Here is a 104,890-nt window from a genome sequence, read left to right as displayed (position 1 = left end):
TATATCAGCGGCCGGTGCGGCTGACAGAGCCTGGCTGTTGTATTTATAAACTGTCCTTTGGCCGTGACACTTTGCCAATGATCGGGTCCTAATTTATGCAGGCAAATCTCCTCGGTGCAAAAATGAAAGCTAATAGAGTCATTAGCCGCTAATTCGAGCCGGGATACCTTGTATAAATTGGCTTACTTTGTAAAGCCCTCCCCCGATAATACCCTCCCTCCCTCCTACTCACCCCAACGCTCTCCCCCGCTTTCTCTCTTCATCTCTCACCCAGACCACAGCATAACATCATACACACTCTGAGCACACACATTATTTTAGTTCCTAAATTGATGATGTGTGTTTGTTTAATGGTGTGATGCAAGGTGCGTGCATACGTATGTGTGCTTGCGGAATGTGTGTGATGCAAAGCAGAGGTCATTTCCACCTCCATATAAAATACATACTCAATGGACCAGAGATGTAACGCTACAGAAGTGAGTCTGTGCACACGTGTGTGTGTGTGTGTGTGTGTGTGTGTGTGTGTGTGTGTGTGTGTGTGTGTGTGTGTGTGTGTGTGTGTGTGTGTGTGTGTGTGTGTGTGTGTGTGTGTGTGTGTGTGTGTGTGTGTGTGTGTGTGTGTGTGTGTTGCCATCCGCACCCCAACGCTGTTAGTGCTGATGTGTTATTGTGCCGCCTGATGGCTGATTATGACATTAAATGTTTATGAGCATTGATCAGTGATAGCCCCAAAGTGAGAGCCATTTCATATGCTAACTGGCCACTGCTTAACAGCATACTGATGGATACACAATCATCTCAGATGCGACTCTGCTCATTCTGTCTGGATCTCTACATCTTGTTGAATGTGCACCATGTGCTGTGATACAGCATGGTATCCTTCTGAATAACATCCATATTGCTCCAACACAAAATGCAGTGTGCCCTCTATGTGGTAAGGTTGGAAAATAAGTGTGGAGGTCAGGGTGGTGGATGAGTGTGCAGCATGTCGTTAACCTTTTTACTTGCCTTAATTAGGCTCTTTCTCCTAAACATAACCAGGTGTTTTACTTGGATGACCCTAACCATACCTTAATCATTGTTTATTTGCCAGAACTATGCTTTCCCTAACCTTAATTAAACCGTAGTACCCGTGCAAACTTAGTGCAGAAAGTGAAGATTTTAATAGTGTTGTTCGTTGGATTTAAGAAATATGTGGTGGAATCTTCTAGAGTCTGTGTTTACCTCCAGGGTAGGATTTAGCTGCATTGATGTTTTATGGTGTGTCTCCTCCTGAATACGTTACATTTTGAGGTTATTCGCCGTTGAACAGGTTTAAACTTTAACTACACAAGACAGACAGGGATCTCTAACAGCCTTTTCAAGGAACCTGGACACTCATTATGACACTGTATGCAGAAATGCAAGACATAGCAATCGGATAGTTTTATTTTTTTCTGCTAGTGATTGTGGCCAGAGGTGGAATACTGTGGCAGCAGTGGGCAGCTGCCAGGTGTGGATAGCTGTGGAGAGAGGAGAAGCTGCATGCAATACAATAATAGTTGTAATAGTAAAATAGTAGTGAAAATAGACTTTTTTCATTCGACTTTCAAATGCTGAAGTTAAGACAGGGAAAGTGATGAAAATATGTCCAGGCAAGCATGGATTGGAATTTGGAGACATGCAGTCAGAGGTGCTGTGCATCGTTAGCAGAAAGTGCTGCTGTGGTATCCAATAGCTGTAAATTTAAGGTGGCTACCAACCCTGAAAGACCACTACATAGACGCATTTGCGCTGTGAGTTATTGGAAATTTGAAAGAGCTTTCCGTTTGAGTTACTGTGATGTTAAACTTCTCCTGCCAGCTATGACATATGCAGAAGCTCATGGAGGAAGACCCGCCAGCTTTTTTTTAAAAGGAGATCCAAAATTCCTGCATGTTTTCTCTGGAAGAGCTCACAGTCCTGACAGCACGTCCAGGAAACATCCCACACACCCCGAAACAGCAGGCGGCCGATGGAAAAGGCAACGTGGAATCACAAAATCTATTTCCAGACGCATTGGAAGCTCCATATGGGAATAGGATCACAGACTGAACTCTTCATTAAGATAGTTAATCATCTATATTATTAACAATATGAAATGCTGAAACAATTGTGTTTGGCTGAAATTGGAGAGCTCATGAGACGCGCTGCCCAGATGTTCATCAATCTTATCTAAATAACAAATCATGCCAAAACTTTGGAAGCCACGTTCACTCTGTCATGTGAAGGAATCGGCTCTCCGTGGGAGGAAAACCTCCCCAAAATGTGCTGCAAAGAAATGAGTTTATTTGGCTGAATGAAAGATGCCTTTTGATCTGTGTACACGAGCAACACCAACGGGAAATCCAGAGCAGAACACAGCTCACCTCATTACAATTTTAATATGCAATCAAAGTTTTTCCCTGACTTCAAGGATTGGGAAATAAATAATTAAGTCAATCCAATTACTTAATTAATTATTTCATTAATCATGTGCTCACACATTTCCTTCCCCTCCATTCGTCATGCGGCTCAATGGCTTCATTACCGATCAATGTGGAGCCGTCCACATCAAGAGTCGCACTGTCATCGTCGAGATTAATCAAGATGTTGTCTGCATGCAGAATGGGCCCATGGAGCCGTTGCTATGGTAACCGCCATGTAACACCGGGAGCGATTTGGAAGTGTTGAGAGATGACACGGTGATCGGATGTTTGCATGAACCAACTGATGTTTAAATTGAACAAATTGCAAGTTTTTCCTTTTTGTTTTTCTTCTATTTGTATGTTCTTTATATGGGGCTGTATTAGTTTAATAAGGAAAGTGACAGAATCCTTTCATTTTTCTACTAGGATGTCAGTAGTAACAGACAATGCAGCACAAGTAATATACACTGAATATAACGTGTCCATTCAAACCTATAGGGTTAGCAATCTTCCTCAAAAGTATTTGTTGTTATGTTTGGTGAAATTCTCTTTACATCCTGACAGCAACAAAAAATCTAATTCTATACAATAAAGGGGAGCAAATCAGAGCTCTGGGCTCTGCCTGTGACAAGCCCAACAGATGCCGGGACTAACATTAGCCACGTTCGTTTTTTATGTTCATTACGATCATTTTGGAGGAGTGGCTTTGGAGGCCTGAAGGGACGGGCTGTCAGTGTTGCTGACTCAGCGACTTTCTCGCTAGTTTTAGGGACTTAGCTAGTGGTGCCAGATACATTATGTAATACATTATATAATTATCTAAACCTGATACACTTGTCAGAGCGACTGCCAAGAGCAAATAGTAGAATATTTACGACGATAACAGCAAAAAATGAAAGAAGTTCACACAGTCGGAGAGCCTCGGGCTTTAAAAATATTACTAGTAATAATTTAGGAGGAAGTCTAATTAGGTAGAAGAAGAAAGACCGGAGTGAAGAGGATTATGTACATGAGCACAAGGGTAACACGCTGTACAGAATATTGCAGTGACAAAGCCCTTGAGCAGCCGTATTACTTATGAAGGGAGCAAAGGAAGAAGACACTGATTTTATTATAGAGTGAGAAAGTCAGCAGGTCAATGAAACACCAGATTCTGTCATGGGAGACCGTAGTAAACATTGTTTTTTGCTTGACCACGATTGTTCCCTATCATTAACCACATGCTTATTATTGTCACCATAATGACAAAGGTCACCTCCTGGACTTCCATTATTTGAAACCTATTTGTGATACGTCAAAAGTAAAGAATCCACAGCAAAACACATTTCCCTCCAAAGACATTTTTTTATGAGCTGGGGCTGTTTTCAGTATGTGAGTGCCGGTGGCATTATATTATCTGGTCCTAGACATAAGACGGCCTGATATTGAGTGAGTGGCTGAATGTCAAACTGGTCTGATTTGAAGCCGCTTTTTCACCTGTGATCACGCAGCTACCTGCTATTTGTGCATTAATGCGTGTGCACGCACGTCTGCATGTTTGCCTGCTTCAGAGTGTAGGCGAGAACAAACCCAGGAGCAGCAGGACGAGAGAATTGACGAGAGAACGGGGGGGGAGGGAGGGAGAGCTCTTCCCTGTTTGAGTCTAAATTCCTCGTTTATTTATTTGATTAATTTGCGCAACGACATGCGGTAACCCCGTTCTGTCACACGCCTCTTTCAATGGGGTTTATTTTAGCAGGGCGGTAAGTGGCCCCATAATGTCACCGTAATACTGGGTCAGGCTTTTTCCGAATGGAGGGATGGGACTAGAGGGGGGAAAAGAGAGAACAAGGGGATGAGACGAGATGGAAGGGGAGGAGGAAGAAACGTCCCTCGTTCATCTTCCAAAAGTGAGCGCTAAAATAACACCTGGCCTGACTGGACTCACTGTGGGTGTGCTGGAAGGATCCGCACAGCAGGCTAACAAGAACTGTCAGCGGAGATGGGCACACACTCACTGAAACAAAAGGCTAAAGCCCATTATGCCCCATCTTAAAAGTGAGAATTTGTATCGCTAACACACGTGAGGGACCCAAACCTGCAAACCTGCAAGATCTCCAGAGGTCAAAACGTCTCGGTGAGGATGCAAATGGTTGAAAATGTAACATTTTACAGTGTGTGTGTGTGTGTGTGTGTGTCTCAGAGGTAGATGGTAGAGTTTAGAGGGATAGAAGGAGAGACATCTTGCATATTCAACGCTCTGTCGCCTGGCTGTCATCGGCCAACTGAGCAGTGAGGAGATAGGGAACTAGTCAAATTACCGGCCGTGCTCGATTCTGTCTCTCGCACTGACAAGTCTGTCAGAGATGGGATTTAATCTCTTAATAACGAACAGGGCTGGGGGATATTTTTTTCCCCGTCTTCTTACACCTCTTTCCTCCTCCTCTCACTCTTTGACTGTCTTCTGATCACATCTGGTCATGTCGACAAATCTCGCGCATCTCCTGAAAGAGAAATATCCATGTCTGAATATCTTATATTCCCCCGCTCTCCTCCTCTGTATCTCTCCATCCCTCCATCTCTAATACAAGCTGTCGTGCTAGATCATGATTGATCAGGGCCTCTCCCTCTCCCCGCTGCGGAAATGAATGGGGATCAGATGCGCTCCAGCTATGAAGTTGGACGCTGAGTTATTGGTGAAGAGAGAGAGAGAGAGAGAGGGATGAAAATGAGGAAGAGGCACGAGATGAAAATCTACACGAGGCCGCTCTTAGAAGTTTTGAGATTTCCGCGAGGACTTTCAAAACACTAGAATTCACAACACCAAGTCCCCGTGTCCGTCACATGAGAACAGCACATACTTACCTTTGCACATGATGTTTTCGTATCTACAGCCATTGGTTCTGTCTGTTATGATTTAACCAATGGGGGCAATGGATACGAGTGGTCGGATGATCAGTCGAGCTATAAACGGTAGATTTTCTAAACCCCTTTATTTGGAAAAGAAACCTCTTCCATGAGTATGACAGCGAAGGTCAAAGTTTGACCAGGAAGTCAGGCTGTAAACTATGATGGATGTTTCCAACTGAAGAGTTGGTAATCACTTAACTGTTCACCTTATGTTTGCTCTGCAAATTAAATCCTAACGTGCAGGTTTGACTGCTTGTGTTTTCTGTCCCATTGGTCCTATTCTTTGGCGTACGCTCTGAGAGTACAGTGTAACCAATAGAGCCGTGAAAAGTCACATACTTCAATTTATAATCGAAGCCCTTCCCAATCCTACCTGCTGGCTGTAAACTCAGCAAGTGATTGGTCCCTTGGGGGGTCAAACGCGAATGGTCCACACCTCTAACCCTGGGGGTTGCAGCTGACTCCCCCGCCCCCCCTTCATTCCGTATGGCAGTCACTATAGTGACAGTTGTAACTCTGGTGATTAATGCCTCAGGAAATGAAAGTGTTGCCAGGGACGATGTGGGAACATTGTAACTTCCTGTGTTCCGCTGGGGCTGGAATGCTTTGGTGTCCGACATCGAGCCTTTAGCTAATTAGCTAAATCAACTCGCTGGGGCTTAATTAGAAGCAGCTCACAGACACACCCGTGTCCAGGGGCTCTTTAATTACCCCGAGGTTCATTAGGAGAGAAGGGCCTCCAGCTCTAATTAACAGGCTCTGTGCACTTATAGGTGAGCGCGTGTTGTTATGTGCGTATGAAAGCGTGTTTGTCACCCATATGATACTCAAATTAAAAGACCCACTAAACGGAGCAAAAACTTTTCATTTAGATCCAGCAAGGCAGAGAGAGAGAGAGCAGTGAAAGGCAAGGTAGACAACTGGATGAGAGATGGTGATGGAGATTTCTGCAGCCAGTGAGTGACGGCTTCGGAGAGGAGTATAAAGGGGATGGAGATGCAGAGTGAAGGAGTGTAACAGACTGTGTGAGAGGAGGAGATGAAGATGGAAGGAGAGAGTTGGTGCCAGTCCTGTGTAAAGGAGGAGGGTGTTATCTGTCCTTTCATGGTGGTTGTCAGCCAGAGAGGCCAAACGCCTTCATGTTGTCTCGCCACGGACAAGTGGCAGTAATTGGAGAGACGGGGTGATGGAGTGACGAAACGCTGGCACTACGGTGCACAACATTAAACGCAGACAAAAGGTGTTTTTTACACGGAAAGAAGACCCCTCAGTATGCCTCAATCGTTTGTACTGAACTCTGGTTTGCTGCATAACGGGGTCTCCTTTCACAAAAGCATCCCTGCATTGTGGAACCAGAGAGTGTAAGGGGTAATGCAACGGTGTCGGGGGTAGTGTGATGTGTTAAATAGGCGTCGGAAATCTGATTAACCCTAGCACACCAAAACAACAAAGACCGATGAACTGAGGCTTGAGTTTCTTTTGCTATGCGCATATTTACATGACTCTTGCTGTAGATATCTCGGCTTACTACCATCGTCTTCTTCATTCTGAGCTTTGTATATCGGTAATAAAAAGGTACACCTTAAAGGCTTGGACTGGGAAAGATGGGAGTTTATTTTGAAAGGGCACCCTGCATGCAACAAGCATATGTTGCCACTGACGTGTTAGTGGTAGCTAAAGCGGCACCGTTTGAAGCTCACTGACCAAGCTGTGTTATTTGACGCGGTGGTGGGAGAATGTGTCTTATTAACAGCATATTTGATTGCTTTCCATTTAGATGAGCTAGTTCTAGGCTGCTTGTGTTGCACATGCTTGCTGTCATGCCTTACTGGGACTCTTAATGGACCGGAGCCATCGTTAACTAAATTGGTATCACCTGCTTTCCCTGCTACAAGTCAAAATGTCTGCTGTGGCGAAAAGGTCTCTTCGTGTCACCAACTTGGGAAGGAAGAGGCAAATTGTTGACAGTCTTTGGACTTTTTCTGAAATCTGAAAACACGTGAATATCTCGATCCACACTGAAAAGTCTAGAAAATCTGAAAGTTCTCTTCTTTTTGCTGCAGTTTCCGAGTCTGTCCCCATAGTCTCCATGATATATTTGATAACCTTTTGATTCTAAACCAAACAAGCATTAAATATAACTGCAATTACAACTCATAGGTAGAGGCAACAGAAAGCTGTCTTGCCAAAAGTTCAGTTTTGCTCACTTTTTTAAACGAGGGTCACTAATGGAATACATTGAAAATGCTGCGTTCCAAGATGACCAGAGAAGATAGATTTTCACCTGAGTATTATAACAAAACAAGAGTTTTTAGTGCTCGGTGAGAACTTCAACTGTTTGCCACAGTGTGTGTGTGTGTGTGTGTGTGTGTGTGTGTGTGTGTGATGTCTTTTTGCGCTCTTCAAAAAGTGCTGTGCCACACTGTGTCAGGCCAGGGGGGGGACGAGCTCGGTATGGATTAATTGATTGACAAGATGACTGGAAGCTGCCACGCTTGAAGCATTGAGTTGGTCCAGTCGATTTGTCCTTGGCTGACGGAGGGGACTATGATGACACACAGAAAGAGCACGCTATCAAAACACGGAGTCAGGATAAAAGAGTACGGCGACGCGGAGGGAGTGAATATACATGCATTAGTGGCACGGTGGAGGTCAGAGGTGTGATAACGATGAGTGTGATGATGGTGATATTAAAAGCAATGCTTCTATTGTTAGTATGATACTATAGAGGATGTTGATGATGCCAATGTTAACTCCACTATGATAAATGTTTCTGCTTCGTTTATGTTCATTCAATCGTAGTTGGCCAATCATATCCGTGCAGGGAGGTTGTTGATTTTAAATTTCCTGAAAAGGGAGCATTTCTATAGGATCTGATGTGGTATGGAGCTGGATCAACCCATGACAAGGGTGAAGGCAGTGATGGGAATGTTAGCGTTCTGAGTTGAGTTTTTTTATGCCTCTTTTTCATGCTGAATGACGCGTTTCCAAGAAAGTTACGAACTGTAAATAAAAATGTCGGATGACCGTGATGTAATGGAGATAATGAGGTGATGACGATAATGCGTTAAAGGTGCTATTGACAACGTTGATAACATCCAGCCACTAGATGTTGCACTCGCACTCCCCCTTCCTTTGCATTCACGTCACAACAGCTGTTTCTCGCAGCGCATGCCCCTCAATGGGTTACCAGTTCGTTGCACAACTAGCTAAAAGCTAGCTTTACGATATCTTACTGGTCAAGAAGAAAAGTAGTGACCTCGGCATGGCTTTTCAGTCCTTGAAACTCCTTCAGCTGACTCCGACGATCAAACGCTGAACCAATGTTCACTCTGGTCTTGCTCCTCCTTTTGTCACTTAGCACTTGGGACTGTTACCGAAATGTCACCCGCTTACTGCCAAATCAGCTATTTCCCCATTTTTTCCACCCTAACCCTAACCCCAAAGACTCTTGACCCCTGACTACGCAGAGATACCACGTGATACCACGTGATACCATCGTCGTTATTCTATTGGCTCATAAGCCTTGCTATAGCCACAGCCACACGTCACACATATTCACAGATGTAAACAAAACATTAATTTTGGACCTGTCAACATTTTTTAAAATGATTAATTAACAATCAAAAATATTTTTCACGAGAAGTGAAACTTTGATTCTGCACCTTTCTAAATATATTATTTTTAATTATTCGTTTAAATAAAAATGTTATCAATAGGACCTTTAATCATGGATGCTGATGATTGCAACGATTTAATAATTTTGATGAGGACGGTAAACTCAATAGTCATGGTTCTGTTAATGATGATGACAGCGACGCTAACAATGCTGGTTAGGGCTGATCTCTAGAACTGGGATCCACATGCTCTTTATGAAGTGTAATAATCATATATTTGGTGGTAACGCTGTATATTATACGCATATTTTGTGATCTAACAGAACCTTGGAGTGCACACACACACAAACACACACACACGCACACACCGTCGCAGCCTGACAGTCCTCCCTCTCCTTCCAACTGTAGAGAATGCACCTTCAGCCATTCATCAGTGTCACCCTGTCGCCGTCGGTTACGGCCCGGGGCCCGTCGCGTCTTCATTACGGTCCGAATAAATCTGAAATAAAACCACAGATGATTTATTAGCTTCCGATGGCGTCGCGCTGGTTAGCATGGTCTGCCGCCACTCGGGCCTGCAGAGACGGTCCTCAGCCTTGAGTTGCAGAAATCCGATGTGACAGGGAGACGTTTGTGTGATGATATCAGTCTGTGATCACAAGTTCTGCCTGATGAGAGGAGGAGGAGGGCATCCGGGAAAATGTCACACACCAGCAGAGTTTATTTGCCGCATGTATGTGGGGTATTTTGTCAGTAATGCTCAGACCACTAGGTGCCTTTCAGAGAAAAGCAGAGCTTTCAGTGAAAACCCCTTTGTTCTGCTTGTTTGATTTACTGCAAAATCCTAGACATCCTCTTTTAGTATATTGTTTGGGAATAACTGGTTTATTTCTCGTTTGCATTAATGTGTTTTTTAAAAAAACATTTAAAGGGGGATCAAGATTTTTCTTGATAAAACAGTATCTTGACAAATGATGTTTCACGTAACTTTACTCATCAGTCTTCATATAAATGCACAAACAACCTCAAATGGGAAACAGATGTAAAGAAGTACGAGAAAAGGCTGTTTGCCAAAAGTCCCAAATAACTCAGGTTTTTACAAGGACTCTCAGTCAAAGTTAACCTCATAATCCCCAAATTTCAATCCAATGATGTTGAATCCAAAATGCTCCCTCACATTACTTGTCATATGGTTCATCATCATATCCATTTAATATGGCAGTTTTCTACATTTGACATTGGCAAAGGGAACAACAAAAGCCGAGCTTACCTCAGACAGACAATGGCAGTCACTTAATTCTGACCTCAGATGGATCCTTACAGATCAGATCAAATCTAAAGTATTGTGCGTGATGATGGTTTCAATATTGAACAAAAACTGTTCTGTCTGTGTAAAGTATGATAAAGAAGTAATAACGTTCAACCGCCAAACTACATTTCAGATACATCTTGTGCGTTGATCTTTAACCGTCTTAATTTTGCTCCACTTCATTATTTAAACGTGTGAAAAGAAGCTGCTCCTGATTGTCATCCACTGCTTTTAATACTGTGAGATGAATGTTCGCATCATTTGTTTCTCCGTTCTTTATCGTTCCTTCTGTCCAGCTCAAAAAACAAAAGGTTACCATTTAGACTGATATTTGTGTTGTGCGTCGTGGAGCCTCCATCCCTGGATCGGTCCCAGAATGGCCATTTCCGCTGAGGCTAGTCCAGATGACAGAGCTCCAGCTGACTCCAGGCCAGTTCAGCGGGGAGAGGCGCAGCTGAGACCTGCAGGTGTCACATTGTCCGGGTTGTCACTAACCCAATTACACCTGGATCGCCGGGGACACGCTCGCTCCAGCGCTAGACATGAGAGCACACACACACACACACACACACACACACACACACACACACACTCTCTGAAACGGGTAATATAGAAATGCAGACATGAGTAAAGCATTCATGTGTAGTGTGGGGGAAAAGATGAGGTAAGCCTAAAAACTGACATCCAGGAAATTAATTTCTTAGGCTTCTTGTCGTTAATTAATTATGCATTAGAAAAGGCAAATAGCGACATTAAAAGGAAAAGTGGATTTTCAAAGCCCTTCCACCTTCCTCTGTGTATCTCCATCCGTCCTTTCCTTCATTGTTCTCTCTCTTTCTCCTATTGCTCTTTTACTCTCAGCTACAACCAATCCTTCTGGCAGTCACTCTCCTCCACTCGCTGGCCTAATGGTGTGTGTGCACATGTGTGTGCGTGTGTGTGTGCGCGTTGTGTGTGTGTGGGTGTGTGTGTGCTCTAATGGTGTTTAATGCCCAGACTAATGGTTTCAGCAGGGAATCCTTGTGCGGAGCTTGAGTCCAGGCCTGGGCTGATCGCTGGCAGGACCATCCCTCATCCTGATACCGCATGGAGGTGAGAGCCAGGGGAACACGCACACACACATTCATGCACACACACACACACACACACACACACACACACACACACACAAACTGTCTCTGCTTCTCACTAGCTTGCTTGCTCACACTCACAGATTCTCTTCCTTCGTTTCTCCATCGCCTCTTATCCTGCATCTCTCGCTTCCTCGTGCTCTTTTTCCTTGTCTTCCTCATAGTATCAAGTCGCTCCATCTCCACTTGGTTTAAAAGGTGTATACAATTTATACACGGTTTCCTTTTTTGTCCACAATTGCCATGAAAACACCAAATTGATCTCAGTAACAAGTATCATCTGTGTAGCTTATTCAGCACATTGTGGCTGAAAACAGTCCCCAGCAAATAGACTATTAACTCCTGTCTGTGTAACGTTTGCTAACAGCAGCCAGTAGTTTCAGGAATTTATTTAGTTTCTGTTCAAAATGAAAATGTGTCTGTGATGCATATGTAAGGTTTTACGGTTTCAGGAATCAATAGTTTTGAGGCTGAGGGCTTGTGAAGTCAGAATTGTTGATGCTTGTCTTTTCATGATATTTATAAGAAAATTCAGAATGACCCCAGGCCGTTGCTTTAAATTATTGTTTGCTTTCATCAATATTCTGAAGCTTATTATCACTAATATTATCATGTTGCTTTTTTCCCCTGAAAATAACAGCACAGACAATAATTCATTAAAACAAAACATGATTCCATGATGTGTTCACAAAGTGCGGATAATAACAGAAATGTCCTAATTTAAAAAAACAAACCTAAATGTTCTCAAATACAATTCCGGGTATTTTAGTTTATGGTACATCTGAGGCACAAAAGAACGATTGTTTTGCTTCAAGGTTGCTTGCTTCGAGGATTAAGGGTTGTTTTGGTGCTCAGGGACCTGAATCCCATGATCTTACCTGGCAGGTGGAGAGGAAGATCCTTTTAAAGGCTGGAAATGAAGTACAGGAGAGGCTTTGGCTTGGCAGAAAAATGTTTGTGTGTTTGTGTGGACTGAAATGCAGTATACAGTGTGTATGATTGTGTATGATTGTTTGTGTGTGAGTTAAGATATGCTTTGAGAAGAGCAGAATCAGATTAGGAGACAGGGTTAGTGTGGCTTGTGTGTGTGTGTGTGTGTGTGTGTGTATATATATATATATATATATATATATATATATATATATATATATATATATATATATATATATATAAGAGGGGGTGGAGGGGTCATTGCTTGTGGGAAAGAGGAAAAGACAGCAAGGCTCAAGGTGATAAGATCAAAATAGCATGGCTTTGCTTCACTTGAAGCTGTGGGTTGCACAGAATGACTTGAAAAGGAAAGGTTAAGGGAGAGGGAGGAAGACGAGGGAGTGCAGAGGTGAGGAGTGCAAAGTGGTAAAGGCAAGATATACGGTGGTGCCAGAGTTGGGGGAATAGACCGGGAGGGTCAGGCTAAGATAAAACAGGAGGCAAGTACGAGGGAGGAAGAAAAAAAGGATAAGGTAAGGTGTGTTGTTGTTGGGGGCGAGAGAAGGGCAGAAGGTAGCGCTGGGGGAGGAAGTGAAGGGAAGGCAGGGGGTATCTGCGTGCGCTTTGCGTGTATAAGGGTATGGGGGTATGCTGGTGCTGGGGCAGTGGGGCTAGGGGGGTGTGTCAGTACAGATGCTCTGTGACCGGGTGTCACAACTCGGGCCAGGAAGCTGAATCCGACGATTAATCACCAGGCCCCTCCGCTTGTAATCAAACAGGCTCTGGCCATGATGTATGAGCCATGTCACAATTACTGACTCACACTTGCACGCTCACACACACACTCGCCGCACTCGCAGTTGATCATGTGCACGCAAGCATTCACACATGTATGAGGATGAATACACACACACACACACACACACACGCGCGGCATGTTGAACAACCTCTGGCGGTTCAGCAGGATTATGGCTGTCTTCCAAGAGGCCATGGGGCAGACTTCAAAGACACAAACATAAACATCCTACAAAGCCAACACATTATAATCTTAGTCAGCAACACGAGGGCAACAGAGGAGAGGATGTCAGCGGGGGGAAAGAAATAGAAAGTGAGTCAGTGGGAGTTCACGACTAATGAGGAAGACAGATATACTGAATAGTGGGAGTAGAAGAAAGACGGATGAAAAGATTGGAGAAGTAAGGAAGACTGAAGTGGGAGTGAGGGCGAGAGTGGCTGCTGATGAACGAATCACGGAAGAGATAATGAGAGAGGGAGATAGAACGGAGGAAGCGAGGGGCCGAGCAGGGGATGAAGAGGTGAATCCGTAGGGATGGAGCTTAAAGCTCTTGGTCAGCGGTTTCCACAGCGATGGTGGACAGGCCAGCTGACAGGATGAATAATTTAGGACGAGGTGTGGACATCGATCCCACAATGCACTTCTGCCTGACCACATTGTCCCAAGCACCTATTCTGAGACACACTTGGATGTACACACACACAAATCATCCTCAGCAGTTCCTCAGATCCAAGCTGACCTCTATCAAGCTACATCCAAACAAATTACACATCTTGCATTAGTTACAAAATTGTCTTCATATTTTATGAAGAAAAAAAATAGTGAACTCCAAGAAGTGAAGATCAAATCTAAAATGCCTATTAAGATAGAGATATTTAGGACATAAAATAGACATAACTACTTCCTCACACACACACACACACACTCTATTTTTTGGCCCCGTGCTGACAGACACTGATGGCCGTGAATGCTGCTGGCTTTCAGTAGCCTCCTCTGCATAAAGTCCTTCCTGTTTAGTCCACTGACTTCCTGTCTACTGCAACCTGATACTTCCTGTTTGAGTCAAATGTCTTTGACCCCACAGGCCCGCTGACCAAACCAAACACACCCACTTCCACTCCACTCCTCCTGTAGGAAAGAAGCAATGGGCACAGAAAAGGGAGCACATTTTTGGACACTTCGTTTACCTTCAAAATCTCTCACTGTGAAAATCTGCACAGTCAAATGGCTAATATTAATATTTTATGAGTTTATTACTTTGCCCAGCTTGTTATTAAACATCGCATATGATGAACATCCACTTAAGTTGCAGTGTTACATTTTTTTTGTAACATTCCCTCAGCCTCTGGCACAACACAAGACCATTTTTAACCCTATGGAACAATGTTTCTCCCAAATCTCTCCGGCTTTGCAGGCACCTCTCCTCTTCATTCATCACACAGCCTGAACGAGTGACCGGGAAGTGACCTCGCTTGCATGCACACACACACACACACACACACACACACACAAATCCACAAACACGGTATCAACTCGCACAAAAGCACGATTCATTCATCACAAACGATGGATACCTTGGAACACATGCTCGAACACGCGTGTGCTTACACACACACACACACACACACACACACACTGAAATGCACGCACACTCACACGTAGCGGCTTCTATCACATCCGTTACAGATGGGTTCTCCTCCTCCTCAGTCCTAAATGAATATAAATATGTCTGTTTGACATCATTCATCTGCCAGAGAGGAACACATTTACCGCGTCCAGCCAAGAGAGGCAGTGTTGCTCTCTGCTCCGCCGGGGTGGGATGCATATGGGAAAGGCAAAGTGAGGAGAAAGGGGAAAGGAGAATGAGAGCAGGGATGAAAACCCTTGCAGAGATAAGGAGGATCCAAGGGCACCTAATAAGGTCGGTGAAAACCGGTACATTTTTATGAAGTTTCTCTTTTTCCTTTCTTTCACGGACACACAGAACAACCAACGATAATCCCTCTCTTTTTAAATACGTTTTATTCAGCCGCCGTCGCCCCCTAATCAAATCTGATCCTATCTCTCCCCGCTTGACAGGTTGCATTCACAATAAGAATTTGAAAGCCCATTAGCTCTACCTTCCGGCGGCGTAAAGCCAACAGCAATCTGATATCATCAGTAACGGTCCGCGAGAAGATGACGGCCAGACGACAAGTGAGATGTGGACGGACTAAAGGAGCTGAGAGGAAGAAGAGATATCGGAGATGGGGAAACAAATTGAAACAAAATGGTGGGCGATACGCAGGTTTAGGGAGATGTCATGCGGCCCCGGTGGCGAGGAATTTAAGAAAGAAGGCGTATCGTCGTGTGGTGATTTAGATAATGATCGTTGGAAGTTGATGTTTGGGGGAAAAAATAAAGGTGTTTAGAGCTGCTAGCATGTAAAGATGTTTTAGGTCACGAAAACATCCCTTTTGTTATCATCTGATAACCCGTTTTTTATCTTCTGATCACCATTAAAGTTCACCAGACATGACCTGCGTTCTCAGTCACCCCGTCTGCATAATGTAGCGCCCACGAAGCCCTGAGGGAGGCGACAGTGGTTTCAAAGTGAGCGTCGCTGCTGCTGCAATCTGTGCTCCATATGTCATTAAGCCCATTAGGGAAACACTAGGTTAACATTACAGCTAGAGTACCAGCCTTTGCTACGGGAGCAGCCGCGGGTCGACATAAAAGGGGCGTCTCACTTTGTCTCCCCTTCCTCCCTTTCTCTCGCCGCCTGTATTAACAAGCCATTGTCTTTTTTCCTCACCACTACGCTCTCTGAACTGCATCCTCCATTTCCTCGCCTTGAGTCATTTCTCTTCCCCTCGGCCCCCTTTCTATGCTTCTCCCCATTTCACCTTCACCGGCCGTACAACGCACCACTGGGGGCAGCAGGAGAAAAAGACGCCGGCTTTTTTGGAAAGCATTTAGGCGGCGGCGTCTGTCAGCGTGGAGTAATGGCAGCCCGCGTAAATGTCCTTCCTCTGGCTGTCCCGGAACATTTGCTAGTTGTCTTGACTCTATAAATATGTGTGAACAGAAATGTGTCTTAAAAAGAGATACATGTAGTTGTAGAATTCATTACTTCTCTTCTGTTTGGCACAAAAAAAAAAGACCAATCACAGTGTTCTCCTTCAGGAAAGCAGGAAACCAATATGGCATGTTCACCTAGAGGTCAGGTGGAGGTCAGCGTGGAGTGTCGTGGCTCCACCAAACTCCCCTGCTCCCTCCTCCTCCTTCCCCATTCCTGTGACAAAGAGAGCCAGTTTGGTTGCCAGGGAAACAGGCTTTTTTCCATGGCGTTGTTGGAACACGTGGGAAGGGCAGGGCGGCTTTGTTTCGCCCCGTGATGAAGGATTCTCCCCATGCATGTTTAATCGCCAGACTTATGGTCCCAAACCCAACAGCCGAGCCCATCTACCACCGCCTGATTATGTTCAATGGAGCTTCTGACACCCTCATTTTGCCAGTTTTATCACGCTGTGCAGCTCTCTCTCCGCGGGCACCTTAGCTATTGTTGCACAGTCTTCCTGATGAGTGCAGCTGAGACCACAGATAGTCCGACCAAACAAGAAAGGTACACATGTTTCTTTAGGAGTAACCAAAATACGCCTGACCAAATAAACACGCTCACTTTACATACAAAACGCCCCGAATCATACCCAAAGACCGGGCACACAATCCTTTTTGTCTTTTCCCGTATCTCGGCACCCACCCACCACTGTTTGGCTTAGCACGGTGGGGGAAAAAAAAAAATGTCCGATCACCATGGCAACGGTGTGTGCCGTTCTGCTACAGCTGTGATGTATGTGGTGACACTTTTGACCCTCTAGTGAACTCTATAATGCAGGAGCTGTGAGTCCGGATGGAACCTGGCTGCTCTGCCTATCTTGCCACCACAGTGTTTCACAGTAGGTGGAATATTAGCTTTATATGCAACGGATTCTCCGGCAACGACCCGATCAGACAAGACCGAGGCTGCATACCTTTGCCATGGAAACTAAATAGAAATTCAACAAAGTCGTCATCGACACCAGTTTGCTGTGACATCAGGAATACACAGGGATTAATGACTGTATTACTTTGTCGATTTAAAATGTGACCATGGCACCTTTAGTTACAATTGCTAATCACTGGGTAATCCCATTCACCTTTACTAGTCACTGTAAACATCTCAGATACAGATGACATGTGTCCTCGCATTCATCTGAAAAAAAGCCAAAGTCTGTTTTGGAGGATTCTCAGTTTGTTTGGCCTTGGCGTGTTTGTTTCCGACTCGCCTCTCAGTTATGTGTGTCCTTTATTGTCACACAACACAACACTTCCTCAGAACCTCTGTTGCCATGCCATTTCCACTGACATTTACAGATCATGCACACTACATGCATAAAGAGAAAAAAAAAATCCCGGATGTGCAAGTGAACACACGGCGATACAGATATCCTTCTCCAGTGATGAACTTTCACACATCAGGGAGCGCTCGCTTGTTGTGTGATGAGACAGACGGACACAAAATGTCACGTATGCTTGCGTGCCCCGCCGCCATCTCGCACGCACACACAAACACGCTGCAAAAACACAGCACACCAAAAACAGGCCGTGCAACACAAGGCGACACTCATGCACACAGGCTCTCTCAATCAGCTCTTGTCTCCTGTCTGGTTCTATTGCAGAGATGTGGCACCACTTTTGCGTTTCCACCACTAGGAGTGCTGCAGCTTAGCACAAAACCCAACGCTCTCCCAAATCTGCCACAGCTGCTGCCGCCTCGCACTGAGCTGTGGAGCAGAAGAAGGGGAGCTGACACCCTGTAAAAGCAGACAAGCAGACACCTTCTTAATCATTCACATTGGCTTTTTTTTTTTATTATTAAGAAATAATTGGTTCCACATGGCACCGGGACCATAGAACATATATTATATGAGACGTGGAGATAATGCAGACAAGTGGCTGTGCTAACACCAAAAATATGTTCACAAAGAAAAAGGGCTGCGCTTCAAATCAATCACATTTTCAGTGGCTCAGTATGACGATCACAAAGGAAAAAGAGAGAATATTGCATCATTTTTGTTACAGTCGCATAACATGTTGCATTCGTTGCCAAGAAAATATTTTCTTTTGCTCCGGCACGTGCAGAGGGAGGAATTTTCCACCTTTTCAACAACAAAAAAAATGAAACAAAACGAAAACAAAAGGGACATTCCGTGCCCTGTTGCAGCTCCTCAGTCCTGTTTGTCCAGGTCATAGCCTGGGAGGGTCGTGACCCTCTAAGTTACACTCAGACCTGCCATACCACTGAGAAGTCAACCTGCAGGTCTAGAGAGGGAGAGAGAGAGAGAGAGAGTCAAAGAGAGTCAGTGCAGCAGTACATGAGGTGATATGACATAGGCAAAGCCAAATTTATGCACAAAATAACACATACTCCACTTGCGTACTCTTTATATATGCATGCATTAAAGAATAATACTTTTGTGTTTCAACTTGGATCTTATGGTGATCTTATTGGTTCCACAGGTTTGATTACACTGTACTCATTAAGTTGATTGCTAAGATTGTGAACTTGGCACCGTTGTTAAAAAGAACAGTCAGACAGTGCAGTCTGCACTCTTAAATATTTTCCCATTCACTTATACGGCAAACTGCATCGTCAGTTACATTCCAAGGGAAATATTTTATTACGTTTGCTCTTGACGTGTCACAATTTCAAGAAGTCTAGGAAAGAGGCTGGGTTGGTGAACCCAGGAGACGGCTGTTTGTGCCCCATGTGAACAAAGTTGTTGCATAAACTTAACTTGTGTTGTTGTTTGTCTGAGTTCTAAGAACTCAGCAATTATTAAGGTGAAGAGTGTGTTATCACAAGCAATGCAAACGCAAAAATAAGAACCCTGTTGTGGTCAAATGGAATTTTCCTTTGTCACTCACTTCCTTCCTATGCTTACATAAATTAGCCTACATAGATGTTCCATACTTACACAGCCCTGCCAATCATGGCCATCACGTTTGGGGACAGTCCCCTCCGCCCGTCCACCCCTCCCTGTCCCTGCCTGTGGTCCTGCCACCGATGTTGAGTGGGTGACCTTTTCTCTTGGCTAATCCACACCAAAAAGCCCTAATTACTGCTGCCGCTCCACCAACCTCCCGTGGCCCAATAATCAATACAGCCGATTGGCCGGCGGATCACCCCGTCAGACGCCACCGCTTTGCATGTGACTCAGTGTGTGTGTGTGTGTGTGTGTGTGTGTGTGTGTGTGTGTGTGTGTGTGTCTTGGAGGGATGCAGTGATACTGTTTTCAGGGCAAGACACAAACCGCCAAAGTTAGAAAAGAAACATTGTACGAGCCACAGGACGGTAAACGTAGGATGGCAAAGTAGCCATCACACTAGTACACACACACACACACACACACACACATATTCCTCCCTCCAACCTGAATGTTGTGACACCAGTTGACCTTATTGAGCTGCTGCTCTGTAAAGAGTCCCTGATTAGAATATCTTCCCTTTAACCTTTAGCAGAGTGACGCGCCTTCCGAGAGCAAAGAAATAAGCCATCGGTTTATGCAGAGGGGGGAATGCATTCTGTCGTTATTTCATTAAGCTGTGGCATTTCACTAAACGTCCTGATTCTACTGCTGCAAATGTCGCTTTCAACAGTAGTACTTGCCTTTTTTAGATGTATTTTTATCCTGGTACATGCAGGTGTGTACTTCTGGAGATAGGAACTACTATATGATGAGCTGACAGTGTAGAATGCATGCTGCCGAGAGCACTCACTTCCATCACTACATTTTCTCACCTGTACATGTGTGCATGCGATGTATCCGAGTGTGTGGAACGCCCCGAGGACATTTCTGAAGCAACAAAAGGCCAGACACAATGTTATCAGAAAAGAAAAAGGAAGTTACTTTTAGATGCAGCTGCATGAACAAACATATCTGTGGAAAGAACTAGGCAATCTCTCTCTCTCTCTCTCCTACTCCTCGTCTCATCTTTTCTTTCTCCTTCTGTCACTCTTGCTGACAGTCTTTGATTGTATTAGACAAGTTAATGAAAAGCAACACAGAAGAAACGACTGGCAGCCCTTCGTGCAGCCTGCACCTGCCAAAGTGTATGTCTGTGTGTGCATACCTGCCAGTGCCGTATGTCTGGCTGTCTTGTGTCCTCGGGCGTGCCAGCCACTCAACACGATGATGAGACGGTAAGGGAGTGATGAGAAGCTCGTCCCATACCTTCGGGGTGAGGTCCGTTCCGCAGACGTGAAGCGGTTATGAAACGCTGTTCCCACACTGCAATAACAAAGCTGAGAGAAGAAAAAATAACAACATTGTACTGCGTTTTGAGGCGGCATTATCATAAGCCCCAGTAAGAAAGAAAACTCAACATCACATGGATTTTTAATGAGACTCGCGTAATTACATGACTGACTAGGCACTATGTGTAATTTTACACATCCATCCATCAAGATGTTAAAATGTTATAGCGTTGGACAGAGCTGCAGGTAGGCTACATTGCATGTCATTAGCTAACAGTCTTAATCAGCAAATGAAGTCCCTGCAGACTGTTGAAAGGAAGCTTAGACACACGCAGCCACAATAATGATTAGTAGATGGTCTCAGTGTATGTGTGCATGAATATTCTTAATAAATATAGCTCATAAGATCTTTTGCATGCCCGGCACAGGAATTGTGCTCATATTGGACGATTCTGTACCTCACGATTTACATCTTATGTTCAACGCCAGAGCAGGAAGCAGTGTGTCCTTTATGCAGCACACAGAGAGTGAGGGTGAAGATGAGGTGATGATGATGACAAATATGACTGCAATTAAAGGTAACCTTTTTTAAAACATTAACCATAAGCGTTTGCCTCACTGACCAAGTGTTATATTTTCCAACGCTCTGACCATATATTCTCCATGATGTGGATATTGGGGAAGATGATAGGGTTGCAGGATGTGGCGTGGAGCAAACAGACAGTGTTTTTTGACATTAAGGAAGATGGAAAATATCTAAAGTGATATTTCTGGGAAGCTGAACTGATAAGAGGTAGTGTCTAGTGACTTCAGTAAAAAGTTGTGATCCATCCACCATCATAAATCAATGATTGGACAAATGTACACGTAGAGTGACTACTAGTTTTTTGTTGGTTTTTGTGGTTCACTGAAGGTGATGTTTGTATTACAACATAACATTTTGCTACAAGTAAATCATTTTTGACAGTGTGGAACAAACAATAGGCATCATAGTTACTATATCAATAAATAATGGCTACATTTTGTTCGTCTATCACCAGTGGTCGATGAGATGAAACCATCGCTGCGACCTGCCGTCAGCTGTGGTTAATCTATCATCTCTTGCTGGCGAAGGAGGCGCCGGAAGGTTTTCATTTCTAAAAGTGTGGTGACAAGTAAACACAGTATCTCTGATATGTCATTTTAATTCTTGGTAATACAGCGGGCTGTAATTAGGTACTCATCGATAATGGAATGGGCAACTCAATCCCTCCCAACTTAATGGTAGGTATCAAGTCTATAATGTCACCCGCCCATAATAAAAGGTGTATTATATTGATTTAATGGGTACACCACATAATGAAAATGACTACACTATATGTGTTAAAGCTGTAATAAATAAAATCACAGCACAAAAATGACTATAATAATTCTGTGGAGGTTAATGGTATCGATAGCAATAATTCAACAATTGTTCTCTGGATACTTGTAGTCCAAACTTACAAAACATAAAGTCTCAATCAGTTGATGTTGCGGGTCCTTAGTTGCTGATTGAGGTCAATTTAAGCCGCGACTTAGCTACTGACCCTGAAAGGGACATTTCTGTGAGCCTTACACAGGTTGAAACCAATCCAACGTCCTAAAGAAGGATGTATGGGAGGCCCTTCCTGGAACCTAAAATAACAGATAAAATAAGACAGAACTTTATAATCCCAAAGGTTCTTGTGGAAACAGAGCACTGTATTAGAAATCTATTTCATATTCAGGGTCATATTCTTTGCCTCAAGAGTATTTCTCTTTTGGTGAACGCCTCAGTGAAGTCAGTGAACGACAGGCATGATAGTAACAACTAGAAAAATGGTAGACGGAGCATGTAAAAAACTGGAAACTCCCTTCAAACCCAAATATTCCAAAATGTTCCTGTAGGTCTGGCAGTGCAGTGCAGATACAACCTGTGTGCATATATACGTGCAGTACTTCATGTGCGTCCGTATGCTTCTGTGTGAATGTGAGCCGCGTGTGCACATGATGGCCGACTGAAGACATGCAGCCCCACAGAGAGCTGCCCCAGTCAGCCCGGCCTGCTGAGTGAAACCCTGTGGTAATGTTTAGCTTAAGGGGTGAAAAAGAAGGTGAGTGGTGGGGGGGAGTAGGGAAGGATGAGAGGATGACAGGGTTGGGGGGTTCTGTGGGTAGACCGAGAGTGAAGAGAGCGGGGAGGGTAGCGGCGGAGGGAAGGGAGGGATAGGTCATGGAGGAGTGACGGGGAGCGGGAGAGGAAGGATGAAAGGTCCAACTGGGACGGAGAGCAGGAGAGGTCTCGTCAGTCAGTCGTCTCTCTCTGACACCTGAACCTCCACTGACCGGGTCGTGACTGCTTTGCTGGCACAGGAGATATCACTAGGGGGGCTGACCTCTGGCCTCTCACCTCCTCATCGCTATACCACAACCCTTTAAGCCCATCCCCTTACTTGCTTCCCCATCTTCATTTCTTTTCAGCTCAGCCTCCTCGGCCCCTTTCACCAGCAGTTACCCCGAACTCAACCGTGCTCGGCTAATTTGTCAAGTTAATGGAAAGAAAGTGCTTCTGGTGACACAGTTTGATTCTGATCTTTAAAAGAATCACACAAAACAACTAAACATCTTACAGATATTTTATGTTTGAAAAAAAAAACCGTACTTTTATAACGCAATTTAATTCACAAACCAATGCCTTAAACTTGCATTCTCTCTACTGGCCATCAGGGGGCGACTCCTCTGGTTGCAAAAAGAAGTCCCATTGCATGGAAGTCTATGAGAAAATGATTATACTTCTTATGAGTTTATGGACTGCATTTTGTCAATTATGGTCCCATTTAGAGTAAACCTACCATGCTACCTCGCTACCACGCTACCAATGCAATTAGCTACTAAGGTAACTTCAACATACACTGTAAAGTTTACCTTGAATATAGGAAGCTAACTTTGCTAACAGCTTCGCACCAAAAGCCAGATGTTACAGAAACGTTGCTGTGCAGTTTAATGTGTAATGAGCCTTTGAACACATCGATGTTCACAAACTGGCCTTCCTTGATCACATTTCATCATCTTAACAGTATCTAAAACAACATGCCCCACAAACACAGCCCCTTGTGCATTTTTAACGTAATGATATGTTTGGGGCTCGATGCCCCTTAGAGATACCCCGTGTACCCTGTTTCTTTGTTGACGCAACGTTACACAGGCTAACTATAATCCTCACAGTGCCCTCGGCAACTGGACGTTTCCACACCATGCATTTTATTAGGTTAAATTACTTCAAAGATATTCTGTAAATGTATGCATAGTTTGACACCTTAATCATACATGAATTACACTGTCTCCACAGACTTGTGTGCAGTGAGCTGTTGGGACCTTACATGCTCTGAAAGGCAGCCTCTTCAGACAGCGGGCATTCACAGGTAGGACAACACACACACACACACACACACACACACACACACACACACACTGCACATGCACACACTTATATCCCTAGAGTCAGGCCTAATCCCAGGTTTACATTGTTAGGACAACAGGGATAATCCTGCTAACAGGGTGTTTATCTAGAAGCTGCAACCGCTAAATCCCCAACACTCACAGTATTGACCCAGAGAGAAAAATAGCAAGGGGTGAGAAAGCACACACACACACACACACAGAGAGAGAGAGAGAGAGAGAGAGAGAGAGAGAGAGAGAGAGAGAGAGAGAGAGAGAGAGAGAGAGAGTGTGTACAGGTCAGCCAATAAAGGTGAATTAAAAAAAGGGAAAACTCAGTGGGAATTAAGAAGAACTCACAGTTAAAGGTTGCACTGGAGGAGCAGAGAGATATGGAGGAAAGGGGGTTGTCAGAAGGAAGAAGAAGGTCTGTGCTGTCAGGTATGCAGATGAGACTGTGATGGCATCAATGCAGGAGTGGACACAGCCAATCCCTCAGGACCACACACACAGACACACACACACAAACACACACACACGCAGCATAAGCCTTCATTAAAGATAGAAACCACGGACACATAAACAGAACACATGTGTCAACATAATCAGATCATAGTGGAGTAGAGATAGAGACTTTCTAGTCAAACACACACACACACATACACACACACCCTCACTAATCTTTAAGATCATTTATTTCATTTTCATTGAAACACCATTGTCTGTAGGGTCACGTGTTGATGTATGTGTTGCTTTTGCTCTGCACTCTCACTTAGACTTGTGACAGACGACTCTACTTTATTTAAATGAGTTCCTATTTAAAGAGTGTCCTGTGACATCTTTTGTTTGAATTTTCAGAATGAAGTTTGACTTGACTTTGATTTTTCTCTTGTTTTGCTGACATCCCTATACTCATCTAAATTACTGAATTTGTCTTTCCACGTGAGCTGTTGATATAATCACAAAACACATAGAGAACAGACATTATATACAAAATGTGAAAGGTTTTATCAACCAGATTAAATGAAGTGTGAAATGAAGGTAGCATTAAACACATTTTTTAGAGTAATGTGGGAATATGTTTAGCTGATTAGAACTGTAGCACATGCAGGCCACTTTCACTCCATTGTCCCCTTATGTCCCGGCTGGACTGTTGGACGACAGTAGTTTGTCTTGAACTGTTTGTTAGACGCATCAGAGGATGCAGGAATTTTGACTGCACAAATTAATATACAGTTTTATTTGGCAGAATCATCGGAATCAAGTATGGGACACTGGGAAATAGATGCTATCATCAACACCTTAAATACACAAGAACATAATTCAAGAATATTGTCATATTCAGTGATGAAACAAAGGATACGTTTCCACTGTTGCTCTTATCATAAACATAAAGTAAAGTAAAAAAAAAAAAAAGTAACATAAGTACACAAAATCAATTTGTGTGTAAGCCATGTGATCATGAACCAGGAAGTAAGTCCGAAAACACTGGACTTTCACCCAGGAGACCGCTGTTCATGTCCTATGTGAAAACAGAAGTCAGAGTTGATGTATTTGTCACCTAACTTCTCTACATGGTAATACTACACAGGTAATGCCACACCTGTTGCTCTGCAAACCACAATAATTTCCTAAACTTAGTAAGTTTTAGGCAAAAAAACTTCCTGGCTAAGTTTTTTCTTGTAAAGACACAGGTTTATTTTGAAAATACTGAATGCATGTAAACGCAAATTGGCACGTGTTGCTGGAAATTCATAAGAAATTAGTCGAGAACACATGAAAAATGACAAAACAGCTTTTTGTAAGATATTATACAAGCGGTTGTATGAGGGAATCCTTGATGTACATGAAAGAATATAAAGACAATAAATCTGCGTGATATAATTTTTGGTTCTATGAGCATACATCAAAGTAAAATCATGAATGTAGACACAATTACTGTTGGTAATATGATTTAAGGCACAATGCTGTCTAATCAGATGCAATATATCCATGTAGTGTTACTACATCTACTAAATGAAAACCTGTGCCAAAGGTATCGGAGGCAACAATTTGGCTTAATAGTTCAATGATTATAGGCGTCTACATGCTTCACTAGCTACCGTCTGCAGCAATGGTATGCTTGCTAATTCCTGCTTTACTTTATCAGCTTACTGACTGCATGTGAGTGTAGGCCTGTGTGTATAATGGCTATTGTAGGAAGAGTTGAAAAGGGTTTAAACTTGACTATAAGCAGGGAAGTGCCATTTAATGAGAGTGGGTTACTTTTAAAGATTTGCCTTAATACAAGTAATATTCAGCTAATGAACATTAAATGGCTCTTTAATGATATGCACAAATGAAACCAAATGGGTTCTTGACACCCGACTAATCGACAAAAGACACACTTCAGCAAATATTCTTGCACACACAAACTTGTCTATAATTTTCCCTACAGGGGCTCGAACTTCAGTGGCTAACTGACACTCTGGTATCTAATGCTGCCTGTCGGAATATTGCGCCGGCTGGCATTAACTTCCTGTTGGGGAAGGCGGGCAGGCGGGGGATATCGGCAGAACAGCGGCGAGCTTTAGCATGCATGTCAGGGCCGGGGGACGCTCCCTGAGCCAAATGCCAGTCTATAGATCGCAGAGGGGACTAAAGATCACATCATCGTCCACCCGGACACGGGTGACACCGGACAGCGGACGTGGGAGAGAGGGAGGACCGAATGATCCCTGCCAGGACGAGCCATTATAGACAGCTGCTGTCATTACAGGGCAAACATGCACCCGTACAAGTGCACACACACACACACACACGGAGAAACACGCACACATACACGAGCTGTGACGACGACGTTATAGACAAGCGCTGTCATTAGAAGAGTCTCTGTGGAGCTCAAATGATAACGAGCGAGGGGGAGTCAGAGGAGGGGGTGTTGACGGGGGTGACTGTCCGGCTGTCTGCAGGTGAACATGTGGTGTGGGAGAGGTCAGCTCACACACACACAAAGCACCTTTACACAATAGACACACAGTACAAACTCCAAGCATATGCATCTGATTTCCTTCTCTTCCACCGGCCGACGCTAAAAGAATACTTGGGTTTCTTTGATACCAGAGATCGTATGTTTATATCTTCCGTCGGTACCGCTGGCGTGTCAAATACTCTTCATACGTGTTTCCCCCTGAACCAACCCTAAAGCTTAAAGGTTGAGTAGGTGATTCTTTTCAGAAACACTTTCTGTTATATTACTTGAAATTGTAACATACTGATAGCAATTAATAAATTACATGCTCTGACAAATAATAAAAAAATGTCATCTGTGGCCATGGCAGAACTTTAAAAACCCCCGTCCAATCAAACTAGTAGGGCTGGAGGAAATAATTGGACAGCCTGCCTGTCTGTCAATGCTTACTTCCTGATTGCAGGCGCTCTGCAGATCTCAAGCACTCGTTTGGCGTTGTGGGGGAGTGGCTTTGAACAGAGGTCTGAACGAAGGGGGCGGGGCTTTTCCGGTTTGGCGATGTGTTTAAAGTCAAAGTCTCTGTTTTTTCCTACTCTGCCTTTAACCACGGTTATCTCAATTCATCTGAAATCTATAAATATGAATATAAATTGATAGGCAGGCTTTATAAAGAATGACGTCATTGTGAATGCTCAACATTTATTCCTTTGGGTTAAAGCCATTGCTTGAGGAATCTCTGTGACTTCATACTCTTCATTGTCATTAGATGTGGTTGATTTCAGAAACGCTGTTTCCGAATAGTTCCCCCAAGAACAAGCGGCAGCTAAAATATGTCAGCCATGAGGGGGCATCATAGTATAATAGCTATGTATGTTTTATGACTTACTTGATTGTTCCACTTTGGGGTTTAGACCTAAAAATTCACTGCACCACATAAAGATCAAACCCAAAAAATCTGGTCTTCTGACTAGATAGCTGAGCTTCTTGGTCGTACCACTTCCCTCCGACTCAAACACACAAAACCTTTGGAAAAACAAAAATATGTCCCACCTTTCAGCATGACGGATTATGCACATTACAGATATAAAAATGAACATCAATCAATCTGCATTATGTCAAATCTTCAGTGGAAAGAGACTGGACCTTCCTGAAACAGGGCTTGGTTTCGAGCCCCTTATCTTGGTAAGATAGAACTCATTTGTTTTAATTTTTGTTGTCCAACTACTGAGGAGAAAACTTATATGTTGGTCAGCTAGACAGGGAAATTGAGATTTTCCTGCCACGGCCACATTTTCTTTATGTCAGAGCATTTAATGTATTGGTGGCTATCGGTTACGAGGATTTCAGGTAATATAACAGAAAGTGTTTCTGAATACCACCTACTCACTAAGGAAACGTTTTATGGCATGCTATACTATGGATTTTCCGTATGACATTTTAATGACTTTTTAATTAAGTTTTTGCATACTATACTATTACTTTTTATGACTTGTTATACTTTATTATCACATTTCATGGCAACTATACTGTGACTTATTATGATATTTTCATGGCATACTATATAATTTTTTTTTTAAAGTTATTGCATCCGATGACTTTTCTTCTCTGGAAACAATTTGGCACAATATGCTAAATAATAAGCTATGACATTTTACATTCAATTTCATTACATTTTTCTCTGACATTTTTTCTTACTTTTTTGGCATGCTATACTATGACTTTTTATGTCATAACATCAGACATCTTAATGATTAATACTTTTTATTACATTTTGTCCATACTATAGTATGATGTTTTCGTGGCTTAATATATTAGTACATTTTCATTGCATTCCCTACTATGACTTTTTTATGGCATATTTTACTTTGTTTTTATTACTTTTATTGCATAATCTGTTATTACAGAAATGTTGGTATACAATATTATGTTGTGTTTACATGTTGCGACCGTGATCATTTCTATTACCTATTTTGTCACATTATTCACTTACATTTTGGCACATTATATTGTAACTTCTTATTTTTAAGGCAAGTTATACCAACGTCCACTTCCTGTCTATGGTCTTCCCGCAATGCATACTGGGTAAACATGCTGGCACATGCACAGAACACTTCACAGTAAAAGTCCGAGATATATAATGTTTACATGTTTGTGTTATTTATTCATGATCATCATAGCTTTTGGTTAATCTGGATGCGGTTGCTTCTGAGAAGAACAGCGCAGAAACATAACTGGAATACAAAGACAGCTTTCATAACATCATGGTTCACGTAGGATGATGATGTTTTCTGATGGCCACTACTGCTTTGTCAGCGTCTCCACTCCCAACAGCATGATAAGTAGCTTTTATCTGGTGTGTTTATACAACCATAAACATACAGTATCAAAGATTTTACTGAGAATCAATTTGTCTTGCTAAGCTTACTGTGACGACTGTTGCGAGATTCAAATCTCCACTGCTCTTTGCCTAAAGGCGACAGGCAGCCTATCAGTGCATAGTTTCACTCGGCCTCTCAGACTCCAGCAGTGTGATGCGCTTCAGGGCATGTACAAACGGGAGGCTTAGAGTTACACTAAGCCATACATCTGTCACTGAAACATCTCCGTCACTCTTTACAATAACAAGCTGCGGCATTAACACGGCCTGTTTTACCATCCTTTACAGCTTTACAGCAGTGTGTGTTTGTGTGTGTGTTTACGCTTTTTTGGCTTCTAAACACTCATAAAATGCTCTGATGCCGCCAAGTATATGAAATCAGTCAACTTAATCTTGTGTCTGAAGGGGGCGCCTCACAAATGACCCACATCATTTTTAAATATGTTTATTTCAATCACTGTTATTCATATCAGGAATGCTCTAACACCTCAGTGAATACTGGACGAAGGAGCAATCAACAATGTTGCTGAAAACAATCAAAATTTCTGATGTGACCTCGGTCCGCTAAGTCGTGTCAGCAACCATCAAAGGGGTCGAGCGCTCCATTTTGTGTCAGTTAACGCACAAATTGCTCTCTAATTCCTCCCAGATTGTGTTCCAGTGGTCTCCTGTCACAACGCACGTGAGCGCCATTGCTCTTCCTACGGGGCGGACTGACAGCTGGTTCAAAGGTAAAACGGTGTCAGGTGAGCTCGAGCAATCCCGACGATCGCTGCACGTCGCTCTGAGCGGAGTCCGGACCGCTCACACACTCACCAAACTCTCCCCGACGTGGAGTCGTTTAATCTGAGGTGTTGAAACCTCTCTTCTGCCCCAGAGCTGTGTGCCTTTTGTGTGTGTGAAAGTAGTGACTGTGGCTCTGCGTTTCTTTTCTGTGATATGTTAGCAATTATCTCCTTGAGGCCATTTAAACACGTGCTACTTCACCTGTCTCGTTTGCTCATGAGACCAAAGACTCAGGTCCTTGATATCAAAGACATGGCTTAGGCTGTGTACTCGGGGAAAGGCTGCCGGGTGTGTTGTTGGCCCATGCGGTTTTAGGATTATGTTTTTATCTCTGTGCGTTAATCTTACATCTTTGGCTCAACTACAAGGCTAACAAAAGGCACTACTGTGGATTTAAAACCGCAGTTTATACAGTGCAGAGCAACCGGCTTCTTCTCGGCTTTCCTTCACAAGTGAAAGATGAATTCTTTAGGTGATTTCCTTTTAGATATTTGTGATATTTTAAGGCACACTGCGGTACTGAAGACTGGACTGTATATAGTATCTAGCTCCCTGTGACAAGATATGAGAATATGGAAGATCTATGCACATTGTTTTCTTTCAAAGGCAAAGTCATCATTATAATACCGAGTAATTCAATTTGTGCCTTCACTGTGTGTGTCATAGGTTCACATGCACTGAGACAAACGCTGACATCGTGAACTTCAGATCAGTGTTGAGCAGCATTACACTAATGTGAGTACAATTTAAAATGAACATTACAGTTGCCAATCCCAGTAATGCTCAGTTAATTTGACAATCTGGGGGGGTGGAATTGTTTGCTGTCTTACCAGGAATGTGCTATGATTTCCTGTCTGTGCATTCAGAGGAACTGTGTGTGGCGATGGCTTGGCACAGAATGTGTGTCCTGACAACTCAAACTGTTTGTATTTAGTTGTATTTACTTATATCTTGAGTAATTAGGTGCCAGCGAGCATCTGACAGGTTAATCTGCATTCAGCCTCCACTTGGGAAGACTTTTCTGGATTGCTGCATGTGGTCAGCAGGGCCGACTCGCCCTACGACCAAAGTGTCAAATAATGCAGCTTGGTCGGCTTGGCATCTGTCATCGATGCTCATGTAGCACGCAAGCGTGTTTTTGATGCTGCCACCAACCCAACTGATGTAGGGTGAAGCGGGTGACGGGTCAAACAAGCACAGGACTTTCACCCAGGAGACAGCGGTTCATCCCCTGTAAGACTAAAAGTAAACGTTGTTATTCTGTCATGTCGGTTGTTACTATTCAGTCATCAGTCATTGAAGTTAACATTAGCTCTCTTTCTAAACATAATTGTGGTTTGGTTGCCTAATCCTAACTTCCTGTGAAGAAGGAAGTTCAATGGCAAAAGAGACTATGCATGTAAGGGGCGCAATTTAACAAGATGGGATTGACACATGCAAAAGTGATGCTGGAGGGGTATGAAGAGTGTCAGTTAAGCACTTTGGAGTTAAGCAGTTTGGAGCAGTTAAGCACTTTAGAGTACTGACTGGCCGGCATTATTTGACTCACTGGAGTGAATGTGTTGATAGCAGTAAGCTAGTGTTAGCTGATGAAGATCAGTAAATATCTCCTAACCTGACGCCTACGGTGTCTTGTGTTCTAATTGTAGACTTGAAAATGTCAGGTGTAGAGGATTGGAAGTACGGAAGTACTATTGAGTCATGAGTCATGAGAAATATTTAGATACAGTAGGCGATAGTACAATGGTTGTTTTAAACTGCATGTCAGCCATCAATTCAAAGAGAAGATGGTGCTTTTAGTCAATCATTTTTTATATCTGCTCTTTTTTAAGACAAGTAGATAAATTACCCTCGCATTGTTGTGGTGGCAACATCTGCTCCCCATATCAAAGAGCCAGAGCCCCGTGTTTGTAAATCATGGTAGAATGGAGACAATTCTTTTGCAGATGGTGTTTTAATAGTATGATTTGTAGAAAATATTTTCTATTTGATTGTGCCCAGATTTACAGATGGAAACCTTCCCTGCATTGGTTTTGTATTGTAAAATGTTTCCTTAAGAAAAGCCTACATGTAGATAAAACACAGCTCTCGTAATATTAATACTCTTTTAAACAATTTCAAAATTGAGTTTCAACTGTTTTTACTGTATTTTGCAGAAATTTTAGTGTTTAGTGTCTTATCCATGTGCAGCTATTCTGACCTTTTGCCTGTTTTCAACAATGATGTGTGTGTGTGTGTGTGGGTGTGTGTGTGTGTGGGTGTGTGTGCGTGTGTGTGTGTGTGTGTGTGTGTGTGTGTGTGTGTGTGTGTGTGTGTGTGTGTGTGTGTGTGTGTGTCCACAAGAGAGAGGGAGACAGACAGACATGGGCTGAACAGCCTGTCTATCAGGTGGTGATACTCACATTAGTCACATAAGAAAACAAAGGATTCTGGGAAGCGACGATCACCAACACAAAGAGCATCCAGACTCCACTCGCTGTCACCCGATCTCTTCTGTGTGTGTGTGTGTGTGTGTGTGTGTGTGTGTGTGTGTGTGTGTGTGTGTGTGTGTGTGTGTGTGTGTGTGTGTGTGTGTGTGTGTGAGTGTGTGAGAGTGTGTGAATGTGAGAGAGAGAGTAGGTAAGTGTGTATGTGTGTGTGTGTGTGTGTGTGTGTGTGTGTGTGTGTTTGGTGGGGGGGTTTCTTTAGAGGGTGAGGGCGCCTCATTGGCTGCCATTCTGGGGTCAAGCTGAGGTTAGGACATGTGTGATGGATGGACCTCTGTCTCTAGACCACTGCTCTTCTGCAGTCCTCTCTCCTCCTCTGGGCCTCAGACCTGCTAAAGCGTCCTGGCTGTGCTCTCTGTTCCCTTTCACTCCATGTTGGCCGAGCAGGACTGTTTCGACAGACAAAAGGAGCTTAAAGAAAACGGCAGACGAGTCTTTGAGGTGAGTTCTGCCGTGGACGTACAGCGCTGTAGCCAGCCTTTAACCTACCACCTCATCTCTGCTTTTCCTCTACAACACCATGGTGTAACAGAGTCACTGCTTCAGCCTCCGTTTCATTACACACACAGAGAGACAACTGACCACATGATGTCATCTTTCCTCTCTTTCCCCGTCGTCTCTACCTCCATCATACTGTCAATCCCTCTATCGGCTCGTCCCTTTATCGGCAGCCAGGGACGCACATCTGTCGATGGAGGAATTCATTTTGGCTGCCAATCACAACAGGGGAGTGGTCAATGAGCGCAGATGTGCCAATACCTCGACTACCCTGATGAGTGACTTCTGTCTGCCGGCCTCTCTGTCTGTCTGCCGTTGTGTGAACACAACTGGAACTGTGTTTGGAGGGGAACGTGCCATATAGTTCACTATAAAACAAACCACAACTAAGATCTATGTGTAAAAGGAACACCTGATCAGAGGCCTCGAGGACACACTGATTATATTTTTGTTCAGATCCCTGAACCTTTCGTTGACATAATGCCCTTAAACACGTAGGATTTCTCCATTATAACAGAGAAATGAGGCTGAACCTCAAAAAAGCTTTCATCAATACAGTTTGATGGCAGTGTCAAATTGATATTTGCCATAGGTGGTTTAATAACAAGGTATTCTGAGTTTCCTTGAAATCTCTTCTGTGTGTGAAGAAGAGAAATGTTGCAATAATAATTTGTCATATGCATAGAGCACATACACATCCTTTTGACTTTTTATCTTTTCTTCTGGAATCGCCCCGCAGCGTTTTCATTGATGTCTGAATCCTTCTGCTTTCTTCGATCTTGGGAATTCTGTCTGAACTCTCACTTTATCATTCTTTAACACACACACACACACACACACACACACACACACACACACACACACACACACACACACACACGCCTCTAAGAATATTTTCTAAATAAAATCAACAAGGTGAGACAGAAGTAGTTTGACCTTGGCCCATTTCTGTGTGTGTGTGTGTGTGTGTGTGTGTGTGTGTGTGTGTGTGTGTGTGTGTGCATGCTGAAGCCTGTGCATGCATGTGCAAACCTGTCCCTCACTAGTATCCTTAAGCACATGTGTTTTGCGCTTGTCTACGAACAACCTCATCACAAATATCTCGTACTTGCGGCTGCATTTTGGAGTTGGATGTTTGTTTTTTTTGTTAACTCTGTTTCCTTCTTGTGTCTCACTCTACTCACCGTGTCCAGCAATAGGACTTGAGAAAAAGAGGCAATTATCACAAGCTTATTATTCTTTAATTGCTTTAATTCAGTCTTAAGGAAAACATATTCTGTGAAATAAAATCTTCGACATTCAGCTCAGACAGACAGGAAACTTTAAATTTATTAATTAATCACAGCAGATTCTGAGCAAAAAGGTTTAAGGAGGTGAAATGCTTCTCGACATCCAAAATAGTTATTAACTAAGTCCCAATTAAGATATTATTACAATGATAATTTAATTTAGTACTAAAATAGAAGATGATGAATAGAAAAGAAAAATGCAAACACAAAATAATGTGTCAAAGTCCAAGATAGTGTTAAATATTGGGGAATTGTATTTCCTTGTAATTATTATAATTCATGCTAAATTAAAAAAAACTAATTTAAATATCTAATGCAGGTGGTATTTGCTCAAATATATGTAAGAATGTGTAAAGAAATTAGAATTGTTTTTTTCTCATTCAAAACAGAATTTTTACAACTTTAACTATTTTTAATTTAGACTGTTATATTTTGTTATATACACACATTCATGATTCATGAAGTTATTCAAATAATGTAGCAAGTAGTAGAAGCTCGTTTCCTGAGCTCTTCAGCGGAATATTGTAATCAAAATTTAGATGAAACTATTTGAAACGGAGATTTGCTGTTTTCTTTCATGTCAAAATGACAACCTAAAGTTTATTTCCGTTACTTTAACTATTATAAGGTCTTGCTTATTTTACCAAATTCAAAAAGTAGTAGTAGTTTTTTCCTCATATGATGTATGCCAATCATTCCCATGGCACAAATGCCTGTTTGGCACAAGGCGCGCGTCTATAAAGGACGCGCAAATGAGTCCTCCATCTAGTTTCTGCATCACCTCCTGAAGTCAAACGCGTTAAACGTCTATTCCTCCTTCACAAAGACTTAATGGTTTTCGTCAAACATCTGTCATCGTCCCTGTGTTTATTCGAGGGCTCTAATGGGAACCATCAGCCAGATTCTGGCGGTCGGACCAGTAAAAAAAACTCCTTCCAGATCTTCTTTTCCGAGGTCAACTGTGGCACGTAGCGCCAGGTCTCCGGGTGTGTTGGTGGAACAGGCCGTCGGAGCTGGACTGTGACTGTCGTGGAGGTGCTTGTTTGCCCAGTGTGGTCTGTAAACGGTTGTTTAGCTGTGGGTGGTGCTGTGACAACAAACCCGAGCTGACCGAGGCCTGACCCCGCGCTTTCTTTACACGATCAGCTGCCTTTCTAATCCTCTGTGGCTCCTCCGTAGCGCACACACACTCCCTAAAAGTCCGAGAGCACAAGGGTCCAGAAAAACATGATCCGTCTTATATTTACTGTATCTGATAAAACGCACAATTAATCTAAAACCTGTTTAAAATGTGTGAGAAGAAAATCACTTTTATCCATCCTGACACTCTCTACTGCAACTTCTATTTTGCTGAAATTTAAATTGATTTGACGTCGTAAAGCTAATGTTTGGACACACGCGAATAACAAAATAAATTATGAACTAGAATCTGCGGCCAAATGAATAACAATATGCCAAAATATTGCCAGTCCCTGTTGCACGGGAGGAGGGGGGTGGTATAATTGCAAACGAAATAGGACACCAGATGTTTGAATTTAGAGGAATCACTGTGAAAATGTGATATGTAATATACTAAGTTAGGCTGCTGATTAAAATAAAATATATATATGCTAAAAAAAAATGTCGAGGCTCGTAAACCAAACCAAAAGGACTTTAAAGAAATAATTGATATGCATAAATATGCGGATTCAGTGAAATACATCTTTTCCAAAGCAGTGTGTATAACATCTCGGTGTATAAAATATTATGATGAGTTATTATTAACATGAACACATTTTTCAAAATAGTTCTTTGGAGTTCTGGCCGTCAAATAATACGTTGTTTTAACAGCTGTTTGTTTGATATCATTGCAATGTTTCAAGCAGCATTACAATGTGTATCGCTTTGTTCAAAGTAATGTGGGACAATAAGATTTCCAAATTTAAAAAAAAATCAAAAGGTTGTAAATCTAATCTGTTTTTTCTCGGCCTGTCGTTCTAAACTTTTTTAACAGCCCTATAATAATTAGAAAATATGTTCAATTATTTAACAAGAAATTTCAGAAATACCAATACAATAGGGCATATATATATATATATTAACATTAGATTAAAATACCGGCCCCTTGTTGAAATAATAATTTGTCGTATAGACAGAGCAGATACACATCCTTTTGACTTTTATCTTTTCTTTCGGAATTAAAGCACATAATGTTGCACCTCAGTCTCATCCAGATTGGCCTGACAAACACAAACAGGCCCCTTGAGCAAGACGTCTGTGTACATAATGCACTCTGTATACCGAAACAACTCCTCTAGGAACACACTGATGGGGTCTGGAGACACCAAACTAACCGGCCACATATTTCACTGTGATGCGTGCAGAAACCCGACACAACGCATTCACACTATCGAAAAAGGAAACGAAACATTAATATAAGAGGTTGGCTATAACTTACTATGTTTTGTTGCTGAATTAGAGGCACAGCCTGCGCTGCAGCCTCAGCAGGTCTCCACAGCTCCAATAGAGCAGCACCTGCAGGTGGATCCCAGGTAAAGGTGAACGTCGCTCATTAATCATGGCTCTTTCGGCCTTTTTTGCCCTTATATGGTGCGATGGACTCGCAGCCTGCACACCAGGAATTAAAACAGCAAACTAGTCGGGCAACACGCTTTTAACTGGACAGAGGATGTATAGGCCACCTTGAAAAAGGCAGGTAAAAATAAAACTACACAAAAATGTAAGAGTCCAGTTAAGACACACTTGTTTGCTTTTTATCAAAAACAAATATTAACAAATGTTTGGCATTGATAAAATAAGCCAATGTGATGGCTATTCACTCCAAATCCAAAGTGCTTAAAGCTGAACAACTAGTCGCTTGTTAAAGTTGAACTGAGCGACATGCAGTGCTGTAAGTTTTCACTGTCCGTCCTGTCATCAGGTGGGGATGATGACACCTCCGTGTGACTTGGGGCAACACGAGGAGTTAACGCTGACAGGGCCAGCGGGGCCCCGGGCTTGTCGATAGCCTCACCTCGATGTTTCAATCGATAGAGTTTTCTTTTTCATCCCCTCAATAAGCCGACACCTCGATAACATTGTCATCACAAATGACGCTGACGTCCGCGCTCTCATCTGCTCCGTGGATAAACATGCCTTTATTATGCCAATAACTATTTGCCCCAGGGACGGGAGCGCGCACGGCTGCATACATTGAGGGAATCTGTGGCGCGTAAAAGACACGTGCAGCTTCTCAAACGATGGCGAAATGGATAGATTTATTTTATTGTCCGTAAAACTGGGATAAAAATTGCTTTTAAATCCTCTGAAAAGTCTCTAATTATGTCTCTCCCAATATTTCCCCTCAACAATGACACAGATGAGTTTTTTTTAGAGGTAAACGCACTTTAATACACATGATTGACCCGTAAACGTCTCTCTGGACAAACATTTTGTATGTGCTTAACTGGAATAAATATATAACAGATACACATCCATGGCCTTACCGGTTTCCCAACTGATAAAACTCAGCGCCCCGCTAATTACACATCAAAAGCATGACGCGTCATGCGGATCTCACACAATAGACATTCAGACGGTCACGCGGACACACAGGCCTTAACACAGAGGTGAGAGTGATTCAGGAGGTACAATAACAACGCGCTCTATAACGATTCATAAACGAGGTTGCCTCGTTGATTGTGTGATGCCCACTTTGACGACATCCAGTGCAATCGCCCATGGCCGTGGCCATTACGCACATCTTTGGCACATTTGAGGTATTTGTTTGTGTGTGCAGCTTTGTGAATCTACAGTCAGCAGCACAGATCAGGAACAGGTGTAAGGAAGATAAAGGATGCCTCTTGCACCATTCTAGTCCTGGTGCGTAATTGACGTCATATTTCAAAAGAACGTGGACACATTTTACACCATCGACCGACAGTTGTTTGGACAACAATAAGCGTTCTTCCGAACACAATGCATACTAAAAACACATATCTAACTCAGAAATGGTCCGATGGTGATGTCCAAAGTCTCATATAGTGCATTAATTCATCCCAAATGTCCAAGTATGTCATCCATCAGCCATGACTTTGATACTATGAGCTTTAATATATACAGGACGCGTAAGTGTCCCGACGAGGTGAGGAGGCAGTTGATTCTTAGTTGGAGGAGTACGGATCTGACACCGTGGAGGGTGTGGGAGACGGAGTGGAAGGGGCTGAGATGGACTTCTCTGACGCTGCATCGTCCATTTTCTCCTGGCTGCTCTCTCCCGGGTCCGAGGACGGGGCTTTGGCCGGCAGCAGCCCTTCCTTCTCCCGCTTTTTCTGCTTCATCCTCCGGTTCTGGAACCAGATTTTCACCTGAGTCTCGTTCAGCTGCAGCGCAGCGGCGATCTCCACGCGTCTCGCGCGGGTCAGGTACTTGTTGAAGTGGAACTCCTTCTCCAGCTCCGTCAGCTGCTTGGTGGTGAAGTTGGTCCGTACCGTGTTCGGCTGACCCCCATAGCCGTACTCCCCGGACCTGCCTGCAGACAGAGAGACGGATCACCGTGAACTTGGAGGGGAAACAGTTTATCTGTTCGCAACAGCTGCTCGTGTCTGAAGCTGTAACGTGAACATGGTCTAACACGACACTAAAAGCACGTGCGTGCGTTATAATACTTAATTAAACCATAAGAGGGACCCCCCTTTAAGACAGCAGAACAAATCATACACAAGCAGAAACAACAATAATTACTCCCCAGCTTGGGCTTTAACTATGTTTATATCCCCAGGTGTCCCACACGAAATACTATCTACCAACATTATCTGGCATCACTCACATTTAAAGAGTTTTAATCGGTGCCGTGTGCAGACATAAGACTTTGTGCCATTGGCACTTGGCACCCACCTGTTTTCGGTGGGTTCCTCTTGACTTTCATCCAGTCGAAGGTCTGTGCAGAGGATGCTCCCTCGGACAGAGGCGAGCAGCACGCCTCCAGGTGAGCTGCGTGCAGTGGTGACAGCGGGTTCGAGCACCCAGGAAAAGGGGCCGCTTGCTCGTGCCCGCCGCCATAGGCAGCGTGGGCATACTGCAGCTGACCCAGGGGGGCGGCACTGTAACCTTGGCGATGCTGGGAGACCATGGAGGAGGAAATGTTACCCGAGTACATCAGTGGGCCGCACTGGGGGAACCCTCCTGCGGAGTCAACTTCCTGGTTGAGCGCGTAATGGTTATACGTGGCGCAGAAACTTTGGGGTCCATAGCTGGAGGTGCAGGCCGGATGGGCCCCATAGGCGAGACCCAGGGAGCTCGCGGTAGGCTGGTATGACCCCGGCTGAGGAGCGATGCCGTCGGGGGAAGCCCTGCTCGCCATGAAGCGGTCATCAGTCCCGCAGTTGTTGACAGTGACCGCGCACGACTGGAAAGTTGTAATCCCGTGGTCCGAGTGGAAAGCCCGGACGGAGCACGAGCCACCTTCACCGCTCATCACCGAGTAGTCTAAGAAGCTGCTCATTGTAGCATTGTTGTACAGGGGCCGAGGGACCGTCCGCTCTCCAGACACCCTCTGATCTATTCCTCTCCCCTCTTACCCCGAGTGACCGTGCCAATCTTTACCTATACTCTGTTCTTATCAGAGGAGGGAGGGAGGGAGGGGGGGTCGCACGGGCCGATATCAATGAACGGGTGCTGTCACGTGGGCCCGGGTCAGCCAGTGAGGCACTTGTCCTTATCCCCTTAGCCGGTGACAGATTGGTGTTTGAGTGGCTATTTAAATTCCAGGCGCTCTTCGATCAAGGTGACGCGCGTCGCCACTAATGTATTGGCCGAGCAAACAATGAGCTGGGAGGCAGACGGCGGCGGACAGCTCCGGGGGTCGCACGAGGGAGCGGGGAACGCAGCCGCGCGCTCTCCTGCCCGCGGGGAAAGATTAACGCCTCGCCCTCTGCAACCCCACCGGGAGGACGACCCGGCACTCTGACCTCAGGTACGGTATTTTTGGAATAGGTTCGTGTGCGTGTATGTTTTGGTTGCGTGCTCGCGCGTGTGCTCACCGCGAATGTCACCACCAGCGCGTAACAGCCGTGATGTCATGTGTATAATGGTGTCATTCTGTCCCGGGTTGGATGGATAGCTCAGTGTGTGTGTGTGCGCCACCGCCGCGGGCTATGTGGGCTATCAGTGTCCCATTCCGATGCGAAGTGTTTCACGCTTTAACACCGTGAGGGATTTGCTCAGCAAATATGTTCACAGTGCGACAGTGAGGGAGAGAGGCAGGGAGGGCTTCAAAAGTACTCTAGTTCAGTCAGAGAGAGGGTTGGAATAACTTTGTTCCGCATCAAGGTCGCATTAGAAGTACTGCTTTTCGGTACTTGCTGGGAGGCCACAGGTGATGTAACGACAAGAAACCCTATTAAACAGTAAGATGGGGTGATATTCATTTGCCTCTCCCAGGGTCATAGGGTCTGCCATCTCCTCTGATTTCACTCCCACACGTATTCATTATGCATATATAAGTGATCAAATGATCTGATAATGCGAGGCCCGCTGTAGCGCACATATATAGCCCGAGGTGCGACTGTGGGCTGATTATCCTGTTAAGTTCATCAAATAAAGCTGCTGCTTTATTGCTTGAAATTAATGGCCATGAATAGCTGTGCTTGAAAAAAAGGGGAAAAAAAGAGGAGAGAGCGGGGGGGGGAGCTTGCGTGGGAGAGCTGCAGTGTAGCGATGGCATGAGAGAGCAGAGACAACCTCTCACTGAGGAAGGAAAAGAAAGGGGAGGGAGGGAGGGGAGGAAGAGAGGATCACATGTAGCGCCCCCAGTGGCAGTCTGTGGTCAAACTCCCAAAATTATTTTCAGTGTTTATAAATGTAAATGTGATAGATAGATAGATAGATAGATAGATAGATAGATAGATAGATAGATAGATAGATAGATAGATAGATAGATAGATAGATAGATAATATAAAGTTCACTTTAGAACCACCTCAACTCAACACCTCAACAGTAACTTAATAATAATCTGATTATATAGTAGTTATGTGATTCTGCAATATAACAATGGCATTCTACTGCCCCAGAATTAGTATACTTTCTAATAGGTCAGTACTTCTACTTAAGTCAAGTTTTATTTGTGCTTGTCATGGAGTGACAGTGTCATATTGCTACTTTTACTTCAGTAAAGGAACGACATGGTTCTTCCGCCAATCATTTTAGATACTAAAAGTTTCCAGCTGCTTCAAACTCGTGGGATGTTAAAGAAAGTTAGGAGGTGATGCAAACTTCCCACCAGTGAAAACAGCGCAGTGGGGTCAATACACCCCCTCATCCTCCTCCTCCCCCCTCCCCCTCCTCCTCCCTCCTCTCTGTCTTCTGTCCTCTGCAACAGAAGGAGAGTATAACGCGGTATGTTGCCTCGTCTGCCGGTGGAAACTTCGCCAGACCTCGGTCCTTTCCTGGATCTTTGTGAGCAGAATAGGCGCGCTGTCTCGGAATGATTTGGCTATACAGGCCCCTCGGTTAGCTGGTGGAGTGTAGGATCTAACACACACACACACACTCACACCAGTTGCCCAGTAGAATAAGGTTAAACTAGTCGATTGGCTCCTTATGGCTTCCAGATTATTCGATAAACCGCTGGAGTTTCTGAATATCGCCCGCGTGTGAGTTCCCCGGATCGATCCAGCATCGCAACCGGTGGTTGTTCCCGCCGTGGTTACGCATAAAGCTGTTAAAGTGGGATGACCTATCGAGTCAAGCTGTGCATGAGCTAACAACCGATTCCCATAAGTCAACTCAAGTGCTATACAATAGAGCAGGCCCATTCATAATCCCTATATTGAACGCCAGCCTTCCTATACAAGCAGATCTGCACCTAAAAAAGTTGTACAAATCCACCTAAATGCACCAACGCACCTGATAAAGTAAGCCACGTATTGCGTAACGCTTCACTCCGCAGCTATTCCCAGTAAACGCGCGTGTGATCATTTGCATTTAGTCCAGGAGTAGTCTGTTTTGAGTTTGAGCTACTTTTATCATGCGGGGACAGAGTGCAGCCTCATAACCCCAGCAGTCCCGCTACTGCAGCTACCGCCGTCCGCGAGCCAGAGCCGTGTTTAAACAAGCCATAAAAATGAATTATTACCAAACGCACGCGGAGACTCAGCCCCTTTTTAGCACAGGAATTGGAGAGTCCCGTATGAAAATGTAAGTGGGGTTTTATTTGTGCACATTACGCCACAATTGGTCTCCTTAATGTCCGTTTCATTCATGCCACGAAGTGATTTATGGGCTCCTGAAGGCAAACATGGCTCGGGCGTTCGCCTGCAACATGCGCACAATGTTCAGAGCCCAGTCATGCTATAAGATCCGCGCCGGCGTGTTTGCTTTTACTCTCCCAAGTATGAAGTTTGAAGGTGAAAATTAAAAAAATAAAATAATAATCTGCATTAGTGTTTCTGTAGGCAGCTTGAACTAGCGCCAACAAGTATGTGAGAAAATAAGAAATCTCGTGTATAGTTTCAGCAAAACAAATGCTACGTTTTACATCGATCATTAGATAATAAACTGCCAATTTGCAGATATTTAAAAGTAATTGTATTACATTCTTTAAAAAGTTTTATCACCAAAGTTGTAAAAGAGAAATTATTTGCATTTTTGCATCCACTTTCTAAAAATGTGTCAAAATGTTTCAATTAACTAATTAAAACAATCCCCATGTTGGAATTTAATTAATCAATAAAAGTTCATTTCAATCATGTATTTTTTATAACTCAACGCGGACTAAATTATTTGTATTCATTGGCAACTTGTTGTCGAATTTGCATAACGTCTGTTTTTTTGTTACTTACTTGTTTTATTTCGCATATTTTCTACACGGATAATTCCAGCAAAAATATTCAGTCTGCAAATAAAATATAAATAAGAAATGACTCAAAACACCAGAAAAAAAGGATTGTAGCAAGTTAATTGTATTCTAACAAAAATATCCAAGACATTGGGAGTTATACAAAAATAAAATGACCAGGCTCCATAGGCCTAATATTGTGTAATTATTCACACACACTCATAATTCCCATTCCAAGAGATCGATTAATTATGTAAATTACAAGCCACGTTTGAGTAGAGCTATTTCAGTGATTTCATTTCATCCTTACCTTGTATTAATCGTCAAGTCAAATATCAACAGAATAAATGTGCCGAATATACAAATAACATCAGAGTTAATATCCTAGCTCGATATTTATTTCCCCCAATAACAACAAAAAAAAAGAAGGAGAGGAAAAAAGTAAACGCTATCGTGATTGATTTCAGTTAATAGTTCAGATGCTGCAGGTCGATAGTAGTTAGGGACTCCGAGAAAAAATAGAAACTGTCCGTAGAAATGTCCACGGGACTGTCCAGAGACTCGGACAGGCTCGGCGAGGCTGCGTCGGAAAGCTGTAGGCAGGAATCCGAGGAGAAAGGTTGGAAATCGTGTATAGAAAGCTCCAGGGCCGGGGGACTGTCGCCATTGTCCGGGCCAGATGCCGAGCCTGGGCCCATTGTTGACATGCAGCCCGGAACAGTGGGTGACGGGTTGGGAAAATGTTTCAGATTTTTGTCATTGCTGTTCAGCGGCGCAGCAGCAAAGCCCATGGACTCGCCATTGTTGAGCTGCTGCGTGTTGCCCAGAGAGTTGTTCTGAAAGGAGCAGGTATCTCTCTCCAGCAGGGCCCCGCTCCGCTCGTACAGGGGCCCCTCGTCGTCGTCCTCCTCCTCCTCGTCGCTGTGCATGCCGTCCTCGGCGCAGGCCCCTTTCCCCTCCCCGTTGTGGTTCTCCTTGCTCTGGGTCTGCCGCTTGTGCTTCATGCGCCGGTTCTGGAACCAGACTTTGACCTGCCTCTCGGTCAGGTCCAGCAGGGCCGCGATCTCCACCCTCCTCGGCCGGCACAGATACTTGTTGAAGTGGAACTCCTTCTCCAGCTCCAGCAGCTGGGTGTTGGTGTACGCAGTCCTCAGCCGCCGGGAGCCCCCTCCTCCCCCGCCGCCGCCGCTCTCCACGATCTCGGGCGAGCCTGGGAAAGAAACATCACGGTCGCACGGGATTAAATAAAAAAAGCTCACTGTGCACAACAGTTACATAACCCCCGCTGCTAGCGGCTCGAACATTATGGCCATCACAAAACCACCGGAGAGAGGCTGTGCAACGCGCTGCAGCAAAATGGCCGCTGGAGCCGCTGACCTATACGCGCTTTTTAGCCCAAAATAAATCATTACAGCAGAAAAGATAGGCGTCAGACTGTTTTACTCATAAAATAATGTCCAGCATGAGCGTGGAGCAAACGGTGCACTAAAAGCAGCGAGGTCCGGGCTGCTGTGGGATACTAATGAATGCTCCAGCTGCCCTCCTCGGCAACGGCACTCCATCACTCTTCATTACTGTCACACATCAAAACTCTGCTACGGCTCCGGGAATAAATCATCTACCATCACCAAACTTTACCCAAACTTTTTCTACTTCTTCATGCTTTGTACACAATCACAGCAAAGCTATAAAGCATAAATCTGTCGGAATAATAAATCTAGTTTAGGGAAAGGGCCCGTGTGGGCTACCGACATCCAGTTTAGCAACAGATAATAGTTTTTTTGCGGTGCAGCGGCCGCGTTTCTGAAATAGCCCACCTTTTGGAGAAAAGCACTCAGGTCCATTGGAGATGGTCGCGGTGGAGGTCGGCAGGTGGTTCCTTTTGGAGGCTTTCTTCTCCCGCATCCAGGGGTACTCCGGGGGTAAGGAGGCGGTGGGCAGCGGGCTGCATCCGTCGGGGCTGTGTCTGGGCCGACCGTGCCGCGGGTGGCTGCCCGGATTCAGGCTAGGAATGGTCTGCTCAAAGGGAGGAGGAATCAGTGTCGGGCGTGAAAGCGTCGAGCTCTTGATTGATGAACTTTGAAATGAATCAGCGACAGGGGGGAAAGATGTCAGGCACTCAGCAAGCGACGGCTGACTATTGATAAAACCGCTCTCTCGCTCGAATTCGTAATTCATCTCCGCTCCCTGAGAGCCGAGGAAAGTTTGCACGCGTATTTTTTTTTTTATATAAATGTTGCGGCTCAGTGAGGACGAGAGAAGAAAAAAATCATTAAAAAAAAAAAAGATCTCCTGGTGGTGTTTTTTATTCTATATCACTGATTACGGCCGTGTGGGGACCGAGCTGCTATTAAACTATTGAATTCATGGAGACAAGGTTGAAATTGGACCGAATTGCCTGTCACATGATTACCTCTGCCCAATGACAATTTGGGGTTTAATCAAAAGGAGCCACTGTCTGCCTGATTGATCCAAAAACTCGGATGAAGAACGCCTCGCTCAGCTGGGGGACGACTGTTTTTATTTACATCTTTGCCCGCTCAGTTTATCCTCCTGTCGCCCTTCCAGTCCCGTCCACTAAGCTACAAAATGTGTTTTTTAAGAATGGCTGACGCTCACTATTACAGGGAAGGAGCCCAGCCTAGGGCGCGCGGATTCGTGCACTCCTCTTTCTCGTATTGTTTGAGGATGTCAGTCGAGAACGCCCCCACCACACACACACACATACAAGCCAGTAGCTATTCATATAGGCAAGAGTCAGCCTTCAGAGGTGAAAAAAAAACATAAGCCAAAAACTGATATTGAGACTTCTCGACAGAAACAGCCCCCAACAATCCTGTCTGTCCAGCGAGTGTGTGTGTGTGTGTGTGTGTGTGTGTGTGTGTGTGTGTGTGTGTGTGCTCCAGAATAGATGCGATTCTTCAAAGATGCATAATAATAATGAAATATGCAGTGCATCCATCGACATGTGTTGCAATAAAAATCCCATCCATTAAGTTAATACTGACGGATATGACACGTTCGGACCATTTCATCCCATAACAGCTGTTTAACAGTTACCGATCGGGTCCACAAACGTGTAAAAGGACGTGCAGCCGCTGGAACATTGTTTGACTGTAGGGCTGTTCATGTGCACAATGACTTAAGCACATATGTTTTGTTTTGTTTTATTCCACGAAAATGTCGATTTTATAACGAGGTCACGCGCAAAACCTATGAAAACTACAGGCTCTTTCTTTTGGGATTGGTCATTTTCGATAACCCAAAAGCTGCCATCATATATTAAATATTAGCCTGATATTTTAAATGGATTCATATTCATGTTAAGAGTGGAACACGTCTAGACACGCTGGGCACACAGTAGCTAAGAAAGGCATCTCGCTGTATTTCCAGTATCATTTCTACCTTAAATTGCAATAAAGCGAACGCCCATCACGTTCACAATCGACCATTAACAATCAACCCATTTGCAGCGGGGTGTTTTATGTAAATGGCACAGTTATTGAATCACGCTAACCCGCAGCGTCTCGGCTTTATAGCCCTTCCAGAATAATCCGAGAAAGCCAAATTTTGGATGTTTTTCGTCAAGCAGAACATGTTGTATTTTCACTAAAAAAAAAAATATGTCTCGAGTAAGAGAGGGGAAGAAGAGAAGTGGTAGGCCTCTCTCAGTTTGTTGCTTATATACCAAACAAAGAGTCCTGGAAGCCTGCGCGCGATCAATCTTACTCGCCAAAAGGTCTGACAGCTCGGTGCCCTCACAACACATTTAAGGCTTCTAACTCTCCCCTGGATCAAATGCAACCAGGAAGCGGCCAGAAACACTGGCCACTCAGATTAGAACCAGTTTCTGCTCGCAGTTGTAGCCGAGCTGTCGCTGGAGGGATCTTTTAGAAGATAAATAAGAATCCAGCTGCACAAGATGCGACCATTTCCTTCCTCTTTTTTTGTTTTTTTTTTGTTTTGTTGAGGAGGCGGTAATGCGCCGACGGTGAGTATGGCGAAGCAGCTTCTCCACCTGGCTTTTATCTTTGCATTGTGAATGCATTCACACAAAGACGCGTTATTTGTCGTTGTGGTAGACTTGCAGGTTTGTGAGCGGACCAGACCAGTGTGATGAAGGACGGAGTTGCTAGGGGAAGAGATGGATGGCTTTTTTTTTTTTTTTTTGAATTACTCACAGGCTTTGTGTGCAAGGAAAGGAGTGGGTGGCGGCATTTAGTGGACCCCAGTCTGTCCTACGCACTTGTCTTTACAGCAGGATTGATTTAGGACTGCTTTCCCACGGATGGAAACGCAATGAACGAAATACAAATATTCTGTTTCGCTTAAAGCGTTTTTTATGCGCGTAAATGGGTCAGATCCGCGTCTTAGTGCGCACGCCTGTGCAATGCGTGCTCGTGTCTGTGTTGGATGCAGGAATACTTGCATCAGCTTTCTTTTTTTCTTTTTTTTTTTACCATGACACACCATGGTTCAATTGTTCTAGGTTTCCCTGCTAACCATATGCCAGGGTTACTCATGTCCATGCCCTATTATATCAATCAGATCGAGCTCAAAATCATTTTGCAAAAAACAATACTGCAGTTACACAAAAGCATAATCACAAAGACTAAACATGGAACAAAAAGGATTTGGTAAATTAGTGAGAGAAATAAAAAGTATTTGAGCATGGTAAAAAAAAAAGAATCTTTCCTTTTAACCTAAAAATAGATTCACAAAACAACAAGCATTTTAGCTCCTTGTGTTTGTGTATGATATTTTTTTCAGATTTTTCAGACTGCAAACAATGATAATAATTTCCATGCGGGTTCAATAATTTGAGTAAAATACAGACAATGTAAATCCATGCTGTTTTTTCAGTTTCCCATGTATAATTTGCTTTGCTGGAATCATCCACACACCGAGACGTTTTCGCGTCGAACGAGCGTTGTGCGCTGGCATCTGCAAATCTGTAATGTAATGAGACAAACAAGCCCCGTTAGGATTCTACTTCATCCTGCATCCTCTCTGACCGCATTTGACTGACTGAACATATCAGGGTATTATTTTAAAAAACGATTTCTCATTTAGCTTGTTGTCTTCTTGCAGAATCTCCAGAAGGGCCCGGCTGACATTTTTATTATTATGGATGTGCCCACGCAGATGAGAGGAAGGGAGAAGAAGGCCACCCGAGAGTTTTCTTCATGTCGAATCAAGGGGAAGCAAAAAAAAGTGACTTTAAATGTATGACATTTCCACTGGTTAAACATTGTCTTGTATAGATAAATATTATAATAATATGTGTATGACAATAATTAATGGTTTATTTTTTGCTAATAAAATTGTGTCGTCTCTTATGTTGCCAATTGTCCAAAAATGTGTTTCTTCTTTTGTTATCACATCTACAATTATATACCTTAGTAAACAATAATAATGTACTATTTAGAAAACTAAAATGTATTTTTATTTAGGAAACTCTTGTAACATAATGTTGTGATTATGTAAAATCCGTCTGTGTCTTAATTAAAACTACAAGGTTTGTTGCAATTATACTTCAATTCTTTTATTTATTTCTTCCAACTGGAGCAGCGTGGAATGCATGACATCGAAAAAAGAAAAATTGATGACGTCTTTTTTTTTTGTTCAAGAAAAGAAACTGCTAATGTGTGTCCTTCTTTCCACCCTTATTGCATGACTGATTGATTTTACATTCGCTGAGAAAATAAAAAGAACACCTCCTCGAAGAAGAAGAAGAAAAAATGGGAACCTATTAGCAAGATGGTGTGCTGCTGGGGAGCTTCTGCAGACTACATGTATATGCTGGAAAGGGGCCGAGACGCTAATTTCCCACCAAGCTTGTCCCCACACAAAGATCGCAGAGGTGTCAAATAATACTAAAGGACTCATCTTAACACCGAACAAAAAAATAAATAACATTAAAAAAGTCCAATAGAACAACACGAGCAGGGGGGGAGGGGGGGGGGGGGGGTGTAAGCTCATGACCCTTGTTTTAAAAATGTATTTCTCTCATAATCCCAACTCGTGGCTCTGGAAGGATCCTTTCACAAGTGCAACAAAATGCAAAAACACAATTCTTCAACTGCGGATAAATAAAAGACGGACAAATTCACATTGAAATGAATAACATATGTTCATAATACCCTGTTTCAGTTTCGATTTTAAAACAAGATTGAAAAAAAAAAAAAAAAAAGATTAAATAGGCCTATGCATATACTGTGCCCCCCCTCCCTCCCACTCTAGACGTCTACAGCCCAGATAAAGGTCTTCGTGAGACAATGACACGAGCAAATAGAGAAAAATTCAAGCAAGTCGTGATTATTTATCCTACGCTACTTCACACATCAAACTATAGAAAAGCATAAACAAAAGCAGAGAGAAGGTGGAAGCTGTGAGGAGGCGCAGAAACAAAGCAGTAATGTGTCTGGAGGTGGATAAGACAATGGGCGGAGTGATCCGGGCAGCGCCTCCGCTACAGATGCGTCAGCTTGGGCGCTTCCTGGATTCTTCCCTGAGAGTAGTGCGACGTTAGGTCTGTGTATGTCGGTGTCGGATCACACACTCCGTGATGCTGACTGTTGCCCATTGTGATTGCTCCATTGTAGTCCATGTTTGCAGACGGCGGGTGCTGGAGGTGGGTCAGACCGAAAACGGAGGTCCCCGAATTGGGTAGCGAGTCGATGTAACCTCCGCCGACATAAACGGGGCTGCCCTGCATGTGAGTCCCATAGTTGCCATTGCCTTGGAGAGGATGCGCGTCATACTCGGGCGTGGCCGAGTCGGTCCCGGGATACCTCTTCTGGGAGGGCGGGCAGTTGCTGAGGGAGCTGTTCAAAGGAGGGGGGTATGACGTGGCCATACCGTATGCATTTTGATGAGGTTTATTGTAAGACGTCGGCGACTGGGATTCATAAGGTACACTGTTTACAAGAGAATGCATAGAGTTGAGGTATCCCCCGCCACCGCCGGAGCCTGGGCCCACAGGACTCCGAGGGGACTGTCCGCCAGGGGAAGGCATCATTCCAACACCTTTCTGGTCTTTCTTGTATTTCATCCTGCGGTTCTGGAACCAGATTTTGATCTGTCTCTCGGTGAGGTTGAGTAGGTTGGCCATCTCCACCCTCCGGGGTCTGCAGAGGTACCGGTTAAAGTGGAACTCCTTCTCCAGCTCCACTAGCTGGGCGCTGGTGTAAGCTGTCCGGGCCCTCTTCGATGCTGCTGACCCCGGAGGACTCTTGTCTCCGGGGCAGCTCTCCACTGTCAGGGAGAGGGGGAGAGGAGGATGTCAATCAGTAATCCATTACACAGAGACCAGGGGAGGGGGGGGGGGGGGGGGGGGGGGTACAGAAGAGACAGGAGAGTGAAACCAAAACCGTCTGACAGCACACCGCTGATAACAGAACTTTCAACCATCAAGAGGGGCGGGTTTACCTGATAAATCTGCCTCCACTTCTTAAATAGCGGGTTTATCTTCGGTTTTATCTTTCTCTGAGCATGCGCGCGCCTTTATGTGTTGCAGAATCATCTCAACGTTTTGATAAAACTGTACAGCACAGGGGTTATCGCGAGGGCTCTATACGACAATTAACAATCAGCGCATATGGGCATTGTGTCTGCACGCTACACGAACTACTACAAAGACACAAATGTAAGCGACGAAAAGTAGGTCAATATCTGATATGGAACAAGGTAAACTCCGATGTATTAAGTATTTTTGACCCTCCTCTTCCCCCGTAGTCACAGTGTAGCACACCGTAATGCAAACACAGGCATTAGGTATTCCTCAGGGTGTATAAAACATTGCCTTCGCTGATAAGCCCCCCCCCCCTTCTCAGAAGCTGCAGTTTGGCTGCAGAATAGCAAGGTGTTGGTCTGCTTGGCGCTCTGGCAGGCGGCCAGCACTTAATACATTTCACTACCTGTCTTCTTAACGTGGCGCGAAAGGAATGCAGCATGACATAACCTGGCCCATTAGGTTATAACAGAGATGAAAGAGACGTTAACCCGAGGAATCCCTACGTATGTAGGGCAATCACCTGTGATAACGATTATTATTGTATGATTACTTTACTTCATATTTAAGGGGATAGTTAACTTGATTTATACGAGACTGGTTTGGGTTAAACGTTAACGTGTGTTAAACGCAGGGTTGTTGTTATCTGGCTGTGTGCGTAAAACGTGCGTAAAAGGCTTTCAGTGAATGTTGGCGCCTCAACGAGTTGTTAAAACTAATGAATAGCCCTTACCAAACATAAATCACAATGAAAAGCGACGTGCTGCTTTGCATTTTAAACTCTTATTGCAGAAGAGTACATATAACTTAATTAGATAATAGCCCATATTTTACAAAATTAGAGAGCCAGGGGAAGGTAAGCATCGCAGAATTTTTAGATTTAGGGCGTTTATTTGCATAGAACTAATTACATATCCCCACCCTGGACCACCAAGCTATCTTAATAGTTAAAAATCACCAGGATATGGCTTGCGTATGTGCGTAGAGCGCGCGTAAAATAATTTTCATAAATGCGAGCAATTTTACCGGTTGTTAAAAGATTATGAAAAAATCTTCCCAGCATAAATCACAATGAAGGGCATCACGCTGCTTTGCATGTGAGCTCTTACTGTAAACTACCTAACACGTAATTCGAATATTACTTAATATTTATGGAAGATCTTGATTTTTTACTTAACATCTATGCAATTAAATCTTACAAACGATTTCATAATTCTCACTCATTACGTTTTCCTCCAATTAAACAGCAGATCTGGTCTTTGTTCGTGCGTAAAAGAGTTTCCAAAGCGTCAGTGTGGCATACGCGATGGGAAGATGTTGGGTAAAACATCCCATAAAATGAAAGGTGCCTGTAAAATGGAAGATCTCTTAATCTTAACCCCCCTCGTGACCCACCAGAGTTCCCCTTGACATCAAAACAGCAGGATCTGGCTTTCATACGTGCATCAAAGGTGAGCACATCATTCAAAACGAAGCCACGCAACTTAATTTCTTGCTGTAGATACAAATTATGGAGGTCATGGTAAGATGAGCATCTCTGAATTTTAAGGTTGGCTCTATGTAAATAAACCCCCCCTTAAAAACACACAAACCCCCACTCTGACCCACCAAGTCTCCTGTAATCATAGCAGCAGGACAAACTGAAACAACTGTTGTGCGTGTTTGTTTGTTGTCTCTCCAGGAACACGATGTGATCAGTGGATGATGTTTACAGTAGGCACAGGTCAGCTGCAGGGCACAGGGACAACACATGGTGGCATCTACTTCCAGTGTCGAGGCCCTTATTTCTTACAGTCTATACACCAAAAGTGTATTTATAGTGATGTTTGGGGTTAGGGGTGGAGATGTGACTATGTCATTACACGATGTGGATACAATCAAAGTAACACTTGGACATAATACTCTGACTGTGTCACTGAGGTATTGAGTAAACTCTGTGGTCATATTTGACTGCAGTTCCTGAATAACTGTTGGATCCCCAGAGGTCATAAAATATATACATTCGTAGAATGCATTATGCAACCACAAACCACTGACTTAAATTATTATTGAAATGAATAACTCTGAAACCTGGCACAGAAAACACTGAACATTTGTAACCCTCATATGGACATTGTGCCCCTCCCTCCTCCCCCCATGTATCCCTCCACCAAACTTTCTGGTCAGAGGCTATCAAGTTATGTGTTTTTCAGCGGCGGGGGTGTTTAAGGTGAAAGTACCTGAGCTGGAGCTACTGGTGGGTTTCTGCTTCGTGTTCTGACGGGATTCCTTCATCCAGGGGAAGATGTGTTTGCGAGCAGTAGAGGTCGGGGAGCCGTTCTTGGCACTGGGCTGGTTGGTCCCGTTGCTTGTGTTTTGGCTGATAGCACCGGGGGATTGCGAGGGAGGGGGCGGACCTGACACGGGCACCTGCGGTTGATTGCTTTCGGGATGAACCTTGGACTGCGCCGCCTGAATGGCTGTGGTCCTGTCACAGCTCTCCGCCATCTCCCCTGGCTTCTGCAGAGCCACGGAGCCGTCAGGAGACTGCAGGGAGCAGGCAGGTCGATGGTACTCACTTTCCACATGAGAGGCCCGGGGATATTGGACCTGATTGGCATCATAACTGAAGCCATTTGCGCTTTGATATGGGTAGCCACTGTAAATTGCAGAGCTGTCGTAGTAGGTTGCCTTTTGCATCTCGCCGTTTCCCAATATTTATTTCAGAAACTGACAGGGTCTTGACACCCTTGTAGAATAACATTGGCACCCCGTGGTCACGTGACGCCTCTCCGCCAATGGCCTCCTCGGGTGAACCTAGGGTTACAAGAAGCACTGTGAGGAGAAGAAATGGTGGCGATCCATCTTACTTTTCAATACAGGCCTGACACGGGAGACTATGGAAGCAAGATAGGGCCAACAGTTCTGTAGACTATTACCGTTTACCTTATGGCTTACACAGGGCACAAAGGCACGCACTAACCTTGTATTACCATCTGTGCCAAACCACATCAAAACAAAAAACATTTTGAAAAGCATTTCAGATTGCCAAATCAATGTTAGGACCAAACAAGAAACTGCAGGGCGTTTTAAAGCTCGGAGCTTATTAAGAATGAAACGGAATATAGAGTTACACAACACCGTTTAGAGAAATTGCTGGAGGAAAAAAAGCGCGCTGTTGGAATCTTATTAGCGTGTTACCACACAAGAAAATATCTGTTGTTATTGTATAACAGGGCTGCCAGCAGTGTATGTAATTTCACATTTCATATGTAGCAGGTGAATGCATTCCCTTTGGCCCAAACGCTTTGAACCCCTTAATGTTTTTCATTATAAATAAAACAAAATAAAAATAAACCTTCCTTCAGTAAAAGAATAGATCTCAATGCGCGCAGCTTCGCCGGCTACCTCATAAACAACCACATTCTCTTCCTTTTCTGTTTTGTTCTTTGCTGCAAGACAAATGGAAGAGTCACGAGGAAACCTGAAAAACCGGGCGAGCATCCGTACAGCTCCGTGACCACGGTGTGAACTTTTCCTTGCAGGCCCATAATAATGGCTGCTGTCGGTGCTGTCTGCACGGCGGCCCGTCGCGGTGATGTATGGGGGTCAGTGGGCCGGGACGGCCTGCTCAGAATGAGCGGCCCGGTGAGCAGCCAAGCCCGGTACTCAGCCGGAAAGAAACCCGGCATGGCACAGCCAGAGCCTGCTGCTAAACCGCCATAATTCACGCAGGTAACCATGGGGATCAGTCTCGAAGAGATTATTGGGGAAGCTATAAACCATAATAGACACAGATCCACGAGTCATCGTGGGGAAGTCTTTTATGATGTCACATTACGGATGAAATAGTGGAATATTTAATGTAAACTTCCAGACTGTTTTTTTTATTTATCATGCACTGCTATTAAAACAAATAGCAAAGTGCAATGCACAATAATAATAATATTTATTCTAATAATATTTTACTTTAAATAAACGTTAGTATTATTTAAAAGGCCAACAAATTAAAATCAAACCGGCCCTATTGACTGATTTACTTTGAAATCATGCATTTCTTTTGTGTGCTCTCTAGATTTAACTATTACAGTCAACTCAATCAAGGACACATCATTTGCAGGCTAAATATAATTATTAAAAACTCAATAAAATGAGTATGAATCTAATTGCTACGCAAAGTTTATATTGCAAAAGCTGAAACACAATAAAAGGCTTTGGAGTTAAGTGTTTGATAGTAAACGCGATCCAAACATTAACGACGTTAATACTCTAGACTGTACAAAAGGGAGAAAAAAAACTTCCTGATTTCACAATCCATGTGTGGAGCCTGCTGGAGTTCCGGGAAAAACATGCAACGCGTTTTCATTTCAAACGAACGCAACTAAAATGAAAAGGAAAATAAAGCTGGCTTCGTGCAGCCGTGCAGAGCAAATCAGTGTAAAATGAACTGTGAGCTTCGTCCTCCTGAACGCAGCTAAAAACCGCATAGTGAAAGAAGGTGTCTTCGCTGTATCTCTGCACTCACGATGACCTGGAAAAGATATCAGAAAGCTTCGTGGTGTGTATCTCCAGGCGAGCCATAGCGATAGTCATAAAAGACAGAAAGCGAGACAAATGACAGACTTTCCTGCACAGCCCTCTGCTCCGCGTTAGGAGAAACCCGGCTGCCTGACTGTGTGTGAACTCTTCCTGAACCGAGATCTAAGTCATACGGTGATAAATCACCGCGCGACACACAAACTCCGCCATTTACAACCGAGGGGAGACTATTTCTGGCCTGCTTACCTTCTCCTCTGACGACGAATGCAGAGCACCGAGCGATATTTTCTCATTCAGCGGCGAAATCGATCAAAGCAGTAATCCAGTGAAAAGTTTAAAAAGGCAGGGCTGGCTGTGCGAAGCGGCAGAGTGCGCCCTGCCATGCACCAGGCATTAGCAGCCACAACACACAAAAAAAAGAAAAAAAAAAGGGAAGAGCCGAGAGAACCCCCTTTTCCTTTTTTCCTTTTCTTTTCTCCCCCTTACGCGACGTGGATGGGTAAACCGAGATTACGAAAGCAGGCGTGAGCAGTCAGGTCAGTGAGATAAGAGTTATCTGGCCTCAAGATTGAATTTACCGTCATGCAATGGAGCAACGGCCAGGGCTTCATAGCAATATTAAACTCAGCCAAGGCTATAGACGATGTGATCCTTCACCAGTACCACGCAGACACCAGTGAACTGCCCCGAACCAAGAGCGTCACCATAGACAAAAAAAAAATTATGCAAATAAGTAGCGCCTTGGAAAAGCCATGCAGTTTCAAATCAAGTGGCTGCCTCTCCTCCTCCCCCAACCAAATGAGGTAGAGTGTCAAGAAAGAAGAAGAAAAGAAATTACGCATCGGTACAAATGGCACGAGAGTCTATCACTAAAGTGTTTTAAATCTTTGAGTTATTATTTACTCCGTGGTGGAATTATAAACCCCGCCGATGAGATATTTGAAAGAGGGGACAATACAAAGGAATAATCAGCCGCTGACCATGCTGCATTTCCATTTCCACGGGACATAAAGGGCTTCTATCTGCGGCTTGATCATTAACCCGCATTTTTGCATATATAGTCTTTTGGCGCAAGGGACGCGCAATTCGTTCTCATTCCAGCGCCAGGTATTCCACCGCCTGCAAGAATGCAACCCGGGGTTATATTTAAAGATTATGAGAGAGCACGACCACTCCAGATCAAAGCTGGAGTTCGAGGTCTATCAAGGGGAGAACCCCACCAGGAGCAGGGTGTGAAACATGGGAAGAAGGTTGATCAGCAAAAGGCAGAGCGGATGACATGCAGCGAGGAGCGGAGGAGAAGAGGGCCGGCAGCAAAGGGGGAATCCCTCTGCATGGTAATGCTTCTTCTTTTGCAGCCAAAAGAAAGAATGGAGGAGAGAGAAAAAAATAGATTTATGTCCTCTCAGCTTCCCCGGGCTGAAAACAAGTGCAGAGCCGCAGCTTCTCTGCTGGTTTCAGGCTTCGTTACAACATTTCAATGACACAATTAAGAAAGGTACAACACATGGACGGCGTGGGAGGCTGAGTGGGAGAAAAATTCACGCGTGAGGATTTTTTATTCTAGCCAACTCGGCGTTTTCTTTTGGAAACCATAGTAGCCGCGTTGTATAATTATTTACTTCTTTGTGTTTGCTAAAATGCTGATTCGTCCCTCTCTTTAATTTGGCCCTAAGCTGAGGGTGAAATGTCATGGTTGGGGGTGCCGCGCTTAATATGGCGTACAACAATGTGAGGGGGTGAAGAAAAAAAACCTGAAATGTTGATGAAAGTAAATCCATTTTTAAAACTTGAGCGCAATAAACTATAGCAGCTCCAAGCAGATGGCTTTCACTGGAAGTAGTTTTTGAAAGGAGTAAGGCACCGTTCCAAGAGCTGCGATTTCCCTCGTCACTTTTATAGTGACAAATTACACCACAAAGACAAGTGGAAGAGAAGGAATTATTGCTCTCGGGCTGGTCATATTGCTGCTACAAGGAAATGTACAAGCCATAGCCTGCTCTCGATCCCTGCGAGTGCTTTGGTGGGCGTGTGTGGTACTTATTAGAAATTGAATAAGGATATCACCATCACGTATTCATAACACAAATCAATAAAGATATATGGACTTACCGAAGGCAGTTCAAGGTGTCGCGGAGACCGTGAGATGGCCTGAATTTACTCGGCTGGATTTCTGCAACGAGGAATAAACGTTTTCAGTTTTTTCAGAAGACAATACAACCTTTAAACGTGCTCAGGAAATGTACATTAGTGTGGATTTTATTTGCGCAGAGGCGCTCCCTATATAGTTAGACAATTTGACCATACGTGTTATTAACTCTGCTGTTATTATACTTAATTGTTTGGGCTTATTTTTTAAAGGCGAATAGTTAATCTCGAAACTAGGATAACCCTAATCTAGTCAATTTCGATGCAAGCGATAATTATTTGAGCTACATTTTGCATATAGGAGCAGACTCCAAGTCTTTGTGATGGAATAATACCATAACAGCTTACATGGACCGGTGAAATCTAGATTATCATTATTATTATTTTTATTATTATTATTATTATTATTATTATTATTATTATTATTATTATTATTATTATTATTATTGTATTAACTATACAATATAGTCCAAAATATATCTCTAGGAAACACAACAACATACACTTGCATTAATAGAAGACAGAATGTAAAGGCGGAAATAGCACCTCAACCAAATATAGCTGCACATCAGCGCAATATCACTATTAACGTAAAAATGGGCCAATGCAAATAACGTGTTTGTTGTTTCCCTGCTGGCCGGCGAGCATTTTCTCCACAAACGGATCGAATAGTCATTAGCTCTCGCGCACCATCTTCCCCAAGTCCCCGCGCCCATAAATCAAGAAGGCGCGCGGTGACCTCAGCGCGGCCGCGCGGTCCTGGATGGCACTCCGTCTTCCATTATACGCTCGTTTCCCCGGCGGAGCGACACAACCCCGCCGCTTCCCCCCTAGCTTTTTTTTTTGTTATTATTTCATGGAGATCATCTTGATGTATCATTTACGCACAAACAGCTCACGTAAAGACGCGGGATGTTTATTTTTATGGGACCGGTTGCACCCTGGAGTGGCCGCTCGCTCTGTTTGGGCTTTATTTTTATTTATTTTTATTCTTGGAAAGCGATATTTAAATGGCCGCTTTATTTACAAACTGTTGTACCGGCCTATCCAAATGATTACTGCTGTTAAAATATGTGAATGACAACAGAAATATTCAATTATTGTCTAAGTTTACACAGAAACGAATGGTTAGCATAGAAAGCCTAACATGGAACAAAGCCTAGCTTTATGTTAATGGCCCAGACAAATCCTTAAATGTTACCTATATATGTGCATCCTACATTCGGATGGCCTATTTATGTGTAGCTGAGCTTTAACCGGAGATTTTAACACAGATGAATATCGGTAGCTGCTTGGTACCTGCTTGTATTTCTCGCCCTGCAGAAACCCCGGACCCCCATTCACTGACCTCTGCCTCGCGCGGCAATAACTCACGACAGTAATGAACAATCGGCGGAAATACCTCAAAATAAAATCCATCCTCCCAAAGCTCGGTCTCTGACTCTGTCCGCGTGGAAAAACATATCCGTCCGTGACAGCAGTATAATACATCCACAAAACCGGGATCCCCTCTCTCCCCCTCTCTTTCGGGTCTGCCTCCCTTTTTTCTTTTTCTCCCCTCGAAAAATCAAAACTACAAAGACCGGACTCCCCTCACGGAAAGTGGGGGTAACCCGCATGTAATCAGCATCATATGGCCAGACCGGGGCTCCGGTTTTCTTCCCCGTGCCATAACATCGCGCAGCATTGTGCGCCCCCACTCACGTGACGCAACGTCAACTTAAATCCCTTTTATTTGAGCCCGTGAATCATTAATGGAGGCAGTCATTGCCCCTGAGGAGAAACGGATCAGTTTGTAGGGAGGAGAGGAAGAAGAAAAAAAAGAGAGGGGTATGTGACACTGCGATGTATCTGGCAAGAGGAGCGGGTCTCTCGCAGAGAAGCAGCCTTTTTCCACGTGTCGCCCATTCAGGGGGGAAAGACGGTTCTGTCAGTTTTAAAGTGCCATATATTTGGTGCCTGTTAGCGGCTGAAAGAGCTAGTGCTGCCTGTGTTGTGTGCCGAGTCTCAAGTGCAGCCAGAGCCGCTCCGAGCAACGCAGAAAACACAATGATTTTTTGCACTGCGGCGTGACAATTCGCACCATGTGAGATGGAGAGGGCTTTCCCTACGAAATACCATTTAAGAGTGGCATAATGATTACTCATCACCCCGGCGAACGTCTCCCCTTTCTCTCAATAACGCATGCAGGGCTGCGGAGAGCTTTTCTCAATATCGCCCCCCGTCCACAGCCGCACGGTTGGGTTTGTAGTGCCACTTAATCAGCATTTGGGTTCTCCGTCAGCAGGAGCCTGCATGCCGTTGGCCAAACGGAGAAAAAAATGTCACACATTTACCTGTCCTACATAAGGAGGGTGTGCGTCTTGGTGGTCGTATGGGCTGCGTGTCAGTCAGCAGTGGACAGAAAATGGAGGTGAGGTAACCAAAGACTGCTCGACCCCCCCCCGATCAGTATACATGGACCCCCATTCGACCTAAATGCGTTTACGCGTTTCCTATGGCCAGCTGACTGATGTTAGAAATTACAGCTTTGTTTAAAGGATGAGTTTTGGAGATGTGTATAAGGAGGGGGGGTGGGTGAGCAAAAGTGCCGAGTAAGACCTAATGCTGCTGTTTGCCAAAAGCGCCATTATATAAACACATTCCTATCTAAAGAGCCTGGCATGGTAGGTATATGTATACACACGCCGGGGTTTGCCAAAAGCCCGAGCCCGGAAGAGTCCCCCTCTCCTCGGCACCGTTTGGCGCTTGTTTTCCGTCAACACCGAGCAGCGGGCGTGGAAAAATCCCACCACAACTATTAATCATTCGGGGCGGACATAGACAGCATCCCACTCCCACACCAGCCTTTGTCTTCTCAAACTACAACTTGAGTGGTAAACTTTTTAAAGACAGGAACGGAAGCAGAGCAGCTCTTGTGAATTCACCTTCAACACTTCTGGAACTGAAGAAAAGAGGAGGGTGATCGATTATCAGGGCGAAAAAAATCAGTTTTACGCACAGGTTTTTCTCGTGTTTTTCCTCTTTTGTGATGATCAGCATGTTTGTGTCTAACGTTTTATCGTTTCATCTCTGTTCTTACAAAATGCAGATGTGGAGCTGTCACTTGGATTATATGGCTGGACGTGACCGTGCATGGGAAGCTTATCCCACGGTGCCTTTCGCCACCCGCACCTGAACTTTTCCCTGACCCGGGCCGAGGCGCAGAGAGTCGAGTGGGAAGTTATTTTGGGTTCAAATGGAGAGGATGGGAACCCATTAAAAGGCCCTCAAACTGGTAGCCTACCTTTTCTACTTTTTCCCCCCAAAGTCTTGCCCTTTGCTCAAAAGTAGTAGTTAAATGTGTTAAATCTCAACTGTTTTCGCATAAAACAAACCTTTTCAGAGTTATTTACACAAATCAAGGCTGCTTATCACTGTCAGCAAAGAAGAGTTCGAGGCGCAGACCTCTGGATGTTGGCCAGACGGCGGTCCATATCTCCTCACAATGTTGACACTCGGAGCTCTAACAGCCAGGCTTGAGTTACCGATACACTCAGACGAAGATAACTCTTTCTGCGAGGTTTACATGGGCCAACATCAAGGCTAATGCGAAATTCAACGCCTTAAGCCAACTTGGAGACGTCTTGCACGGCGACAGGCGGACGGACACAACATAATTGTTTGCGTAAAGATGTTTTTTAATAAAGATATTTTCATGTTGAACTTAATGGCTCTTTCTTTTTAGAACTGAAAATGTTCCAAGCTCATTTATAGTAGACTTTGGGTTAATAGTTAAGCACATATTGGAGGTAAGTGCAAAAATAAATACTATTAATAATTAACTATTCATATTATTATAATTATGTCACACATTCTCACGCACCCTAAGGACTTAGTTAATGTTTAACTTGTGTCTAAATCGCCTATTGTGTTCACTCTCATTGAAAGGCTCTTTCAAGCAACAGATTTGCCCTTACTGCTGTTTAAATATCCTTATTTCCTATTTTATATTGACGAGTGAAATTATATTAAATACAATTACTTAGAATAGCAAACGTTGCAGACTTTGATCCATATTTGGTGTTTTTGACGCTTTGAGTGACGCCTCTTGTTCACGTCAACTTGTGTTTGTGGCTTCAGAGCCAGAAAAGTTTCAGCTGCACATATACGACCCGTCTCCCTCTGCAGCCACACGTCTAGTCGCACTTTAAGCGCATTTGCAAATTATTTCAAATTACGCAAATTATTGTTTCATGAAACATTTATTGGCAAAGTGAATGATATGTGAACGTGCATTATATTATCCATATCGAGGTTTGGATAGTTTAGAAGTTGTGGAAATGTATAATAAATGCTGCGGTGTCAAACTATAACGTTAAAACTATGTTTTAACGTTTAAGCACACAATACATACGCACATTACGTAGTAACACGTGTTTTTGAGTCAAATTAAAGGTTTTGCAATCAAAATGTGAAATACATGTTGCTTACTTCAATGAACAAGTTGTAATATTAGAAAACGCAGAAACTCTACAGCAGCTGGATTTAACTCAAACATGAGAATATATACATTATTTTGCGCAAGAAGAAAATGAACCAAATTCTACTTCCGGGATACTTCATACTAATCTTTTAACACCTCCACAAAACGTACAAGAGCCAAATGTACTCACAGGTCATGGTGGTGAGCGTCCAGCCGACAGACTGTCAGATGAGAGGAGATCTGACTCGCACCCTGCAGAGGATCACTTCAAATGAAAATAAGGCCGATTTTCACATCTATTTCTGACCCCGGGGGCATTCATTATTCAACAAGTCACGTGAAAGAGTGAATTAAAATTTCAGCACATTGGAAGTGACCTCTATTCGCGAACCAAATGACTTGGAATCTTGTCATTTAACTAGTTGGACTTCTCGGCGTCTGCGCAAAATCGCTGTCAATCAGCCTCAACGCCATCTTCTGCACAGCTTCCATGTCTGCAGCGAGCACAGAGGCTGCAACGAGCAAGAAGGTCTTAACATTTCTGCAGATTCTTCTCCCTGCGCGGATTAAAGTTGCGTGAAAGATCTAACAAAACTGTTCTCATAAGGATACAATGTTTGTTTAATTGTTTGACACTGTGGGAATTGTATGATCGACAGCCAGTTATCTAATACACTATTAAATGGATGACAGACCCATTCATTGTGCTACCATTGCCATATTGAACAGAAAGCATCAGCGCCACAAGATATTGAAAGTCATACGAAATGACATGCACAAATGCCGGCATGTTTGAGTTTATATGTGCCCTCCCAGCGCGACCTTTCTGTGATGTATTGCAGAAGAGCTGTCTCGTAGAATCACTTTGGGAAAACGCATGGCTCAGATTCACACCTAAGCGCCTTTTTTTTTTCTTCTTTTTTTTTTCGCGCCGTCTCTGGGTAAATCTTAAATGAGAAGAAAAAGCTCGCGGAGGTCTCGGCGCTGATGTATGGTCTGAATATTGTGTGTCGAAAGGTCAGGGGTCAGAAGGAGTGCTCCGAGCCGGTGATTGGCCAGAGCCGCTGGTGTCCCCTGGTTGAACTCCCTATTGTTTGGATGTAGCAGGTAGTGACCAACACTCACACTCTGGTGCACTGAAGTTGGCCGAGATCTCCTCATAATAGCAGGAGAGAACAATATGCGAGGCCGGATACATTTAACAATTTGGGGTTGGTTTGATTCCCGCGCCAGCGAAGCCTTAAATCAGCTGATATCGGCCTCCAAAAACTCCAACCACATCTGATCTTTATCCACGAAAACACGCACGACATGCATGCACAATTTGGATTATAATTCCACTCAATTAAATACATATAATGCGGTAAAACATAAATAATTGTGCAATGTGTTGCAGATGGGGATCCGTTGTGTGAGACACACTTCATTCTCAATAGATGAAACGTATAAAACACCTGGAAATGTTGGAGCCGTTCGTCTTTCTGTAAATCTGCGCCACAGATAAACAAGCATCTCTAAATAAAATACAGGAAATAAATTGATTATATACAGACTAAGGGGGAAAAAACATTAAAAAGTATCATTAAAGTCCGCCGCAGTAAATTTTCAAACCTCGCACACGCTAGAACAATTTTACGCACGTATCTCTGAACACTACATTTCGGATTTAAACGCTTTAAATTATTTAAAACTATCTCTTTTAAAATTCGACCTCCGCACACTGTAATGAAAACAAACAGCGTGACAAGAAACTGTTTACATTGTGAAAATGTTTTTTCCCAAATTAGGAATCTCTTTTTTTAAAGGGGAGGAAATACATCCATTCGGCACATTACGCGTGGCTTCAAATCGGTATTTTCAAAAGACACGATATCCAAAACAAGTCACCTTATAAGTGAAGTACATATTTATTTCACAAGGACAGATTGAGCCTACACTATAGCCTACATCACAACGGGCATTACTCAGACAACACATACACATATTCACAGTTTAGGACACAGTACGACATGGGACGGACTAGCACAAATAAACCTCACAACACCAACAAACAGAATTCTAACTGACGAAATGCTTTCCTTATTGTGCCTTCATTATGATTTGCCTATGTACATTAAATGCGAAAGTCACCATGGACTACATTCAACAGTAAACCAACCGACTCACACACACACGCACTCACACACACACACACACCCACACACACGCACAAACTACACTGTTACTCTGATGCCAAACCTCTAAAAACAGCCTTCTGGTTTTCTAACAGGCATCTAGAGTCTCGCTAAATACCTTTCAAGTATATTAGAGCTTTCCATGAGAAATAATACAATTAAAAAAAATACTCAAACATAGAAAAATGAGTTCAAACTTACTTTTTTTTTACCTCACTCATTTGTAACGGCAATGATACATTTTTGATCCGAGTCCTACGTTTGAATGTGCGTTATCCTTCTGTCATAATAATAAACAAATATATAAACACTTCGATTGCAATCGTGGCAATTAGAGGTGAATTTTCAAGCTTATATGAAGAGGGCGACCGAAGAGGAGAGGGGGAAAGGGTACAAAGGACGTGACAGGGGCCCAATGGCAGAGGCAAGGTGAAAGAGATAACACCATACGTGTAAAATACTGAGAATCGGTCCATCAAATTCCACTTGTGATATTTGCCATCTCAGTCTGGATTGGGTTTTTGTGTGGGGTGGGGTTCCTTCAAGCACTATAGACCTGCAGTGCACGGCGTGGGGACAAGCTGTTGGCCTGTTTTGATCTGCTGTTGCTGGGCCCCCGAGGCTGAGGACGGGGCCGAGCTGGAGGAGCGGATCTTGGTGTTGGGAAGCTTGTGCTCCTTCTTCCACTTCATCCTCCGGTTCTGAAACCAGATCTTGACCTGGCGCTCGGACAGACACATGGTGTGCGCAATCTCCACCCGCCGGCGCCGGGTCAGGTACCGGTTGAAGTGGAACTCCTTCTCCAGCTCCAAAGCCTGCTGGCGGGTGTAGGCAGTGCGGGACCTCTTGGGCACTCCTCCAGTGTAATTGGGATTGACTGGAGAGGGGAGGAGGGGGGGGAAAGAGCCATAAACAGGCAAGCAAGCAGGTGTTACAAGCGGGCTGATAGCGTTTTTTATTCCACACCCATATATTCCCTGCAATGGACACACGGTTGGAACAACTGGATAACATTTCTGGGTTTAGTGGGGGAAATGAAAGCCGCCCTGTGTTGTTTCGCTCTCTGCCTTGTTTCGGTGTGCGGACATGACCTTAATGTGGAGATGCCGAGTGTACAAGCACTCGCATCCAGGGACACATCGAGCTCAGAAATGATTAACAAAAACAGCGGGGTCGGATATTACAGTTTGGCTCGGCTCCAGCGGCGGAGGTAGTTTGGGTTAAAAAGCAACAAAGGCACATGGCCCCGACAGACGAACACAGGCAATAAAATTTACGAGGGTCCTTAATTACCGACCCTGCTGCTCGATAGTCGTAAATTGCTGTTGTAAGGGCTTGCTACTAGTGCTGCCTCAATGGGCTCGCGTGTGTTCCGCCGCTTGTCTCGCAGTGGTTCTGCCATTTAACCGTGCACGATAACTCACCGTTGCTAACGTGGACCTTTTTCATCCACGGATAGACCACCGGCTCCTTGCCCTTCGCCACGCCGGGATACACCTCGCTGGCGAGGCTGCAGTCTTTGCTGGCATTTGCCCCTGCGCCACCGTCTGGGGCCGCGGCGAGGCGAGGACCGTGGCTCTGTGGAACCGGCTGCGGCTGTGCGTGGTGTCCATCGCCGAAATCCTCGAGTCCGGTGGCGGGGACGTTGCCGTAATCGTAGCCGGATTCCGTGTAGTTTGACCTCGGGTAGGATGGCTCGTCGTGATGGGGGAAGCCCGTATCTTTTGGCCGCTCGTAGTAATCACCGGGGTTGGGGATGTATCCGCTCTGCTGGTATTCGTCGCATGGAGGAAAGGAAGGCTCGATATAGTTGGAGTTTATCAAGTAGGAACTCATGGTCATTAATTTGTGAAGTGCAACAATACTAATTTTTATCGCGCTGTCGTTTTTCTGATCTCCACAAAACCCTCCTACTCCCTGTCAAATGTACAAAGTTGCCTGGTCACGTGCGAGGCGCCACCAATCACGGCGCATCCTGTGGGCATCATGTAAACAGGAACCAATGGAAAGCATGGCATTGGTACCACCAACACAGCCCTTACGTTGATGTTTTCCTTATTAAATCACAGTATATAAAGCAAAACCAATCAAGTAACTTGTTTACTGCATGGGGCCAAACTTCTGTGGGTGAGGCTTTTCCTGCATGTGAAAAAAAAAAAAAAAAAAAAAATCCGCCTTCCGTGAAACAGAAAGTGGATGTGAAATCCCAGCCCTGACCAAATAAAGGTTAACACAAACAAAGGACGATGTTCTGGGAGCTAGGAGCGTGGAGGACGCTCGTTAGACTTTAAAACGTGTTGAATCCGAATAAAAGAGACGGAAATGGAAACTATAGGAGATATATAAAAACACATATACAAAGACAACAACAGAAATTCTGATATTGCACATCAGCCGATAAAAAATGTGCAAAATAAAAGCAGTGCAAGCAGTGACGAGCCACTGCTGTGCGGACACACGCCTGCATATAAAACATAGGACTTGTGCATCAGTAAAAGCTGGTAAGACCCGCTTATGACACACTCATAAACAACAGAAAACACCCATCTCTCACGTGGCACACCTGCGTACGTGCACAAGCCACACTTTTCTTTTCTTCACCTCATGTGGACACAGAAATAATAGTTTTCTGCAATTTTCCAGGACAATTCCAATGTAATTCTGCGCTGTTTGTACTAAATGAAAGGTGTGTGTGTGTGTGTGTGATCGCATGGCCATCATAGCATCGCTTCTCCTGGATTAACTGCCATTGAAAGCCCATCCAAACACTGGACGAACACTTGCAGTACAAACATACTTCTCATTATCCACATGCCAAACCAAAGCGTGGGGTTTCTGACCAGCATGGACCACCAACACAGATAATACCACATCCAGTGCAATTTGCCAAATCTGATTCAGTTTATAAATATACCAAAAAGCTTTTGCGTAAACAATTTTCCAACATTTCAATAGAAATATGCAATTGCTTAATACGTCTCCCCGGCGCGTCCCGCAGCACTGCACTGTAAACACCTAAGGCTAACATTGCCATGTGTTGTAATTATGTTTGGAATTAAGAGGGTTTTAAAGGTTTAAAGGGACAAATATCCCATGCTAAATTAACAACAAGAAGGTTAATTATTTGTATTATTATTCCATATAACTATAGTATAATAATTGTAATAATTTAAGGAAAATTCCAATACCAAAACACACTCAAAATAATAATAATATTATTTTGTAAACTATATTTCTCAGGCAGAAAAATATAAAAAAGGCTCTGACCGTGCTCCTCACCATCAGCCACCACGTCCTGGTCCCGTTTCGTCCACATGTCCGAGGTGCCACACTGTACGTGTCCCTTGAAGATGCAGCAGCTCTTCACAAAGCTGATCCACACTGTCCCCGCCAACAAGGCCTCTGCATGGAGAAACAAGAGGCAAAAAGTTCGGAAATATTGAAAGCTTTCTTTTCTCCCCTTTTTCTTTTTTCTCTCCCTTCTCCCCCCTTGTCCCCCCTATTCTACTCGCTCCTCTAAACAGAGATAACTTCTGCCTGACCCCAAAGTGACACCGTTTCCATTTTGTTTCTGATTAATCTTGCCCATTGACAGTCTTTGTTAAACAACAAGGCGTGCCCCCTTCTTCCAAAGAGGCGACATTTTCATATCTGTTAGACGCAGTGACCTGGGGTTCACCCCGGACTTGGACTTCAGTTTTTGCGGGGTCTGTTCAGCTCTGGGGAGTTGGGGGTGCACATAGCGTGGGTCAGCACCCAGGAAGGTCCCCAAAGGATTTTTAAAAAAATGTGCGAAATACTTCAAATATCTAGAAATTCTCGTCTAACTGTGTGTTAGAATAAAAGGAGGGCTCTTATATATTGAGATCTGCTTCATATTGAATGCTATTTTTTAGAGGCCTACTTTCACTGCTATAGTTTTTTTTTTTTTTTTTTTTTTTTTTATGCAGAAGACGTAAACAGGAACATTCTTTTTTCCCCCAAAAGCAACCAGAGGCAGATCTAAATTTTTCCTCTTTAAAAACTGCTGTTTTTTTCTCCACGTTAGCCGTTGCTGTGAGGCCGAGCTGCTAATATCTCGTGTATCTCGCAGGCTTCCCTCGCACCTAACTCATTGTAAATGGCAGCTGATGTGCTTCTCACCATACATCCACTGTATCCATATGGCCGAGAGAGACCACCTGAGAGGCACTATGTCAACATAATGTCAGCGGTAAGACGACTTCACATCATATCTAAATTTACAGTCTGCTGCCAGTCTATTATATATATTCCTCCCGTATAAATACGGGTCACATCAGCTTGGTTATTATCCACTTGCTCGGATTTCACAGGTCACTCTACTTGTTGCTACGTGGACTTTTCCACCCATGAATAACTATATTAAACACATTATCATGATTGAAAGAAGAGCAGTCAAGTGCTACAAAAGGAACGTTTTTTTAGTTTTTTTTTAATAAGCGTCCTGGTAATATTCCGCTCCGTTATCTAGTCCAGGCCGGGAAAGGTGCTGCTGCATGTTTGAATGCAATAAAGCATCTGGAAGTCTCTCGAAACGATGCAGCACGTACAGAATATAATAGGACAATAATCATCCGATTGACCATTGGAGTAAAAAGAAGCATCTGGAAACCACGTTGGACCAGTTTACACTATCTGAGTCATTTCTCCACTAAATTTAAAGACATTTTGCTCTCAATGTGAATCAAAAAGCGTTATGGCTTCTTTATATATATTTGGGATGAAATAATAACAGCCAGATCACGGTGTTCCCTTTCACGGCATATACTGTGAGGTGAAGGTCTATTTAAGTAATATACATCATGCTGACAGTTTACTGTAAATTGAGATTATCAGAGAAGTGCTGTAACGATGGTGACAGATTGCAGATGGCTCTCACAAGGTCTCTTGTCTGTAAGGAGCCCTGACGGCGGGATAAAATATCCTCTCTGCATTCAGGATGTGCCAAGGATCCGGGCCAGAAAACACCTTCCATGCCTTTATGGAAATCTTTTTGATATAGGTAAACACTGGCAAAGATAATATTCTTTCTTTCATCTTGGCATCCGAGCCACTTTACAGCGAGGATTGGCAACAGGACGAGCTTTCACACTAACCGTGTCAGCTTTAATAACGCTTACGGCTGCAAACTTTGATCAGACCGATAACAGTGACCTTCAAGCCTTTAATTGTGGTTAAAGAAGGCGAAGGGAAGCAGCCCCGTCCTTTAGAAAAAGCATGGGCAACTTTGTATTAATCCTCTTAGTGTAGAGCTGCCATAATTGAAAGTATTGATCCAGATTATTACAAGGAAGGGCGACATGTTTCCAAAAAGCACAAACTCTGACTGACGTAAGTTCGACATGTGTTTAAAATGGTGAAATAAGTCGGAATGTGTCTTTTATGATTTGATAACAATAACACTCTCAAGGTTTGAATTCAAACATATGAAGTGATTTCTTATATTGACAATTCTAGTATGAATAACATTGAGCGCTTTGACGCACTGAGTCGACGCATTCTCCATTTTTACTTATAAATCCAATAAACAAAGTTGTGAATGAACCAGTGACTCGCCTTCTCTTTATTCCATTCAACATTGTTTATTAATGCCAACGCTTTACAAAGTGCATGACGTCCATTGTGTCGTGTGTCAGATAAATAAAATACGATTTTGAAAGTTTTTAAAAAGGAAAGGTATTTTTTCTATTAATTTCATGTTAACGTGACAATAAAAAGTTTATGTGAACGAACGTGACACTACCTATACTCAGATTGTATTGTTTTTGGTTTGTTTTGTTTAATAATACAATACTTTTTTGTTGTAGTTTAAATTGAAAAAATATCGACTTTTTAACAAACAGTAGTTATGATCTTGTCCGTCGTTGCCGGTTACATGTAAGTGTGAGACCCAGATTTTGTCTTTTTAAGCACAATATCAATATAATAGTGGTTGTTATTTGGTCCTAATATATGTTTGTTATCAGCCGTATTGTTTTCACGTATCTTGCATTGTGCCCTCACACCTACAAGCAAAGGCTCATTAGCTTCTTTTTTTCTTTTTTTTGTACTTATTCTAATAAATATCTGCATTCATTTTCCAAAGCCATTAAATATGTGCAGCAAAATTTAGATACGTCATGGTATATATTGCTAAAACATTTTCAACGTCTTTATGTTTGATAATTTTACTCTCTATGAGTCACAAAAACATCTGTGCCATTTCTATTTTCGTAAAGGCTTCTATTCAGTGGACCAGGAAGAGAGGGGCTAAATGTTTTTTAAGGGATCCGGGGGCTCAAACTGGGGGGCTGTGGGCCTTCCCATTACCCTGTGACCGGGTCGAGAGTATCAATCCTCAAAATGCAAATTTTGCCCTCGTCCCTAAACATATCAAATGCAATTTATTCAAAGGAAATTCACCAATCAACCGCCCTAATAAAACGCCAGCCACTCAATCTTGTTGCCGGGGACGGGTGGGGGGTCGCCTCCCCCGGTCCCTAACGCGAGGTCACCGCGCTTGCAGGGTTCACCTGGAGTGCACCGTGCAACATATGTAATTCAAAGCTATTCTGTCTTTTGTGTGGAGAGTCAAGATCGCTATTATAAGGCTGGCATCAAGCTCGGAGTGAACAGATGACGGAGACTTGTTCGGCGCGTAAACTTTTGACCCCAATTTTTCCTCCTCTTCTGCAGCGATCTCGCGCTCATCTGTCCCAGCCCAGTGAGATATCTGCCCCTCTTGAAACGAAAAAATATATAATAAAAAAAAAAAATGATTTGAACAATGTGTGTATCTCTTGCCATCGCGATGATCATTTTCACAAATTTCATAATTAGAGAAGATGCCTGCACAAGAACTCAAATCCCAATCGTAGCTTTATGATGTTTCCAACGAGGGAGTGGAAAGATAAATCCAACAGGCTCCCACTCAAGACTAATAGGGCCGTAAAATATGCAAATCATTCATTAGCGTTATAGAGCAACCAAAGCAGCCAAAAGTCTTTGTTGGAGGCAACACTTAAAGTTAGACTCCCCCTCTCTCTTCACATCGTCGTCTTCTCCTCCGGTGCGTGATGTTACCACCGGCTCCGCGTCCCTCGGTAAATTCATTTATACGCATTACGCTTATAGGCAACGCCGAGCAAACGTGTCATTAACGTGAAGGCGCGTGTGTGTGCGCGCGGTTCCGTGGATCTGTGAGTGGTTCCCCCCCCCCTCTTTCGATACAGCAGGGTGACAGTGAACTTGGCCTAAAGCGAGCTCTGCTGGTGGCTCTGAGAGGATGCAGATTTATCTTGGTGCTGTGGCTGACCTCCAGATGAACCTACAGCGCGTCTCTCTCCCTCTGCCTGGCAGTATGCCGCACATGGGGCCCTGTCGAAATATCTCCCTTTGAAATATTGGCAAAGGATTTCATTTGCAACCAGGCGCACTTTCGGAGTCCTCCTGGATTTCCAGGGTGTCTAAAAATCGGAGGAAAAAAACTGGAATGGTTGTGAATCTCGTGTTTTTGTTAAAATGGTGACTTTATGTAACAATGGGATTGTTATTAGAGGTATTGCCATTAGGGTGGACTATTCTGCTCATTGGATTATCTTTGAATTATGTTTGAATGGAGAGAGGGTAATATATTGGGGGAGAATTCCACATCATCTGCTCCGAGTTTATTTGCAGAAGGTGATTTTAAATTCCCCTCCATGATGGCGGCAATGGATCCAAGAAGTTATATAAAGTGAGAAATATGTATTTATTTAATTGAAGAAAGGTTCGGAAGCAACCTGTGATGATTCAAGACAAAAGGCCTCTGCGCCTAAAATAAAAGCAACGGACAATGTAACCTTTCCAAACGCGCCCAGGTGACAAACTTTAAGAAAGTTGGATGGTTATTTGCAAGTTGGCTTTCTTCTCACTCATACGACTCAAATAGTGATTTCCAAAAATATCTGATGTTTTCATATTTGGCCTGGAAATGTCAAGTTAGAAAAGGGCGCATCGAGTCAAAGACTATATTTGGAAAAAATACGTAGGGAACAAGAAAATGGCCAAAAATAAATAAAAAGCAATATATATTTGTATTTATTTCCCCCTCCAATTTCCAGTCCATGTATTTGGAAGCGGGGTCCGCTGGTGGCTGGTTTCGCCCCACCACTGGCCGGACAAGAGGTCATCACAAAGCGAGAGTGACTTTTAAGAGGTCATCTGAACTTTTCAAGCCCAAACACAAAACGACGTGGCGGACACAAAACGGAATTCCTTTTCAAACGTCCCCCTGCTGCTGTTTGTTCCCCATGTTGTGTTTACTTGACTCTGTTTACAGTCTGTCCTAAAGCCGTGCCAACGTGTGCACAACAATCACTGCAACGTCTTTTTTTTTTCCCATCCCAGGGATGAACTTCCAAAAGTCATCAGCACATACAGAATCCAATCAAACGGGGATAGCTGGATATCGGTGGGCCTGCTGCACCAGCGCGTAACTTTATCAAGGAAATCTCCACACTCCACACATCCCTTGTAAACTTTCTGGTCCGCGGTCTGCGAACCCTCCAACGTAATAAAACGACAACCAACTGGAAGTTTGTGGGGGTGGAAATGGACGCAGGGATAATTATCCAACATGTAAAAATGGATTATGAGTTACACCACAGATGGAGGGAAACAAGTTACACGGGGAAGGAAGCAATTAAATAGCCATGAGCCGGACCCAACCCTGCGCAACATCTGCCGAGACCAGTATTCAGCACTGCACAACTGACATTAGTGTAATGGACTAATAGGGACAGATAGAGGGAGCGAATACAATAATACGGCTGTTTAACACAGGCTGGCTGTTCTCGGGCTACCGGATAGTCTGCAGAAACTTACCCAGAGACGCGGTCCTCATCCTGGAGAGCGTCCGGTCCACACCGAGGCAGACTGAGCAATAGAGACGGGTCTGTACCGGTCAAGTAACACTTACAGGCTGCACAGAGAGAGTCAGACGAAGCCTCGCCGTCACTGCGATTATATGTTATGTGCAATATACTGTCAACTCCCCAAAACCATAAAACTTACTTTAATGGCTACCACGTGACCGTTTATGGCCAGTGAGCCTATCTGGCCGCGCTCAGGATGATTTTTACGATCTAATTCATAGAGGGGAAAAAAAGCCCCATTCATTTAGCACCCAAATGTCAGAGAGCCAGAATCGTCCCTGATAAAGTTTAAAGCTTGAAAAGTCGAGGTGATTCTCCGGGAATAGCCCAGTAGTGTGTGCGCAAGGGGACGCCCGGCCACTGAAGCCGGTTAGTGGCCAAGGACCCCCCCAAAGCCCCCCACTCCACAGCAAGGTGAGTAGAACATGAAGCTTTGATTCAAGGGGACCTGTTGAATTAACTTAAGGAAACTTTGACTGTTTCTGACTCACACAGTTGGCTTAAAGATGTTTAGAGCAAACAGCAAACTCTGCTCTTCCGTCCTGGCAAAAGCGTAAATGTTGAAATGTGTGTTTCCAAAAAGCGTACACTCTGTAATGTTGCCGTTCCAGTAGAAAGTTTATTATAATGGCCATCATCTTCATCATCATCATTAATATTATTATTATTATAGTATATTCTTGACTTCCAGTCTTTGAAAAACATTACAAAAAGCTAATCACAATGGAGTTATACACATATATGACATTTACTGAGGGGACTTTAAAAAACAAAACAAAAAAAAGACAAAACACGGTTTTTACTAAGATGTTGCGTTCAGGTGAACAACGCAAACAGCAGCAAAAGAAAATAAAAAACCCAAAGATGCACAGCTACTGTCCATACATGTGTTCACGACGCACACAATAACCGCACAAGGCTCACGTACTCTGTTGGCTCTACTTTTGGAAGCAAGTTATCTGACAAGTCGGTACAATACATCAAACAAATAAATACATACATACATATACAGTACATACATAGAAAACGAAGGCGGAACACAAAGGCAGCTCGAACCTCAACCCTCCGTTTATTAAGTTGGTATTTGTTCTGAGTGCATCACACAACTTTATTTTATTTTTTTTACTGGATTTATTTGCGGTGCGTTTCAAGCTTTGACGTTTTATTTTTATTTTTTTTTATTCGTCTGAACAAGAAGGAATTTAAACAAACATTTATTTTTGTTTCATTTTCTACTAAATCTAGACAGAACTGTACATAATGCATTTCCCCTCTCCTCACATAAGCATCACCACGGTGGTAAATTCAAAAGTAGATATTAAGGAATATAATGGGACGGTTGTTGGACATACAGCGGGCTGAGGTGGGGGGCGTCCCCTTCCCCGCACGCGGCCCGTTCACAAGTCTCTGCGCTTTTTGAACTAGGAGGGAGTTGACAATCTTCGTTTTATTTGTTTTTTTATATATATTTATAGAGTGCTCGCTATCAGGGAGTAGAGGGAGTGGATATCAAGGCCTGTAGCCTCCCCCGCCTGCGGCCGCCATGTTCATGCTCTTCAGCTTGTTGTCTTTCTTCCACTTCATCCTGCGGTTCTGAAACCAGATTTTGATCTGTCTCTCCGAGAGGCAGAGGGCATGGGCTATCTCGATCCTCCGCCTGCGGGTCAGATAGCGGTTGAAGTGGAACTCCTTCTCCAACTCCAGGGTCTGGTACCGGGTGTATGCGGTCCTGGCTCTCTTCCCCTCTGGTCCTGACAAATCTTTAACGGGAGAGAATGTGGAGGGGAAACACATGAGATACAGTGGATGTTAACAAAAACACAGATACTTTTTTTGGGAGGACTATATTTCTCGCATTTCTATATTTCCTGTTTCGGTTTCTGCTGGTTGGATTGGTTTCAAAGCTGATTATGCTTAATAGGTCCAGAATTATTAAAAACAACCAGTAGTCAGTTACACACCTTTTTTTAACTACACCTTGCGACAAAGAATTAGCACAATAGGTAGAAAATAATTCGTAAAATGTGAAAAAAAAACACAGTAACCTAAAATAAACAACACAAAAACACGTTTATCCCGTTCGTAAGCCATCTAACACACGTTTAACTAACTTTAACCATATTCGTCGTTTCTAAAACGATCCGTACCTGCTCCACGTTGACAGGACTGAAAAGCAGCAACACACCAAACAGGTGAGATGCGCATTACGCGCGACATGCCTCTGTGCAAAGTAAATACATTTTGTGCTAAAAGAGTCAGATTTCTGACCTAATTGTAGTCTTAACAGGATAAAAAAGATCATCACCTTTGCCAAACAATAACACCAGCTCTCTTAAATCACGAGATTTTTTTTTTTTTTAAGCAAAATTAAACAGCTTACCGTGATTTATGTGTAGTTTTCTCATCCACGGATATATCTGCGGCTGTGTTGAGTCGGTGACATTTTGAGGAGTTGTCGGTGCGCTTCCCGCGGGCTTCTCCTCCTCCAGGGGCGAAGCTTTGGACACACAGTCCCGGCTGAGCAGCAGCGTGCCTCCGTTGGAGTTCGTGCACGGGGTCGTTATAGAGTTTTTCACGGCTCGGTGTTGAGCCTGGGTCTCGGTGACCGGGGACGAGGTGGCGACCGAGGAGCACGGTAGTGGGTCAGGCGGTGGCGATAGAGACGACGTCCCGGTGCTGCCGGTGGACTGAGTGTACCTGACCGGCTCCACCGAGGGTGTTGTCGCCGCCGAGTGACTCGGGGAGTAGCCCTCATGCGTCCGCTCGTTGTCCACAAAGTGTCCGGTGCCGGTCCGTCCGACTGTTAGGTCCATCCCGTTGTAGCCATAGCCATACCTGTTAGAATGCATGGCGGTCGAGTCCCGGTATTGCTCGTTTGCCGTATTATGGTCTCCATAATTATGTAACTGGAAGTCCGCGCCATTGGGATAGCGACCGCAGAATGAGTTCACAAAATAGGAGCTCATTTGTTGACAATTCCACCGTTTGCTCGTCGTAGGTGTTGTTGTTGTTAGTTGTATTATTTTAGAGGTAAACTAGCATAAACCCGTGTGCTTGATTTGTGGCTCTTATGGTTTAGCGCGTCCTATAGCACCCTTGCACAATTTATGATGAATTATGGAAATGAGTGGGACATGGACTTGATTCTCTCTTACGTAGGCACCCAAATATGGGGTACGGCGGAGCGTCACGTGCTTTTGTTGACCAGTCGTAAATCCTGCTTGGTGACCTCCAGAGGTAAACTCGTGCACGGAGGAAATACTGGGTGGGATGTGAAGGGGGCGCGCCTCCACGCGCTCCCGGTTGGGCAAACTCTGATCCACAGCTCGGGCGTTTTGGATTGTCGTGGTGCGCCATCCTCTGGCTCAACAGCGGCACTGCCGGTCTGCGGCGCTTTGCGGAGCGTGCGGGCTCCACACGGGGGTCATTCAGAGGTTAACGACCATTGCGGCAAAAACCGACGGGCACCTAAACAATACAACAAGTGACACGCTGGGAGCGCGATCTCCGCCACGATAGTGTTCGGGAATAATTCGATCAGAATCGGTTATGTTATGGTAGGAGAGGAGTGTGAATAGTGTGGTTAATAGAATAAAAGCCCATTCAAAGCGAATTAAGCCTTATAATCATAAAACAAACGAAGAGCCTCTCATGCAGAGAAAGACTAATGAAAACGTGTTTTGGGAAAAGATAAAAGCCAAACATCACATTGTTGAATATTAACAGGAACACTTCCATTCAATGACTGGTAGTGTTTAATGCCACGATGAAGAAGGCTTCATTTTAAATATGAAAACACGTAAATGTAGCTTAGTTATTGTTTATTTTAAACTAATGATTGGAAACACGCCATCAGATGATATTATAAGCTTTTTGCATGTAGCCCGACATTATTAGGCTGTAAGATAAAGGCGAATAATCATCCATATAGACTTTTAAATGTTCAAAATCTTGTGCAATTACGTTTTTTAATATTCGTATAATGTGACCAAGACGAGATGGAGAGCAACATTAAATGTGTTTGCTGTGAGCAGCTACTCGGTGTGGAGTTTTATACAGTAACCCGGCATTTTTAGGAAACAAAAGAAATTACATTTGAAATTATTCGAAAGGGAAATATTCGAAAGGATGTATAAAATGGAGAGAAGATATTTGAAATGTAAAATTGAAAATAGCTATAATGTTCGAATTAAACCTAATATTTTTTTTATTTGGCTATTCGTATTTAACATTTCGCTACAGAACGGTAGCGTGTATGGATTCATGATCATTCACTTCACACAAAAATAGACTGATCTTGAATCAAAAAACAAAAATAACGTGTGTAATCAATCTAGTACAATGGGAATTAAGGAATTGAGTAAAGATGATTCATTATCAACATTTTAAAATGTAGTTTAACCTTTCAAGTGTTCCGGAAAACGCAACATACTTTTTTTTAAATGTTTAACTTTCTCCAGCTCTTATTGTAAACTGGCCAATGCACGTATTGAAAGGTAAAAATCGACTATGGACTACTGTCCACGTTCATTCTGAGCAGGAACACAAAAGCAGGAGACCCGCACAGAGCCCGACACAGACATGCAGCCTAAATAGAGGCATGGCGCCTCGTCCGGCGCTCTCCGTTTGGTTTTCTCCTTGTGGAATTTTTATGGTCCCTTCGTCTCTGAAAACAGCGCCTTGTCCTCTGCTTCCCCCCAACACGCTATTTCCCCAGAGCAGCCCCCTTTTTACACAGCACAAGCCCAATCATGTGTTACTGACAAAAACAGTGAGATACAGATTATTTATTCGGTCCCAGGTATGTGCGCCCTTTGCGTTAAGACCCCCAGAAGGCACGATGTGATACCGGGCTCCCACACCCAGTGCAGGGCCCACACTGCCTAGACCTCGTGAGGGCTCCAACAGCTGATTTATAGCTGACCAATAGCAACAAAGTTCCCACGAAAATTATTTCCCAGAGTCTAGGCAGGGACACACCCAGGAACTAAACATGGACCAAAAGAAAGGAGATGAAAGAAGTGAGTGCGCGAGGGTGTCGAACATATCGCGGGCTCGAGGCAAAAGAAGGGGGGGGGGGGGGGGGGGGGGCTCTGCTGCAGGAGAACAGGAGGGCAGTGCACTCTGCAGGCACCTCACACACTAGCAAGACCAATACAATCTGAATTTTTCCAGTTATTTGCTTAAACATCGTCTAGGAGTCACAGTGACCACATGCTCAACCCAACAGCAGCAGACAGACGTATTTTGCATCAGAAACAATTGGATATTGGGAGGAAGCGCAGTCAAAACACACGGAAACAGCGACTCAATCATGTGAAACTAGAGTATTTGCAGAGAGAACCCGAAGCAGAACAAATGTGATACTAAGGGAAGATGGAAAATCGTATATTTGATGCATTCGACTATGCATTCACTCGTGCGGGATTAATACATTTGCAACAACAAATACATATGATCATGCTTTACATTTAAAACATGATCGACTGATTGCAGGAAAGGAGTCTCAATACTGCACACGAGGCTACGTGCACGTGAAGGAACACCGTGAAGAATATCAGTGTGAAAACACAGAATGCAAATAATCTTTTTTCGTAGATGAAATATTTAACTCCTCTAAGTGACATCTATAAGGACATTCCTGTGCGTCAGTTAGAGGTCAATCAAACGGTGGAAAATCCTGCTTTGTTGTCTTTACACCGATATACGTGTCATTCCAGCGGCCACCGAGTCAGCGAATTCATGCACACGGATGTATTCATTTTAAATCGTTGCGTTTGCCCACGACCAGAAATAGAGGTCGAGCCTGCACCGCAGGACATTTGCAGCCAAAAAAACAGACAGAGCTGCAACAACAAGTGCCCCTCCGTCTCCACAGGAGGGCGATAAAGAGCACATCCCATCCACCCAATGGATTGTGCAGCCGTAAAGCCCCACTTGCCATTCAAACCCAACAACAAACAAATAACGCCGTGACAGCGCGCAAAAGCCAGCAGGAAGGTTAAAGCAACGGTATTTTATCTCATCCACACAGATCAGACTTTAAACGCAGCGTCTGCCTTTCAAAGCATCATCAATCACAGCTGTTCCATGATTTCATTATCTGTATTTATCTCAACAGAAAACAAATGAGGTGCCACATTTATATAAAGCACTCATTATGAATTGCTTAAGTTGTTTGTCCTGATCAAAGAGCAGATCACGAGTTTCTTACCTTTCTGCTTGTAAACAGGGGAGGTGATGGAGTTGGCAGGTGCAGAAGGGACAGAGACGGAGGGAAGTATCCAGCTGTGTTCCCCCCGGACGGAAACCGGGGCTCCCGGGGGGTCAGTGACGCACCGGGGCTCCTTCCACTCATCTCGTCCAGACGCGTCGGGAGACGGACAGCATAGGGCGCCCAAACGATCCATTCGTGTCCCGAGGCAAGCTCCATGCGCATCGAGCATCCGCCTGACCGAGAAGGAAACTCCACAAAGGATGTATAAAACACACAGAAGGTCGCTGGTGGAAACCGCCGCGTGGAAAGAGCGGGACCGATAAATGAAAGGCTGCTCTATTCCGCTATTGGAAATTAGATATAAAAAGTTCATGTTCACGGCTCCTCGCCACGTGACAAGCTGCGGCCAATGGGAAGGCGGGCCGGGTCGTAAAGTCGCATTGCCATGTTGTAAATTTTCATAAACAACAACGGATTTATGACCCAGCGCTGAAGGGAGAGATGGGGAGAAAAGGGGGAGGGGGTGGAGGAGGGGGCAGGTCACCGTCAGGCGCCATCTTACCAGAGGACAGAGGGAATGCAGAGTTCAACAGTAATTTCCCTTCATGTGCAGCTTGCCCCATCTCGCATCCTCATAGCTCACATTCCCCAGCAGAACAGTTTACCCAAGTCTCATAACAGAAGTGCAGCATGTTTCATTACACGCGGCTAATAGCGGCCACAGCCACTTACTGGTGACTCAACATGTTATCACTCAACCGGCGCCTGTTATTACAAGTGTGGTCACACGGCACTGCGTTCGCAATTATTATACGGGAGTAAATACACAAGTAAAAGCTAGTTTATTCAATTAGTATTCCATTTACAGGTTTCAAACATTCCCAGAGGTTATTTATTTCTTCACATGTGGCCGAGAGTTGAAAACACTGAGAAACGTGGCTACGGATCCTAAATGTGTCACAGTATTTGTAAGTATTGGATTACTCGTTTTACAAAGACAAAATAAAAAGATAAATACTATAATATACTGCCGTTGAAATCAAAGTGCATGCGTTTATTGTAAGCATTCACAAACAGACTGTTTTTTCTTCCCCTAAATGAAATAACAGATACACGGCTTCAAAACATTTAAATTAGGTAAATGTTCCCTTTTAACGGTATAACAAGCGAGCTGTGTTTCCGTTAATCTGAGGTAGGTTGATTGAGATTATCCCAAACTAAATGTGCGTGTTAATCGTAAAAGTATTGAGGGCTAAATAGGTATCGTAACATTTGAAGTGATACGCAGTTACATTAAAAATTAATTAAATACTTAACTGAAATCTACAGAAGCGGCTAAATCACAGTTGGAGGCGTTTAACAAACATTTCACTTTTAATAATAAGCCTAAGGCACATTTGAGCAGAATGGTAGTTAGTTCACATTAGAAGAACAATAGAGAAGAAATAGGTAGATTAATTTAGTCAATTTAAATGTACGTTCAACACCTTGTGTGAGTGTTTTTAATATTAGCAGGTACATATTAGGTAGTTTTTTGTTCAGGAATGTCGATTCAGTAGTATAGCCTGGTTAAATGACATATTGCATACTATATATATAAAAATATAGGCCTATAGTTAACATCGCTCTTTCATGCGGAGCCTCTTCTATGTTTTGGGGGTTAAAAATTAAATGCATGCATACACCCTAAATGTTTGTAACATAATTGCCTTCGGTTGCCGATCGGTTAATCGGCCTATGAGCTCGTAGTGCATGGATGGTATGTGAGAAACATCTGAGCTGCCGAACAGCGTGTTCCTGTCATTTTAGTGCCACTGATCTGTCCGTGTCTTTCGTCACTTTGCAGCCGTTTCTGACTCCACGTCATCGGCGCTGCGCGCGTCTCCCGCTTCGGGCTCCGCGGCCTCCGACGCCGCCTGGCTACCACTGTCCTTTTCCTCGGGGGTCGAAACCGGGTCCTCCTTGTGGTCTTTCTTCCACTTCATCCTGCGGTTCTGGAACCAGATTTTGATCTGTCTCTCCGTGAGGCAGAGGGCGTGAGCGATCTCCATCCTCCTCCTGCGGGTCAGGTACCGGTTGAAGTGGAACTCCTTCTCGAGCTCCAGGGTCTGGTACCGGGAGTAGGTCTGCCGGCCCCGCTTTCGGTTCGGATCTGTGAGAGATAAGATGCGCTACTTGCTAAATAATGAAATAATGTTTTTTCCCCCTCTGTATGTATGAATGCTGTTGCGTAAAGCATTAATGGAAGTGTTTAAATTGATGATAATAAACCTAGTTTAGAATCATTTTGAGACTCATTAATTTATTTATGATTGCGCAGGTAATAGCGTCTTATTTTTACATCATCCCCCCCCCTAACACAAAAATCACTATTTTGATTTTTTCCCCCTAAAGTTCTCTTTTTTTTTATTAAGTAGTCCTGCTGGGATGCTTGGCGCATGCCTCCTTTGATACTCTGCATGCCTTTCCAATTAAAAGCCAGCGATGCTCTGCACCGAAGGAGCAATAAGTAATTGACACCTTCTCCCTTTAAAATTATTACAAATGCCAATGTTTCAAATCGCTTGCATTCTAAATCCCCTTGACTTCTTTATGTAGCCGACGATACTGCATATTGATCCAGCAATGTGCACCAGCCAGTTTCAGAAAACTACCAGAGGCTCTGCGGTGCAGACCCAATTAGAAAGCAGCTGCAGAGTGCAAGAGAACTGATTTACACAACAGGCCGGTCTCTTTTTTTTACAACCACAAAGGGGAGAAGAGGCTATAAGAGTAATAGGAGTGCAGAGAAACCCCCAGCGGCAAGGTCTCTGCGCACTGAATACACAGAAGCGCTGGCCAAATGTATTTATGGCTGCAGAACTCATTAGTTGCGCAATAAAAGTTTTACGATTCTTTCCATGCAACACCAATGGCTTCGCGAAATTAATTGAACCACTAACGACCGATGTAAGTATCCCAATGTTTTGTAAAAGCATTGACCGGGGGGGCTTCGGAATAGCGCATAAGAGACGGTATCGTACCTGACGCTTTCATCCAGGGGTACATCCGGTACTGTTTGTCCGGCGGCGAGGTGAGGGGTCCCGGCTCCGGATAGCAGCAGCTGTCGGTGAACAGGCGGCTCTGGTCAAACAGGCTGTAGTGCAGTGCGTGCGCGTCCTGCCCCTGGCCATACCCCGAGGTAAACACGGGGCGGCTCTGGTACACGCCATTACTGGCGCTGTAGACTCCAGACAGAGATGGAGCAAACGCGATGGCCGCGGCAGTCCGAGCCGAGGGATAGTGCTCTCCGCCGGGTCCAATGCTGCAGGACGCCCGCTCAACGTTTGGGAAAAGAGAACCGCCCGCCGTATATTTGCTAAGAAGCCCATCCACATAATAAGAACTCATATTTTTTTCTCTCTGATTTGTTGGCCCAGAATCCCCAGTGTCGTTTTTACGAGGTAGCGTGATAGATGACAGCAATACACCCTAGATTTACACCAAACCCCATTTTTACTCTGGACCAAAGAACTCACCCACGTGACTCGGGCCTGGCCGCTCTCGCCCAATAGGCAGGCAGGCATGGATTTCATTATGGCGCAGGACTGCAGAGAGGGATTAACACTTCACACACATAATTACACGCACACACTCACACACACACACTCACACACACACACACACACACACACACACACAAACACGTAAACACACGAGAGAAATTCCCACAGTCCCTGTGATCTAGAGGTAATTTAGTTTATAAGGTCATCTACTAGCATTATAGGCTACATTATCATCTATTTAATTTTTTTGTTTTACCTTTGTTGAATTCCGTTAAGACTGAATAATAATGATAATTATAATAATAACAACAATCACAATAATCATGATAATAAACACTCATAGTATACCAATATACAGTACATAATTGGCTATACTGACCATCATAACTAAAATACCTATTCCTACAGAATGATTCTTATACTAGCCTAATAAAAATAAAAATAAACGAAATATAACATGAGAATATTATGATTATAGCACACGTGTGAGTATTAATAGAGTACATTTGTAATCTACAGTTTATGTAGGTTTCAAAATGACAGTACACGTCGTGTAATAAGAGTATTACACGTACGTACACTGTGTGTACAAAAAACTGGATGTTTGAGGTTAGAATTTGGCAGGGGAGAAAGGCTAATTGCACTAGCTAACATTAACAGCAACAATTGTTATTGATACTATAATAAGGCCCAATTAATCTACCGAAGATGTTTTATTGACATAGCAATATTAATGGTCCATAAATTACCCATGCGTTAGAAAACTTGACCCATGTCTGCTATAAACTCTCAACGACGAAAGAACAAATGGTCAGGTTAAGTAAATGCGTAAATGGTTAAACTAAATTATATATAGATTAGATTATTAATATATAAAATTATAATAATAATGCAGCATTAATTCGTAACATAACACTTGTGAATGTGGAAAACATTACAAGCCGATTATCTTTTGCTTAATTAACTTAAATCGAAAAAAAAAGTGAAAAGTTAGGTAAAATAAAAAATAATTAATAAACGCTAAAATAAACGTAATGAGGAAAAGTGCTCGTGGCTCCTGTTTTAGTCTTAATGCGCATGCTGTGAATCAGGTTAACTAATTTCAAAACGATTTGTGTTTTAAAGCCGTGGCCAATAAAAACATCCGAGAGCGACAACATGAAACAGAGAGCGACTATCTGTGGGCGAAGCAGTAATCCGGCGGTAACAGTGTGCTGACTGTTTCATTCCCCCCGCAGAGCCGCGGGCCGCAGCAGCAGCGAGACTGTAAAAAAAGGTGTGAAATTATTTTGCTGGACTCTTAAAACATGTTACTACAGTTTGTTCCCCCAGTGCGTGTTCATGGGGGGAGTGTTCATGTTGTGGAACAGTGTCGCCACCCTCTGGTGATCCACGGGAACTGCAGGGTGGGGAGCCAGTTGTGCAGAGACGTCATTTTTTTTTCCTCTTTTGTTTTGCAAGATAAAAAGGTAAAATAAAAAATACGCAGATACAATTTGCAACGTTTTCCGTCTTTGCTGTAAGCAAAGTGCTGTCCAGATGCATTTTGGAGAAAGGGTCCTCCATAGCCCCGTCCACTGCGTTTGAAGTAGCTGCTGGCTTTATGGCCGCTTCTCCTTTAGGAAGGGCACAGCGAAGGAGCAGAGGGCGGAAGGTTCCCAGGTAGAAACAAAGGATCGCCCCAAATGACCGTGAGTCCTGCGCGTCCCCGTCGGGGGAGAGAGTCCAATAAAGCTGATCATTTCCGCTCGGCCTTTTGTCCAGAGCGCAGTCCCACAGAAAGAGAAGAAAAAACAAATGGGTGCCATTCTGGAAACGGCCTAATTGTGTCTGGACGGCCATAAAACCATTAAAACTGGAATGCCAGACAGTATAGCAGACCAGGCGTTTTATTGCACTGTCTCTGGTCGAGTCCTTTGAAGTTGGAGTCCATCTGCGTCTCCTAACGCGTCACAACAGCACTCCAATCGGACTTATATCCGACTAACCCGCTAACTACCATAATCCACCAGTCCATGCGCGCTCTTTAATAAGGAATTAATAACCTGGCGTATCTGCCAGAGCCGTGAAGTCTCTAAACGGCCACCGAGACTTAGCAGCTTCTGCATAGCTCACGTTGGATTTGCTGAATCCTGTGTTTTCTGTGCCCTTGTGCCAAATATTTCCACCAACGTGCAGAGACTTGACGCAGCATTTCAAACGCAGAGGCCATATTTTAAAACCAAGGCACTTTGGGATGGACGAGTCGAGGTCACGTTGCGTTTTGAAGCCAAAACGTCCGTGGGCTGTTTTATTTCAGAATATTTATTCGCAAAATACCCCTTCTGGAAAACGTCAGCATGGTGTTAATGCACGGGCTTTAGACTGAGCGGCCCCGTCATATCTGAGCCGAGCAGCAACACGTCGGCTGTATTATTTTGGGCTTCAGCTGTTGAAGCCCTCGGTGTCCTTTTTTTTTGTTTTGTGTCCTCTCGCCTCGCAGCGCTTTGCACCCCATAAAAGGTTATGGCGGTAATTGTCTTTTATGGCTGTATACAGCTAACAACATCCTCTGCCAAGACGCAGCTATGTCCCCCATCCAGAAACACACTCACAGATATTCACCTATAGGGGTGTGTGTGTGTGTGTGTGTGTGTGTGTGTGTGTGTGTGTGTGTGTGTGTGTGTGTGTGTGTGTGTGTGTGTGTGTGTGTGTGTGTGTGATCTGCAGAAATGCCTGCAGAATAAATGTATAAAACTAGATTTGTTTCGTCTATTTGCATTTGTTTGTCTTAGTGCATAATCGAGGACTTAATGATTTTAAAAACACATTTATGTATGTATTTGTGTGTTGTGTTGAGATCTATTTGACAGCAGTAACCTTCTGAATGTTTGCAGTGCCAGAAAATATTTATTTTTGTGCAGCAATAATTCGTAAAATTTGATCTTATAATAAAAAAACAACAACATTTTGATGTGAGCCCAAAATGAAATAATGTGCATGCATTTGCAGATAGGCCTATAATTTGTTTTATTTAATAAATAAAGTACAAATTACATTTGTCAACCAAACGTCAGACGGTCAACAGACCGTGAGGTATTCAATAAGTAGCCTACAGTGTTATATTTAATTTCATCTCGCTAACAAACAATAATCTTTCAAAAATGTTACTCCCTGAAATTCAGTTCAGCATCTAATGCAAGCAAATCTACTATAATCCGCCAACAACAAACTAAAATATTGTAGGTAGTTGAAAGACATATAGGTAGTCAACCGTGTCGTGTGATATGACTTCTATAACATCCTTTAATTTAGTATTTCTGAGGAGGTTTGAGGTGTGTGCACCCACTTCAAAAGGCGACCAGTCCGTTTTTCTACACGGCTCCAATGTTAGATTCAAACTCATGGTCATCAGTCATAGCTCTAAGCAGTAGGGGAGAAACAACAATAAAATTAATACATTTTTTTTTACAAACTATACGCTTCGGGTGATTCTGAGATAGACAACAAATATGACTACAAACAGGAGCACACACAGCTAGAAACATCCATACACAAACGAGCACAGGGACCAGGCCAACTAACACACTTTAACCAGGTATTAATTGAAATCAACGTAAGAAAAGAACAAATACAAAACGAGTTGGCACCGTTAAAATTGTGCAATGTAAAGGTAGTCGCATCAAACTGAAGCCCAACATGCTTTTTTTTTTTTTTTTGCTTTTTTTTTACAAGACAAATAAGCCCAGTAGCTTCTGTTATATAGAACAATAAGACAATGAGTTTAGAAACAAGGTCCAGCAGAGTTAAGAGCTTCCCACACACTGAGCTCGCTAGCAGCCTGAATGCTGCACATCTATACGGTTCAGTCGCTCTCTTTCGGTGCGCCCTCTTTATTAAACTTCTTCATCTTCATCCTGCGGTTTTGGAACCAGATTTTAACCTGTCTCTCGGTGAGGTTTAGCAGCCTCGCCACCTCGTACCTACGGTCCCTGGTCAGGTAGGTGTTAAAGAGGAACTCTTTCTCCAGCTCCAGGATCTGGTGCTTGGTGTACGGACAGCGCTTTTTTCTCGTGGCGCTCGCGTGGAGCCAGTTGGCCACCGGGTTATCTGGAAAGACGTGCGACATTGTTGTGAGGGCCCGGTGCCGAGTGACCAAATGCACAAAAAAAAAAAAAAAAAAAAAATCCACACGAAAAGAAATCAAAGAAATCCAATCCACTTATTACTACTGCTACACGTGATTAAACCACAGCTCCGTACAATTAACACTTCCTCCGGTGTCTCCCAGCTCACGTTCTCTTTAAAAAGCTGCAAAAGGGTTTCTAATATAGCAATGGGAGCCGGGCCATTAACAGTCCCCATAAGGAAATGGCACGTTCAGAATGGCATCTGTTCAGACGCGCACCCCCTTCACGCACCCCCCAGTCCTCGCAGCTTTATGCGGTATAAATAAGACTATAAACATAAAGGGCTCTGCAGCGACTTACTTGGATCGAGGGCTGGTTTCTCTTCGGCTTCCCCGCTTGTGTCGCCCGCCTGGCCGCTGACCGCGTCCTTTTCCACCGGGGATGCCGTCGCTATCGTTCCGTTGGCGTAATCGGAGAGCAGCAGCGCCGTGTGGGAGCCGGGCAGCGCGCCGTCAGCTCGCGTCCCCAGACCCTCCGGTTTGATTCCGTAGTGATGGCTCGTCGGTAATCCGGCCATGGGCAGGGAACCGGACATAGGCTCCAGCAGCCACGACTGATAACGGCCATCTGTGTCTGCACCGACCGAGCCGGGAGGATGCCCATAGTGGTGATACACAGAGGAGACTGTGCCCGGGAACTGAGCCGGGACGTGGCTCCACGACGGCCCGAATACCGGAGGTTTGGACGGGAAGGTGCAGGTCCCAAGCTCGCTGTGGTCGCCGATGGAGGCGGACTGTCTGGAGTGCTGGAGCCCGGGACCGGGGGGGTATCGCGGCACGGAGAGCTCCTCGCTCTCGGGCAGAATAAGCGAATCGACGTAGTAACTAGTCAATGTTCCGGATGTCGACATGGCAGAAAAATGATACGTTCACATGTACGCAGGCATACAACGGATACATGCAAAAGTAGAACGCGCGCACACACCACACACACACATAAACACACGCAGTAAAGCCAGCCTCACAAAATAACAATGTGGAGAAATCAAGTAGCAACTTGGCCCCACAGAGAACTACAGTGGGCTAGTAATGGGGAGATAGGCTGCCATGCCATTGGGTAGCGGACACACGTGATCATAAAGGCTGAACAATAAAGGATAAATCAATCCCTGTGGTCATTAAATACTCACCCGCTCTCCTATAACAACCTTTAGTTTTAAAGCTAAGAATTATCAGGATATGAGCTAGATGTGTTATAAGCGAGACAGGAAATATGAATGGCTGAATTATATATTAAACTAAATAAATGTTTTACAGTATATCTTAAGCTTCTGCTGCTGTTCCAATCCATTTTGGTTGTGTAAAACTATACAGTGTGTTTTTGGAGGCCTTAATTTACGAGGTGCTTTATAGGACACGTAAGCGTCCTACTATTGCTGTTCACCAAAAAACATGTAAACCACCGCGATATTAAAGTAACTTCGTAGCTCACAACTCAAACAAAGCCTGGATCTCACATTACCACTCCACAAATTCCAGGCGTTTTATTTTTCTCTTTTTCGGGTGCATCAGATATCTTCAAATGTCTGCATGGTTTCCCTTTTTTCAGCTCCAAACATAAAAAAAAAATATAAAACAGACAAACGCACTAAAAGATATGAGGTCGTATTTAATAGTAGGCGGTTAAAACGGTTAGTATAATATAGCTAGACGAGTTTGTTTGTGGACCTAAGCCGTTTAAAGACTTTAAACCTAAGTATGAGAATTATTATATGCTCTTATTTTTCAACAATAACCTTCGTTTGTGATTTAGACAAAGATGCTGAACGTCTGTGTTCAGCTCGAATCTAATAATCCACATCAACGCATATTGAGAGATTTAACGAGGATAATACAGCCCTTATACCTTTCTTATGAATGGAAAAAGAAACTAATAAACATGATGATTTAAAATAGAGAAGATTTTATTTCTGAAAATTTCAATGAGAATAACAAAGAAAAAAAGAAGCAGTTTTTCTCGTTACAAGCCAATTGTTTTGGCGAAAAAATAACGGCGTAAAAACTCTGGCCTAAACAACAAATAAAACAATACTGGATAATTAATTATTGTATATTATGAAATATAGACAAGTGCATATATATAATATAATATATATAATATATAATATATAATATATAATATATATATATATATATATATATATATACACTATTTTATTCAGATAAGCAAAGAAATTAAATGAATGAGGTGAACGTGTATTATGAACCCACTCGCCGAATATTTCATATTTTCTAATCAACATTAGGAGCAGATCCAGGGCTCTCCTCGCTTTACCACCGTGTTATGTACACCGCCGTTATCACTTGTGTAGGCCTGTGCGTCGCAATCATCACCACCATCAACAAATTAACTCTAATGCCTGCGTGCAGCCTCGGTGTAGCGTTACACTTAAAGAGAGCCAAACACATGCGTACTGTGGCGCTTGTGGTTTCCCCCGTTTAAAATGAAATGGTGCGAGCAGTGGCGAACACCAGGAGACAACAACACATTTAACATGTGTGCAGATTGAGATTACAACTATTTGACGCAGAAAATGAACAAACAGCGATATGACGCACGAGCGTTAATATTTAAATTAATTAATTAACAAATGTTAACCATTTGATGAATTTTAAAACAAAATGGCACATGTGCAATACACTGAAAATATGGATTCGTCGCCACATTAATACAGTGAGAATTGTGTGCATATTACGGGAATGCGCTAATAATCTCAACGTGGATTCCCACAAATTACGCATGAACGTCCACAAGCCCAACTCCACATTGCAGATCACGTCTACAAAAAGCGGCAACCTTGAGTTCGCACACATCACGCTGCGTGTTTTTATTTTATTACCAGCATATAAAGTGAGAGCTTGGCCAACACCCCACAAGGCCACAGGCGATCCAACGCACAGGAATACTCGCCGCTCTGCTCTTACTATTGCATTTAGAAGAGAAGCAAAGAAAAACAAAAAAAGAGGCACAAGCTGTCCATAATGTGCATCCTGGTTGTAAGCTATCACTTCACTGATAGTTGCACTTTATTTGTCCAACAGACATCAAACAAGCCGAGGGGAGGGGTGTGGGGGGGAAAGGAGCCTATTTGTGCACTAAAAGTTAGAATAGACAAACACCTTCACAGGGGGAGAAGACGCCACTATGCCAATGGCTCTCAGGCTGTAAACCTAAATCAGGGTGTGTTTTCACCCAGTTTACCGCAGGGGCTATTCACTTCTTTTGCCTCTGCAGATAACAGCCTGTCTGGCGGATCTATATATCGCCATAAAGCCCTTCCTCTCCTTTTGTCTGAGCCACTATTGCGCAGCGGAAGCATCCGGTCTCGTTGCCCACGGAGGTCGCTGTTGCCCCATTCACCTTCCCCTTCCCCTCCACTGCAGTGGTCGTAACCGAGGCCTTGTCTGGCGTGTCTGCGTCACTACTACTCACGGAAAACACTCACGGCTTAACCCTTAATCCCAAGTCCACGACGCATACTGCAGCTCGGCTTTGATCACGGGAAAATGCGGCGCACATGCCCGCGCGGGCTTATTTTAACGACGAAACACAAGTGGAGAAGTCCAAAGGAAAACATTGCAGGAGACAGGTTAAGAATATGGGCTACACACCAGCCAGCCAACCCCTCCCCGGTTTCTAGAGAGGAGGTTGAGAACACGCTTCCAAAAAAACACCTCTCCACAACGTGCATCACATCCCAGCATCTGTATGTCCCCGCTGTGCTGTCCTTTTTGGTGTCGATGTGTGGAACTGGGGCAATTAAGACAGTATCATGTTGCAGAGTTAGAAATGGACCCCAACAACATGAAACTACCTAAACCACTCGACAGTCGATCCGGGCCCTCCGAGGGAAACACAATCAGCGAATTCGTAATGCAGCGTGGTCGTCGGTCCCGTCATCAAGTGTCCACAACAAGAAGAGGAAAAAAAAGGAAAAAATCGCCTGTATTGAGGGAAGTACAACTGTTGTTCACAGTGTAGCATGGCGCAACAAGGCGCAAACTGGACAAATGCACAATGATAGAGTGGACTCACCCGATCCTCGAGATGTTATTCCCAGTATTCCGAAACTAAAGCAGAAGGCAACATTTTAGATCCACAGTATGTGTGTGCAGTTCTAGCCGAGAGCCGGGCCTCCTCTCCGTCTGCAAGGCTCTCCCACGACTGAAGCTGCTCTAAGAGGAGAGGGAGAAACCTCATATACCAGCCAGTCATAAAACTCTACAATAGCCGGCTGGGCATGCAGCTAGACGGCTTATAGCCTAATATCTTAATTATTTCCGATGGCCATTACATTAGCCTCTAGGAACATTTGGTAGCCGGCTCACAAACAACACTAGTGACTCTCCAGACCAGTACATGGATTTAAGACCAAACATTTTTTTTCCTGCTAATGTAGAATACACTTTCAAAAAATATAAACCCAGGGCACAAAACATACAGGCAGCTACTCTTCAATGCGAGCTGATAATTTATTAAGCATTACACAAAAACACAAGTCCATATGTACACAAATATACAATAAAAACATTCCTACTTCAATTTGCGCGCTTTTTTTCGTGTAAAACGTCCTCAGCGTGATTAAAGTTTCAACTCATACATTTAGCTCATACATAGGCCTATACGATGGGAGACTACATCTAATGGTCAAAAGGTGAATTATTCTTCCCTTGGTGATACATGGGTATTATATCCCATTGGCTTAAAATGGGGCTTTAAAAAGAAATTAAATCGTGGTAACTTTATATCATGCAATTCCAGTTAAAATAAAGATAAATGCGTTTGTTCGAGTATTTTCGAGAAAAAAATATTGGTCAGCGGTGAAGAGGGAAGAGGGCATTTTAAGCCACCTTTTAGGGCACAATGTGATTTTTATTTTTTTATTTTTTTAAATTTAACTCCACTGACGACACTATCCAAACATACGACAGAAACAGGTCGATAATACAAAAAATCAAAACATCGGGAAACAATCAAATAGAACTCATTACATTCATTTTTCCAACCTATTTTTCTTATTCTCAGTAGCTCACAGAGGACGATACATCGACTTAAGCGTGTCTGGAAATAAACCACAGTGAAATGAGTCATAATGTGGACAGAGTGGTGAGGAGACGGGAGGGGGGGGGGGGCATTGATTTCACCACTTATCTTCTATTTCAACGTGATCACCTTGTTCATCATGAAAATCCGTAGTTTGAGGTGAGCTCCCGGATCCTGTTCTCACGCGTCATTTTCTTCAGTTTCATCCTGCGGTTCTGGAACCAGATTTTAACCTGTCTGTCCGTCAGGTGGACGCCTTTACTGATCTCTAGGCGGCGCTCTCGGGTCAGGTACATGTTGAAGAGGAACTCCTTCTCCAGCTCCAGTGTCTGATGCTTGGTGTATGGACAGCGTTTCTTCCGGCCGCTTTTTGCTGTCAGCCAGTTGGCCGTGCTTTCACTTTTTGCGTCTCCTACAGAAAGTGGCAGATACATGGTTTTACGTATTGAGGTGTGTGTGTGTGTGTGTGTGTGTGTGTGTGTGTGTGTGTGTGTGTGTGTGTGTGTGTGTGTGTGTGTGTGTGTGTGTGCGTGTGTGTGATGCGTAAAGTATGGCTCCTTTGTTCAGACATGTTTCATTTAAGAGTTGTAACGCGAGTAATAGATTGAAAATATGAGCTGCAGTGAATAATCGTGAAACCAACATTGTGTCACGCAGCGTGAAATGATACAAAGACATTACGGTTCAGAATTTTAAAAAAAAGCCTACAAGAATATGCGTATAGGCCTATTTACTAGTAGATTTTACGCAGCGCCTACAAAATACTGGCTAAGGCTATACGAAGTTAAAATTCTCTAATGTTGCATTTACACAGAATAATTGCGTAATATTCCATAACAGCGGAGAGTAGGAGATAATTAACACAAATCTAGTTGATTGTTATTCTGATTGACCTGATTATTTTTTCTCAATTTTACGCATAATCTTTCGGGGCGTATTCGTGCAGTTCTACATCATAATGTACTCAAATGGCCCAGACGATCATATCTACAGGCAAGCTTCCCGTAATCCTGTCTCGACTTGATTCAACCGACTCTCGCCAGCTACACAGAACTTCACAGGTGCCACCGGAATGGCTGACTCTACCTGCGCAGCATGCAAACAAAACAACAACGCCAGGACCACACCTATGCTGGAGCTGTGCTTACCTTTGGTGGTCTTTGCCGGTCTCGCTTTCTCCGGCTCTTCCGTCTCGTCGGCTGACGAGCCTTCTGCATCCGAGGACTCGCGTGCCTCCTCGGTCCCCGGTGCAGCGCGAGGCTGCGGGTCTACGTTTCCCGAGGACACGGGCTCCTCCTCGGTGTTCCTGCCTTCCTGCGCCGTGGCGGGAGCAGTTGGTGGCGTGTGGAAACGAGCAGGAGCAATGGGGTGTAAGCCAAAATGAGAATGGGAAGGGTTCGGCTGGGGGCCGCTGGTGTTGTAAAGTTTATGAGAATGTGCGTGCGTCTGAGACAAGCGGAAGTAGCCCGGCACAGGCACTGAGCCCCCGCCGCCATCGGTAAGTGTACAAGAACTCGTGCCTTGGCCGCCTGCTGTTAACCTCGAATATGTCAGATCTTCGGCGGTGGAGGCTTTGGGGCACTTCGGCTGCTCATACAGGCAGTAGTTGCTCTCTTCCTTGATATTCTGCGGGAAAGAGCAGGGTGCGACCTGGGGACCCACCGGGTGCTCTTGGTCCATTCGACATGACCTCTGCGCGTCCATCCACATCTCCATGCTGGACATGTATGCGCCGGAGGCGGACACCATGTTCGGGGGACCCACGTCGCTCCGCTTGCCCATACCTGGGAAGAATCCATAGTTGTGTAGTCCATAAGGCACTTCTGTAGCGGCGCTATGAGGCACGCACACCGCGCTCCCGGCGTAGTGACCTCCGCCGCTCTCGGTGCGGCCACTGATCAGAGAATCCACTAAAAACGCATTTCCTGACGGACTGTCGGAACATGACATTATTGTGGTGTATTTTGGCGAAGGGAGAAGATAGCCCTTTCTGGCTGACATTTCTTGTGCAAAACATGCTGGATATGATTAGAGGCACCCCCTTCTCCGCCGTGCGGGCTGTGAAACCAATGGAAAGGCTGGAACATGTGCAGTCCCGCCCACTCCGTGGCTACGTAGCAGCCGGAGCGACATCCATCATGGAGCTGAGACAGAACGAAGGCAGCAGAGCAATCAGTGTGTTCCCTCACCTCGCCTTAATGCACCACGACTACCCCCGTAGAAGGGGCGAGGTCCAGCACCATTCAAAGTTATTTAAAACAAATAATAATGGATACATATTTACTAAAAAAAGTAGTCCCTTCATTCTTTAAAGAGGCTTTGAAATCCCTCAGGACATGTCTAAAGCACTGATTGTCACATGCAAATCAAGCGTTCCCACAAAGCTTAATAATAGGTGAAAGGTATGCGATTTAGAAAACCTCAAACACAGTGAGAGTCGTGGAGGGGAAAACTAAAATACAAAGATATGGTCTTATGGTGACAAATCAAGTTGAAGTACATTGAGCTGCAGAAGCCAAACGATGGCACGCAATAAGAAAGCAACGGGAATAAGAGCTAATACTGTGTTTTAACTACAATTCGCCTTCAGCGAAATGACGTGGCAGAAACAAAAATGCCTTTTTGGTGCATCCTTTAGCTTCAAGACCGTCTGAGCTCTGACGCACTAAAAGCAAAGGTGTTCCGCCTATTAATGCCTGGAGATGGGGTGTAATGTCAAACAGGCTTTTTTCTTTACTTTACTATTTACAGAAGTGTGTGTGTGTGTGTGTGTGTGTGTGTGTGTGTGTGTGTGTGTGCACTTCATCGTTGCCCTTGCTTTAAGCTATATGTCTATTTTCTGTCTAAGTACACTGTAAGAAATAATTTAAAAAAACACCCAAAAAACTGTAAAATTGTGTGTGTGTTCATATCTGCAGTCACTAGAGCGGATTCCGATTTTTGCCTTTCGTTGATCTATTTTTCCATTGAGAAAGACTAAAGAAATGAGTAACACTGCCAGAGCTTAACCGTTTGGTTTTAGTCTAATATTACAAACATAACTGGTTTAAATTAAGACTTTGGACAAATATTGCTTAATGTGTAATACATTAAGAACAAAGATATTGCCGTGCGTAACCAGCGGCATTTAAATGTGTTATTAAAAGTAAAAAAAAAAAATGTTTAACGAAAAATAACGAAAAAAATACGTAAGGAATAATTGTGAATATTTGCAAATTTACAGCAACATTGAAAATAGAATGCCTAAAAGCGTCATGTAACAGCATGCAGGATCAGAGCTTATTAACCACTGCATGGTTTTCTATTCGTCATCTATAAAACTACTGCAGATATCATTTTACAATTCACAAGACAAGGAAGTATTTATCATACATCCATTTGAAATTAGTTTTAGTATTAATAATGGTTATATTTCTGTGTTTTATTTCCTTCAATGAAGTATATGGACACGAGTTCACGTGTAAAGATAGTCATTACGCACCAACGTGCGTGGACTTTCGTTCAATGGTTAAATGAACAATGATAATCAGAAAAGTGTATAAAAGCTCCCAAAAATTATTCCAAAGTGTCACTTTCACAAATTAAATGTTTTATATTGAGCACAATATATTGATCACGCTGTTGGGCGGGGGGGAAAGGCACAATGTGCCTCAGCCAAGCAGACAGAAAGTAGTCATCCTGTCGGTCCAATTTGGGGCAATAAGGGCAACAATAAAACTCTCCTTCCATCTCGTAGTGTCCTTGGCCATGTGCACTCTATTGCTCTCTCCAGGTTGAAGTTAATCTCGGCCAGCTTTGCCATTACCAGGCCCAGGTGGCCGCGAGCCCCCCGGCTTTGTTTGCAGCCTGTTGTACCGAAATGAGGAAATTTGGGTGAAATTCATAAATTGAGCCCATTTAGGTTTTTCAAACGCTCCGTCATTGACAGCTCATTTATGTACACTGGCTCAGATATTTAATGCGTCGACGGTGAACATTTGTCAATCGCCGCTGCGCCAAACGATCATATTTCACAGGACTTATGACTTAAAGTTGCCTGAATTGTTATGTATGTGTGTATCAATATAACGCACTTGTTATTTGTTTTTAAACACGTTGTACGAACACGAAAAGATCATTTTCTGCTGTGCGGGACTTTTATAAGACAAAAAAGGCCGTACGGCGAGCATTTGCGTCCGTTTACAGAATTCCCTTAAACCATAAAATAAAGTTGACCTACTAAATTAAAACAAACTAAGAGCAATAGGTCCAAAGGCCGTGTACTCTTCACCGCAGTGGCCGGCTCCTTATGGGACATATGAGCCGGTAAGGGAACTAAATACATCAATTAATTTTGTGTGCCAAGAATTAAATTGTTCTGCCCCACACACACACAAACACACACACACACACACACACACACACACACACACACACACACACACACACACACACACACACACTCCGTAGTGTTGTATAGGCATGCGGGACTATCGATACCTTTGTGTTACAGTTATTAATTGTACCTATTAAATCTTCATTTTCACAGCTGCCCGACTATTATATCCTCAAAACATTTCACTCTGACCACTGGCTTTGATCCGACCCATATAATCGTGGCCGAAGAGGCCGTTTGAGTCGTATCATGTTCGTCCCGAGTGCAGTTATGAACAATAATGCGGCGTTTTATTACATCCAGCGGAAGCATTTATTTTTCACGAGAGACAAAGGAGAAAGGAGTCTCGGTCGACGCGCATTAAGGGTCCGGAATAGCCACTCGCCACTCCGCCTGACACCGAATCACCTCCGCGCAGCTCTGTATCAATGACAGGAAGGAAAAAGGAGACGCGGTGGGTGCCCTATCGCAATCGCATCGACTTCTCTAATGGCAGCTTGTATCCACTTGGCACGCACAGAGAATAATGTGTTTTTGGCTTCGAGGACGAGGAATGAGCGTGATAATCCAGCTGCTGCGGTTTAAAGATGAGCTGGAGCCCATTAAGCACGAGAACTATGTGACAAATGAAATCAATTGTTTTCTATCCAGCACCCGCTGCATACTGTTGTGTGGTTAAAATAAATAAATATATATATATATAAAATTATAATAAGGGCGGACTTTCCCTCCCAAATCCAAAACATTTGTGGTACGACTGGACGGCCTTGCAGATCTCTGCAGGTACGAGCCGGCCATGCTATACTTCAACCATTAAAAAGCTCGAGCTCAGCAAAATGAATAGCACATGCAGCATGAAGGCTTGGCGCAGATGTGTTGCCTTATTAGGGCCCCCAGGAAGACTCTCTACCGCACGGCCTGGTGAGCAGTAAAGAAATGTGGAGACTAAACCCCAAAAGGGCTCCCCGTTTCTAAGCAGGCGTCCCGTGCGAACAGAGGAGTCTTTGGGTTTCTATCCTCGCAACAGAGCAAACTATTCAAGCTCCAGGCTGCACTGGCAACTACTTTTACCTGCTCGCATTCGCGTTGAGCTTGGAGACGAACAGAGTCCACGGCCGTGACATTGGTCCCAACAGCACCGCCCGGTGGTGGAGGAGAGGCTAAACCGGAGAGCAGCCGTCGCCACTGAACTGATTCGAGGTGGAGAAAGCACGCGAGGGAGGAAGCCTCTCAAATGAAGTCGCCGCAGCAAAGAGGCAGGCAGGCAGGCTTTTCCTATCCGTCCTCTCCCTGCCGTCGCTCTCGCCTCCTTGGTAACAGTTAATAACCTTGGTTCTCAGACGGTTTATTGCACTGCACTCCAATTGTACAAATGCCCCAGACTCAGACAGCTTTTATGGCCGCGTTGCTGCGGCAACGGGGAGGATGTCCCGTAATTAGGGACGGAATTCCAGCGCGCAGTAAAGGATGCGCAAGGCCGGACTATGGCAGAGAGAGGCAACCATAAACTTCAGCCTCTCTCGCCGCGTTTATGGCCCTTTTGACTGTCATATATGAACGCCAATGCGCTGCGGCTAGCTCCCATAAACAGAGTGATAACAACAGCAAACATGGCGACCCTAGCCAAAAGAAGACTGCTGTTGGAACAGTGTTTCCAAAGCAAACGAGCGAAATGACAGCTTGCAAACAAATACAAACTACAGAGAAAGACAGGGAGAGAGGGAGAGGGAGAATATTTAGAAACTAATGGAAAACAAAGTTTACATGACGAAATACTAAATGTTTGGTAACAATACATGTTATGGGGATAGATAAAAGGTGGATGTGTAAGATATCCGCAGTGATCGGAAGACAAAGAAACCGTTCAGGTGGAAAGCAAGAGTTGCAAAAATATCTTATGGAGCTTAATATATCGAGAGAAAGGGTTAAAGACAATTGCAAAGCCCAAAAGCGCAATTTTAGGAGAATAGCAATTACATTTCCATCTTTATTTGATCCGTTTTAGTCCATAATTAAAGATGTAATGTTTGAAACATTTTATAAGAATCGACAGCTTCATTTATTTAATGTGTTACTGTATTACCTTTGATTTCAAAGACATAAACGCACGTTTAGTTTGCGTTGTGTCAGTGCCACAGTCATGTTGGACGTGTCATATATTGCATGTGAGCTCTCAGACCTGCTGCACCTCAGGCTTTTTTTTTTATTATTATTTGCACCAAATCATGGGACCTGCTTGACAGCCAGCTAAGCGTGATTTGAATGCGTCGCGTGCGTAAAATGTTTGCGTAAAATGTTTGCGTAAAATGTTTAACATCAGGGCGTTTTTATTGACCAAAAATTTAAAAAATCTTGTAGGAAAACAAACTTGACCACGCAGAATTTTTTTTCAATGATCTTTTCATTTGTTTTGTTTTATTTGGAAATATAGTATAATACACAATTGGCCATACCAAGCAATTGATTCAATGCGATGACCCTGACCCGCCTTGTCCCGGCAGCACACTTGAAATTGTTTTAATCTCCTTTAGACTGCAAGTACCAAAGCATCACGAGTCACGAAAAAAATATTCTGTTATGCGTATCAATATCAGACCCAAGAGGCCCGGCTGCATATATACCTGTGTGAATATGTTGGGCGTGTACCTCAGTGCAACTCAGCTTATCTCTCTGGTTTTGGCCTGCATTATCAATACTCCACTGATAGTCTCCAAAAAATCGAAAAAAGGACAACGTGGATTTGGATGTTGAAAGATACGCAAAATATAAATACGCACAGCCCTCATTCTGCAGGCTGTGTAGGAAAGACAACAGCTCGTTTGGAGGTTAGCCCAGACTGAACATGGGATCTGGAATCCCAATAGCCTGCTTGTAATAATGATCTTCGACTTGGTACGCCGTGGCAATAAAGGAGATGGTAAACAAGTGGCTACAAAATAAATAAGCACACAAAAACAGAAACACATTACATTCTCATCCGCTCGGACTCATTATTTGGTCACACCAATATATATTCAGTCATTAAGTCACGTAAGTCGCCGTCCTCCCAAATCCAACACTTTTTTTTTCTGATTTAAGAAAAAAACAGCAATAAAGAACAAATATTTTGATTACAAAATACACTGGCTCAGTCAATTAGGGACTGAATATCCGCCCGTGTGAAAAGGGGAATAAACAAGGCGTCTGTGAGTCACAATTATATTAACATGGGCCCTCGCAAGAGGACAAAAATCCATTTCTACATTTTCCTCAAAACAGAGTCTGAAGAGTGAAATCAAAGTCCACAGACTGTCTTGATTCATGCTCACTCGGCGGGTAATTCAGATCGCGGGATAGTGTTGTCCTCGAACTTGAAATTAACCATTGAGCAGTGCTGCTGCTGCTGCTGCTGTCGCGGCCATTGTGGTACACAATGTACACTGGGAGAGTCACAGCCGGAGAGCCAGTCTGTCTGTAAACGCAGCCAGTCCCACAGCGGAGGACTGGGAGGAGGGGGGGTGGTGGAGCCGGGACCGGTGCCGTTCTGGCCCCTAAAGCAGCGGATTGGACGTATAATACTGTAATCTATCCCTGTTCAGTTTCTTCTCCTTCATGCGACGGTTCTGAAACCAAATCTTCACTTGTCGGTCGGTGAGGTTGAGCATCCGAGAGAGTTGCAGGCGTTTCTCCTTGTTAATGTACACGCTGAAAAAGAATTCTCGTTCAAGTTCTCTGATCTGATATTTGGAATAAGGGCACCTTTTCTTACGGGTCCTCTGTCCATCTGTAAGGCACAAAAAAAAGAAAGTGGACCGGTCACAGAAATTAGAAACATTTCAAATTGGTCATGACTATGTTACAAAAAAAAAAGAAAAAAGATTTATACGCCCTGGATATTGCCAAGATTACGCATGAGTGGATTTCCTCTAGAATACATAAAGAATGTTTCACGGATCAACATTTCAGGTGTCATATATTTGAGGTGATATTACTGGAAGGATTACAACAACTATTCGTGCTGGTTCGCTAAACAATACATGTGGGCTTTAACCTTTCTCTAGCAAAACAATAACCTCGCTTTTAAAACAGACGCAACTAAGCAACAGGAAAATACGCGCGTGTTGCATTAAACAGCTTTTACAGCAGTAATAGTTGTTGTTGGAGTTGCCGTTTATAGTAGTTTTATAGAACACAAAGGGGGGGAAACGCACAATTGGGAACACAGAGAGTCCATGATGACTTTAACACGAGAGCTCATGTGTGCTAAACCTTAAACCAGAGCCACAGCCCTCATTACATGCAAGTGCTCCTTTTACGCGAAGAAACCGTGAAACAGGCGCGTTTAGAAGTACGTGGAAGTCGCGCAGGTTTGAAGGAGAATTCACGTTCATAACTGGGTGCTTTTTTTTGTTTTTGTTGTTGTTGGAAACGTCAGGGAGTGTTGCTGAAAAACCACCGGCCTCATGTCTTTCACGGCCAATTTCAATTCCAAACACGTGATCCTGCAGTTTATAACAAAGTTTTGTTGGGGGTGGGGGGTCTACAGGCCCTCTATAAACCTTATATGCTTATAAAACAGCATATAAAAATGTTAACAGCAGCGCGCAAGATTGCAAACTTTCTCTCATAACCGAGCCGCTGACTTTAATACGTACTGCTGCTGCTGGATTTCTCCTCATTGTTGCCGGAAGATAACTGCGGGCTGCTCGCCTCATCGCGCGGCTCCTTCTCCTCGGCGTCCCCGCACGACGGCGCGTCCTCTGGCGCAGAGCTGGGCTGCTTGGGCGCCGTTTTGTCCCCCGAGTAGCCGTTTGTGGAGGAGCTCTCCGACGCGTTGCCGTACGCCGTTTCGTAAAACTGGTCGAAGACTTGTGGCAGAACGCCATTTCTGCCCACGTTCCCGTAGAAATTGGAGGCAGCCGAGGCGGCGCTGGCGTGGTGATGGTGGTGGTGGTGGTGGTACGCGGCGGCGGCGGCTGCGGGGCTGTTTTTACCAAACATGTCCCCCACGACGGCGGTTTGAGCCGAGAGACAGTCCCGGTGCACCATGTCCTCCGCGGTGGGGTAGCCATGGGGCAAGTTCCCCCGGTGCGGCCATTTACCGGACGCTTCAATGGCCGCATAGTCCCTGAACGTCACCTCTCTGACGGGTTGGACCTGCGGCAGGTTAGAGGAGTAGGAGTATGTCATGGGGCGGGTGGATGGGGTCTGGGATAAAAACGAGGGAAGACCGGAAAAATCTGCCCCCGCCGACACGTAATAAGTGCAGCTGGGCAAATACATGTTCGAACCGACGGGCACCCTTTCGTCAAAATCCATCATCGTAGTTCACACTCTGCTACAACCCTATGTTGGAGTTTGATTCCTCTATAGCCGCCCTGAACATGGCTCTATGGAGCGCCGTGCCTCTTGCCTCTTTGAAGCAGGTTCGCTAAGCAGAAATTTGGAGACGTAGGCTGACGTGGAGAGCCATCTCCATCCACTCTATGGAAGAGGAGGTCACGTGACCACGCGGTAGAAATTGACAGATTTTCAGGCTGTGTGTGTGCGTGTGTGTGAGGAAGAGAGAGAGAGAGGAGGGAGGGAGAGAGAGAGCCTGCGCGAGTGTGTGTGTGTGTGTGTGTGTGTGTGTGTGTGTGTGTGTGTGTGTGTGTGTGTGTGTGTGTGAGAGAGAGGCTGCCTGTGTGTGTAGGAGTGTTGGAGACATGACTGTGTCCTCGCGCTTGGCATCGGTGGTTTATCGCCATGTTGTATTAAAAGATGAATTCCTTAACGTGGAACGAAGTCAAGAGGAAAGCAATAATTGGACGCTGAGTGTTGAGAGATGAGGGATTCCAATCGAAGCTTCATCCAAAATATCAAAATCAAATTCACAGATGTGCTGTGCTTTTCCACTCTGACCTGGAAAAATAGATTTGTGCGTTTGAGCTTTTCTAATTTCCCTCGTTTTTTAATCATGTAAAAAAAAAAAAGGATTTTTCAAACCCTATCTGACAACATCTACTAAACCAGCATGACTGTGCATAGGTAACATTGACCTGGATTGGAGGAAGGAGGAGAAAAAACGAGCAGCTTCTCTCTAAAGTCTGCTTTTAGAAACCTCTTAGTCATCATCATTTGTTGGTTTTACAACACAGCATTTGGCTCAGTGAGCATTTGGTTATCAGGGTCATGTTCAAAGTAGCGGCTAATGTTTCAACTGGCTACAGCCTTGTGTTAGTACCAGTAGCCCGTGACAAACACCAAACTGAACTGTTGACTAAATAAATACAGGACACGGTCTTCACATTTATTGTGAAGAGAATGCACATTTAAGGGTAAAACTAAAATTGCCATTTTGTTAGTCGTTCCAAACTCACAAGAATAAACAGATATTTTAAATTGTCGCGTTGGGTATATTTTTGCAGTATTTTGTGTAATTACTCGTAACGGAACAAGATGATAGACTTCTCGGCAAAGCCAGAGGCTCACTCAATCGGCATTAAAACGTCTGCTTCAATTACCTATTTAGAAAACTACAATATTGTATTATTTGCAGTATCTTTGTTTTACTGCTCTGGTTTGTCTCAGGGATATTGAATAGATCCGGTACAGCTCCAAAAAGACGCAAAATTCGGGCCCGCTCCACTTTTACGCACAACTATTTCTTGATGTTTTGGTGCAAATATTCATTCAAATGCGTGTTTTCCCAGTTTTAAGACAAACTCCAGAAAGACACTTGTGTTTTTGATGAATAATAATTTCCATCAGATCACCATTTTGTTCTATTTATTCCCGTGACGCTATTGCGTAAACACAAAACACACCAAAACACAAAAGGACATTTCTTAACGGCCGTGTTGCGTATTATTTTAAATTATCTGCAGCTGCATTTCAAAGTTATATCTCGTCGTGTGCATTGCAACATCTTCAGGGATCCATTTTAGAATCGTAATTGCGGATACCATTTGTCATCGTCATACAGGAATTCCAAATGATTTTGGATCAAAAGGTTGACTCCCCACTGAAGCTAAAGCAACTAGCACACGCTCAGTTATCTTTTAAAATGAATAGATGACTTCTATTTGGTTTGGTAAACATGTCAGTGCACATTCCCTGGCTCTCTGCTCGGAGGCCACCGTGGAGCTGGATTTGGAGAGGCTGCAACCTGACTCTAATGTGCTGTGAATGAGAGACCTGAGCTCGGATTAAGACCGCCGCGGCTGGCCTGGCCCCACAGCCCGATGTTCACATGGCGAACCAGGGGGCCCTTGATGGCACAAACACAAACCTTAAAATATCACACGCACTAAGACGATGAAGCATCATGCCCTCTGGGTGTATCAAACAGGAAAAACACGTAGGCCGTCCTTTCCACCGCCCGACTTGCAGGCCATTTTATTTGGATAAATTGTAAGAGCACAAACAAGTCGAGTGTCTTTGCGACCGCACGCTCCGCCTCTCAGTCAATCCAGACAAATTCTATGACTTGTGCTGAAGCTTTTAAGCTGTAATTGAGCACAGGATGCCCAGGAAAACCAAAGCCAGCTCTGGACAGACCTGCGTTTTTATAGCTGCTATAGTATTCTGCTGCGCCTTTTTTTCCTCTCCCGGCTAGACAGACACCACAAAACAGGCCAAGCGTGATAGGAAGTCGCCACCGACGCGGACTCAAAGTCAGCAGCTGGGGATTTACAACGACTCACAAACATGCCACGTCTGTAAACAACTACACGGTAAGATTTCGACTTACAATACATACACTTTTTTCTAACAAATGAAAATATTTATTCCTGAAAAAAAATAGAGATGCATTTTAAGTTCTATGTCAAATGTGTTTTGTATTAAAGGAAGTGCTGATCCTCAGAAAATCCTGCTTGTGCGGTTTTTTGGTCATCCTGCACTCTGGCGCTGCGTAAAAGCCCTCAAAGCCAAAGCTTTGTCTGTGCGGTGGACTTCAAGTTCGGGGGAGGGAGAGAGTCCTTTACAGAGAGCAAATGGCCCACTGTGCCCCGGATGGAGTTGCTTTAATTGCTTGTGCATTTACGCAGGCTTTAGGTTACAAGAGTAGTCGATAATGTGAGCCTGTAACTCTGAGCTGAGAGAAAGTCTAATGAACTTCACCTTCGCACTAATTGTGCATCGTGAGATATGTAGGCCCTTAGTTGGTGTGGATTTAGCTCCACATAGTAAATCATTGATACCAACTCATAGTTTGGGGGAGAATGTCTCATCTAAACTCCTTATTACGATAATAATCCAATTATATCATAATATGGACAAACATGGAAACAAAGCCGAAAAGATGAACATTAATGCACTAACTTTTGGTAATAAAACACCACGAGGGACAATAAAAAAAGATTCGACATGGAGATAATCAGCATAGGACGCTGTTTTCATGGCCTTTAAGTCAAGGGAAGAGCTTAATTCCTTCTACGTTTCCAGCTGTTTTCGTAGCTTAGCCCACATTCGTGCATAGATAAACACACACACGCACCATTTGGACTCAATCAAACACGAACAATCATAGCAATGCTGTGCTAATAGAGCTGAAAAAAAAATATTTAACGTTAGATAAAGTGTAACTTCCTCCTCGGAGTGATTGAAGCGGTCGTGTCAGGGCGAGAGTGCGACGCGCAGACAGGCCGACCAGTGCGCCATAAAACCTTGTTAGACAACAAGTTAACAATCAAGTGTGGGGAGGAACTGAAAGTACAGTTTTACGCCACGTCAGGTAGGCCTATAGGCTGTAAAGCAGACTAAATAGGCGCATTCAGTGTGTTGCAAAGAAACCTCCTGTAGTTTAAGTCTTTTAGGGAACTTAAAGGCCCTGC

General features: G+C 43.9%; 9 protein-coding genes and 4 long non-coding RNA genes across 18 annotated transcripts; 3 read left to right on the top strand and 10 right to left on the bottom strand.

Moving 5' to 3' along the window:
* Window positions 1–11,206: 11,206 nt before the first annotated feature.
* On the top strand, window positions 11,207–48,399 carry LOC311027781. Its single transcript, XR_014598636.1, has 3 exons — window positions 11,207–11,333; window positions 23,723–23,795; window positions 48,105–48,399. It is a non-coding gene; the product is annotated as an uncharacterized lncRNA (long non-coding RNA).
* Window positions 18,345–20,371, bottom strand: LOC311027945. Its single transcript, XR_014598659.1, has 3 exons — window positions 20,253–20,371; window positions 19,921–19,975; window positions 18,345–18,440 (listed from the first exon to the last, which is right to left on the bottom strand). It is a non-coding gene; the product is annotated as an uncharacterized lncRNA (long non-coding RNA).
* Window positions 37,637–40,144, bottom strand: hoxa1a (homeobox A1a). Its single transcript, XM_084031938.1, has 2 exons — window positions 39,073–40,144; window positions 37,637–38,707 (listed from the first exon to the last, which is right to left on the bottom strand). The coding sequence occupies exons 1-2, from the start codon at window positions 39,677–39,679 to the stop codon at window positions 38,340–38,342; spliced, it is 975 nt and encodes a 324-aa protein (XP_083888064.1). The 5' UTR covers window positions 39,680–40,144; the 3' UTR covers window positions 37,637–38,339.
* Window positions 43,117–47,871, bottom strand: LOC311027776 (homeobox protein Hox-A2a). The gene is made up of 2 exons (XM_084031937.1): window positions 44,831–47,871; window positions 43,117–44,223 (listed from the first exon to the last, which is right to left on the bottom strand). Exons 1-2 carry the CDS (start codon window positions 45,189–45,191, stop codon window positions 43,481–43,483), a joined length of 1,104 nt encoding a protein of 367 aa, XP_083888063.1. The 5' UTR covers window positions 45,192–47,871; the 3' UTR covers window positions 43,117–43,480.
* A 143-nt stretch (window positions 48,400–48,542) lies between the features above and the next one.
* hoxa3a (homeobox A3a) lies at window positions 48,543–72,776 on the bottom strand. Of its 4 annotated transcripts, XM_084031935.1 has the most exons (5): window positions 72,697–72,776; window positions 67,111–67,233; window positions 57,157–57,217; window positions 52,746–53,322; window positions 48,543–50,270 (listed from the first exon to the last, which is right to left on the bottom strand). In XM_084031935.1, exons 4-5 carry the CDS (start codon window positions 53,203–53,205, stop codon window positions 49,486–49,488), a joined length of 1,245 nt encoding a protein of 414 aa, XP_083888061.1. In that variant the 5' UTR covers window positions 53,206–53,322; window positions 57,157–57,217; window positions 67,111–67,233; window positions 72,697–72,776; the 3' UTR covers window positions 48,543–49,485. The 4 variants fall into 4 exon arrangements, with proteins under 4 accessions (XP_083888061.1, XP_083888060.1, XP_083888062.1 ...); XM_084031934.1 differs by lacking the exons at window positions 67,111–67,233; window positions 72,697–72,776 and adding an exon at window positions 58,595–58,999; XM_084031936.1 differs by lacking the exons at window positions 57,157–57,217; window positions 67,111–67,233; window positions 72,697–72,776 and adding an exon at window positions 55,623–55,726.
* Window positions 56,241–60,897, top strand: LOC311027780. Of its 2 annotated transcripts, none has more exons than XR_014598634.1 (2): window positions 56,241–56,381; window positions 60,284–60,897. It is a non-coding gene; the product is annotated as an uncharacterized lncRNA (long non-coding RNA). The 2 variants fall into 2 exon arrangements; XR_014598635.1 differs by lacking the exon at window positions 56,241–56,381 and adding an exon at window positions 59,818–60,153.
* On the bottom strand, window positions 64,248–66,012 carry hoxa4a (homeobox A4a). Its single transcript, XM_084031939.1, has 2 exons — window positions 65,256–66,012; window positions 64,248–64,708 (listed from the first exon to the last, which is right to left on the bottom strand). Exons 1-2 carry the CDS (start codon window positions 65,671–65,673, stop codon window positions 64,380–64,382), a joined length of 747 nt encoding a protein of 248 aa, XP_083888065.1. The 5' UTR covers window positions 65,674–66,012; the 3' UTR covers window positions 64,248–64,379.
* A 227-nt stretch (window positions 72,777–73,003) lies between the features above and the next one.
* Window positions 73,004–80,918, top strand: LOC311027782. Its single transcript, XR_014598637.1, has 3 exons — window positions 73,004–73,160; window positions 78,979–79,168; window positions 80,810–80,918. It is a non-coding gene; the product is annotated as an uncharacterized lncRNA (long non-coding RNA).
* On the bottom strand, window positions 73,346–76,016 carry hoxa5a (homeobox A5a). The gene is made up of 2 exons (XM_084032539.1): window positions 75,127–76,016; window positions 73,346–74,506 (listed from the first exon to the last, which is right to left on the bottom strand). The coding sequence occupies exons 1-2, from the start codon at window positions 75,710–75,712 to the stop codon at window positions 74,256–74,258; spliced, it is 837 nt and encodes a 278-aa protein (XP_083888665.1). The 5' UTR covers window positions 75,713–76,016; the 3' UTR covers window positions 73,346–74,255.
* LOC311027779 (homeobox protein Hox-A7-like) lies at window positions 79,544–82,475 on the bottom strand. Its single transcript, XM_084031940.1, has 2 exons — window positions 81,987–82,475; window positions 79,544–81,115 (listed from the first exon to the last, which is right to left on the bottom strand). Exons 1-2 carry the CDS (start codon window positions 82,351–82,353, stop codon window positions 80,799–80,801), a joined length of 684 nt encoding a protein of 227 aa, XP_083888066.1. The 5' UTR covers window positions 82,354–82,475; the 3' UTR covers window positions 79,544–80,798.
* A 2,915-nt stretch (window positions 82,476–85,390) lies between these two features.
* hoxa9a (homeobox A9a) lies at window positions 85,391–87,879 on the bottom strand. 2 transcript variants are annotated; one of them, XM_084032309.1, is made up of 3 exons: window positions 86,978–87,879; window positions 86,471–86,597; window positions 85,391–85,910 (listed from the first exon to the last, which is right to left on the bottom strand). In XM_084032309.1, exons 1-3 carry the CDS (start codon window positions 87,525–87,527, stop codon window positions 85,862–85,864), a joined length of 726 nt encoding a protein of 241 aa, XP_083888435.1. In that variant the 5' UTR covers window positions 87,528–87,879; the 3' UTR covers window positions 85,391–85,861. The 2 variants fall into 2 exon arrangements, with proteins under 2 accessions (XP_083888435.1, XP_083888434.1); XM_084032308.1 differs by having other exon boundaries at window positions 85,391–86,597.
* Window positions 87,880–91,142: 3,263 nt separating this feature from the next.
* On the bottom strand, window positions 91,143–93,930 carry LOC311028279 (homeobox protein Hox-A10a-like). Its single transcript, XM_084032735.1, has 2 exons — window positions 92,869–93,930; window positions 91,143–92,132 (listed from the first exon to the last, which is right to left on the bottom strand). The coding sequence occupies exons 1-2, from the start codon at window positions 93,719–93,721 to the stop codon at window positions 91,858–91,860; spliced, it is 1,128 nt and encodes a 375-aa protein (XP_083888861.1). The 5' UTR covers window positions 93,722–93,930; the 3' UTR covers window positions 91,143–91,857.
* A 4,446-nt stretch (window positions 93,931–98,376) lies between these two features.
* hoxa11a (homeobox A11a) lies at window positions 98,377–101,568 on the bottom strand. The gene is made up of 2 exons (XM_084031733.1): window positions 100,730–101,568; window positions 98,377–99,858 (listed from the first exon to the last, which is right to left on the bottom strand). The coding sequence occupies exons 1-2, from the start codon at window positions 101,394–101,396 to the stop codon at window positions 99,626–99,628; spliced, it is 900 nt and encodes a 299-aa protein (XP_083887859.1). The 5' UTR covers window positions 101,397–101,568; the 3' UTR covers window positions 98,377–99,625.
* Between the last annotated feature and the right edge of the window lie 3,322 nt (window positions 101,569–104,890).

Source organism: Eutrigla gurnardus (genome assembly GCF_963514095.1).
Source record: "Eutrigla gurnardus genome assembly, chromosome: 17".
Taxonomy (NCBI): Eukaryota; Metazoa; Chordata; class Actinopteri; order Perciformes; family Triglidae; genus Eutrigla; species Eutrigla gurnardus.
Note: the sequence above shows the minus strand (reverse complement) of the source record. Positions and strands in the feature narration are given on the sequence as shown.

Excerpts from the sequence above, each read along its gene's own strand:
- hoxa1a (XM_084031938.1), bottom strand. The coding sequence starts at position 39,679 with ATGAGCAGCTTCTTAGACTACTCGGTGATGAGCGGTGAAGGTGGCTCG. Across the intron at positions 38,708-39,072 it reads GAGGAACCCACCGAAAACAG|GCAGGTCCGGGGAGTACGGC; the intron begins GTGGGTGCCAAG and ends CTCTGTCTGCAG.
- LOC311027776 (XM_084031937.1), bottom strand. The coding sequence starts at position 45,191 with ATGAATTACGAATTCGAGCGAGAGAGCGGTTTTATCAATAGTCAGCCG. Across the intron at positions 44,224-44,830 it reads TGAGTGCTTTTCTCCAAAAG|GCTCGCCCGAGATCGTGGAG; the intron begins GTGGGCTATTTC and ends TTTCTTTCCCAG.
- hoxa3a (XM_084031935.1), bottom strand. The coding sequence starts at position 53,205 with ATGCAAAAGGCAACCTACTACGACAGCTCTGCAATTTACAGTGGCTAC. Across the intron at positions 50,271-52,745 it reads CACCAGTAGCTCCAGCTCAG|TGGAGAGCTGCCCCGGAGAC; the intron begins GTACTTTCACCT and ends TCTCCCTGACAG.
- hoxa4a (XM_084031939.1), bottom strand. The coding sequence starts at position 65,673 with ATGACCATGAGTTCCTACTTGATAAACTCCAACTATATCGAGCCTTCC. Across the intron at positions 64,709-65,255 it reads AAAGGTCCACGTTAGCAACG|TCAATCCCAATTACACTGGA; the intron begins GTGAGTTATCGT and ends TCCCCTCTCCAG.
- hoxa5a (XM_084032539.1), bottom strand. The coding sequence starts at position 75,712 with ATGAGCTCCTATTTTGTGAACTCATTCTGCGGTCGCTATCCCAATGGC. Across the intron at positions 74,507-75,126 it reads AAAACTACACATAAATCACG|ATTTGTCAGGACCAGAGGGG; the intron begins GTAAGCTGTTTA and ends CTCCCGTTAAAG.
- LOC311027779 (XM_084031940.1), bottom strand. The coding sequence starts at position 82,353 with ATGAGTTCTTATTATGTGGATGGGCTTCTTAGCAAATATACGGCGGGC. Across the intron at positions 81,116-81,986 it reads CCCCTGGATGAAAGCGTCAG|ATCCGAACCGAAAGCGGGGC; the intron begins GTACGATACCGT and ends TATCTCTCACAG.
- hoxa9a (XM_084032308.1), bottom strand. The coding sequence starts at position 87,527 with ATGTCGACATCCGGAACATTGACTAGTTACTACGTCGATTCGCTTATT. Across the intron at positions 86,598-86,977 it reads GAAACCAGCCCTCGATCCAA|ATAACCCGGTGGCCAACTGG; the intron begins GTAAGTCGCTGC and ends ACGTCTTTCCAG.
- LOC311028279 (XM_084032735.1), bottom strand. The coding sequence starts at position 93,721 with ATGTCAGCCAGAAAGGGCTATCTTCTCCCTTCGCCAAAATACACCACA. Across the intron at positions 92,133-92,868 it reads ACCGGCAAAGACCACCAAAG|GAGACGCAAAAAGTGAAAGC; the intron begins GTAAGCACAGCT and ends CACTTTCTGTAG.
- hoxa11a (XM_084031733.1), bottom strand. The coding sequence starts at position 101,396 with ATGATGGATTTTGACGAAAGGGTGCCCGTCGGTTCGAACATGTATTTG. Across the intron at positions 99,859-100,729 it reads GGAGAAATCCAGCAGCAGCA|ATGGACAGAGGACCCGTAAG; the intron begins GTACGTATTAAA and ends TGTGCCTTACAG.